Source organism: Herpailurus yagouaroundi, unplaced genomic scaffold (genome assembly GCF_014898765.1).
Source record: "Herpailurus yagouaroundi ecotype Mexico unplaced genomic scaffold, PumYag 140, whole genome shotgun sequence".
NCBI classification, from domain to species: domain Eukaryota; kingdom Metazoa; phylum Chordata; class Mammalia; order Carnivora; family Felidae; genus Herpailurus; species Herpailurus yagouaroundi.
In genome coordinates this window covers 68,552,911-68,689,272 of record NW_024412395.1, presented here as the reverse complement: position 1 = coordinate 68,689,272, position 136,362 = coordinate 68,552,911, and the positions used below count along the sequence as shown (strand labels likewise).

Here is a 136,362-nt window from a genome sequence, read left to right as displayed (position 1 = left end):
TTTCAACGTTTATTTATTTTTGGGACAGAGAGAGACAGAGCATGAACGGGGGAGGGGCAGAGAGAGAGGGAGACACAGAATCGGAAACAGGCTCCAGGCTCTGAGCCATCAGCTCAGAGCCCGACGCGGGGCTCAAACTCACAGACCGCGAGATCGTGACCTGGCTGAAGTCGGACGCTCAACCGACTGCGCCACCCAGGCGCCCCTAAATTAAAACTTTTTTGAGAAAATTTCCAACAATATGAAGTTGGGAAACAGCAGGAATTTGGGAAACATCCTCATATATCTGCCATGCGCATGTATATGTGTGTGCATGTATGTATATGAGTTTTGCATCCCTCTCTGGTGTTTCTTCCTCTCTGGTCTTATTTACCTTTCCTTCCTTATCCTGTCTCTTCCTTTTACTGGTATTATCATTAAATTAAATATTTATTATTTATTATATGAATGGAATAGCCTTATTTTTTCTATGGTCAAGAGGAATATTTCCTATTTATTTCTCTGTGCATGGAGAACAGCTACAGATTTGGAATACCTCTGACTTATGTGGCTCTTGTTTGACTTTATTCTGTGGGTCAGCAGTCCTTAATAAAAAAAACAGCAAACAAACAAACAAACAACAAAAAAAACAAAAAACTCTTCCCCTCATTATCAGAAGGAATGCATAGAATCATGATATGACCTTACTGGGGGAAAAAAAAAAGAAAGAAAAACCGGTTTATCAGTCTGTTGAGGATGAAGCAGGGTTGGCACTGAAGGGTGAAGCAACTTGTCCAGAGCCACTTGACGAGTGGCATGGCAAGTTCAGAGCTCCAGCCCTCTGACTGCCAGGACTGTGCTCCCCACAGGAGACATGGATGCCACATCTCTTCCGGTTGTCAGCTGATTCTCTCAAGTCACTGAGCTCTTCCTTGGGAAATTGCATAAAAGATTGATGGCGAGGATCCACTTCCAAGCCCCTGAAACTTTTTGTGCTTATCTCCCTACTATTCCAATAGTTCTTGTTTGGCAAAAAAAAAAAAATTACAAAAAAAAAAAAAGAGAGAGAGAGAGAAAGAGAGAGCTGTTTACTTTTGTTGGTAAAAAGGCTAAGGAGAACTTCCTCCAGTTTTGTTTAGTACAGAGGATTTTGATCTACACACCAATTAATGCACATAAAAAGACTTTCTATACTTTCCCCTGTAATTGGTAGACGGGGAGAATTCTTCTCTGAGTGTTTCTTGTGGGTATGTCCTTGATAGAGATGTGAGGTCTTAAAGAACTAGCACCCACAACTCTTTTACATCTCCTTTTCCAGTTTGTGTCCATAAATCCTTTTAAAACGTTTTAGTTGTGCTTTGCCCCAAATAGTGTGGAAATGAATATACATATCTATACATTCTTAACACAAAATATATTGTTATCTTTAAGAGCAAATGTTTTGCACTTTGACTTTTATTGATCTCAGATGCTGACTTGCAGATAATGTTGTCTGATAAAAGTTACACATCATTTCTCATCCTTAGGAAGTTAGAGGTTGGCAGGCCAGAGCCATCTAGTTTTATTAAAAGGTCATGAGGTCATAGATCGGTCAGTGCCATCAGACTGCAGTATAGCTGTGTAACTCCCTATGCACCAAGTCCCATCAGTGCCATTGTGTCCAGCTGAAAAACAAAAACCAAAAAAACATATTAACTGTATTTCTGATGTTTTTTAAAAATTAGGGTCCTCCTGGTGAGCCTGGTCCACCTGGTCCCCCGGGTCCCCCCGGCCACCTTACCGCTGCTCTTGGGGATATCATGGGTCACTACGATGAGAGCATGCCAGATCCACTTCCAGAGTTTACTGAAGATCAGGCGGCTCCTGATGACAAAAACAAAACTGACCCAGGGGTCCATGCTACCCTGAAGTCACTCAGTAGTCAGATTGAAACTATGCGCAGCCCTGATGGCTCTAAAAAGCATCCAGCCCGGACTTGTGATGATTTAAAGCTTTGCCATTCTGCAAAGCAGAGTGGTGAGTACACACGTGCCCGTTTGAGCAAAGTCCATTATTTCCCATTGTGTTCTCGACTGCATCCCAAAATATTTGATTGACTCTCTACTTAGAGACAGACACAAAAGGCAAAATGGCAAACATCACAGAATTTATGCGTTAGTGGTGGGGACAGTCAGTGACATGAAAAATTATAAGATAAGATGATAAGTATTACAAAAGAGGACATTTTCTATTGATCCATTTTCATGTAGTTACAGAGATAATTTATAGCATTCTAATTGTATTTCAACTCATTTACTTATTTTATTCATAGTTTTGACAATATGTTATTTTATTACATTCCAATTATAGTTTGCTTTAAAATATTATCCTTATAAATTTCATGAGAACACATCCATTTTGGCAAAGCCACTTAATTATGGCGGATTATCTCTTTTTGGTAGAGGTTTCTCATTTATAAAATGAGGATTATGATATTTCCTTCCCATGTATATGTTGAGCCTTTAGCACATGATTTGGCAAAGTGCCTTAGAACAGTGCTTCCTGTGTAGAAAGGACTCAAATGTGTACCAGTTACTTTTTCCTTAACTGCAGAGTATTTTCTTAACTGAGATACTCTCTCTTAAAAAAGTCCTTAATCAGTGAATTCATATTTTCAAACCCTCTGTTAATTCTTCTAGAGACTCATAATCATGCTTGAAATTCTCTTTATGTGGCAAATATTTTTATTTTGGAAAATAGGCGAGTACTGGATTGATCCTAACCAGGGATCTGCTGAAGATGCAATCAAAGTTTACTGCAACATGGAAACAGGAGAAACATGTATTTCAGCAAACCCATCCAGTGTGCCTCGTAAAACCTGGTGGGCCAGCAAATCTTCTGACCATAAGCCTATTTGGTATGGTCTTGATATGAATAGAGGATCTCAGGTAATTTAATATGCTTACTTAAAATTGTATTCTTTGCTTTTCATTATTTATTGTACTTTCTTTATTTAGGATTATGCTATTATTTTTGACCAAATTTATTATTGCATAAACAAATTTTGCTATAAATTATATTAACATAAATTTTGCATGACAAATTTTGCATGGAATGTGGAAAAGTAACTATTTTTAATATTAGTTCCTTTAATGCATGTGACACTGATTGTGGAGTATATCTAAAGGGATCTTTCAGTTGAAAGACAGGGATTATCCTTAGTGTCAGAAGACCTTGGTGACAAGTACCTGCATCTCTTGCTGACATTGTGACCTCAGGAAGTCACTTAACCTTTTGGGGCCTTGTTCTAGCATTTTTAAAAAAGTTTTATTTATTTATTTTGTGAGAGACACAGAGGATGAACGGGGAAGGGAAGAGAGAGAGAGAGAGAAAGAATCCCTCCATGCTCACAGCGCAGCACAGGGCTTGATCTTATGAACCATAAGATCATAACCTGAGCCGAAATTAAGACTTGGTTGCTCATCCTACTGAGCCACCAGGTGCCCCAGTTTTGCCATTTTATTTTATTTTATTTTATTTTATTTTATTTTATTTTATTTTATTTTTTTATATGTTTATTTATTTTTGAAAGAGAGAGAGAGAGAGAGCACAAGCTGGGGAAGGGAGGAGAGAGAGACAGGGAGACACAGAATCCGGAGCAGGCTCCAGGCTCTGAGCTGTCAGCACAGAGCCCAACTTGGGGCTCAAACTCATAAACTGTGAGATCATGACCTGAGTCGAAGTCAGCCACTTAACTGACTGAGCCACCCAGGTGCCCCCAGTTTTGCAATTTTAAAGTGAAAGTGATAATATATTGCAGTCTCTGTGTATATCTGGTACATGATAAGCTATAAATAAATATTAGATAATCACTGTAATAGTATTTTTAATAATTAAATCACTTTGTAAGCTTTGTAGTATTATTTAAACTTAAGGTGTCTTTGTAATTACACTTGAACCTTGAACAACACAGGGGTTAGGGACAAAAACCAGTCAAAAATCTGTGCAGGCAGAAATCTGCATACAACTTTTGAGTCCCCCAAAACTTAACAACTAATTGCGTACTGTTGACTGGAAGACTTACCAATAACATAAACAGTTGATCAACACATATTTTGTATGTTATATGGATTATATACTCTATTCTCACAATAAAGTAAGCTAGAGAAAAGAAAATGTAACTCAGGAGGAGGAGAAAATACATTCACAGCACTGTACTGTGTATGTTGAAAAAATTCTATGTGTAAGTGGACCCATGCAGTTCAAACCCATATTATTTGTGGTCAACTGCATATGAATTTATTAATATTTTTCCTTTATGTTTCTTTCATGGTCCTGTATTTAGATTCTCAACCAGCCTTGCCATTTCCTATTATAATAAGAATATTTCATTCTGGATCTCTTTATGGCAGCCTAACTCTGAAACTTTCTTCTCAACTCTGCTTCTGACCTTTCCTCAGAATTCATGTTACTAGTAAACATAATGAGATATTGAGTGTGTACACACATAATGAGTGTGTACAGAATATACTAGAATCTACAATTATTTAATGGGTAGGAAATTTTAACATTTAAATACACCCAATTGAAATGTAATTTAGTCAATATACTATGTAAAAGGCTTAAATAGGAGCAGTGAAAATAGAGCTTAAAAGAGGAGCAGAAAAGAAGGTTCTTTATGTTTCAAATTGTTTTGATTATCTGTTTTTGTTAGCTGATAGAAAGCTTGTAATTCATATTTCCTGTAAGTATGTAACAGTGGGTTTAAAGAATTAAGTTCCAATTCTTATTATAATTAGCAATAAGGACAGTGAGTTATTTTTGATACATGATTGAGCTAGTGCTCAGGTATAACTGCTAAAAAGCAATATGCAAGATTTTTTTAAACAGAAGCAGATTTCTAAAATACTTATATTTTCTCTAGTGAGTTGTAATTGTCATTGATTTCATTACCTTTTGTTTGGGGTAATAAAGACAGAGGTTCTCCCTTGTGAGTATTCATAGAAGTTTTAAAATATTTTTATATATAGGTAGAGTATGTTGTTATATGAAAGAATAAAAGTAATACTCTTCGAAATTGATGTCTGAAATCACACATGCACACAGACACGCAGACACACACACACACACACACACACACACACACACACAGCACTTATTAAAACCTTTCAGTGTTTCCTATAACAAAGACTCTTTGTTTCTCTAGTTTGTTTATGGAGACCATCGGTCACCTAATGCAGCCATTACTCAAATGACCTTCTTGCGCCTTTTATCAAAAGAAGCTTCCCAGAACATTACTTACATCTGTAAAAACAGTGTAGGATACATGGATGATCAAGCCAAAAACTTCAAGAAAGCTGTGGTTCTCAAAGGGTCAAATGACTTGGAAATCAAAGCAGAGGGAAATGTTAGATTCAGATACATAGTTCTTCAAGATACTTGCTCTGTAAGTACTTTTAATCTATATATTGATCTGGTTGACTAAAAATGTATTTTGTTAAAAATGCTGCATTGGCAGAAGTGGGGGCAATTTTACCCAGTATATGATTATGCATAATAGCTTCACTTATACTTTTTATAGCTTAGTATACCTATAGTGAATAGTATAGTATAGCTTAGTGAAGCTTAGTATAGCTTCACTTATACTCTTTAGCATAAATGTGAATGTGTATTAGTACATGAAGCATGGTAGAAGTTTTAATATGATAATTAACAAAGGACTGGATCCTTGGGATTCAACCCAGCTCTTCTGCAAACTCACTTTGGTTCTCCTGCAAGTCACTTTATTTCAGCTCAGTTACATGCTTAAAATTCCTGGATTCTAAAACAGAAAATCAATCTGAGATACTCCTTGTATTTTTCACTGATTTGTATGTCTCCCCATTTGTATATATAGATATAAAAAAGGAAAATATTTCATGGTGAATTATTTCATTTGTGAAAAGCAAAAAAGGCTTTCACAGTTTATGTTGTTAGTGACCATTTGGGAAGCTGCAAAAGAACAAAAGGGATTTTCTCAATTTAAAGTATGTAAGAAATGCCTCCAGCTATGCCAGTACAGCTTGATATTAACAGTGCTCTTAATTTCAAGTAGTGCACTAAAAGAAATTGCTTTCACATTATCAAGTTTGGCTTGGAAGTTTATGCCTAACATCTTTGGAATAATTTGTATATACTATTAACCTGTTGCACCATTTAATTCTAGAAACGAAATGGAAATGTGGGCAAGACCATCTTTGAATATAGAACACAGAATGTGGCACGCTTGCCCATCATAGATCTTGCCCCTGTGGATGTTGGCAGCACAGACCAAGAATTTGGCATCGAAATTGGGCCAGTTTGTTTTGTGTAAAGCAAGCCAAGATACATCGACAATGAGCACCACCCCCGCCATCAATGACCACCACCATTCACAAGAATTTTGACTGTTTGAAGCTGATCCTGAGACTCTTGAAGTAATGGCTGATCCTGCATCAGCATTGTATATATGGTCTTAAGTGCCTGGCCTCCTTATCCTTCAGAATATTTATTTTACTTACAATCCTCAAGTTTTAATTGATTTAAAATATTTTTCAATACAGCAGTTTAGGTTTAAGACGACCAATGACATTGACCACCTTTTAAAAAAGTAAACTGATTGAATAAAATGAATCTCCGTTTTCTTCAATTTATTTCAATGTAATGACAAAGTTGCTTAGTATTTATGAGAAAATTCTTCCTGGCAGGTAGCTTAAAGAGTGGGGTATGTAAAACCACAACACATGTTTGTTTCACTTGACTGTAGTTTGAAAAATACAAAGTAGTGCCCTTTTGTGACCTCTCATTCCCAAATTATCAATTAAAAATGAAATCAGAATTTTTACCCTTGTGATTGAAACCCACATGCACGTCTAGAGATTGTGTAACTACCATAGGGACTCTTCAAAGAGAACTTGAAAAAAACCCCATCAATTTCTCACTGTATTAAATGGAATTTTTAAATACTATACATTCATTGGAATTTCTGGAAAACAAAGTGATCTGAAATTTTTGTAAAGGGTGGTAAGTTCAGACTTTTTCCTCATTCAAATTTGAAGGTACCTTTCCCTCTTGACTCAGTCTATCAATATAGATAGAAGTTACCATGAATATACCATTGAATACATTTGCACTTTCTTGTTTAAGAAGACATTGAATGAAAAATAATTTACATGTACAACTTTATAAACATATGTCCAGGACCCAAAGTCGAGAGTCTTCCACATGTACAATCTCATCATCCTGAAGGCTATAATGAAGAAAAAGATTTAGAAACTCAAGTGGTGGAGCTGACTCTAATCAAATGTGATGATTGGAAGTAGAACATTTGGCCTTTGAACTCTCATAGGAAAAGTGACCCAACATTTCTTAGCATGAGCTACCTCATCTCTAGAAGCTGGGATGGACTTACTATTCTTGTTTATATTTTAGATACTAAAAGGTGCTATGCTTCTGTTATTATTCCAAGACTGGAGATAGGCAGGGCTAAAATGTATTATTATTTTTCCTCTAATGATGGTGCTAAAATTCCTTTTATAAAATTTTTTAAAAATAAAGATGGTTTCACCAATACCATTTGTGAAAAAATAACTGTTAGACTTCCCATTTCTGAAAGAAGGAGCATTGTTCCAGTGCCTTTTCATTGTTCATCTGTCATACTGTATCTGGAATGTTTTGTGATACTTGCATGTTTCTTAGACCAGAACATGTAGGTGCCCTTGTGTCTCAAGGTTTTTTTCCCCCTTAAATGCATTTGTTAGCTCCATTTTTATTTTTTCTTTAAAAATAAACAGCTGGGACCATCCCAAAGGACAAGCCATGCACGCAACTTTAGTCATGTATCTCTGCAAAGCATCAAATTAAATGCACGCTTTTGTCATGTCAATGGTTTTCGTTTTGTGAAATTCCTTTGAACATATTAGATCCATTTTATTTCCAATAATGAAAAGTAAAGTGTTATGGTATTCTTTACTTGCCATTTATTTAAAGGATAAAACAACAAATACCTCCCATTGTGTACATACTGGCTTAGAAATGAAAATCAATTTTAAAATCACCCACAAAGGCAACACGACACTAATTATCACTGTCTTTGCCCTTAAAAATCTCGGGTAGTATTATTGATAAAAAGAGAAATGCAACTGGTTTTTCATGGTTGAATAAACTGTGATAATAAAATGTCTGTTTCAAAGTATAACACATATGAATTTAGCCTAAATGTTTTCAGAGTTTTATTTTCAGTATTTATTTCACAACTTTATTTTTCCCCAAGTTGGTTATTATTTGAGCTCTACATCTTACATTTGAATATTTATATACCTAAGGACATTTGTGAGTTTTGTTTGTATTAAAACTTCCTTCAAATCCAACCTATAAAGCTTGTACAAGTTTAGATAGATAAACCAGAAATATGTGGTGATTCTCTTAAGTCAAAAACACTAAATAATCTCTAGCTATAGAAATACCAGCTCTTATTTGGAGCTCAGGAATAAAAGTTTGCCCCAGACAATTCCAAAAGCCCTCAAATTACTTGCCTGAGTTCTAGATCGATAGGTCCCACTAGACTCATGGACCTCTTTACCTTTCTAAATGATATTTCAAACTCTACATGATCAAAAGTGAACTAATCTATAGCTAGGGAGGATGGTGACATTAATTTAATATTAATTTATTAAAAATACAAGTGAAAATTTGTCTAATTAACAGAAATGAAAAAAAAAATAGCAAAGAAAGCATAAAGAATGCTGAAAAAGTCCCAAACTCATAAAATGTGTTAAATTATGGCCAAGTTGAATAATTTATTCCCAATTGAAAAGAGATTCAGAGAAATTATAGTCAAAATTCCTTCTCAATAGAGTGGTGTTATATGGCAGAAAGCAGATGCAAGAAAATCCTGGAGGAGAAAAAGAACACTGATTAGAACTACCTCAGAGTCCCTATCCCACCATGGAAAAGAGCATCTTAAAATAACATTTTTCTTTGAAATTATGAAGATTTCAGGAAAGACTAAGAATAATCTCTTAAAAGGTAATTTTGAGGGCAGAGTTCCAACAATGGAACCAAGGCAATGATACCACATGACAACCAAAAGCCTGTGGAGCACAAGGCATGTCCATAAGCTGATTTTTTTTTTAATCAAATGGCTGGATTACCCAAGAACAGCTTTTCTTCCCATTTTGCATCATTTTATCCAAATTTAATTGTTGGCATTCCCCAAGGATCAGTCTTTTTCTCTTTACCTTCACACACAATATTCGGTCATCACTGGCCATTATCTATGCCCACAGTTTTAATTACCATGTGTCAGTAGCTCCAAAATGCATATACACAGCACAAATCCCTTGGAGTTTGAGAAATGCGTACATAAATGTTTAACTCACCATCTTCATTCAGTGTTCAGAAGTACTTGTAGCTCAGCATCTTAAAAAAAAATTCTTGATATTTCTATCTCAAAGCTGGTTTTATATTCTGTGTTCCCTATGTCAGACAATAGCCTCACCATCCATCCATTTAGTCAGGCTAGAAACCTGGGAGTTGTTCTTGTCACCTCCCTCCCTCACCAAGCCAGAATTCTGGCATTGCTAAGTATTTTCAATTTTGCCTTGTGAAAATAAAGGAAACTTAATTTATAACAGAGTTGGGAAGCCCTGAAGGGAGAGCTCTTACAAACTACCACTTGTTGTAAGAAGTATATCTTGAATTTCCCAGCAGGAAAGAAGCATAATTTATGTACCCCAGCAGGTGGAAGGAAAAATTTCTCTTTGCCTAGCAACAGCACAACCAATGAGAATTCAGTGAAACAGTCCCTCCCAGCTTCCTCCCTTCGGCTATAAAAACAAGACTCCAGACTTGCTATGGCTTATGGGTTCACAGTAGTTTGCTGGTTCCGAATTGCAATTCCTCTGCTATTTCCAAATAAATTCATTTTGAGTAAAATAACTGGTGCTTTTGTATTTTTTTTAAGTCAGCCTAATGTTTCTTAAAACCATATTCTCTCTGCGTCCCCTGCCACTATGCTAGTCCACATTATCATGATCTCTCACCTGGGCTCCTTCAGTAGCCTTCCAATAGGTTTTCAGGTATTCATTGTTGTGTTTTTCTGATCCATTCTTCCCAAAAAGCCAGAATGGTCAATTTGAAATACTGATCTGAATATGTCACTTCATTCTCCCTTGCTCCTTCCAACGTGCATGCGTGCATGCACACACACACACACACACCCCTTAAAAAAACTTTAGTAGAAACTTTTAGGATAAAGATAAAAATCCTTAAACTCTGAGACTCTTCCATGACCTGACACCTGACTTTTGAAGCTTCATGTTGCCACTATCAGCCTTACTCTCTGCTCCACACACAATGGATTTATGTCCATTTCCTGAAAGGCTGATTCCCCAGCCTGTCAAAATCTAATTGGATATGTATTCCTTCTCCTCAGTTTACTTGTACTCATCTTTTAGATTCTGTTTAGATACATCCTCACCCTTCACTATCACCCTGGTTAAATAAAGTCCCTGTTATAAATTCTCTTGGCACTCTGTACTTTTCCTTGTAGCACAACTACAATGCTTTATACAGTTGTATGATTATTCAGTTAGTGTCAGTCTTCTCTATTCATTGTTACAAGGGCAGGGGCTGTTTATAAGGATCTAACATATTGCCTGGTATTTGTGTTTATCCAAAATATATTCATTGAATGATGATAAATTATATACTGTGTAATTGGAAATACATTTAGAGAGTATTAATACTTGATTTACTAGTGTGAAGTATATATAATTATTACTATGTATTATTGTTACTGTTTCTGTTAGTATTACTGGATAGGAAACACACAAAAAAATAAATGATTCTATCTCCAATGGCAATAACAGCATATAACACTAAAAACTAAACCTGATGATAAATTTGTTGAACCTGACTAGAAAAACTATAACATTTGACTAAGATATGTAAAATAAGGTTAAAATGGGAATCAATGTGACTTATTCTGACATAGAGAAGCTCAGTATTTGAGAAATGTAATTGTTTTTCCTAAATTCATGTCTAAATTAATTACAACCCCACTCAAAATCCCTATAGAATCTTAAAAACGTGGAACATGACAAAATCATTCTAAAGTTCATTGGAATAAAAAATATGCAAGAAAATGATGAGGAATCCCTCTCAAAACAGAAATGAGTAAAGATGGGTCACTGGCTCTACTAGATAAAATTAGATGAAAAATATAGAAAAAAAAGCTACTGGCCACAGTAGAAGAGTATTCAGAAATGAATCTATGTATCTATATTAGAATTTAACATATAATTAAATTCTCATTTACTAAAAGATATTACAGGCACTTGATAGACATTTATCATTTTATTTTATTTTTCTTTTATTTTAGGGAAAGAGTTCAGGTGGGGGAAAAGTGACAGAGGTAGAGAGAGAGAGAATCTTAAGCAGGCTACACAGCATTCAGTGCAGGGGACAACGTAGGGCTCAACCCGCTGACCCTGGGGTCATGACCCTGGGATCATGATTGCCACCCAGGCACCCAATATACATTTATAATTTTAAAGCATGTTTCCTTCTCTAATCCTCATACCAAGAAATTTCCCCAATGAACTGCATATTTCCATTTGAAAAGAAAAACCTCTAAATATATTAGAATAAAATATTTTGAGCAGCTTAATAATCTTGGAATGGGAGTGAAAACAAATATATAAATAATAAACTATTGGAAGATCAGATTCTCAAAGACATTTTAAATCTAGATTATAAAACCTTACATGCATGTTCAAACTGGAAAAGTTTTATAATTATATATATATACTTATATATATTTATATTTACTGTTATATATATAAATATGTATATATATATATTTAACATTAGAACATTTATTAGAACAATGTATTCTGAGAGAAAGAAGAGTGCACAAACAAGGGAGGGGCAGAGAGAGAGGGAATGAGGGAGGGAGAGAGAAAATCTCAAGCAGGCTCCGCACTGTCAGGGCAGAGCCCGATGCAGGGCTCAGACTCACAAACCATGAGATCATGACCCCGGCCAAAATCTAGTTGGATGCTTAACCACTTGTGCCACCCAGGTGTCCAGAAAATTTTTGTAATTAACATGACAGAAAGGGCTTAATAGATTTACTTACAGAAAGTTCTTAGGTATTAATAAGAAAAAAGCAAATAAAATATGCAAAATCCTATCTAGATAATTCACAGAGTCCATAATATAAAGGCCAACAAATATGTGGAAGATATTTAATATTATTAGAAATAAAGATGCAATGAAAACAGTAAGAGACTAAATTCTATCAGAATTTGACAAATTTTAAAATGTCTGATTGTAGTAGGTGTAAAAGAAGATGCAGGAAAACATACTTTTTGTCTGCTTTTTTTTTAACTGAATGTGGAAGTCATTTTCTCAAATTGGTTTATCTGGATTCCTATTAATGTGAAGAGTTGCTGTGGCCAGATGTGATCTGCAGGGAAGAGAAAGAGCAGGTGTACAATGGGGTATCTTCCAGGACCATCAATTTTACAGGATGACAAGTAACTTAAAGCATCATTTGTAAAAATTACAAGAACAGATAACGAACAGAGTGGAACTTAAAATCCACATGACAAAAGCAATTTTACAATGGTGGCAGACTGATTTAGGCTATAGCCTAGGAATTGGTTGTGGGTGCATGATTTGCATGTGTATTTCATGTAAGGATATTGGCACTTTTTAAATTTGGAATGTGAAACGATTATCCAGCCGATGCTACAGGAAGCCACTTCAAGCTTTATATTTACCGTTAAGTGGGTGAAACAGAAAAACCCAGCGACTGAATTGGATAAATACGTGGTGACAGCTGATCTTGATGAAGCAAGTATTCACAGTGGAACCACAGAACTGAGCCATCTAAACTAGGCAGGGATTTGCAAAGAAGGGGAAGCAGAGAGGGATACCTGAGTCTTGAAGGATAAGAACTGTCTTGAGCAAGGGACCAGAAATAGAGAACAACATAGATCAAGGCACGGAGTTCTTAAAAGATGTGGCCTGTGTGGGGAGCCCCAAGTGAGCTGGCATGGCCATAGGCTGCATGCGAGCAGTTGTTGGGAAATAAATAAAAGCAGCAGAAAGAGGTATCCTGAAGAAGCTTGCGTGTCAAGCTAAAGAGAATGAAAATTATCCTGGAGGAGTTTCTTTTAGGAAACTATTTTTGGTTTTCAGCGGAGAGTGTAAGCATACCGTCTAGAGGGCCCTTGGAAGTGTGTGAGGAGGGTGTTTGTGCTTAGCATAAAAATTGGGAGATATTCTAGGTGTTTTGTGGATAGGCCAAAGATGCTGAATATCCTGCATGCAGGCCAATCCCTTTGAACAAAATCGAAACCATCCAAAATATAAATAGAATGCTTATTGAAAAATACTGAATGAAAGGAAGACACATATTGTGATTTGCATGTTAGAAACATCACCTTGGAAACAATACTTAAGGGAGAAATTTCAAAATGAGTGAGACTGAAAATAGAGAGATTAGTTAGAACAATGTTGGAGAAAAAGAAACAAGGAATAAGTCAAGGCCACTGAGGATGGAGAAAGAGGGATGGATTTGGGAGATATTTAAGAAATAGAATCAATAGAATATGATGAAAAAGAAGGGGGTGAGGCAGCAAGCAATTTCAGATAATTCTCAAGTTTCTAGGCTCGGTAGCTGGATGGAAGATGGTGGCATTTACTAAGATGGGGAGTAGTTAAGGGGACAGGCCGAGGACACATGCAATGTGCCTGCGGAATATCCAGCTGGACATAGGCTGGTATTATACTTAACGATATTTGAGCCTTCCCATCAACGAGCTGTTAAAACTTTGGATCACTCAAGAAGGAATTAAAAGGAGAGCAGTGAACTAGGACAGATCACTGGGAACATTGATGTTTAAGGGGGAAAAAAGAGAAAGAGAAAAGTTATATTCCTATTACTACCAGTATTATTTTTTAATTACAGCATCCTGAAACTTAGTTGTTAAAAGTAACCACAAACTTTGGAAAAGAGAGCTTGAAGCCACCTCTGATGCTGTAATGCAGTTCTTGTTCTCATTTTTATACTTTCATGACTAAAGCCATGAAGACCCAACAGAAGAAAATATGTGGATGAAAATTCTGGTTGAAAATCAATGTAGGCAAAGACACCAGTGAGGCTGTTACAATATGAAGCCCTAAAGATGAAATTCAGCATAATTCTATATAATTTTTAAAATTTTTTAATGTTTTATTATTTTTTTTTTTTTTGAGAGACAGAGAGGGACAGAGTGTGAGCAGGGGAGGAGCAGAGACAGAGGGAGACACAGAATCTGAGGCAGGCTCCAGGCTCTGAGCTGTCGGCACAGAACCCGATGCAGGGCTTGAACTCACTGACCTTGGGATCATGACTTGAGCTGAAGTCAGATGCTCAACAGACTGAGCCACCCAGGAGCCCCAATAAGTCTATATAAATTATGCTTATAAGTCTTTGATGAATTTTATTTTGATGCCACCAAGAAGCATTTCAAATGATATTTAATTCATATTAATGCCTTACCACGTGACTATCTTACAAGGCAAAAAACCAAAAACCCAAACGGCATTTCTTTGAATCAAAGAATATGATTTACCACCATTCAAGGACGGCACACCAAGAGCCTATGCATATAAGCAATTATGCTTAAATGCCACAGGTATCATAAGAGATCTGTCTGCATGTATGTGAAATAAAAAATACAGATTCAATGGTAATAAACAGAGGAAGGTAGAACAGCAATGTCAATGTGAACAATTTTCCCAACAGTTGAAGCTGTTCTAAGATAGATCATACAAGGGAAGGCAGCTGGAGATACAGAATGATAACAATTATTAGCCACTAATAACAGAAATGGAAGACATCTGTAATGAAAATGTAAGCCCCAAAGATTCAGATAGGAAGGTGCAATGCAGTCCATGCTCCTCCCTGGGACATCTGACGTGTTTCACTACATAATGCTGTGCTCTGTGGGTTCCTCCAGGCAGTGAATGCCTTAATTCCTTCAAATATGTGCTCTTGCTGCCTCCACAGAGAATAGTCTCCAGGTGGCTTAAATTCAAGACAAAATTTGAAAATCAGGCCCAAATCATTTTTATCAACAGCACTAACAATACCTGCCTTCTGTTCAGTTTCCTTTCTGTGCTCATAGCCCTTGAATTCATCACCATCTTAGCCCTTAAAATTAAATCCTCCTTTTCTTCAACCATTAAACGCTACAGGATGCCAAATGAGACTCTTGCTGATGCTCTCTCCACAGCCTTCCTCCCACCACGTATACACCATGCTGACCTTTTCCCCTTTCCTTTGGAAGTTTTGCTCCCTAATGATTTCATCTGGAGCCAGATGATTTCATCGACCATCTGTAGAAGGATAATTTCCAAATCTACTTAGCCGCCCCTGACCTAGTATTCTCCAATCAGTCACACATTTTATCACGTTCAACCACTTTTCCAGATGAATCACTGTTATGTTGAACTGCCACGTAGAAAGTTGTGTAACTTTCCACTTCGTCCTCCCTTTTTAAACAGAAACATCTCATGCAGGACTTTTGATGTCCTCCTTTTGCTGACCCCTTTTTCTCCTCTTAACCCAATTTTCCCATCAAGTATGTCTACTCTCTGTGACTTGTTTGTCTAGTCTTTGAAAAAAAAAAAGTACTCTGATTTTTTTTGTCAATTTTTTTTAGTGTTATCCACTTCTTCCCTAAAATGGTGATTCATTCTTCCTTCTTCAAAATAGATATACCTTAATTGCCTGTAAATCTGATCCTGTCCCCCCACTCCTCCCTCGGTCTTGTACTCTCCTCAGGCAATAGTCTTCCAATAATTAAAACCTTTATAAGGCTCTACATTAAGAATCAAATAAAAAGCAAAAACAAAAACAAACAAACAAAAAAAAACTGTCACCTTACCTTTCTAAGTTCTTTGGTCCAGGCTGTACTTTCAGCCTTATCTTATTACAGCACCACAAGAAACCCATGCTCCATCTGAAACTGGATGAATTTAAACAACAAATATACCCCATAACTCTGCACCTGTTTCTTTACAGTATTTCCTGTGAACTTCTTTTCTCTCTCTCCCTGAAAACATTCTGTTACTTAAAGTCTGCCTCAAAGGCCACCCTCTGTAGACAACCTTTCATGAGCTCTGCTAAGTGGACATGATTGTTCTGTCCTTGTGCCTTTCTAGTACCTCATGTCTCTCTAACACAACTTATTATGTTGAGTCTTGTGTTTTCTAAACTTCATGGTCTCTCATTCTCCTTGAGCCTTCTTGAGCATTTGGTTCTGGGCCTTGCATTAAATAATTGCTCAATAATGTTTCTGAATTCAAATGAATGGATTTAGGTAGAATGGATTCTTCACTATTCCATGGGCATAGAATAATTGTTCCTGCCTCTATTTCTCTTCTTCTTTTGTTTCTTAGTCTGAAATTACTTCCCTTTTCTCCACCATTTGCCCAAATCATACTCCTTTTTTTTTAAATTTTTTTTAATGTTTATTTATTTTTGAGGCAGAGGGAGACAGAGCATGAACGGGGGAGGGTCAGAGAGAGAGGGAGGCACAGAATCGGAAACAGGCTCCAGGCTCTGAGCCATCAGCCCAGAGCCCGACGCGGGGCTCGAACTCACGGACCGCGAGATCGTGACCTGAGCTGAAGTCGGACGCTTAACCGACTGAGCCACACAGGCGCCCCTCATACTCCTTTTTTATTGCACAACTCAAGTTTTATCTTCTTGAACACTGTACTGACAATATAATCATCACTGACCATTTCTTTTTCTCATATAATGTCTGTATCTCCTTAGTTGAAAGATGTGTGGACATCTTGGCACTTAATTGTTCACCACCATGAATGCTTTTGCATTATTTCATATGAGTTCAACTTACCAATTCTAGACAACATATTCCTAAGGAGAAGCAATTATTTGTTATATCCCCCTATAGTGTTTAGCAGAGTGCTGAGCACAGAGTAGGAGCTTGTTGTAGATAATACATTGCTCCACTCATACTTTCTCTTCAAAGCCAAAGCATCAACGGCACCTGGGAATACCTGTACCTGTTACTGAGAATTCACAACCATGCCCCTCATTGAGAATTGCCTTTAGTCACCAGGACTGCCTTACTGAAGGTAAGTTCCATTCCCTCCGGGTCCAGTCAATGACTAACTCAAGGATGCACAGACCCATCCCTCTTACTGTGAATTATAACAACTCTGAAAGGACATCTCAGTTCCAGAATTTATTACAGGGTTGTCTGAAACCTCAGTGTCAATTGCATGTGGGTCACCTTCTTCCGTCCAAACCTGCTTTTCTGTATCTCTTGAAATGATTCCTTAATAAATCTTGTGCTCACATTTTGCCAGTTTAGAGTCTGTTTCCAGAGAACTCAATCTAAGAATGAGCTTAAATCTTTTTTTGGGGGGGGGAGGGGCGGGGTTTTTTTCCTCTTCCTATTTAATTATGAAGTATCTCATTTTCAACATTGCAACAAGCATATCATTGTTTTCAGATCATCATTAAACTGATGTTAAATAAGTTTTATGGACCACAAAAGGTAGTCTGATTTCTGTTAATAAGAATCATATCAGATATGATTAAAAGATGCCAAGTAATTCTGTACATTTTAGTAAAACATTTAGGAGTATTAAAAGGAAGTATGTTTTAGGACAGTATTTAAAGAGATGAGAAGAAAAAAGAGAAGCAAAATTATCATCAGAGAAGAATTTGTTTAAAAAAATGTTGGCCATAGATGATATATATTTTTTTTTTCTTTATGACATGAATTCAACAAGTGATTCTTTATAAGGGCTGTGAAAACCATAGTGTGGCAGACTGGGAAACACAAAGATTTGGTGAGAGCTTTTGTCTATGTTCTATCATGTAGAATGTTTCCTTAATATTATATCAAACTCAGTGAGTTATGACTCAATGGAGAATTGTGTCTGAAAGGAAAACATTTTTCACAGTTTATGACTCACTCTTAAAAATAAGCACATTCCTTGGGGCGCCTGGGTGGCGCAGTCGGTTAAGCGTCCGACTTCAGCCAGGTCACGATCTCGCGGTCCGGGAGTTCGAGCCCCGCGTCAGGCTCTGGGCTGATGGCTCAGAGCCTGGAGCCTGTTTCCAATTCTGTGTCTCCCTCTCTCTCTGCCCCTCGCCCGTTCATGCTCTGTCTCTCTCTGTCCCAAAAATAAATAAACGTTCAAAAAAAAGAAAATTAAAAAAAAAATAATAAGCACATTCCTCTAAGATAGAACCCAGACAAGTAAAATTTTAGCATAAACTAGATAAAGGTAAAGACATTTTGGTGTGATTTCTAACTTTGAAGCCATTATTCATTAAAAATAATTGCCTTTGTGTTTTTCCTAATTATTCCCAAAATAAAAAAAATATTTTTATATAAAAGTGGTATCACATTAAATGAAATAAGTGGAATACAAAATTGCCTCTGTGGTATTGTCACAGTTATGTTAGAATATACATAAAATATTTTAAGGAAATATCCACTGGTATGGGACAAGGATAATCGATTTTCCTTCTTACTTGTCTGCATGTTCCCAATATGTTACAATGACTATATAAATTTCATCCTCAAGACTTATAAAATGAATTTGACTTCAAATAATAAAGTTGTTGTTAAATGCCAGTGTGAAGGTAAAGAGAGTTGTGTTCAGTCCTTCAATGAGTAAGAGATAATAAAGTGATAGTATGGTTTTAAAATGATAATATGAATTGGGGGATTGTATCACATCACTGTAATCTATAAGACACTGGAAAACTGATAGAACCTCACATGATCTCACTTTTTAAAATCTGTGATTAGTGACCTTGGAATACATATTCTAAGCTTACTTATCCTCATAGTATGCTGTGATTTTAAAATTGAAACAACAAACTTTTTTTTTTATTTTGCGGCCTTGTTATTTGGCTTTTTTATTTTTTTTTTTTTTTTTTTACTTTTTTTTTTTTTACTTTTTTTTTTTTTTTATTTTTGGGACAGAGAGAGACAGAGCATGAACGGGGGAGGGGCAGAGAGAGAGGGAGGCACAGAATCGGAAACAGGCTCCAGGCTCTGAGCCATCAGCCCAGAGCCCGACGCGGGGCTCGAACTCACGGACCGCGAGATCGTGACCTGGCTGAAGTCGGATGCTTAACCGACTGCGCCACCCAGGCGCCCCTTGGCTAGTTTACTTTCATTACTTCTCTATCTTCTTTGCTGTTTCCTCTTCATTTTTCTCACTTGTAAATATTGGAATACCCCAGAGTTCAGTTTTTATTCACTTTCTCTTATCTTTCTACACTCAGTTACTTCATGATTGCATCTCCTTCCATGAATGTAAAGGCCATACGTATGCTGAAACTCCTAAGTGTGTTTCTCTAACCTGGACCTCCCCTCTGACCTCCGAATTTGTCTAGCCATCAACTCAGCAAGTCTATTTAGATAATTGTTAGGCATTCAAATGTAGCCTATCCAGCCTAGAATCTTGAACCCCTCAAATCTCTAACCTTGACAGTCTCCTCCATCTCAGCTATTAGCGACTCTCTTCCTCCAGTTACTCAGGCCAAAAGCTTTGGATTCATGCTTGACATCTCCTTTTCTCTTAGGTCACACATCCAAGTTATTAGCAATTCCTTTTGCCTCTATATTCAACATATATCTAGAACTCAACTACTTTTCATCACTTCCACTATTACCATCCTGGTGGAAGCTACCATGATCTTTGGTCCAGATTATTGTGATGGACTCCTAATCATTCTCATGGATTCTGCTCCAACACACTGTTATGTCAAAAGAGCAACTACAGCAACAGGCTAAAACTGTTCGTCAGATCATGCTGTCCATTTGCTCAATGACTTCTTATCTTACTGAGGGCAAAGGCCAAGATCCTTGCAGTGGCCAAATACAAGTAGAGTGGCCATATAATATCATCAAATCAGAATACTTACAAGAGTTCTAAGATGCTGAATGTCATGAGACATCCAGAAAATACTTACAATTAGTGCTTTCCCAGGCAAAGCTGAACTACGGACCCATGGTCACCCTTCCTCTAAGAGTCCATACTATCTGCTTCCCTGTCTATTTCTGTGGTCTTTTCTTGTATTACTCTCCCACATGCTAACTGCTCCTACCATGCTACCTTTGCTGTCCCTTGAACACACCAAGAACATCCCACTCTCAAGACCTTTGCAATTACTGTTCCCTCTGTCTGAAGCAATCTTCTTCAAGGTCTCCATATTGCTTGCTTCCTGAAAGATATTTGGAAACTTTAGTGGGGATCTCAGACCACCGAATACATGGCTCATTTGTTCTACTAAATGCAGATGTAAATTTGTGAGTTATCTTCAGTGAAAGTGCTGACTGAAGTCTTGGACATAAATAAGATTGTGCAGGGGAGATATTAGAAAGACTAATGGCAGTGTAATGACTGATGAGAGGAAGACGATAGAGATGGAGAAGGAATTTCCCCCAAGACATGCATTTACCCTTTCTCCAGTGTACCACTAGCATGGTAACTTTTAGACTGTTGTCATGATTTGTAGTATTAGCTCTAAATTCAGATTGCTTGTGTTAAATTAACCCCAAATCTTAACCTCTTACTAGCTAAGTGACCTTTGGCAATTTACCTAATCTTTCATGATGTTTTTCTTTCTTCTTCTTTTTTTTTTTTTTTTTTTTTGTAAAATGAAGATAATAATACTCATAGAATTGAATTGTACATTAATTGATAAGTTTAAGGTGACTAGAACAATGTTTGGCCATATTCACAATGCTTGGCTCATTAATTATGTTGTTATTGTAGGAAAATTCCTCTGAACTTCTGAAAAGTTCTGAACTTCTATTTCATTCAAGGTTCTGGCTGTATGAAGTGTCTCATGGTCTGGAAACTGGGTGGAAAGTCATGTCTTACATGATTGTTCAACCAAGCTCTCTTTCTACCTGGGCTGCACTGGAACTTTTTGTCATTATTGTTTAGAAAAAACTAAGCCCAGCTCTCACAGTCAGCTCATTTAATAGGGCCCAAATAGTAGGCCCTTTATCAATTACTTATCACCAAAGATATTATATTTCACAGTTAGGCCTTTTTTTTTTTTTTAACCATTCTAACCCTATTGTCTCTTAACAGCTTTCAACAGTTATTCTCACTTTGTTTCTGGTGATCTGGTGAGATCTAGAGATGCTCTTTGGCCTTTGCTCACTCCTGTCATCTCCACTGAAGCAAGGAGTTTATTTCAGCTAGTCTGTTTTCCACTTCCATCTCCAGACTAAAGACACACTTATGGGGAGGTTTTCAAAAGCACTGGCAATACTTCACTATGTATCTCTCGAGATCTTGGTGGTCCATCCTGAGACTACAGTTAGAAGGTATATCTTGTCTCACATAGGATAAGCCATTCCAACATTTCTATCTTAAGTTCTTTAATTCTCCATCTGGTAGGAATTTTGCGATGTCTCGAATCATTTTGTTCATTTAATTTGGGCTGCCTTAGAGGCCTGGTTCAGTCAACCAACCATGTTAATAATTATAACCTAGAATTTTCTGTTAACTTTCACATATTGGTACATTTTGTCGAATCTGAATTGCACAATTCTTCTTTGTCTAGTACCTCAGAACCCACTTCCACACATATTGTCCAGATTTTAGAACAAATTGTTTAATTAAAATTTTTCCTTCTTTTTATGTGTAAGCCTCCTCCTGAGATTGACTTTTTAGTTGTTATAATTGCTCCTCAATGCATTCTGGGATCTGGCTTTATTTATAAATCTGTAGACAATAAGCGGTGGTGGGAGTGAAGTATGAGAAGAATTGTTCTCTTCTAGACATCTTTTCATCTCAAGAAAGGCAAAAATATTACCAGGCAGAAAAGAAAGGGTCCTATTTTACATGGTTAGAGTAATTTAATATGAAACAGGAATATTTGAAGAGAGTTCTTTCAAAAATCCCATGAGGATTTTTGGGTCCTATTATTTCCCACTTATGTATCAGTCAAACAAGGAATTTGAAAATCCATTTAGATTTATGTTGAAGTTTGCTGATCTGCAAAATTAAGGTTTATATTTGCTTTTTGGTAATCTCAAACCTGTGCAAATAGATGAGTTTTAAAATGTGTTTTTTCACATTTATATACTTATTTCAGCACAGTCAGACAAAGGCCAAAACTTTCCTCCTGCACCTTGAGCCAAGAAGTTAGGGGTTTGAACTTGTCATTCTCTTCCTGTGCATCACCAATAAAGCAGACACACCCACTTGCAGGACTGCAATTTCTCATGAAATTTAAATGTCCTGCTGTGTAGCAGATGTCATTCATCCTCTTCAGCCTTAGCTTCAAAGTGCAAATTATTCCTGGTGATGACAGATGTGAGTCTTATCTCCCTAGGCTGCCAAGTTCTCATCTCTGCATTCACATTGGATTTTCCTATATTTACCCCCAACCAGCTCAAACATTTGATCCCAGAGTTTTTCCATTTTCCTGAATTTCTGTTCACCACCATCACTGCTGTTATCAATTGCTGACCTAGTCGGGGTTCTTTGTTACAAACAACCTAAATCAACTTGGTTGTTTTAAGTAGAAATGTAATTTATAGATTTTGTCCAAAGTTCAAGGAAATTCAGAGAAAGCTATAGAAGCCAGGCTCATAAATAAACAGAAATGAAGAGAATGCTGACATTCAGTGCTGTATTCAAAATCATACCCCAAAAGCAGCCTGGTGAAACCATCATAGCACTGCACATTAGATGCTATTTTGGGCATAAGGCTGCAGATGGAATTAAGGTTGCTAATCAACTGACCCTGAGATGGGGAGATTATCAGAAATTGTCAAAGTTGCACCCAGTGTAATTACAAGAATCCTTATAAATAAAAGAGGGAGGAGAGTCAATGCCAGAGTGATGCAATGTGAAGACTTAGCCAAATATTTCTGGCTTCGAAGATGCCTAAATTTAAAACTCCACATCATTTAATTTTAATGCATAATGCAAACTCAGCTTTCTCTCTGTCTCTCTCTCTCGGTCTCTGTCTCTTTGTCACACACACACACACACACACACACACAAATATATATATATATATATATATATATATATGCACTATTCGTGGGTTCGAGCCTCATATTTGGCTCTGCATTGACAGTGAAGAACCTGCTTGGGATTCTGTCTCCCTCTTTCTCTGTCCCTCCCCTACTCTCTCTCAAAATGAATAAACATTAAAAAATTTTTTTTAAATAAATAAATCATATAGACTAAGCAAACTTCAAACTATAAAGTCAAATGTGCAAGACTATACTTATGGTAACTAAAAGAATAAGAATTTGGTGGTAGAAAAGGACCTGACTCAAGAGGGCAATGAGGCAGTGTGCAGTAAAAATGTGGTAGAGAAGCCTCAACCTCCAATTATTCTTAATATTAACGTCTGTTTTGCCAGACCCTGCTTTCTTCCGCTCAATTACCAGCATCTTCCTTCTTGATTACTCCCACTTTGGGGACCGTCGAATTTACAATGTTATTATTTCCAAGGATGACTCAAATAGAACATCCTCAGTTTTCAATATGCCCCAGGAGTTTCACTGATGTAAAAATCTGATGTAAAAATCTGCGAGATTCCCCACTGAGCATTATCTCTCTTCTGAACAGAGATTATTATCTCATATTCCTGAGCTCGTTACATTATTAAGCTAGAGAGTTAGAATTCAATATGCCTTTTTTCAAGTATGCTTAAAGAATTCAATATGCTCCAGAGTTCATGAGTGTACACATGCATTTCTTGTAGCTATGAAAAGTGACAAAAACCAGGAGTGTTTTATTATGATATTTTATTATGGGTGTCTGTAAGAAAAAAAGATCAACAACCACATACAAGTTTACAAAGTTAAGTTTCAACACATTCTCTGTGTTACTGTGACAACAGCAGCCTCATTTGTTTCTTGTTGTTGACTTTTACAGGATCAAGAGAGAGACACGCCAATAAATCTTTTTGACAGGAGACATGTACAGATGGTGTGCATTTATGTTTTGAAGGCAAGGCAACAACTCTGACCTAGAGTTTTTAAAGTGAAAGTACATTAGCACCATAATATGTGTCTTCAAAGCCTTCCCAAATATCAGTAATCTTGATCGTTTCAGCAATGACAAGAAAAGAGAAAAGCACCTTTAAAAGCAGTTGGTATCCAAGATTCAAATGTGGATTTTAAAATATTTCCTTAAATTCTTATGCTATACTTTTTTCTTATGCTATCACTTTTTTGGGAAGTGAATGAATGAAATTCATAAGTTTTATATAATTTTTCTCGTCTTCCGGGACTTCTAGAATTCATCTGTATTTCTGACCAGGTTGAGGTAGTTGAAACAGGGAGGTCTTTCCTAATTTCATGTTTGACTATTTCAGAAAGAAAAGTTATCTTTTAATGGTAAGCCTAGTCATTGCTCTGCAAATGGGCTAGGATTCAAAGAATGTAACACAGTGTTATTTTAAGAGTGTTGAAGTTTATTTATTATAGCACCATTGAGACATTTTGAAATTGGAATTGGTAAAAAAATAGAACAAAAAGCATTTGAACTGTATTTGGTGTAACAGCAAAAAAAAAAAAAAAAGTATCCTTTTTTGCCAAATTATACTTTTTCCAAAACTTTTGGAAATAAATAACTGGAATCGAGTTGGTCACTTGTACTGGTTGACAAGGTTAGAACGAGAGGAACACATATGGGGTGTGAATTTTTTTGCTGGGGTTTCAGATAGAGTTTGGTTTATAAAAAGCAAACGGGGCCAATGTCCACACCAAATTCTTGATCAGGACCACCAACATCATAGGGTGCAATATCTACAATAGGTAATCTCACGGCCTTGCGTGTTCGATATTCGAAGACTGTTTTGCCCCATTCCCCAGTGTGTTTCTGTAAAAAAGAGCAAAACAATGTAAGTGATTATGACATTATAATTACTCAGACACTTCCTCTGACTGACCAAGTTAAAAAAAAATAGTTTGCTCTAAGGGAATTGCTAACTTGCCATGTTATCTTCCATGCATATGAGACCTGTTCCATTTTAAAGCTATAATCATATGAGATAATAAACCATATTGTTCATCAAAAGCCTTATAGAACTTCAAAGAAAACCCAGCAGAGAGATCGCTACAGGCCAGTGCATTCTCAGGAGGCCTGGTTCTGTCTGGTCACAGCTACCAAGTAGATGACAGGTTTACTAGAAGTGGATAGGTCTCTCATAATGGAATTTGTAATTCTAGAAGTGTTTTCTCCCTTTGGTCATAAATGGTAAAAACAAAGAATAGATTTAAAGTTAACCTTGAAAATTGAGAAGAAAGCAGAGATTTTAGATTTGAGTCCATATGAGGGCTATTATGCAGAATGTATAGTAAGCATCCAGATTATCTGATAAAGTTTATATTATGGATTTAAATTTCAATTGCTTTCATTTCAACTGATTTCACCTGGAGGTTGGGAAGATATATTTTTTTGTGTAGTATTGAACATTCCCTGCAACGAATCAGTAGATTCTATGTGACTTGCACCAAATGCTATCTTTTGTTCACCCTCATTATTTTCCTTTCTGCTTTTCAAAATAGCATGATTAAACTAAAAATGCTGAGATCATTGTGACCCTTGCTTATAAAAATGTTATTACTTACAGTGCAACCATCCTCCAGAACTGTGTATGTGAATTTGCTATTCCCTTCAGCCTTGAATTCACCTTCATTTGAACCCATCAGCCTCAGGGCTTTCTTTACATTCCCACTGGCCTGATCCATGTATGCAATGCTATTCTTGCAGTGATACGTGATGTTTTGGGAGGCCCGGCTGGAGAGAAGTCGGAGGAATGCCAGCTGGACATCGAGGACATCTTCAGGAAGGTCAGGATTGCCATAGCTAAACTGTGGAAGGTAACAAACAAAACTGCTTGAATATCTTAGTTGCAACCGTATTTCCTAAGGGATTCATGCAGTATAATATGGTCATTATAATGTAGGTTATTTGTATATTTTATGAATGAATATTTTATATACAAATATGTTTTATTGCATGTATAACATATAACGCTAGAGTAAAAAAAGGTGTTAAGAATTGAAAGAAAGGGGGTTGCATACAAGAATAAGGAATGTACTCCTGAAATCATTGTTGCACTATATGCTAATTTGGATGTAACTTTAAAAAAATAAAATTAAAATTTAAAAAAGCATAATTCAGTCTAACCTAACTTTGGGAGAGAAGTTATAAAAGTTATAAAATTAGTCACCTGAATACATAAAATCATTTGGGCTCTTCTATTTATTAACTAACTTAGCTTTGTGATAAACAAGTAGATGGAACCAGAAAAGTCAGGTAAGTAGGAATGATTTAGTTAAAAAAAAATATCCTTTATTACCTGAAAACCACCATCCATGGTTTCTCCAAACCAAACATGTTTCTTCTCAGCACCAGAATCTATCCACCAGTTCTTACGTGGAACATTCACAGGACTGGCATTTATGCATGTTTCCCCAGTTTCCATATTACAGAATACTTTAATAGCATCCAACTTGCAGCCTTGGTTAGGATCAATCCAATATTCTCCTGAATAGTCACACACACACACACACACACACACACACACAAAAGAATGGGAATTGGTTATAAAATCCAGTAATGAAGTTTGGGCCAGAATGATTTTGTTTGTTTACCTGGTAAGGCATGCAAAATGTTACTTGCTAATGTATTTGTATTTTGAAGGCATTTATGTTACAGCCAAAGTACACCTTCAGTGTCTATTTTCTTAAAATATCAAGCAGTTTCAATTCAACTAACATTCTTTAAGTACTGTTTTGGCTATAAAATTTTTTCTATTTTCAGTGAAAGTTTTCTTTTCCCCCAATTCTAATATAAGCAGCTTTCTCTGGAGCCCTGTTGCCATGAATACAAAAGACTCCCCAACATACCACTCTGGAGTTCAGGATGGCAGAACTTCAGGTCTCGGCAGTTCCGAGCCGGGTGTTTACGGGACCCATCAGGACTAATGAGGCTCTCTATCTGTCCATTGACTGATTTGAGTGAGGTCATAATCTCCTCGGTGTTGATTTTGAAATCCATTGGTTCATCTCCATAATATGGGGCAAATCCGCCAGCTTTTTCACCTCCAATACCAGCGAAGGCAACACCCCCACCAGCACCACAGCATGGACCAGGGGCACCAGGAGGTCCAGGAGGACCCGGTTGTCCTGGGTGACCTGGGGAGCCCTAGGACGGGTAAGAACAGGCATCATCGAGGTGTACTTGGTCTTTGCTGAATGAACATGTTGTTAGGCCAATAAAATGCATTAAAAACAGTCATGTTACGTCATCAAAATTATTTTAAGAAAGATATTTTTGAATTGTTTTATAATCAAATGATAACCGAATTATAATACATTCAATTTGTTACCATGAAATTTGTTGTGCTCCCCTGTATACGAATCAGTGGAGTTAGAGCACAAATTTTACTCTATCATGTTTCCTTCTGAATAAATGATGTAAACAACTCTAATTCTGACATGACAGAGGACTTATGACCAGAAACCTAGATTCTGCCCCCGGATTTGTCATTAACTTTGTGTCTTTGGGCTGATGACTTATTTGTGTTTCAATTACCACATGTGTTAACTCAGGGGGATAAGGGTTTCATTCCACTTATGCCAAAGATGTAGGATAGGAAGGCAGTAGGAATGACGGTACCAGTAGCAAAACAGGAATCATGGCAGCTGTTTGAGAAGTGAGATGTACCACACGCTTGCAAATTATTATGATAATCGTGATTGTGAGATCTCTAGTGTGAAATCAACAGTGGCAGAGTTCATTTGGTTACTTGGGCTTTTGCCTTTATTCTGATACAACTGCTCTCTGATCAAACTGCAAAAAGGTTTTTTCTCTTGTGGCTATCGTGTGCTGGAGAAAGTCTTAATGCAGTAGAGAATGTCTTAAAGCCATTGCTCATTTTCTAAATTAAACTGGATGCTTACATTGTGTTTAACTCACTCTCTCAGTTTTAAAGTCTTGCAAAGTGTTTCTGAAACTATGAAGATTGCAGCACATTAAATGCACATATTTGTAAGAGATGTCTTACCTCAGATCCTCTTTCACCTCTGTTACCTCGAGGCCCCGGGGGTCCAATGGGACCTGGATGTCCACTTGTTCCATCTTTGCCAGGGGGCCCACTGGGTCCAACAGGTCCCTAAAAAATGTCATGATATCACAGTGCTAGAATATCTTTCTCCAGTGCTAACATTTTAAAAACACTGATTTTCCAATATCATTCTGTGGCACTTACTCTGGGGCCTGCGGGTCCTGGACTACCAACTGCACCTTGGTGACCAGCAGGACCCTGCAAGGAAGAGAAGGGTGGATATAAATGAAGACTTCTGAAAGATTTATGAAACTGGACACTCAAGATCAAATCAAGAAACATGGGGATCATGGTGGAATATGATTTTCTCTTTCCTTAATCTTCCCACTGTCTCATGCCAACTACTATTTCAGATAAGCCCTTGAACCCTTTCTCACCTCTCTGTTAGCATCTTCTCTTAAAGATGGGCATTTTTCTACTTTTGGTCTCTACCATTTGCCTATCTCATCAGTTAACACACACCGAAGGGGATTTTCTAACAAAATGGATGCACTTACTGGAGCACCTGGGGCTCCTGGATTACCAGGGAATCCTCGATGTCCTTTGATGCCATTAGAACCACGTTCACCTGTTTCACCTTTGTCACCACGTGGGCCTTGGGGACCCTTTACAAACACATTTCAAATTAAGGTCATAAACACACACACATATTAGTAAAACAAAACAGAATTTATAGCAATTAAGTCTATTTGATGACATTCTATTAGCTACAGATCCCATCGACACTGCATACATGCAACAATAAAGATTGTTCTTGTAACTTTCATTTCTGGATGGATAATGGCATGAAACTCCAGTGTCTGATATATAAGTCCTTGGCCCCAAGAAACTTTTAGATCCTGAACTGCTTTCTGTATCATGAAAGGAAACTTAAAATTCTGTCCCATAGTGGCATGTTTTGTCATCTCCTTTTCTGAACAGGCTGGAAAATAGAACACTTCTTATACCGTGGAATGAGTTAAAAAAAAAAAAAAAAACAAAAAACAACAACTCACAGGAGCACCTCGGGAGCCAGCAGGACCTGGAGCCCCAGAAGGACCAGCAGGGCCCTGAAATAAAACCAAACACACAGGGAATTGTTTATTAATTGATATAGGTTTGTTTCCTTTAAAAGTGAATAGTTTCACAGTGATGGAAGAATAGTATGCACACTAGCATTGAAAGTTAGTGCCATTTTCTCCTTCAAAGAGCTTTCCCTATGTATATCTTTACCAAGGGCTCCAAACAGGAAATCCAAGAAAAGCTTGTTAATTCAGCCTTGCATTCACCCAGTGAATATACAATTGGTCTGATTAAAGCTGCTTTGAATTTACTAATGAATTCCTCATTGACTACTGCCAGAAACTTATCAGACACCTTTATTACCACAGTTACCTAAGGAACAACTAGGATAAAAACTAAAATGAATGATAGTAGGTCGTTTGGTTGGCAGATCTGGAGGAAAGGAGGTAAGCAAAGAAAGAGAGTGCTCATTAGAACTCACGGTTTCTCCTCTGTCACCATTCTTTCCAGCCGGACCGACGGGGCCAGGTGGGCCTGGATGACCAGGAGCACCAGGAGGACCAGGAGAGCCGTTTTCTCCACGGTCACCCTGAGGACAAATTCACAGACCCCAAATAAATATGATCAGTAGTTATTGCTTTAAGTACATGAACTTGGATTACCTGGGTTATGGGTTTATTATACCTTGCCACCAGGAGCTCCATCTCGGCCTGGCAGACCATCTGATCCTGGGTTTCCCTGATTTAAAAAAAAAACAAAAAAAGGAGAAAAGAAATCAAACTCTTTGGAACCATTCAAATACTATCCAAGCCATGTATTCTCAATGGTAGCAACAGCATCCAAAGAGCATAAAAACTAGTTCCCAGCAGGGTGCTTGGATGGCTCAGTCGGTTAAGTGGTCCACTTCGACTCAGGTCATGATCTCAAGGTCCATGAGTTCATCCCCACACTGAGCTCTGTGCTTACAGCTCAGAGCCTGGACCCTGCTTCGGATTCTGTGTCTCCCTCTCTCTCTGCCATTCCCCGCTCACCCTCTTTCTCTCTCTGTCTCTCAAGACTGAATAAACAGTAAAAAAAATTTTGTTTTAAACCTGGTTCTTGCTTAGGACTGAAAAATCTTAGATATTCCAATGGCTATGACGCTTCAAAGGGTCACAATGTGTAAATAGATAAGCAGTATACCTATGTCACTAAAATTTCACAGATGAGAAGGGGAGAAGTGATTAAGGAAAAAAATGTCTAAAAGGGATCCCTAGGAAAGAGATAATAGAGAAAGCTTCAGAAGCTGATGTACCTGTGTGGCTCAGTCGGTTAAATATCTGACTTTTGATTGTAGCTCAGGTCATGATCCCATGGTTTGTGAGTTCAAGCCCTGCATCAGGCTCTGCGCTGACAAGTGCAGAGCTTGTTTGGGATTCTCTCTCTCACTTTCTCTCTCTGTCCCTCCTCACCCACATTCTCTCTCTCTCTCTCTCTTTCTCTCAAAATAAATAAATTGTTTTTAAAAAGCTTGAGAAATAGTAATTTAAGCTGATAATGGAAATCTACAATTTAAGAAGAACCTTAATCACGGATAACACGCAGCACGTTTTCACACAGGAGGGATGCTGTAAATTGGGGTCTCCCCATCCTCAACTTGTTTCTTTATTTGGCTAGCATTCATATGCTTCTACATTAATGATCATTCATCAGGTAAATATTAATGAACATGAGCATTTAAGATTATTCTAAATTGTAATAGAAAGGTTATATTGTTGTTAAGGAAAGGAGAACTCTGGAATTTGGCAATATTTACACTCTTAGACATTAAGGCACAATTCGACCCTTGCTTAAATAGATTGCCAAATACTATCTGGATAATTGGATATTTACTAAGAGTTAGCACTTACATCCCTTCCAGGTTCACCAGCTGCACCAGCCAGACCAGGAAGACCCTGGGGTCCAGGAGCACCACGTTCTCCATTGTGCCCAGGAGATCCTGGTTTCCCACTTTCACCCTGTGCACAAAGAAATCAAAGACATTTTGTTTTCTTATTTTATCTTAAGCAATCAATCAATATAATGTTATGAGATGTCCTTATTTTTCAAGGAAAAACTTTGTTTTATTAAAATTCTATTGATTTTTTTCCTAAAACTATCCCCACCATTGAGGAAAAGCCGTGGGGAAGCAAGTTTCCTGCATTTTCCACATTGTCCAGTGACTCTGGATACCAAACAGCTAAGTAATTACATGGTTATATTATTCAGAATACATCCCAATATGAGATGTATAAATAGACATAACCATTGTAAGAAAAAAATGATTAACCATCATGAAATTATAGGTTTATAACAACCATTAGAATTAGGTTATTTTGGACATTTGCTCTATCTAAAGAATATACATTTATCAGATATGTTCTTATAAATTGAATCCGCTTAAATGTTATATCTGAACTTCATTACAATATTATATGACATTTTACTTAAAGAGGTACTCAAAGTGTCAAAATGTGAGCCCTAATAATACTGAATTATATTACCCCATTTTTAAATGGGTATTTAAGATGCTAAGCACTAGGAGTGCAAAATAAATTGAGTTGATGGAAAAATGGTATTAATTAAAGGCTTTCATAGATCTATAAACTATTTCCTTCTTCAAAACTGACAGTCAGCAAACGAAAGAATGCTCACAAATCTGATAGAAGTATTTAAGGTGGCAAGATATTTTCTGTGATATCAACTTATTTGTGTTTACGTTCAAGGCTGCCCTATGATGTGTGTTGTTTTTGTGTTCTGCAGCCTTTTAATAATATGAAAAGATCAAGAATTTGCTTCTGTGAGAGGAAAATTTGCTCATTACATACTTATTATGGTTAAGCAATCTCCAAAGGCTACCAAAGGAAACCAGAGTCGCGTGAGAGATGGCCACACTCACCTTGACACCCTGCGGGCCTGGGTTTCCCCTGGGACCTGGTATGCCTGGTGGTCCTGCAAGACCCCTCGCTCCCGTAATCCCTGCAATGCCAAGTGGGCCTGGAGCTCCCTGTTGAGCAAATAATAAAGCCTTAGTTCTTTGTGTGACTATGTTTTCCTCTACTGAATTCGTCATTACAAAGAAAACAGTATTTTCAATCAAGAAAGCAACGAAACCACTCACCGGGGGGCCCTGGGCGCCAGGAGATCCCTTCTCACCAGGCTGGCCAGCATCACCTTTGGGTCCAGACACTCCAGGGCTTCCAGGAGCACCACTGCTACCAGGTGGACCCGGGGGCCCATCCTTGCCTGGAGTACCGCTGGGGCCTGGGGGGCCTGGGTTCCCCTACAAAGAAAATTTTGAAACTTGAGTATTTTCTAATGAAAAAGTGGATTTGTCTTCCCTCTCACATTTTATATGGGACTGAATACAGAAAAGTCACAAAGGGTAGGTTTCTCATTCTGGGCATATATGAATGTTCTTCATGGAATAAAGAAAACATATTTTAAAAAATACTTACATTATTACCAGGAGGACCAGGAGGACCACGACCACCGGGGAAACCAGCAGCACCCTGGGAAATGAGAATATGTTTGTGAATTTCAGAAGTTAAGGAGAATGACTAACAAACTGCTAAAAACAAATATCAAGTGTGAGAAACGTGCTAGGTTCTGCATTATAGTTTTTACACCCTCTACAAGGATCTAGTGCTTTCAATGCAGTTTTTATACAGATTGATATTAATTCTTGCTTTTCAATAAGAGTTTAGAGAATGCCAGTTTAAGAGAATCAATACTTACGGGACCACCAGGACTGCCACGTTCACCTTTGACACCCTGGGGACCAGGGGGACCCTATATGGAATAGAGGTAGACACGGTTGATCAGAATAGCACCAAAATCAAAATTTCGCAGAAGCATTAGGTCTTTGAAAAACACTAACTCTACTTATAATGATAATCATTTTGCAGCGTGAACCCGTATCAAATCATTGCGTGGTACACCTTAAACTGGCACATTGCTATTTGTCAATTATATCTAAATAAAACTGTGGAAAAAAGCTACAGCAGACCTACAAATGAACAAACAAACGCAAATCAACAAGACAGTAACCACGAGGTGGTTAAAGCAACTTGATTGAGGCTGTTGGAGCCAAGCTTCAAACTCCGAATTATATTCCAAGGAAGACTATAAGCTTGTCACCATGAGAATCTCCTTCGGTACGAAGTATTAGACTATCCAGGAACCTGAGGGTTTTCTATTCAAAAGCTCACTGAAGGAGAATACTCACAGCGGGCCCAGAACCTCCGGGGGGCCCTGCGACTCCAGGGGGGCCTCCTTCACCTTTCTCACCAGGAGCACCTCTTTCTCCTTTAGCACCGGGCTCACCATTCTGTCCCTGCATTCAGAAATGACAAGCACTTGTGAGCTGACACCCTTCACAATACACTTGGCCTATCATACTCTTTCTTCAGAAAATAGAATTGGAAGAGATGGTGAAATAGAATTGGAAGAGAAGGTTTTTTGAAGACATGGCAAAACAAAGCCGATCAAAATACTTCCATGATAAAAGTATCAAGAAAATGTTAAGATGTATGTTATTTGTCCTAAGGGAGAGAAAGTCTTTCCAAGGATTATGCTTTATAAATAAGCACCCCTAAATTCATTTGAGAAAGATAAGGTTTAGAGCGAATTTTAATTAATATCATTTTATAATAGAATAACTTTAAAAATTTTCAGAGTGTTTTAAAATCTAGGGTATCTTGGGAGCCTCCTTGATGAGGCATAAAGGCAGGGAAGGTATTTTTATCTCCATCTTTTAAAGAGTATGAATGAAGTAAAAAACAAAAAGCGGTGGGCAAAATAACGCTATAGGGAAGGACCAGCTGAGGCTTGACTAGAATCCAGATTCAAACGTGTGTTTTCCAGCAAGAGAGTGATTCTGGGCTGTGTGACTCATATGTGTTCATACTTACAGGAGCACCAGGGAAGCCAGCAGGTCCTGGAGGCCCATGTTCACCTCTCTCACCCTGAAGTGAAAAATATTCTCATTGGTCACAGTGAAGACATCTTTCCAAAGGGACAATGCTATATCACCCTCTGTATCATCTTATCTTTTCTTCAAGCAGGAAGTATGCCAAGCTAGCTGACATGGTTTAACTTGTGAAGACTTTTCCATTTCTCAACAACATTAGGAGTGGACAACACCAAAACCTTGGATTCTTTCTGCCTCTGATTGTTTTACTATTTGCAAGAAAAATAATTTGAGAATTTTGAAGTGTAATCACAGAACTTCTAAACAATGGAAGTATTTAAAAATGTAGTAAAAGAGTTAATTGATAAATCGATTAATTAATTAAAACCATTTAGTATATACCTGTCCTGAGTTGCAAACTCTGAAGGTAGAGAATTTTAGATCTAGAAGGTGCCTCAGGCAACAATCCTGTAGGCTTGAGAAATACTTATTTACAAATGTATATTACTTGTGAGTTTTTTATATTTTTTCCAGGATTATTTCGGAGAGAAAGTGTGATTTAAAACTGTCTCTTGTGAATTTTAGATTTAAGGACTTTGGCCTTCCTTGGCATGTCGTATGATTCCTAAGCAAACGGTATCCCGCCGTTGAGATTCAGGGGCCCGGGCAGAATTGCCAAAGAAGCAAGCCCACATAGCTGCCTGCCCGTGTGGGGTTAACAAGCACACTGAAGATGTCTTTAACACTTACGGGGCCACCACGAGGACCAGCTATACCCGGAAGTCCAGGGGCACCACCTTCACCCTGAAAACAAGAGGGAAAAAATATTGCCTTGCATCCAAAAAGCCAAGGATATTTTCTTTTTGTTTATAGGATATTAAGTGTTACCTTATCTCCAGGCTGGCCAGCTGGGCCAGGAGGACCAATGGGACCAGTAGGACCCTGGAGAAAATAGAAATACATTTTTAATTTTAAAGATAAAAAGCATCCTTTTTCCTGTTAATCAAACAGAGAGAATATAGACATAACATTCATCTACTGAACCAGATAGTAGGACTTTTTTTATGACTCCAATGATATGCTTCACTTGGAGTGTAAATACTGCAGACCTTAATAAATATAAGATTCTCTGGAGATGCCTCTAAAAGACTGTAAGATTCAGTGACCATTTATTGATTCATTTTTCTTTCCACTGCAGAAGATAAATGATGTGCTGTAAGATCTTACAGTAATCTCTTTTTAAAATTAAGGTACATTGCCTTATACAACTGCTTGATAATCCAAAATGTTTAATTTAACTACTCAGAGTATAAATACACATATTAAAGTTTTGAGATTGACATTTTCAAATATTGAAGTTTTACTCATGTTACATAAATGAGACACTAGTTTTTTCTTAATTGGATGATGGTTTACCCAAGTCTATTAAAAGTGAAATTTTTATGAACTTCTTTAAGGCAACTGTAGTAAATGTAACATCTAAGTAATGACTTAATTATCGTGCTTATTTGCTGCAGTCTTCTACAATGTGTTTGCTAATGTGAATATAATTGATGGTAACTTTTTTTCATTTTGTTTGTTTTTAACCCCTATTTTGAAATAGTTATAGGGGCGCCTGGGTGGCGCAGTCGGTTAAGCGTCCGACTTCAGCCAGGTCACGATCTCGCGGTCTGTGAGTTCGAGCTCCGCGTCAGGCTCTGGGCTGATGGCTCAGAGCCTGGAGGCTGTTTCCGATTCTGTGCCTCCCTCTCTCTCTGCCCCTCCCCTGTTCATGCTCTGTCTCTCTCTGTCCCAAAAATAAATAAACGTTGGAAAAAAAAAAAAAGAAATAGTTATAGATTCCTGGGAGGTTGCAAAAGAATTTACAGGAAAATCCTGTGCACCTCTCTCCCAGCATCCCTCAATGTTAACATCTTACACAATCATCATACAGTATCAAAACCAAGAAACTGATGTTGGTATGATCTATAGAGCTTATTCAGGTTTCAGCAGTTTTTTTTTTTTTAATGTTTTATTTATTTGTGTGTGAGAGAGAGACAGATCATGAGCGAGGGAGGGGCAGAGAGAGAGCGGGACACAGAATCTGAAGCAGGCTCCAGGCTCTGAGCTGTCAGCACAGAGCCTGATGCAGGGCTCGAACCCACAAGTGGTGAGATCATGACCTGAGCTGAAGTCGGACGCTCAACCGGCTGAGCCACCCAGGCGCCCCCAGGTTTCAGCAGTTTTATATGCACTCACTTGTGAGGGTGGGTGTGCCTAAGCTCTACACAACTTTATGAAGTGCAGCCTTATACGACTACCACCATAATCAAGATACTCAAACGTACCATCGCTGCAAAACTCCCTCACATCACCTCTTTTAGTCACACCCATCTTCCTCTCCCCTATTCTTAACTGCTGGCAATCACTAATTATGTTATTTCATAAGTGTTACATGGATGGAATCACACAGCGTGTATCCATTTGAGGTTGACTTTTTTCACTCACCATGGTGTCCTTGAGGTCTATATAAGTTGTTGCATGGATGACTAGTTCATTCCTTTTTATTGCTAAGTGGTAGTCCATGGTATGACTATACCACAGAATTATAATTTTCATAAAATCATAAGCAGTATTGATTATCTTGGATTTTAGTGAGTCACTATGACTTTAGTTTGTAAGTAACCTTTATCACAATTTTGAGATTTTTCTATTCTCAGGTCGCTATTGAACTATCAGCTAATGATAGATATAAAACGGGAATTTTAACAGTCAAGTCATTTGGGCCTTCCTAATGGCCAGAAAATGGCAAAACATGGTATAAGTTATCATGATGAGTTCTTAGAGCAAATATAGGTTGAGGAGAGGAACTATTCCTTGTCACATACGGGTAAATCTTATTTTTCCCCAGTGTGAATACTCACCCTTGGACCATCTTTCCCTGGAGCACCATCAGTACCTGAACTGCCTGGTTCACCCTGTCAAATAAAAGTCAATGTCATCCCATTAGAAGCATCCTCAATGAAAATCTGTCAAGAAGAAGAGCAACCCTTAAGGTCTGCTGTGATGTATAGTAGGTGTTCTGATTAATAGTCGCCCTGGCAATACATCTCAATTTTCATTTACTATTAAAACGGTAACATTCGTTTTGAAAAGAGGTTACTTTACAACAATGTTTCTTTCCTTCAAACTATGAAGTCTGTTTCATGACATAATTTACAGCAGATATGTCGGTACCTTGTCACCCTTGGGACCAGGGCCTCCAGGACCTCCTCTTTCTCCAGGCATCCCTTGCAGACCAGGAGTCCCAGCAGCGCCAGGTGGCCCAGGGGGACCAGCAGGCCCCTGAAATTAAGGGACAAATAGTAAACCAGAAGAAGGAGATAGAGTGTATTTTGTGAAATCTAGGTAAAATGAACGATGTAGAGTTACCTTTCCTCCTTCGGGACCAGGGGGGCCAGCTCCACCTCTCGGTCCAGCGGGCCCCAAGGCTCCAGGGGGCCCACGTTCACCGGGGGCACCGGAATCACCCTGTGGGAGGAAAATGGAATAGCTCTGTTAGAAAGCCCAATGCTAAAAACCAAGCCAAACCACCCTGAATTGTATTATTCTGATGCACACCGCTCGCTTCTTACTTATTTTACTTACTTATTTTACTTACATATTTTTGAACAATATGGAAATTTTTATAGTTACAAAAAGACATTTGATCAACTGAATGAGAAATGGAAACCAAAAAAGAGTCTGTGTCAACGAGGTAACTTTGATTCCTGATCTGATGAGCTTGCTCTGAAAATGTTCTTATTATTTTATTCACAAGGGCGAATATTTAATAAAGTTTTTCTACCAAAACAGTTTTCCTCTGCAGAATCAATGCACTGGAAAGATTTTTCTTTTGCAACTTCAGGCCCTTAGTTGCTTCTGTAGCATTTATTCATGTCAGAAAATTTGATTTTCCAGATGAAGCAAATCTAATATACTAGAAATGTCTTGAGTTACCCAGAATGTATTCACCAAATATTTGCAATGTTGTGCTTCTAAAAAAAAAAAGACCATTTCGCTTGATATACTAAAAATGAATCACTAATCAATTGCTCTATAACAGGCTGACGAAATTAGAAAGTAAATAGAGATATTTACCTTGCCTCCTGGAGTTCCAGGTGAACCAGCTTCACCCTTTGGACCCTAGAAGATTGGCATTATATGATTAGGCCTATATCAGAATGCATGTTACACGAATGTAAGTAAAGTACGCATTTGATTTGGTTGCATTTTGTACAATTTGTTAAATCTTGAGCTATGTAGTCTTTCTTTTATTTTATGGTAAAATTGAAACTTTCCATGTGATAGCTATGATTAAGTAATTTTTGTTTGTTTTGTTAATGAATATTTAAAAGCTTAATGTTAAAACTCAGAAACTGTGGCATGAGAAAATGCAAAAATTAATAACTGATAAATGATTATGATTTATTCTTTTGGTTTCTGAGTTTTGAGAAAAAGGCATGCAACTTACTGGTTCTCCAGGTTTTCCATTTTCTCCTGGAGGTCCACTGGTTCCTGGTAAGCCCTACAAGGGATCATATTTGTATTGTGTAATCACTTCAAACACTGCTTACAGAAAAGCTTCTCATATGTATCCTTCTGCAAGGTATTCAAAATGGTTTTAGCCATCTTTTTAAGGCTAGGATATTTGTGGCTCTCAAAATTCAATGGCAGAGATGTGACAATCATATCTTCCAAACTTATGTTTATCTCTCTCTAATTTTTCCCTGCATATAAAAATGAATTAATGAGTATGGTGAAATGGATTTAGCTATGTGAACTTAAATTATATAAAATTAAGTATAAGCATAAAGAATTATGCATACTTAGGGGCACCTGGGTGGCTCAGTCGGTTAAGCATCTGACTTTGGCTCAGGTCATGATCTCGTGGTTTGTGAGTTTGAGCCCTGCGTCAGGCTCTGTGCTGACAGCTCAGAGCCTGGAGCCTGCTTCAGATTCTGTGTCTCCCTCTCTCTCTGCCCCTCTCCCGTCACACTCTGTCTCTCTCTCTCTCTATCAAAAATAAATAAACATTAAAAAATATTTAAAAAAAGAATTATGCATTCTTAATTAAAAAAAATTAATTCTGGAATAGACATGGAAGTTTTGCCTGTCTATTAACATTGGCTGTCATTTTATTTCAAGGTGGAAAACAGACCCACACATCTTCAGATGTATTACAATCTAGTAGTGTCACAAAAAAATAACTCAATTAGCTCAACAAAGATGTAGCTCTCAAGGGAAAGTACTGAATTGTCTGGTTAAAGCAGGAGCCAAGTGATATTTAAATAACAAGTTCTTACTTGTAATCCTTGTGGACCAGGGGGTCCTACATCTCCTTTGTCACCAGCTGGCCCCTAATGTAGAAAGATATAATGAGAAGTTCTATTACAAAATACCCTTTCATATTTAGCGGACACAGTTTTCCTTTCAACAGGCTCATTACTTAATTTAAAACTTAATGGAGGGAAGCAGGCCAGAGTCTGCTCTGTGGAACTGATGCAAAGGAGACATGTAATCTAATCTTTACTTCTAGTCCCTCAGCATTCAGCTAGCTAAGTAACCAAACTTCATAACTGCTCTGGTGAACTAGAGTGATGTAGTTAGTGTCAAAGATTATACAATTCCCGTGGTCTTTTTCCCGCCCCACTCCCACTCACTTCCTTCACCTTCTGCGAGTGAACTTACGGTAGGTCCTGGGGGGCCCTGAGGTCCAGTTTCACCATTTTTCCCAGCAGGACCCTAAAAAATCAAGCAGTTAGGGAAGAGGTCACAGAGATAATAGAACTCATAGGTTGGAGATGAATGCATCGATAGAAAGTTGGAAAAAAGTTAATGAAAGCTACATACCTGAGGGCCAGGACCTCCAGGACCACCTCGTTCTCCATTTTTGCCTGGTGCACCCTAAAGAAGTGGCCAGGTGTTAATAATTCTCAAAAAGAAATCATTCATTTCTTGTTCCCTTTTATTTTTGATCTGCCTCTTCCACACACACATACATACATCCATAACCAAAAATAACTTTCCAGAACTTGATTTCCATAAATTTGCCACTCTTCCCCCAGAACCCCCTCCCCCCAAAAGAAAGAAAGAAAGAAAGAAAGAAAGAAAGAAAGAAAACCCCACAAAGCTCCCTGTCTCACATGGTATTTTGATTTTCATATATTCTTCTGTGCTTTGAAGTGAAGATCACATTTTGGCCATCTCCACACTCCCATATGGAAAGTAAAAGCCTTCTGTCAAATATTTATTGAAGAAATAAAGGAAGGAACTCACATCATTTCCTTTAGGACCAGGGAAACCCATGACGCCAGGCTGACCTCGGGGACCAGATGGGCCTGGAGGACCTGGTCGGCCACTTTCTCCTTGACTTCCCTAATGAGAAAAAAATTACATTAATAGAGGTTTGATAAAGATCTCATCAAAATATACAATACACATATAAAGGCTATACAATATACATCAAGGCTAGGCCAAACTGTGCATTCCATTATTCACTGGGCTTATAAAACGAGATGTCAAAATGTACATACGGGAGGTCCTGGTTTCCCATCACTGCCTGGTCCTCCTGGGCTTCCAGGCATGCCCTAAATTGAAGAAGTCAGTCAGTCAGGTGATTTAAAAAGGATAATTAAAAATATATATATAACCATCTGTAAAATTCTGAGATTTCATGTGCAGCCTTTTATTCGCACACATTTTTCTGCCTATAAAGTGTCTCAGTCAAGTGTTCTATTTTCCGTTTTTCTTCCATCAATTCTAACCTTAAGTTATCTTAAGAGTATTTTGCTTTGTTTTGAGGCTATAAAAGTACAGTTTGCTTTGATTTGCCTTTAATCCTTTCTTTGCCTTTCTTCTTACTAAATGGCTGTGTCAATCAAATGAGTGTTTCTCTGTACCCTTATTCCTGGACCTCCAGGGACACCATCTCGGCCAGGTTCTCCAGGAGCTCCTCTGGGCCCTGCAGGGCCTGGACCACCACGCTCCCCAGCGGGGCCCTAAGAGGTGAGATAAATCAGCAAATATGTAAAAGAACTTTTATTGACCTGGACATTGACCATATTTAGGTGTTATAACTAGAACACTTCCTTTTGTCTCTTAAAGAGAGTTGGTATGCTGCTTACATGCCCTGTATAAAATCACTGTTATCTATTAGCTTGGATGATCATAGTGGGAATATTTGGAGGCAACTTTGATGCACATCACATGCCAGCAATATTCAGTGGGCATAGCGACATATTTCTGTGCATATAAAGTCAAATATCTTTGATGTTGTAAAGTCATATTTGTATAGCACTTTAGGGTTTTCAAAGAACTTTCAGGCATTTTAATTTCTCTTATTCTTGCAATCATACTGAAATAAATGATTCTCAGATAACCTCAAGAATTCTCATAGAAGTTAAGTGATTTGCTTTAGTTACAAAGCTAGGAGAACGGCTGAGCCGGGCTGCAATCATTGTTTATATTGGGAATTTTTATTATTTTTAAAGTCTAATATATTTCTTTCAGATATTTAGGTTTCAGTTAATGAGGAACTGTACGGAAGAATATAACTATTTGTAGTAGCAGCACTTACAAAATAGAAAATAAATTATCTACCTTTTCTCCTGGAAGGCCGTTCGCTCCAGCAGGTCCTCGGAACCCAGGAGCACCCTGGAAATAGTGACAGGCAAATGTTTCAGCCCAAAGCATTAAAAATTTTTCACAGTTTTTGAGTAGCAATATCTTCCCATATTACACAATGCTTCAAAACCAGTATTTGAGATAGAGTACTCGAGAAAAATCACGGTTGTCTCACCATGAAGGTGAAATTCTATGTGGATGATAGTGATGTTGTTCTCCTTTTAGATGTTCCTGGGAAACATACCCTTTCTCCTGCAGCTCCCGGAAGTCCATTTGCACCAGGTTCTCCAGGCGAACCATCTTTGCCGTCTTCACCTTTAGGCCCTGGGATACCTGGAGAACCAGCTTCACCCTATGAGGGGATATCACCAAAGGGATAATTTGGTTGCTCAATTTTCATCCGAAGTAAGAAATAACCAGTTCCGTTGGGGAAATACTTACACGTTCACCACGTGGCCCTGGCTCTCCTTTGGCACCGTTTTTACCAGGTTCACCCTAGTGAAACAAAATCTTGGTGTAAAAACAGGGAGAGTAGACTAACCAAGTCAGCAGCAGCAACGGCTGATCCAATTATAAAACCGGGGTGAAACCAACATAAATTCAGCTGAACAAGTACAAAAAGTCTGCTGTTTGTATTTTTGTTGGGGGAGTTAAACCACACCTGTCAGGCAATGAAGGAAAAATAGGCAACTTACTGCAGCACCTCGCTGTCCAGGAGCACCATTGGTTCCAGATGGTCCAGGAGGACCCCGGGCTCCTATCAGTCCAGGAGCTCCAGGGATGCCAGCAGGACCCTAAAAATAGCCGAGGGACACTAACATTAGTCGAACTTGAACTTCCTTTTCTGAATAGCTAACTTAAACATTGCAAATGTCTTCTCATGCAAAATGCAAGGGAGGCCAATAATGTGTGCGGATGAAATGAGAGTGAGGGGTGAGGGCACCTTACCATTTCGCCTTTACCACCAGGACTACCATTGGTCCCAGGAGGGCCCTAGAGGGGAAAAATAGCATATTAAAAATAATGCAAATAGTGAATATACATTTGTAAAGTAAATATATTGGTGGGTGTTGTGCTTTATAGAGACTTGGTGATTCCTCGTGATTCCTCCAACTACAGCACAACACGTAAAATGTAGGCAAAAGAATTATCATAATCTGAATAAATTAAAGATCATATGTATATGGTCTAAATTATTAAATCATATATAGAATGGTTTTTAATACTGTTTCTTCTCTGAAGTTCTGTAATTGGTGATTAGTTGGGGCACATTCTTTGAAGTATCTGATAACTCGACATCCTCAACTTCACTTAGTCGTATAAACAGATAATTCATAAATTCTAGAAGAGCTTAAGCCTCAAAAGACATGATTTTTTAGCACTAATCCAATCAGTATTTATCACAGTAAAGTCATTTCAGAGGACCAAGCAACATTTTTTTCTCAAAAAAATATTTTAATTGATAGCAACATTAAAACATATGGTTCCATGAAATGAGTGTAGCAACTCTTCACAATGGCTGTATTTGTTACTTACAGGAGGACCTGGAGCACCAGCGTGTCCCTGAGGTCCTGGTTCTCCTCTTTGTCCAGGGGAGCCACTTGAACCAGGAGATCCTGCAGGTCCAACTTCACCCTAGGGGATAAACCCCGAGTAGTCATTTTCTCTTGCCATTTCTAATCACTAAGCTAGTTCAAACCCATCTCCCAAAGGCTGGGGTAGCAGGACAATACACTTTATCACAAGCAAAGAGTCCTGAATCACAAAGGCGGAGAAAAATGGTAACTATGTGTGTGACTATGTTATCTGCTTTCTAGAAAGAGGCTGGGGAAAGAGAAATATCAGAATAGTTGAATGCCAGGGATAACCCTTTTTGGAATAAACACATAAGGCTTTAAAAAGCTGAATCGGTAAAAATATATCTACTTGATGGGTAACAAAGAAAATATTATTTTCAAGAAGCAATCCAATGATTTTCTGTTGTCCTCTCCAAGATCGATTTTATATTCTATTATAGAAATACATGTTTACCTTAGCACCAGGGGAACCAGGGAATCCTGCAGTTCCAGGGGGACCAGGGGGGCCCTGAAAAAAATTAAATACAATTTCAAGAGCTCTTGAGTAAACAAAATCTAACACTATCCCAACTAGTAAGTAATAAGTTAGCACATACACAGTACAGAAGACAATTATGCAGACAAAATAGTATTTGTCACTCTTGGATGAATATGATGTGGAGAAACAAGGTGGTAAACTAGAGAGTAAAATCTTTCTGCCACAAATTCTGTGACTTTGTGCAATTTTCTTAGCCCAGGGCTCTCGTCCTAATGTTTATAAAATAGAGGTAACATTATTATCTGTTTTGCAGGGCCCTTTTAATTGTCATGTCCAGTACTGGCTATTAACTGACTGTGTATGCACTATACAGATGTTAGTAATTGGCCAAGTATAATAGAAAGTATCAGAATTCTATTTATGGGTTCAGTCTCTTTACATTGTGTCTAGATTTTGTTTATGGAGTTAGTGTCAGTTTGAGTGAAATGTTTATAAACAGCGTTGAGCTTTGAGTCTACAGTTCATATTATTCCAACATTCCATACCATGTAATCTGTCATTACCCTGAGGCAACTCAGGGTTAGATCAAAAGTTACTTACTGGTTGTCCATCACTTCCGCGAGCACCATCATTACCTCGAGCCCCCTAAAAAGAGAAGTTTGTCTCAAATATCTTCTTAATTCTGAAAAGCTAGTCACAGATAATGTTCTGACTAAAATGCTGACTCCATTGTGTTGACTTTTCCTCCAGTGTATTCAAATCTGCTTACCAATTGTATATGTTTAGAGTCAAATTTTTAAAATTCTGATGCATACAGAGATGATATGATGTGGAAGAACTGGATTCTGCATTTAACAGAACTGAATGTGAATTAATGGTTCTAACAACATATGCAAAGATAACCCTTAAATTTTTTTTTCAAAAGAGAGAATAACTATAAAACCCTTGTTTTTTTTCCCTACCATTAAGACTAGAATTTTATGGAGGCGTCTTTAAGTGCTATTTTATAGAAAAGATTTTCCTGAAGATTGTCACAGCCTGAAAACTTGGCTGAGACCCTTATCTGTGACTCTGGGCTGGAACTGTGCAATGTGGGTGGCTATACTCACTGCGGCTCCGGGAAGTCCTGGCCGTCCTCTTTCACCAGGAGCTCCTCTTGGACCCTATAGAATAAGACAGAAACAATGGTGATACTTTAAACCTGACCTGTGTAAGAACAGCTGGAGAAGGAGTAAGGCGAGTTTAGTTTTAGATGCAGGTTAAGAAAATAAAACTGAAAATTACATGAGAAATACAATTACCATGGGTCCAGGAGCTCCGTTTTCACCAGGCAGGCCATTTTCCCCCTAGAAATACGTAAAAATATGTTACCATTTTGTAGAACAGGGAGAGCAATTTATAGTTTTATGAAGTATTATGAAGAATATTACAGAACCTAAGAAAAAGATGTTTTCTTAGGTATGTTTTAGCAGTATCAAACTCTTGTTAGCATTTTATTTATCATAAATCCCAGTCAGCATTTTGAAAACTTGAGGATGAAACAGAAGTAATCAATGAGTTACTTAGAGATGCACAATCATTTCTAATCTAGACAGTTCAAGTTATCTGCTTTAATGGAAGCTTGAACAGACCATCTGAACTAGTCACTGTTATTCAGCTCCTAAAATACAAAATTCAGGTAAATTTCAGAAAAAGTTTACCCCAAAATCTAAATCTTAATTATAGCTATAACATTTAAATGAATTTGCTTATGAAAATGTGATTTTGTTTTGATTTACCTTTAATCCAGGAGCACCTGTTTCACCCTTTTCTCCATTTCGTCCATCAAAGCCCTAGGAAATGGATAAAAGTAGTAAAAATATTAAGATCTGTTAACTATCCAGAATGGTTGAAACCATTGAATTTTTCATAACTAGTTTTTACCACTCAGCACTATTTTCAACACTGACATAAATAATTTAAAGCTCTTTTAAATTGACTGAAGACATTTGACATTGATTTTATAGTAAAAAATCTGAACTAATTAGCAAGTACAATTTAGTTCAATTAGGAAGTTGCCTTAACTATAGCAAATATCGGCTTCATAGATTTAATTATATTAAGTTGTTAGATTTGGGAGTCGGTTGGTTGAATGTACCTAATGCTTGCATAGAATAAAGTTGCTTGATTCAAGTGTAAATTACATTTACCAAGTCCATGAATAACATATAGTTCTCAATAATATATTTTCATTTTTTTCTGACAGTGATGATAAGAAAATTAAATATTTATTTCCCAAGCCTTTTCACACATTTAAAATTGGTCCCATTACTATCTGTAAAATAATTAGTTGGTTTGGTCAACAAAGTTGATGGACTTACAAAATCTAATCAACTGGTCGTCAAACATATATATATATATATATATATATATATATATATATTTGACACATACTCAATTGCCCAATAAAATTGGTTAGGCAAGTAAACACAGCGAAATGAAACAGTTTATAGTCAATTTAGAAACTCTACTTACTCTATGTCCTTTCATACCAGGGAATCCAGGCATGCCAGCTGGACCCTTCATACCCTAAAAATAAGGAATAGAAAAGTTAAGGAATTTTCAAATAGAATCACAATGAAGTAGTAAGATGTCTTCTATTTTTAAGTTTAATGCCATTTAATTATATCATAATTTTCAAGCTAAGATCACTGTGATTACTCCAACTATTTCTTTAGATGCTGAAGACTTACTGGAGGTCCGGGCAACCCTCGTTCTCCAGGTCGTCCAGGTCTTCCTGATTCCCCCTAGGTGGAGAAATAAAAAATACATAGGTGCTTGTGTAAGAGTAAACACATTGCAGCCAAGTAGCAAACCAATTACTTAGCTTTTTTCTCCCCAAAGACTCATGAAAGTGAAGCTAAGCATATGTTGTTAGGATAGCTTTCCTGGTAGAAGGAACGGGGAGGGCTTCTCCCGTCTCCATATGAACTTGTGAGTAATGCAGGCATTACTCTTCGTTGAAACATTATGACTCTCTCTCAATCCACTGAGAAAAATTCGCCATTGGAAATTAAATGGGAAAGGAAGAATGGCACAATATTGAGGGTGCTTTTAAGTTTCCAAGTTCATAAAGTATTGATATCAGTTTCTCCATTACAAGAGTCAGAGAGAAGATATTTGTTTCTCCTCCAGTTGAGTGATATATTCACTGGATGGGCCCTCTTGACAGTGAAGAAGCACATGTAGGGGTTCTGTTAGTTTGGAATTCAAAATATGATGTATATATAGCTATACAAATACTATACGTTCAAAGATTAATATGAGCTAAAATGTCACTAGGATAGCAATGATTCTTTGAGTGAGGTTTTTCTGAGCCTAGTACACACCATATGCCACTTACGATATGCCAACTTGAATTTTGCCATATCCCCATTCAATCTTTAAAAACTTACATCTTTTCCAGCAGGACCAGATGGGCCTATAGCACCAGGGGGTCCTGGGGGGCCCTGAAAATAAGGAAATAAAATACAAATATATATGTAGGTTGTTCTGTTACAATTTATGATTATATATTATGCGTTTTCCTCAAAGGAACCTCCTTTTAGGAAATTCTCTCAACAGTTTTCATTATGATAATGACACATTGAGTTAATATTACACCTATATTATATCAAGTTTTTACTCTCTAATGAACTTATTTTTAATAGGAATTAAAAATATCGCATACCTGTATTTTACATCACATGTAAGTATTTATACACCAATGTGCACTTTTACATTTTGTAAGAGATTGAATTTTTGATATCTAGGTATTTCCAAATATTTTAAAATATTAAACTAACCACCTCACTTGCTTGTTTACACAGCATGTTTTTTCGCAGGGCCCTATTAGATTGTGCTTATTTCTTTTAAAAATTTCTTTTAAAAATTGTATGTCTTCTGACATATCTGAGTAGATATTAAGGTGAACTGAGTGGCTACAGAAAAATTAAATCTATATTTAAGAGATAGAGGATTTGCATCCACACTAGGAGGGGAACTATTGTGGTGGCTAATTAGCCAGGGAATTCTTAGATAAATAGCAAGTATCCTTAAGAAATCTAAACCATTAAATGAGTCCAAAAGATCTTTGAAACCAGTTCAACTCTCATAAGAAAATATCAGTTATTATTTTAAAATTTGAGCTTAAATTCAATCTATACATTGTAGGACATTATAGTGATTATGTTTCAGAAAATGAAGCTGGTTTCTATGTAGAATTGTCAATTTCTTAAATGTAGATATAATTGTTACTTACTGCAGGACCAGCTTGCCCAGGTTCACCAGGGGGACCTTGGTATCCTGGAGAACCCTAATGAGTAGAATAATGTGTAAACATTTTAAAAGTAATGTAATATTCATACCAGACATTTATATCTTGAAGACAGTGTGAAACCAGGATTCGTGTAGGCAGTCAGTGAATTTTATTCCATTTTATAAATACTGAAACCAAAATTTTTCAGATTAGAATAAAGCATATTTATTCCATTCTATCCACTCCATTCCATTGAAATTGAATTGTTTTGAACTTGGAGCCATAACACATGCACATTAAGCCTATGACTTTGGATTCTGTGTTTCTCTCTCTCTCTCTCTCTCTCTCTCTCTCTCCCTTTCCCACTTGTGCGCTTTCTCTCTCTCTCAATCTCTCTCTCTCTCTCTCTCTCTCTCTCTCTCTCTCAAAAATAAACAAACAAACAAACAAACTTAAAAAAACATATAATTCTCCTTCTGGCTTTGAAAAGCCTATGGCTTAATTTTACAAAGGTTTTAATTGCTCATAGTTATTGGTAGAACGGAATTACATATGAAATTCCAACATCTTTGAAGAAATGATAGTCTTTTGGATGTGATATCTGTACTTAGTTGTGACTATGCATGTTGGAATGGTGAAATTACAGCAAGATCCGTGTTACCTTGATTTATATAATATGCATGAAAATAGAAAGCACCACTAATGGCTATACTTACTGGAGAGCCAGGATGACCAGATGTCCCAGGGGGACCAGGAGGGCCAGGGGGACCCTGGAATGTAAATTTGAGGGATAAATACAAAATAAATGCATCTGAAATACACTTTATTCAGGCATCAAAGAGATGCCTCTGTTTAGAAATGATACATTTAAAACAATGAGAATAGCATACCTTGTTATATGGTAACTATTCAAGGATATGATTAATTTTATTAGGTTTACAGTAGAGATATCACTAAAAACATCACTCTAAATGGAATTTCCAAAGAATCAATAAAAATCATTGCTAAAATTATTGCTAATCCCTCCAAAAGGGGATTCAAAATCTGGAAAAATCCATGCAAAATGCTAAGAGAGTCCCTGCAATATTAAGATTAAACTGGTACTGGTGAAAGAAGCATTTTTTTTTTGCCTGGCAGCCCAACTCCCTGTGGAAAAATATTTATCTGCATACTGTAAATCCAAGTTTCTAAAACTAATGATGTAAATCAACCCAGAAGTTCTTAACTACGTCACTGAATTATGTTGATATGAAGGTCTAGATGTGTATTTGAGAATCATCATACATGGGACAATGATACATTACAATTATAACCAATCGATGTATCATTTCTCAGAAATACAGCTTACACTAGAAAACCTTCAGTTTTGTAGCATGCTGTATCTAAATACTGACACTAAAGATATAAAACTACAGGCTATAATTAAACTTTCTCTTGTAACCGCTTTTCTGGAATGTTAATAAGTAGTGTTTTCTTTTTAGTTTTTGTTTTTTAGTAAAAACTGTATATAGGATTGAAAAATGAATTCATAATTTCAATGTAGCTGAGTAAGACCAGGTATTTATATTGTTAATATAGTTCTCCATCTTGGGGTGTCTGGGCAGCTCAGTTGGTTAAGAATCCAACTTCAGCTCAGGTCATGATCTCAAGATTTGTGAGTTCAAACCCTGCATTGGGCTCTCTGCTGTCAGCTCAGAGCCTGGAGCCTACTTCGGATTCTGTGTCTCCCCCTTTCTCTTTCTGCCCCTCTCCCACTTGTGTTCTCTCTCTCTCTCTCCCTCTCTCAATAATAAATAAGTAAATAAAATAAAAAAAAAAATAGGTCTCCTTCTGGCTTTGAAAACCAAAAACAAAATTCACATTCCTCAAAACTTCAGAGATTTGTAAAATTCTCTTTTTATAACTTATATCAAATTTAAGGGTCTTTCCAAACTGGTCATTTGGATCTATTAGCTAAAATTTTGTCTTCTGTAGTTTTGGAAGTCACAAACGTGGTGTCTAATGATCCGGGGGGCAATCTTCCATAATCCCTGAAAATCCAGTGTCATGTTTCATTTACACTTACATACCTGTTACTGGCAGTAAAACCATAATCTTCCCCACGTTGCTTTTCCTGACAGCCTGTTCTACGATAAGGGCCATTTACCCGGGACACTATGCAGCATGTCAAGGTGCCCAGGTTTCAGTGATTTTTTTCTATTTTCTTCTGTTAAAACTCTAGGTCATTTACATTCAGGGAAACCATTTGGGTTCAATGTGAATAGCTACCATTTGTAATAGAAGAACTTAAAGGCTCAATACATTCTGGAAATATTTGTATTAGATTTTAGGGTTTGAGGTAAGGCAGATTGTAATCTTGGACAATTCATCACTCGGATTGTCATCTAGAAGAGAGCATTTAACTGATGAAAGCTCATGAAAAGAAGATTCTGAACAATTTAGGGAGCAAAAGGGAAAATGAAAGGGAAAAATAACAAAACTGGGTTAAAATGAGGAAATACATGAGTCTGAGACCTAATCATGAAGGCAGGTGGGCCCCTGGTAGGAGTGCTTGTGTAAAGAAGGAAGGGGTGGCAAAACAGGCATGGGATGAAAGGGAGTGAGGAAAAAATGAGCGAGGATGGAAGGATTGTGATAATCCTACCATGTGCATTCCCAGCCTTAATGGAAAATGAGCTATTTTGTACAAGTATGCAATAATAATGTATTACTAGAAAAACAACCATTCAAGAATTAACAAACTGGAAGCGAAATAATGCTCTAAAATGCTGAGAAACATTTGTACATACAGCTGGCCCGGGGTAGCCTGCAATTCCTGCTCCTACTACTCCAGACTTGACATCGTATGATTCAAACTGGGGAGAATAGTTCTGCAGCAAAGAGAACAGATATGATCATTTTGACATATAGATTATAGTTGTTTCCAAAAGCATTTAGAAGAGGTGCATGTAACATCTATTATTCACTGATAAAAAGTTTCTGCATGCCAGAGGATGTGGTATGCATTATTTAATTATCTTGCTTATCCTGTCTGTAGCTTCAGATAGTAGATACCCTACAGAAATACTTGCTTATGTAATGCACAAATCTTTCAACTAACTCTATGCAATGTTGATTCCAAATAACTTGTTTCTATATGGTCTTACTCAAATTATTATTTCTAAGTGATATCTGCATCATTAGAAACATAGGATCACAGACTATTTGAAAGCTGAAAGAGTCTTGAGATCATATAGTCTGATCTTCTCATTTTGAGCAGAAAAAATGGAGAAGTCAAATTACTTTACCAACATTTAATGATGCAAGTAAAATTTGCGTTGCCTGGCTTCTGGTTAGTATGCCTAACAAATTTACCCCCCAAGTAAACATCCCCATAGAAAATAGGCACAAGAATAATAGAAAAGCTCATGTGCTTATTGGATTTCTTTGCAGATTATTTTGTTTTGAATCCCAGGCCTACAAATGGGTTATGTTTGATACCAGGATAAGAATAAGTTAGGTGGTATGCTTTGCTTTCTGTTGAATTGACTTTTGTACAGCATTTTTTTCTTTTTTTGCACTCAGAGTGATTTGTGCATATGTGGTTTCTTATTTCTCCTAACCCCATGTAGCAGAAATCTTGTCTTATTTATTTGTTTTGGTTAGATGCTTTAAATGCAGAGGTAGTTGGTTGCCATGTTTTTCAGGAGGAGCAGGATGTGCTCTGAAGGCTTGGCAAGAGTAGCTGCATAAGCTTGAATAATTCTGTTGAAGTCAACAAGGAGTGTTTGCAGCTCTTCAACTGCTTTTTGTCCAAACTTTCAGAGGGTTCACCATTGAGGTTATGAATAGAATAAGGCACAGTTGCAGCAATTCCTAAATACTCTAGGTTAATTATTTTGGGAGTTAATGGCTCATTTCACAACCATAGTGATATATTATATGCCTGCTGAGAAGTTGGGAAATTTTGCAAAGATAATAGCAGCAGCATTGACATTATGAGGAAAAGTAAAATCTATGAAGCACTTAAAATACTGCTCCTCACTCATAAACACTAAATAAGGATTTGTTAAATACATAAAGTCAGATAATAGATATAAGGAATCCACAAAAGTGAGATGTAACATAGGCTAAAGAAAAGAAAATGAAGTAGGTAGTTTTAAAGGGGGAAAGAGGGGAGGATCTTTTTGTCCTGGAATTTATTACCTGAGGACCAGTAGGGCATGATTCACAGATTCCAGGGGGGCCAGGAGAACCAGGGGAACCTGGCTGTCCTGGAATACCAGGATCACCATTTCTCCCAGGAATACCAGGAGGGCCCTAAAAGAATCAGAGACAAAAACTCATAAAACAGTGCAAAATTCTAGTGATTCAGAATCATTATCGAATTGTAGCCTCTCTACTTTATAAGATGAGGAATCAATATACGTGATACATATTTTCTTGCGAATTCATACACTTTTATCTAAATCATGTGAATAATTTCAGTATGATTTATTTCTTTGTATATTGACGTATATTTTATTTTTCAAACTGATATTGGGGATGAAGACATTATTAAAGTTTGGGAAACTTAAATATTCACATGTACAATTATGGATTCTCTGTTTGCCTTCTTTTGTGTCATTTAAATATATGGTAGTAAAGGAAATATCTGAATGATGAAAGCTCAAATATGAAAAGGCTGTTAGAAGAAGAAGAAGAAAAAAAAAAAGCAAACTACTTAAGGAACTCATTTCAGTCCCCTGAAGAATGTTTACTTACTGGATCTCCCTTAGGGCCTTGAGGTCCATGACCATTAGGAGGGCGAGGAGGCTAATAAATGGAAAAGATACATATTAAATAAGACATAAGAACATCTTTCCCACGAAGTGTGCCCCAGTTTGCATATTTATTTCTTATCCCAATCACATCCAATCCCTAGTTTTAAGCCAGAATGTTCAGCTTTTACTTGTAATACCAACATGATTGTTTGGCAGACATTACTTTCTTTTCCTTTCAGGCTCCTATGATATAGGAACTGTTCATGTATTGAAACACAAATCTTGGGGCGCCTGGGTGGCGCAGTCGGTTGAGCGTCCGACTTCAGCCAGGTCACGATCTCGCGGTCCGTGAGTTCGAGCCCTGCGTCGGGCTCTGGGCTGATGGCTCAGAGCCTGGAGCCTGTTTCTGATTCTGTGTCTCCCTCTCTCTCTGCCCCTCCCCCGTTCATGCTCTGTCTCTCTCTGTCCCAAAAATAAATAAATGTTGAAAAAAAAAAAAACCACAAATCTTGAAGATGTACAGATTTTTGGTAAACTCACAGCTGTTGGAGGCTGTGGGCAAACTGCACAACATTCTCCAAAAGGGATCTCTGGGTTGGGACAGTCTAATTCTTGTTCGTCACATATTATGTCATCGCAGAGAACAGATCCTGAGTCACAGACGCATATTTGGCAAGGTTCTGGCTTCCAGACATCTCTATCCGCATAGGACTGACCAAGATGGGAGCATCCTCCATCAACAGCTGGAAAATAAGTTAGATGGTGTGTTGTTATCTTATGCTTTGCTGAAATATGATTTTTGTTACACTATCATGATTTTCCAATAACCAAAGTGGAGAGAGTTTGAAACAAAGGATTTCTTCCTTTTAGTAAACTAATTTGTATGTTCTTATAAGCATGCCTTTGCAAAACAAAAACACACACAAAAAAAACCCCAAAAAAACACAAAAATCCACACATTAAATTACCAAGAGCATCACATTCTCTCTACCTAATTTGCTAACTGGTAAGAGATTGCTTAAAATACCAAATCTGCTTATTAATTTCAAAATGGTACATCATAGTAAATTCTCCTTAAGGCCAATAAGTGTTTCAATTTCAATTAGAGTTAAGAATTTAATACCAATGGAAATCACACCAAGCACTTAAACATTTATTTATTCCTTGTGTGATTGAAAACAAGCCTTTCTAGCCATCACTATCCTTTGCTTTAACAGTAGATAAGAGTATTAAACTATAATGATGATTTTGTCACTAACTCTGAAAACTTTCTGGATTTTATTAAGCTAATTAGGAAATCCAGGGGAAAACAGATACTCCTGGCTGCACAACACTCTTCCAGATTCCTGGGAAAGCTCTAGCAAAGCTTATTGTATGTATTGACTATCACTGCCACTCCACTGGGCATTAGTAGGTCAAGATGATATGACATAATGTATCGTATATCCCATATGAATGTAAAGAGATTTCCAAATCACTAAAAATAAACAGCGTTTTTAAAAAATAAATATGGGCAAGGAATGAGTAAGAATAATAGGGAAACATATGAATCATGACCATGTGTATTTGTGGCTTAACATGGTCAAAAATTTGCTTCAACCAAAGTTTTAAACTTGTTTCCTAATTATATGTAAGGTACTCACATTTCAGCAGCCATTAACAATGAATCAGCTCAGGGATTGCCAAAACAAAACCTGCTCTCAATTCTTAAAGCATTAGCTGTGGATTGTGGTTAAATACAACTTCAGTTCTTGAGGATTACTGTGATAGCTTGCCAGTACTTGAGTAAATAAGTAAGAAGTTTCTAAACATCTGCGAAAATTTTTGCAAACAACAAATGATGTACTGTTCAGGATTTATATTTTTGTAAAACAGTGAAATTTTATTTTCTGAGAGCCAAGAGCTTTAAAATGTCTGCTGAAAGAGGCCCGCTTGGGAGGAAGCAAGTGGTTTAACAACCATATTTTTTGCTGCCTTGTGGCCCAGAGGCCTTTGAGGGGCTGCTGAAGTTTTTCCATCTGGATATTGCATACAGCCGTGAAGATCACCTTGATAAGTTCCCATTTCTACATCCTCTCATATCTGAAGTAATATTGATTTAGGTTCATGCTGAATACTTTGGGCTCAGAGGTTTAGCTGATTTAGCAAAAGTTCACGCACAAAAAACGGTCCTCGCAGAACCTATAGATTCTATAGCATACTGAAATTGCCTCCATTCCTCCTTTCCATTTTTGTGTGCAGATACAACTTTCATGTTCTTGCGCAATATCCTTGATCAATTTAGGAAGTGTAGAAGTCTGTTCTCAATGTGTTACAATTACCCAACGTGGTCTACAGCTAATAAAAGAAAGCACGTTTGTTTAATTGCAATTTTAAGAAGGCAAGAATCTGTTTATTTTAAAAAGTTATTCTAGTTCTTCCTCCATGTTTGAAGCAGATATATGAGAATATTGGAAAGAAATATTGTCTAAGCTTTTGGAGGAACATTCTTTTCTACTTAGTGAGCATAAAAGCTGAATGCCAAAATGCTTACCTAATGCAAATGAAGTAGGTCTATTTAAATGGTGTTATGAAAGATATGCTTCAGAAAAGCATAATCCTTTTCATATTATTGTGAACAATAATAATGTTAAAGGATAGAGGTATCAAACTCATTTTTCTCTAAGTGGAACTGACATTTTATATTTAGGGACTAAGTTCACTATTTTTCAGAAAAAGTCTGAATGTTTTAATGAGATGGAAGATTGTTTAGCAAAATTGCATGAAATGCATTCTTCCGTTTTAGCACTGGCTTCTCATTCTTCACATGAATCATTTTAAAACTTTCTCTAAATTAACATTATGTGTCACATTCCAAAAGATTAGTTTTAGCTCAAGATTTCCCTTTTAATAATGTGGACTTCAGGCTCCCCAGCCTTCTTGAAAATGCCACATAGTGTAGAACACTATGTTGACTACAGGTAATAATAGTATATTGTATACTCGAAATTTCCTAAGAGAGTAGATTTTAAGCGTTTACACCCAACACACACAAAAAAGGTAACTATGTGGGTGACTATCAGTTAACTCGATTGTGGTAATTTTTCACAGTGTATATTTTTATCAAATCTTCATGTAGTATAGTTTAAATATATACAATTTTATTTGTCAATAATACTTCAATAAAACTGTGGGGGAGAAAAAAAAGAATACTGCTAATTTATTCAAATGATTCTTTCAAGTCTTTGTCTCTGGATCAGGAATATCTTTCTACATGTAACACAGGACCTATGTTACAAAACATAGATATTGAATACTAATGATTTATTAAACACAAATGATAACAGTTAAAGTGAGAGTCAAGCATCTCATATTTTGAATGTCTTTTCTTATGTTCTTAATCTGCCCTAAAATTAACGTAAATTTTCCCTGTGTATTCATCCTCCCATGTTTATGTCTCATTGAAAGAAAGTATCATCACATCACTAAAAATACAGTGTTTTCCTTTTGCTCTGTAAACTATTAAGTAAGCACAATATTGACTTTTTAAAATTGTATATATGAATTTGCTAGAATTAGGTTAAACCCAATGCTATCTAAATGAAAATTATTACTTTGCCTCTTTTTTCCAAATTTAATTAGAAACTATGCTTATTATGCTTTTTAAAACACAGAGGTCTCAATATAAAGGTTGAGTTACCTTACTGTACATCTCTTTTTTTTTTATAAGTGATATTGTTCTAAGGAAAAAGAAGAAAGTTGGGATGTTTGAAAAATAAGAATTAATGCAATTTGTTTGTTGCCATAACTTATTTCACATCTGTTTAAAAGAAATTTGGCTTTCCTGAAGTCAGTTTTCTATAGAAACGTGGTTGAAAGACCTTTCTCTGTTACTCTAGCTCAATCACCTTTGTTGAAAGAATGGAGACTTTTGTGCAGTTTCCTCTAATTTCTTGTTCCGTGCATGACAAAATATGGTTGGCAATATGTTCTCCCAGAAGCTAAACCTCTTACACAGATGACTCAAGGCCCTCAATGTTAGTACCTTTGTTTAATTGTATGTGGGAAAAGTATGGGAGAGTCAGGAAAGAGAATGTTTTGTTTTCAAGAGGAATAAAATACTCTAGTTTGTCACTTGCAGCATTTAAAAATGGGATTCAGAAATTCAAAGTGGTAAATCAAAGACAAATAATCTCATTTTTCTACTGAGCAAGTAATAGATTTTCCAGTTACTTCCTTTATTGTTATTGCTTGAACTAAGTCTCCCTGTTTCAATATGTGATTAATTTTAAACTCTACCTCTCATGTCCCTTGATGTTTCTGTTCCTTATTACAAAGCACAGTCTCCAAATAAATTTATTTGTGGCCACACACGCAATGCATTAAACTAAGCCATCTCCTTATTGGGATCAAAATTATAAAACAAAATGAAGTTAGTAAATGACATAATCCACTCTTAGCTTCTTTTATTGCTTAGCTCTCTGTTTCAAAACTCCAGAGGAAAAAAAAAATCAAGTAACATAATCTAATATTTTTAGATATGTGTAACACTTTCCTTTTTATTGTATTTGTTTCCATTCTGTAAACATTAATTTATGATGATTTGCTAGAGTTTTATTGTTGTAACTAAAAAAATAAGGTAAACTATGTTTGTCTTAATTCCACTTTTGGAGTAAAAGTAATATGTCCCAAAGCATCCAATCAAATTGTTAATTTAGCCTGAATGATAGATTTCATTTTTTTTCTCTTCTCTTCTTACTGAATTCTTTTCTGTGAAAAGGTGTTCTTTAATCTGAAAATTAAAAATAGCAGATGTGATATGCAAATTATCATAACATTATTTCCCTGTTACTTGAGAAAGTTGAATATGGTGTGAATATATAAAGTTTATATAGTTTCCAACTGAAATATGTTATTAAATGTTCCAACTGTTATTAAATGATACTTTTTGGAAAGCACACATTTTTATTAAATATGTTTCTGCTGCTTACATCTACCAAAATATTTTAAAATATGTTAGATGAGTTAACAAAAAGATCTTCAAGGAAATATCTATACACCTATATAGGTGGGTAACTTCAATTTCAAAATGTTGTTTTACATGGCCAAGGTGGATCCTGATTATTCTTGTCCCCATCAGAAAAACCACAAAACAAAAAGCTTTATGAATCATCATTTCTAGATGTTTCCTTGTTTTATTCTTTATAGATATATGAGTTTTTATGTCTCCCATTAGAAATTTCCTTTAAGGTGATTAACACTTTGTCCTGTGAAAAATAAAAATAATTAGAGAATTAGAATTAAAAGTTTCTAACAATCAGCAATCTCATTATAACATAAACTGATTAGTGACAAATTATAGCAATACTGAAGAAAATATATTCTACTTATTTTATTACAGTTGCCAAACATCTTCAAATTTTGCATCTCATCACTAAGATTTTATATCTTACTTTACTTATCACTAAGTCACTAAGTGCTTTAATTCCTTACAGTAATTTTATTTTGCACTACCAGTAAAACTAATACTAGGCAGTGCGGGTATAGTATTGCCTATGTCACTGACACTGTTCTGAGTGCTTTGCACATCTATTTTACTTAATCTTCCCAAGACTCTATGGCTGAGTGCTGATATAATCTTCATTTTACAGATAAGGGATCTGAGACCCAGAGAAGCTGAGTGATTTTCCCAGGTTACATGGTAGAAGCAAAGCTAAGAGTTGAACCTGGAAAAGCTATCTCTAAATTTGATACTCTTAACTCTTCCTGCAATTTCAAGGGCAACTTCCAAACCCTATCCCATTATGGTTTCTAAGCCCTGCACGCTTAAAAGCAGAGTCTAACAAGACAGTGTTTTTCGTTTTTTTTTTTTTTTTCTTTTTTTTAAGGGATAACATTCTTCTGCAGAATATTTTTCTATCTGGTCTCAAAACAAGAAGATAGTATCTGGAGTTCAATTCTGATGTTTATTTTCTCCTGACCTTAGGAAAAAGAGATATATCTCCAAGGCCACCCTAATGACATGCAGACCACCAACACGATTAATGTGTGATTGGGAAACCCAGCATACGTTTTACTGTATACAGAGAAGCCTTATCCTCACAGCAAAAGCCACAAACAGATAAGGTTTAAGTATCCAATGCAAAAAAAAAAACCAAAAATCATAATTAGGGTGTCTCACTAAGATAATGATTCTGCAAATCTATTTTTTCTAAATGTTTCATATTGATGAACTCCTAACTTCATTAGAGCTTCCCTTCTAAGCTTAAACATTATGAACATATTCTTCAGCTCCAAAGAACGTTCCTCTGGTTTTAATTAATTTTGAGAAACACATTCCCTGTTTGTCATCCTCCACAGCAAATACGATAGAAAGCATAGTTTCAGAAAAATAAATGCCATTTCACTGAAACAGGAATTTCTCAATGCAAGTTTTTAAAGCAAATTTAACTTTTAATAGGTTCTGGATCCTTTGTCTTTGATTTTTAGATCTTTTGGGCATTTTAACTTTTGCCTTCTTCTTTGAACTTTTCATTTTGTTCATTAATTTACATTTTAAATGGCAGTTCTTGACCTCAGCCATGGAAAATACAAGGGTTTTATTAGTTAATCTGAAAGGAATCCACTTCTGCTGTGTTTTCATTAGACACAGACAGACATTCTAGTGGTTCATGTAACTCCTCAAGCTGCAGTTAACAAATGATTTGTATAAGAGTAGCTATCTCATTTTTTCCGTTGTCATTTTGATATGAAACAGGCAGTTTCCCCTTTGAAAACTCTGGATTTTTTTTTACACTACACCTCCCTCTCCTTCTTCTTCTTCTTCTTCTTCTTCTTCTTCTTCTTCTTCTTCTTTTTTTTTTTTTTTTTTGAGTGTGGAAAACAATGGGACTGAGCTTTTTTCCAAGGAAGACTGTTTTACAAGAAACAGTCCACTGAGACGTTTCCAGAAGGTTATTGCAGACCTGGAAACCTTACAAATGTTCTTCATGTCCAGCAAAGGCAATAACATCTTTCATCTTTAAAACTTTAACTCTTAAGCAATCCACTTTAATGACTTCAAGGCGGTGATATCATTTGATGTTACAAAATAAAAGACTGGGCTACAAAACCTTTGGAACTCTGCACCAGTCATCGGCAATGAAAACCATGAGGTTTCAGTAGATGGCACTCTTCTCTGAATGACTACTCAAGGTCTGGCAAGTGACTCTGTAGGTGTAAAACAGGGGCTTTTTCTTTTATTTTGTCTCAACTCTACTCCTGGAAAACTCCTGGAGCCAACAGTTCTTAACCTTTGAATATAAGCCTGTAGGTAAGACATCAAACCAGGAACCTAAATTAGTTAAATTAGGCACATTATCACAGTATTTCCTTCTTTCCCAGAATTGTTCCAGTGGCTTTGCTCTTTCTGCTTATGACACTGAGTTGTTTAATTCCAGAATTTAATCAGAATATCTAATTACCCATAGGTCTTTAGATCATCTGATGTTGAATACTCTGTGGATGGTAAAAAATGCAAGGTATCATGAATGAAAAACACAAAATTTTGTATCAATACTTTATTTACTTAAAATTTATATTATTACAGAACGGAAGATAATTTCTGGTTAAATCATAACTGAGATTTTGCTTCTCTTGTTTAAAAATAGGGCTACCAATTCAACGTTGAGTGCTAAATAGAGAAAAATCTACTGTTTTTCCCCTTTAGAAATGCATTCTCTCCTATATTTTCTAGGATAATATACAATTTTTTAGTATTCCCTTTCAATGACAAAGTTACAAGAATGAGCAAAGTCAGATGCTCTAGAATTAATGTATGTTTTGTGTTCTCTAATTGCCTAAGATTTAACAGAGTTTTGATCCTAGTCTTAACCCTGTCATTTCCTAGTTGTATAATCTCAACTAAAGCACTAAATTCATGTGAGATTACTGACCCTGAAATGCATGAGCAGTTATGCTTTCTCGCCTCTTAAAGGGAGAAGTGTTTCTTGTGATTTTATGCCATATTTTATTTATTAGATAGGTTTAACTTGGGGAGCAGCACCAACCAGAAAACTTGATTGCTACTTTATGGGTTACAAATTCTCTCCTTAAGCATAATGGAAAATAGACTCTCATAACCTGTAATGAGGAACTGGTTCTCTTAAGTCCATTTATTTTGTAATCCTAAAATAATTAAAGTCCCACAGTTCATTATGACAGTGGAATTATCAGGGTAGCAAAATATAAGTTCAATCATTAGAACATTTTTAATTAAAATAAAGTTTATCTCCTTACCCTAAAGAAGCAATATTACTTAATAATATCTATTAATTTATCCATCTAATAAGTGACTAAAATACTTGTATAAAATAAGGACTACATAAAAAACTTGACAAATATTAAAAAAATAGTTATATGTTATATGTGGAATAGTTACATGTGGAATTTTGAAAATGGCCATAACATTCAAGCTCATTTCCAGTCTTTGACTATTGCTACCATGTGTTTGTGTGTATGTGTGTTTGGCAATATTTTATCAGTGATACACTATTTCCTTAGGAAAGTAATGTTTCATATTTAAAATTCGCACATGTAATATTTTTAAATCTCATTCTAAAATATGGAATCCAGCTGTGTAACATTTATGTTGGCATTGGTTGTGTAAATGGTAACACTGTCAGCCACTAGGTGGCGAGTCTTTGTGCTACAAATTTGGCATGTTTATAAACTACAGGAAATATAAAACAGACCACATTTCTCCATTGGTGGAATAAAATACATGAATTAAACAGAACTTTATAAATTTGTAAAGGGACCAAAATTCTTTGGGAGGGACATGTTTTATGCTCCAGAAAACGTGTGTGAGTGGACTAGAAGTTAGTATTCTTTCGGGTTGGGCTATTTGTCTCTGAAATTCTCAGAGCAGATATAAGAAACCTATATCCCAGAACTGTATTTTTCTGTTCTCAGCCTGCTGTATATTCAGCCACCGTCTGTACTGTCCCCAAAGCTAATCTACCAGCAGAATTTTCTTGTTAAATTTATAGGGAATGCAAAAAGTACTTACTATCTTAAAATACTTAAACTTTTTTTCATGACAAACAAAAATCGTAAGCTGACCAAAATCCCTCTCAACTTCTTTTGAGCTTAAAAGCACACAAATATAATGGCAAATTTCATAACAATTTGTTGTGTTCTGTAGCTAAAGAGAAAAGGAAAAATGCAAAGAACTTGTGTGATGTAGAGATAACAAAGGTATTAAACACTTATTTTCCCTCTAAAGTTGGATGGAGAAGAAAAACAGCCATAATGCTGATATAAGATTGTCACTACCGGGCAACTGCAAATATTTTGTCAGTCTTTTGAACTAAACACCAAAGGTTTGTTAGTCTTTCCAATAAACGGCAACTCTGTGATTTTTACCTACCTCCCCCCACCAAATCAGGAGAACTTAAGAGCTTTAAAAGAGATAAATGCCTTTATTGGGCTAGGGATGTGGCAGTAGGCATTTGGTACCCTCACCAAGGACTAGGAGCTGAAGCAGGTTCTGGGAGGGACAAAGTGGGAAGGAGGAGGAGAGAAGAATGAGGAAGGAAGGAGGACTCAGAGTCCCAGGGAAAGACAGTGGGAGGGGGCAAGAGGAAAGAAGAAACAGGAGAGATGGAGGCACAGGGAGGACACATGGGGACCAGGGAGGAAGTGCTAGAGGAAGAGAGGGAGGAGAGATGAGGAAACATGGGCTTGCCTAGGAAAGGGGGGTGACTAGTGAAGGAATGAAAAGGGGGAGGAGGTGCAAAAGAGCCAAAGGGGTGGAGAGACGAAGAAGGAGGGGACAGAAAGGGAAAAGAGGAATAAGGGGGAGAGGAAATGAGAGGAACAAGCAATATGGATGTTTCTTTTCTTTCGTGGCCACAGGCTGATTGTAGCTGAAGAGATGTCATTGGGTGTCTCCCCCCCCGCCCCCTCCCCCACTTATATATGACTTTCAAGGACATCAAAGATTTGAAATTAAACACAAAAACTATTTTCAGACACATGTTTGCAAAAACTAGATTGAAATACTAATCCTTTTGATTACGTGCAAACAGAAATTGATGTGTAATAATTTCTTCTAACATCTTTAAATTTAGCATTTAAATATTTATTTCTGTGGAAGTTTGTATCCCAATGCGTCCAGTATTTTCATGACTATGAGAAACATGAATTGAAAGAAATATTTTCACACAATCAAATAACGAAAACAAATGTGATTTGGGGGGGATTAGAGCAGAAAAACCATTGTTTGCAGTTGTTAGAAAATAAAACAAATCAACTTTTTGAAGTCAAACAGTACCAGTATCTTTTTACCTTGTTTGCAGAAAAGTGAAACATTCCTGTTGAAAACATTTTTTTGAAAACATTTTTTTAAACATTCTCTTCATTAATGCAAATGCAGTTAAAATGTAGGACGTGTGGAAAACACCAGACCCTTAGCAATAAATTATTAGAAAACATGTATTAATCGACCGTGTAAGTGCTTGAAACAGAATAAATATAGGAATGATGAAACATTTTTAGCCGTTTGAGTCCATTTAAAGAACACTGAAGATACTCACTTGTTGCCATTTTACAGAAATATATTCAATACCTTGAATAGTGCCTATTTTCCTTTAAATTATTCTGAATGCATGCTGTCCTTAAAATGCATTATCTTATTGAGAAAACAATGCTCAGTATTCTATCCTTACAAAGAATCCAGCATACAAAAGAGTGTAAAAGTGTTACAAGAGACCAATAACTTCCAGACTGCCTAAGGAAGCATTCCAAGATGTTAACAATCCAGGAGGGGCACTTTTTAAAAAGCCATTTACAAAGTTTCCAGTGCCGCTGGCATGAAAATGAGTTAGTACCAGAACATCTTTATCTTAGACAACCAGAAAACTTTTAAATACAAAAATGACAACATTCTTCCTAAGCAAGTCTAAAAAAGCACCATCACAGTCCGTTCTACATTCCCCAATTAGGAGCTTACAGAGGCAATTAACTTCTCGGAGATTAATTTCCCCTTTATACCTGTTTGTACGGAGAAGTAACGACAAAAACCGCATGAAGTTTCTTGAAAGCAGTACCTACTCACCTTCCTGTTGTGCCAAAATAACAGTGGGATGAAGCAGAGCAAGAAGTAACCAGGTCCCCTTTTGCACAAAGCTCATCATGTCTAAATATCAGACATGAGACTCTTTGTGCAAAAAGGAGAAAAGAAAAGCAGTTCAAAGTAGCACCATCAGATGTTCCCTGCCCTTCAGCACCGGGCCCGTCATAAAACTCAGCCACTGAGATTCCTTTGCTTTGGCCTTAAATAGGAAAAAGTTTGGCTTCCCTCACTTTCCAGCCCCTTTCTGAAATATGAGAGCAGCACCCATCCCCTTAGCAGTAAAAGAAGTGATTAATATGTCTTTTTCCCCTTATAGAAGACACAACCCACAAAGTAAGAAAAAGAATACATCTGGAGTTTGTGTGCATCGGTTTGTGTACAAGTTTGCTACATATTTTATTCACATACATATATGTTCGTATAACTTAAGAATGTATGTCCACATGCTGTGCCCTGTGTTTTGATGAAAGAATTAAGTGCATATATTTTCATTTCCCCTGACAACATTAACAACTGGTTGATTTTGAGAAATTGCTTGATGCCCTTTTCTTGGGCATGGCTAATTTGCAAATCTTATCTTCCTAGAAGTTTTTTATATTGGGATTTTGCCCGAATCCGCCCTCATTCAATTTAAATAGGGAACTGTTAGAGATTAACTGGAAGAAAAGCCTCTGTTTGTCCCTTCTCATCCACCCACTCTGGGTCCTAGAAGTTCAGTTTCAGGCGAATGTCAAAAGACTAAGGATCTGAGCTATGTTTGCGTGGCATCTTAAAAGTTAGATACTTACCAATAGCTGTTTCTATTTCTCACAAATGTCTCTGGCAAGCCAAAGAGTGATTTCTGGTGAGATTTCAAATTTTCATGCTGCTTGTGAAAGCCAGAACAGAGTTTTCTAGAGAAACATTTAGCTTTTTCATGATTTGACTTTGTAAGAAAAAGGAAGGGAAAGGGCTTATCTCATGGAATATCAAAAGAGTACCAGTAGAAGCTCTCATTTTATCTAGATGGGCATAAGTTTCTAAATTTAGATGTTCATACGTACAATTTCCAGGCCACATTAACGTAGCTTTTCAATGCAGGTCTGGATCTAAAGAGTAATTTCTGGGTCATATTTGAAAGGGGTGTAAATACTACCTGCAAGTCTTTGATAAATCTTTGCCAGAAAAACATGCATGTCTGCAGTATCCAGATATTTTTAGTAAGGAGGACATTTATTTACACCTGAATCACCAGTCACCTGTATATTCTATCTTGGTTCTTCAATTCTAGTCACAGTCCTCTGTATTTATTTTATTTTTTCCATGTTAACTCAACTGTGGCCATTTCCATGTGTGCATGTGCCCAGAAAATTCTCTCCATCTCACACCAATTCATGAAGTCACTTCTCTACGACCCAGCTCAAAACTGTCCTTCTTTAAACTTGCCTTCATCTCTTTCTTTCTCTCGATTCATGTTGCCCAATTTTTATTCAATTTACATGCTATATGTATATTCCCAGGTATATATCTATTCTGTAAGGATGGAGAGTGGTAGGCTTGAATCCCAGGCCCAGTTACAAAAAGCACAGAGATGTCCCAGTGTAGATGACATAATCTGATGACAAGAAAAGAGAACCGGTTGGACCAATCTCTTGTGAGTCGTCTGATTTTAGATTGGAGAATCACCACTTGAGGGAAAAAAAAAGTAAACAGGGAAAAAAAATAAGTTGTTTTACTGGATCACTGTGAAGATGTTGGGGAAGAGACTATTACATACATCTTCGTGTCTTCCAATAACCTTCACCCTATACTTAAAAAATAAAAACAAAACAGAACAAAAAAGACCTTGCATTCAAACTAAGCCAGAAATGTGATGCATCTTTCTCTAGGTGCCCCTGACACTTGCAGAAAAAAAAAAAAAAAATTCATGTATCTATATTTATTATCTTATTGCTTTGGTCAATAAAAGTTGAAATTTGTTAAATTTCCTCATTAAAATCGTTTTGCGGTGTGAAAAATTATATTATTTTTTAAATAATGCTTTTTATGCTTTATTTCAGGTATTATATGTACCCTTTCTATTGTATTTTATCATTCTTTTCCATACATCCCTGGATCCACTGATATTAACCAGCTCACACAGACATGTCATTTTGTTCTCCGGATTACATTTGGAGCTTTAACACAAATCTAAACACCTGTACCCTTCAAAGCACTGATTAATGTGGCTCTCCTTTAACAAAGAGACTGGAAAGATGAGGCAAAACGAGGGTGTGGCAAATTATCAACCAAAAATTCAAATCTTTTCCAGTTCAGTGGAAAAGGCAGCCTGGGAGAGATGCATCAACACAGCTGTGATGAACTCAGTAGACCAGTGAATGTCAGCAGTGCTCTCTACAATTGCAATAAGAAAATCAATTATCTCCATCATGAGAAACACATGGAGGAGAACTCTGTCTCCTACTTGTACTGCTTCATTGTGTGATTTTCTTTTCTAAGCCAAGGAGATACATGATTTTTATGGACATTTTCTATGTGCTTTCAAATCACTGTAAGGTCCTTTAAAATGTATCTATGATGGGATGCACTTAAAAACATACCAAATCCATAGCAGAATTGCACCCTACGATAGGGTAATTTGTAATCCAATTGTAAAACACAATGCAGATTTTCTTTGCTATTTATGGTGAGATGGATCAGTTCATTTAGTTTACACGTGTGAAAACACATTTGGAGAGTTATGTTCCCTTTAAAAAACTTTTGGACAAATACACACTATGTGTGTAGTTGAGCTAGAAATATGGTGGAAAAATGTCATGTCCTGGGGCGCCTGGGTGGCTCAGTCGGTTGGCGTCTGACTTCGTCTCAGGTCAAGATCTCACTGTTCATGAGTTTGAGCCCCGTGTTGGGCTCTGTGATGACAGCTCAGAGCCTGGAATCTGCTTTGGATTCTGTGTCTCCCTCTCTCTCTGCCCTCCCCCACTCGCACGCTGTCTCTGTGTCTCTCTCTCTCTCTCAAAAATAAATAAATGTTAAAAAAAAAAATGTCATGTAGATAAAGAACTTGGGCATATCTAACCATAGATAAATCCAAGATTGAAGCAATGACATTGGTAGGGCACATGACAGACAAATATTTGAGTGATTTACTAAGACTAATTCTTTGAGATTCCTTTCTTTAATTTCTTCTTAGTGCACAAGGTAGAATTATTTGTCTTCTTATTCTTGTTCCCATTGAACTATATTGATAACCTGTTCTCTCTAGCCTTGAAGTTTTACTTTTGGACAAGACTCAGATTTCCTTGCCATTTAGTAAAATGAAGTGTGCTACCACACGCTCATTTTGGAAACACTAAATAGCTTTATTCCAATCTATTCTTTTTATATCCTTTGCTGGTCTGACTGAGGTTCTGCATTTCTATCCTTATGTTTTTCTACTGAAAATCATCCCAAGTTCAAAGAGGTTACACGACTCTCAAAATTACTCATTGGGATTGGAATTAAATAGCACACTTTCCAATTTTTTTTTCAAATGTTTTCCACTTGGATTAGTCACTGATTGTGGTAAAGATATTTTTATGCAATTTAAGAATTGGGTGAACACAAATTTGGCACTTAATTTTGTATGTTTTCTAATGGAGGATTGTAAAAGTTTGGAAAGAAGAGAAAGAATGAAGTTGGAGAGTTAATAGCCAATCTAAAAACTGCTATTCTTCTGATTTCTGGCTTGTCATTAACTTTTATGTAATTTTATGTAATTTCCAGCATTGCTATAATTTAAAAATTTTTGAGTAAATATTGTATACTATATTCAGTATAACCCCATTACACTGAATGATGGGGTCCAATTTTAGGACATGCAGGAGAATTCACACGTGTGTCTGAGTGTGTTTACATGTGTGTCTGTGTGTATGTTTATATATATATATGTATATATATATACACACACATACATATATGTATGTATATATACACACACACTTTTAAGGATTGACAAAAATTTGAGCAAGTGCAATTTCCTGGAAATTGCCTTAATATACATATTTTAATTCATGTGAAAGTTTCTGAAGCATTGTCAGTATGTCCTCCTGAATGAAGTCTTTATATACTTGTGTTTCAGTGATGATTCATTTGCCATCATAATTATTATGGTAACTATATTTGAAAATTCATAGAAAACTGAAATTCATCTCATTACCTAACACACTGACTCATCCAGAACAGTGTGATTACTTTATAAATTTTGCCACAAAGGTGACAGAGGCTTGGATGCAACATCTTGTAGTTTAGGAGTTCCCTGTTGGGTCTTCAGTTAACTTAATCATTCTCAGGATTGAAGCTCTTCTCTGCAAATCCCACTAGACTCTATATCAAATATAATTTGTCATTTGAGTCATACTTAGGAATTTTCAGCAATATCCAACACAGCTGCAATAGCTTTTTAAACGTAGCCAATTCTGTCTACAGATAAAAAAAGGAGGCCCAAATCACGATCTACAGATAGAAGCATTAGATGGGCCAAAGCTGAACTTGTTGGATTTGCATGCTTCAAATGCAGACTAACTTTAATTCTTATCAATATTTTTATATTAAGATATTCACTGGGGGAGAGGGGGCCCAGATTTAGGATCTTTTAATCCAAATAATTCTTCTTTAGGACACAGAGATTTTCAGCCATTGGCCTCCCTCTCCCAAAATGGATGAAAATGTGGCCTTTCTCTGTTTAACTTTGTGACTATTACTTTATACAGCTAACCTGTCTTCAGGTTATAGTGTTCATGTAAAAAATATCCTGTTTTAATTGTCTAAAGACTTTATTTTTGACTGTGCCTTAAATCAAGTTTTAAAAAGCTCTGTATTTAGGTATGTTATTGGTCTATAAAATAATACCAACATTAAATTCTTGGTGGGAGGGAGCTATGGCAAATGGGCTCCTTTTGTTTTCAAGGATCCAAGTTCAGCCCTCTGGAATCTTAGCTTTCATGTGGCAACACTATTTTAATAGCTTTGCTTTATATTTACATTTATTTATGTATTTATTTTATTCCTACGTATAGGTCATTCTTATTTATTACCCCATCTTCTTTTTTTTTTTTTTTTAATTTTTTTTTTCAACGTTTATTTATTTTTGGGACAGAGAGAGACAGAGCATGAACGGGGGAGGGGCAGAGAGAGAGGGAGACACAGAATCAGAAACAGGCTCCAGGCTCCGAGCCATCAGCCCAGAGCCTGACGCGGGGCTCGAACTCACGGACCGTGAGATCGTGACCTGGCTGAAGTCGGAAGCTTAACCGACTGCGCCACCCAGGCGCCCCCCCATCTTCTTTTTAAAATCGTACACAACAGCAAGCACAGTCCCTTGAACATAATAGGTATTGGGAAATGTCAAAAAAATTTATGGGATTGGAATGGAGTATTTAAAATATTAGGCATTCTCTTCCTGCCATTTTGGGGCCTATGGAAGCCTGCTGGGAACAGGATTTCTAAAATGAAAGTATGGTTGCAAGAGTATGGTCCAAGACCATTTTTGATGGCTTAAGTGGAGTCTCCAGAACCAGAGGGTGCACATAGCTCTTCTTAAATTGAAGACACTTATCCCTGAGATAAAACTGAATTCTATTTGGACAAAAAATGTTCTTAGGCACACAAAGGACAACACAGTGACTCCTGGTGGCCAACCAAACAAAATCAAAGTAATCTGGGGAGAGGTGCCAGTGAAAACAGAGGCATAGTTCCTGCCAAATTCTGAAGCAATCTTCCTGCTAAGGTCATTGGACACAGAATCTGTATGATGGTGCACCCCTCAAGGATTTAAACTTATTGAAAAGTAAATAAATAAAAGTGTGGAAAAATTTTAGGTGTTTAATAATGTAAGTATTTCTTAAAATTTATAGGAATCATATTAAGAATTTGCTTCCACCCTTCACCATTTTACAGATGTTAGATACATTTCATGATGTGATTAAATCAAAACATCTGACTAATGAAAATAACCACTCCAAGTAAAAAGTTTCCACATAAAAATTATGCCATCATGATTATGCAAAGCGCTAATCTTTGGATGATGATACTGAATAGATTACTGTTACTTTATTTCTATTCTTTCAAGTCCATCTACCCTTTCCATTTCCCATCCCCACCCCAACAAGAGGCAAATTCTCTTAGATAGTTTCCAATATGCAATTTATCTTGATTTAGGCACTACCTTCTTAAATCGAATAGCTCTCTTTCTCTAATATCTACCTATGTTTATTTGTTTCCATGCTTTTTCTTGTGTTGCCTTTCTGTCTGACATGATCTTTCCTATATCTGTATATGCATCTCTGTATGATCTTTCCTCTACCACATTTTTAAGACTCAACCCACAGATCACCTAATATAGGAAATCTCTCTGATATACCCTGTTGAAATATTTTCCTCTTCCCCTAACTTCCCTGATCTTTCCCATGGTTGTTAGTTTCTTTTGATTTACAGCTTTTTACCTTCCTTATTAAATGAAAAGCTACTCTAGGGTAAGATTTAGGTTTGTTCATCTTTTTATACCCCATAGCAGTTGTTATAGAATCTTGCATACAGTAGGTGATTAATAAATATCAAGTGACATGTGATTTAAAATATGAAACACTTAATTCAACAAAATACATATGAAATACTCTATTTCCTTTGTATTCTTTAGAATTCATGTAATTTTCAAAAAGCTAATAACTCCCAGTATTTCTATCACTCTGAAAGAAGAAAGGTCACTCTTTCCAGCAAAGGAAGTCTTTGGATTTATAATGGATTTTTAAAACTTCCAGATGTTATTAATTTATTTCTAGAATAAGAAAAAATAAACAATAGAAGTGGTTAGCAAACAAATGGAAAGCAGTCAAACTCTGTGTTTACCACAAGTATTACAAGTAAGAGACCACTAAAAAAAAGTAATTTGTACAATGGAAAGAAACACAGGTAATTTACCAAGGATTGTAAGAGAAAATGACAGAAAATCCATACGTCATTTCACAATGAATTTAAATAATTGAACTAGAAATTCATCACAATTTTAACGTGTTTTTTTGGGGGGGGGGTGTAAAAACAAAAAAAAATGGCATATAAATGAGTATCATAAGAACAAAATACTTGAAAAGGAAGTTCTCACACTTTTTTGTTTGAGCTGTTTTACTTCCCTTGACTCAATTTCCTTGCAATTGAAATTTTAAAAAGGAAAAAAAAAGTGTAAAATATCAAATCAAAATACTGAAATTTCCCTTTCCCGCCACAAATCCAAACACCCACACAAAATGTAACACAACTGTTTAATTCTTTGTTTTATATTGCTTGCTCTATTTGTTTAAATTCCATGGAGCAGTGTGGAAACTTCAGTATGGTTAGTTGAGCATGCCAAAAAATAGATAGAAGTCAGATAATGGTATTCTCAAGAGGTCCCTTGTGTGTGGGAACTGGAATCCAGTTCTTGGTCGTTAGGGGCAAGGTTAACTCACAAGTGGGCACCTTCTTTGACCTAGATTCCGCGTCAGCATTGTATCACTCTTGGTGGTATGAACTGAGGCAGTCACTCCTGGAACTCCATTTAGGGTGTGACTGGCAATGGGAAGCCAGCAGCTAATGGTTAGTAGCTGGAGTCAGTATGTGATTAAACTGAGTAGGGTTGTGTGACAATTCCCTGACTCTCTCCATCTCCCGGCTTGAAGTGGTGTAAGCAACATACATTTATGCTGGAGAAAGGAAGAAAAAAGAAAAAAATATGTTTGCTAGTTACGATGATTAGTTAATAAGAAGAAATCCATAGCTAAAATAAGGCTCTTGGATTGTTTTAAAATACCAAAGAGTTATTATTTCCTATTCAAAATATAATCAAAAACGGATGGGCTCTTTGAAATCATGTAAATTTAGTAGGGGAAAAGGGGAGAGGATACATCTTGGGAGATTTCACTGAAATTAACATCAGGTTGAAGAAGGCAATTGTATATCTGCACTTTTTGCTATAGCAAACAACGGAGCAAAATATGGCCAGACAGTCAGTTGGGACAGCATTTGGGACACACCACTGGAAAAAATGATGTCAAGTGCAAAATTACAAGAAAAGTAAAATCATTGCTGAAGCCACGTTAGCATACCCTGCTCAAAATTATATCTGATTCTCTAGACACTTCTTTTGGAAGATTCCCCAAAACAAAGGCAGAGAAATTACATAAATGGTTTTCCAGGCCAACCTTTCTGATTTAGTGTGCTGTAAGTTGTTTGCAGTGCTTCTCCAAGTAGGGGATCCAGGAAAATTTCTAGGGGCTGTGGATTTTGGAACCTCACCAAATTGTTAACAATTGAGGCCAATACTAGTTAGCAAAATCCTTCCTTGCTGTTCACAAGAAGAAAGGGTGACAAGTGAACTGAAAGAAACAACAGCAGTCATGTCAGCCATCTCTAGTGTCTCTGTGTACCCATCATGGTGTTCCCTTTCTTTATTGTTCTTCCTAGCACTACATTGGTGCAGTTAAATTTTCTCATCTTCAGCTAAAAAAGATAAGGGCAACACTTCTTGTTTTCTCTTTTCAACAACTTAGAATTGGGGGAAAATCGGCATCAAAAGTTTGGGGTAAAGAAATTGTAAGACACAGGATTTTGAGGTATTGAGAAAGAATCCCAAAGGATGTGCCATATTGAATGATCACATTCCAAAACTGCTTAATTTATTTTCTGGTATTTGTTTATTTATTATGGTAATTTACTTGATCACTCATAGTTACTATTTTATATTTCCTGCAAAACCAAGCTCCATGGGGAAAGGATTGTGCCTGTTCTTGTGGTCACCATTTCTCTAGCACCTGGCACACAGCCTCACAGGGAAGGCTCTCCCTAAGAACCTGTACACTGAGGAGATGCTGAGAATCTAGTCCAATGCCAATGACTCTAAGCTTTTTGGTGATTTCACTGTTTTTCCGGCCTAATTTATATAATTTAAATTTAAATTTAAATTAAAGACCTCCCAATTCTCAACCTTGAATAGTGGTTTTAGAAGAAAGTCATCACTTTAGAATAAAAGTATTCGTCTATAAAATCTAGTGACGTTTTTCTTCATTTCTTCTTCTTCTTTTTTTAATCCCAAGTAAAATCTCTGCCAAATGGAAGAAATGAAGGAAACTCAAATAATTTGCCTGAGGCAAGTTTATTAACATTTTCCCAAAGCATATCTTATTTGAACTGTTTATTTTGGATCTGTATCCAAGAGATAATTTTTCTAAAGCCTTATAAGAAAAAGTTTGGCCCTTTAGTTCTGGTTTGCATAGATAAAGGCAAGGAATGGGGTTGAGTGAAGAAGAGGAAGAGAGTCTCCCACAATGAATATATTCTCAGAAATTGTTGTTGACAGTGTCGTCTAAGCACTTAGCCCCAAAAAGTACTAAGCAGAGAGCTCCAAACATCTCATAATAAAATCTGAAAAATATTAAATTTCTAATACCTAATGCAGTTCCTGGCATGTAGGTGCTCAGTAAATATCTGTTTAATGAATGACTTATAAAGCAGGTTTACACATTTTTATTTTATTAGTACAAAGAAGGGTATTGTCAGGGAAAAATAATTGTGGATGGTTGTCTGTAATTAAAACAATAAACAAAGCCTTTCTTAATAAAAATGATAATATCAATTCTTATACAGTAAAACCTTGGTTTGCAGGCATATTCATTATGGAAACATTTTTGTCATCCAAAGCACTTGTGTATCAAAGTAAATTTCAAGAACCATTCGCTCAGTTGTTGTCATATGCCTTCTGGCGTCATGTACCACTCATTTTGTAGGACATCAACTTGTTCATCAAGTTAAAATTTATTAGCAATGTTTACTCATCTTGCAGAACGCTCGCAGAACAAGGTACTTGCAATCTAAGGTTTTACTGTATTTATATTTAAAGTATTTAAGATATAATATATAAAAATATTATATATATTTCATTTAATCCTCACTACCACCTTATGAGCATATACTTTTATACCTGTTTTACAGATGAGTAGTACAATAGCCTGCCAAAGATCACCTGGTTAGTGAACGCAAAGGCAAGATTCAAACCTGTGAAGTCTGGTTCTAGAATGCATTCTTTTTATCCCCATATGTTATATTGATTTGAGTAGCATTAATTTCTTTGAAAGAGATCAGAAACTTGAAATGAGTGTTTTCATCTTCAATGAAATATTTTGGGTAACTATATTCAGTTCAGCTTTTTTTCTCAATTGCATACTTGTTAGAAATATATTATTTTGAATATTTCCATTGGCGGATCCATTAAGGGCAGGCTTAATTTTTTTTTTCTTTTTTTTAGACTACCAAAAACAATTTGCTGCAATTTCTGATGAGTAAATGGGAGTAAACAAGTTGAGTGAAATTGCATCAAAAAACAAAATGTGAGGGGCTCCTTGGGGGCTCAGTCGGTTAAGCATCTGACTTCGGCTAGGGTCATGATCTCACGATTCATGAATTCGAGCCCTGTGTCAGGCTCTGTACTGACAGTTCAGAGCCTGGAGCCTGATCCAGGTTCTGTGTCTTCCTCTCTCTCTGCTCCTTACCCTGCTCATGCTCTCTCTCTCTCTTTCAAAAATAAATAAACCTTAAAAAATTTGTTTTAATGTGAATATAAGGTAATAGTTCCAACTTTCTTGCATGTCTCCTAAAATTATTCCAAAGATAATCCCATAGAGTAGATCCAAAAGTGTTTTTTCTAAAAAATAATGTGAGGATATAATCAAAGATGTATCCTTTCTGTTGTGTTAGTAAAAAGAAAAGGAGAGAAAGGATAAAAAAAATCTCAGTGCTCTGTGGAATTTAAGTCAGTATAATAGTTCTTTGAACCTACTGTCTTGTATTGAGATGGTGTGAATATATGTCGGAATGAGGAGGTCTGTAAAATGAGCGGTCTGTTTGTGAGAAGAGTCTCACTCCTTACCAAATGATATATTTTTAATCCTATTTCTGTTTTTCTCCGAATCTGCTAGGACAGTCCAAGTTTATTGTAGTCAATATTAAGCTAGGATTAGCCAAGAAAACCAGAAAGTGAAAAATTAGGCCTTCCCTCCCCTCAGGCCCTGTCCACGTTGTAAACTGTACAAGATGATCCCATCCTGACAGTGCAGAAATGAACAGTTTCCAGCAAACTTACATATGTGGCAGGAGCTGTCCCGAAATGACATACTTAGACAAATATTTCCAAAGGATCATAGGTTTTTCTTTACAACAGAATTCCCTAGATTTTTCCAGCATTTCTCAAGACCTTCTCTTTATCACTTTCTTTCTTGATCATTTTTTCAAAAAAGAGCTTGCTTAATTTTCAATTTCTTCAAAGAAAATTTTTTCTTCAGAGAAATTTTCATTTTGATTTACATGTTTATTAGTGACAAGAAGCAAGTGAAGAATGCATAAAACAAACTGGGAGACAACTGTGGATTAACAATTAAATAAATTAAAGCAGCTAACCAAATTCCAATTTTTATTATATTTCATTTTTAAATTTTATTTCATATTTTTAAAATTTTTTTAACGTTTATTTATTTTTGAGACAGAGAGAGACAGAGCATGAACGGGGGAGGGTCAGAGAGAGGGAGACACAGAATCTGAAACAGGCTCCAGGCTCTGAGCTGTCAGCACAGAGCCCGACGCGGGGCTCGAACTCATGGACGGTGAGATCATGACCTGAGCCGAAGTCGGCCGCTTAACCGACTGAGCCACCCAGGTGCCCCATAAATTTTATTTCATTTTTATACTTTTATCATTTGATAGATGTGCCATTTCCTTTCACTCTGTAAATTTGGGTTTTCAAGGACATTGTTCACTTTCTGCATTTTTGCCTCCAAATTACTTCCCAGCAACTCATGCACATGCCTCCAGGTGAATAGTAGTTTCTAACTGATGGTTCCAATAGTTTTCATTTGCTAAATTAATTATGCTGCTCAAATACCTAATGTGTACAAGGCACACACTGAGTTTGTTAGGGTACAAACAGAAAAGTAATGTATAAACCTTAGACTTAAAGAGATTATAATCTAATATTGAACCACTTATTCAGCCACTCATCACAAATTCATTTATGAAATGATAAGGTTAAAACATAATTTGACAGAAGTTTATTTTCATTTAAACATTCAGCAATTTTCTAAAAGAAAAAAATCATATGGGACACTTTTTCCCCCAATTTAAAAGAGGTATAATTATTTATTCAAATTTGTTCCTTTCTCTCAAAATATATTTTGTATTTATAGACAAGTTTCTGTTTTCCAAATAGCTCCCACAGAATTAGATGCAACTGTTCTCTGGATTTAACAGAACATATTCCTTTTTCCTATAGCACAGGAATACAGGTAAAGAAAACCAAACATGTTTTGGGGGCACCTAGCTGGCTCAGTTGAAGAGCATATGACTCTTGATCTTGGGGTCATGAGTTCAAGCCCCACACTGGGTGTAGAGATTACTACAAGAAATAAATAAAAAGTAAAAAAAAGAGATCCAAACATGTTTGTGTGTGTGTGTGTGTGTGTGTGTGTGTGTGTGATGTTAAACTATTTAAGCTCTCTCTGGAGCTGATATATGGATGTTTTTCACTTAAAGGTCATGCTAGAAATTTTTGTACTTTAAAATAGAGAATTACACATAATTCTGGAATCACCTATACTGTTATTATTTATTTTTATCATTCTTGACTTCATTTTTGTTTTGAGCACCTTGATTAATTGATGTTTTAATTTTGAATGGGATGCTTCAAAATGTGGCAATAGGCTTAGAATCTCTCACTAATGGTAGGTGACATCTACTTTTTCCTATCGTGTACAGTTCAGTGAAATAGGCCTAGAGAAGAAAAGAAAGAAGCTTACCTTCTCATTCCACATATAATGTTTCTTATACCAAGAGATCAAAGAAATTCACATCAAAAGAAGTAGGGTTTTTAAAAATAGTATCAACTATTTAATAAATATTGGGGCTGTCGTTATCCATGATTCAGGGGTGGGGTGTTTAGTATATTCGTGATTGCACTGTTGTGTTATGGCAGGCATAGTTTTCATCTGGCTGTCACATTATTTTATTTTTCAGTCCAAGCAATTGAGTCTGATTCATCTTGTCCTATAGAAGACTCAAGCTCTTGCATGCATGCATTCTTTAAGCATTTCTAATCAAATGCTTCACTCTGGCTTGAGAAAGTGCTGACAATAATGTAACCCTTATTTGTGTAGAGAGGAGTGAATATGCTTAAAAATGACAGAACATAAGTCACTTAATACCTTACGATTAAACAATTCTATATGTTTGTGGCTAATTAGAGATGCCAGCTGTCTTCCTGACACTACAGAGTTCCTATTAGTGAATTTGGCAAAGTCTCTCATACTATACTTTGCGAGGTAAGTGAGGACATCTTCGTGGGATAATATTGAAATGGGAGATATGAAATAAGTTTAATTAAATATTCCTATAAAATAATGACTAATAGACACAGAAATTCTTACCAAATTTGTAAGTGATACAAAGCTACATATTACATGATAGCATTAGAATTAAAATAAAAATCTCAGAGTATTGGTGGGCTGAAACCAACTTAAATCAAGTTACGTAAGAGATTAATGTAAAAAACATCCGTTAAAAACTGATTGCACAAGAATATAGTGAGGAGAAATATGGCTTTAGTAGTAGTTGATGTAGAAAAAAAATGTTGGTGTATTTTAGTTGATCCTACCATGGAGATATGACTGCTGAATTAGCCCTTGCCCTCATTCATGAATTAAACATATATTGATTGAGTGCCTATTATGTGTTTAGCATTATGCTAGGTACAGGGCTTAGTGATGAAACAGACCTGATCCATGTCATTAGCCAGTCTATGATCTGGTCTGGAAGGCTGACAAGAAGCCTTCAGTTTCAACTCACAGTGACAAATGTCATGATAAAGTTGGTACTGAAACATTCGAAGGGCACATGATTTCCTCAACAGAGCTCAAGATGGGTTTTCCAGAGAAGGTGATGTAGAAAATAACACCTCCTATTTTCCACCAATCTCACACAAAGAGATTCATCCACTGACATCTATGATCCCAAGCTTGGCCTGTTCTATAATGATCTTGCAACCCTTCTCCATCCCCTATACTATCTGGAAAAGATTGACATGGGACCATTTCTAACTTCCTCAGCCATCCAGAATAGTCTTATGAATGTGAAATTGGGAAATGATAGATTCTGAGAACCAAAGAGCTTTCATAATCCTTCTTGCTTCTCCTTTGTAAGAAAGAGTTGCATTTAAGTTGTACACCCCAAATAGCCTGTTTATGAGATAAAGTAAAAAGAGGATAGATAGAAGAAATCTAAAAGGCAAATCTGTTTTTCTTTCTTATTTTCCAGATGATAATCCCATTAGCCTCAAAACATTCAGAGCAGGAGCAAACAAATCTACAAAAGCTTAGCCATGAACAAATCTTATTCCATTGTACTCTCCATAATGTTTAGCAGTAAGAGAAATATGTTATACATTATCTTCTATTAAAGGAGTTGAGTAATTTTGTAACACATTTGAGAAAGAGTTCTATTTAAGTGTCTGTATTTTAGAGTAACCTAGATATCTTTTTATCTTGGCATCCCCTTTCTCCTCCTCCTCCTTCTCCTTCTTTCTTGTGTATTCTATGGCTATAACCTCCAACATAGACTGATGGACGCAGGACATACTCCTGTTTTACGGTTTTTGTACTTGCTGGTCCCTCCACCTGGATCACTCCTTCCCAGTATCTGCGTATCTTCTCCAGGCCTTTGCTCAAATTTCACCCCAATAAGTACTTCTTTGACTATCTCATTTAAAATCTCACAACTTACCAGCCCTCTTCCTTCTTTTTCCTGCATTATTTTTTTTCTACCCACTTATGATCCTCTGATATATTATATATCTTATTTATTTTTCTGTTATTGTCATTACAGCTAGATTCTAAGTTCCACAAAGACAAGGACTTCTGTCTGTTTTATTCTTTCTTGTAGTACCAACACCTAATATGCACGTGCCAAGTGCTGGATGTGGTAGATCCTTAACAAATATATGTAAAATTAGTGAGTGAATAAATAAACCCTAAACCTTTACTTCACCTCTGACTTCTTTCCTGAGGTCTGCTGGATTTTAGAAAACATTTCAATAATTATCTATTTTATTTTATTTTATTTTATTTTATTTACATTTATTCATTTTTGACAGACAGAGAGAGACAGAGCTCAAGTGGGGGAGGGGCAGAGAGAGAGGGAGACACAGATTCTGAAGCAGGCTCCAGGCTCCCAGCTGTCAGCAGAGCCCGACGTGGGGCTCAAACTCACAAACTGCAAGATCATGACCTGAGCCGAAGTCAGATGCTTAACCGACTGAGCCACCCAGGCGCCCCTCAATATTTATTTTTAAGCTACTATATTGTTTTAATAACACAACAGCCTCCTTAGGCCTTAACAGATGCCAAATTTACATCTGGTAAATAACTCACAAGATTGTTCTTCTTTACAGCTAGATAAGAGGTAATCTTTGTGAATACATATAGATTGTTTGTTCAATAAGTTTACTATACTTCAGTGAGATCACTCAAGATGCCCTCCAGGCTAGGGTATGGTTCACACAACTTAGTGTTCACTGTAAGACTGAGGGTGACTCCATAAATAGAAATAAATAAGAGAACCTCAGATGTCATCTCAATATGACGGATTGTTTTAAAAAATGTTTATTTATTTTTGAGACAAGTGAGAGAGAAAGAAAGTGTGTGCACCCTCATGCATGAGAGTGGGGAAGGGACAGAGAGAGAGGGAGACAGAGGATCTGAAGCAGGCTCTGCATGGACAGCAGAGAGTTAGTGTGGGGTTCAAACCCACAAACCGCAAGATTCTGACCTGAGCCAAAATCAAGAGCCGGATGCTTAATTGACTGAGCCACCCAGACATCCTTAATATAATGCATTTTTAATCAAGTAATTCTAAATCAGATGTATATATTACTTATATTTTCTTCAAAACTGCTATTAAAATGGTTACATCTTCAGGAATCATCAACTCCTGGGCAATCAAGTTTCACAAATTATTAGTCATTGTGTTAAATACATGTTCTCAATTGTTGTCAAACGACCCATTCAAAACTCTCCAGGATCCACAATACTTCTAAAATGTCCAGATGTCTCGAACAACTCCAAGCCACCATATGATCAGCTTCCCTCTTACTTCCCCCAACTTTGATCAAATTTTGTATCTGCTCTTGTCTTTCGAGGATACAGAGGCAAGCACTTCCAAATATCGACCTGCCTAGACCTGGAAACCGTGCCGTAGAAAAGGCTGGGTGAACCCTCACAAATGTATCGCCCAAGTTAGAGGCTTTTTGTCCCTCTCTCAGATCTGCAACAATAACCAGCCTGAAACAAAGTTGGAAACGTAGGTGAGGAAAAAGGGTGGAAGCTGTCTTGAGTTTGGGACTGCTGCCAAGACCATGTGTATTGACTTTCCCTCGCCAAAATATTATTGCCGTTTTTCAGAAGTCTGCTAAGGATCTGGAATCCATGTCTTTGCCGAGTCTGCCACATGTTACAATTCTCCGCAGACCATGAGCTCATGTTGCAGGATAGCACAGCATCTGGTGTCATTGGAGAACTAAACTCGATCTTTATGCTTAAGACAAGAATGCAGATGAGGAGCTCCCATATATTATTAAACAGAACTGTCTCTTTCATACCAAACTGGCAAAATTATATTCATACTAACAAAACAAAATAAAACAATAATAACTAAAAATTATATAGGAATGTTCAATTCCTTGTTATATTGTGTCTTGAATTTTTTTTTTTTTTTTTTGGTTACAGTCAAAATATGCCCAACTTACATTTTTGTGCACTACTTTTTCTCAAGGTCTGCTTACATAAGAGACCTATGACTAGAGTAATCATTTCTTAACTGAATAAAAGAGTAAAATGTGGGAAATGGGGACTTAAATCATGAAATGTTGATACAAGAAAATAAGATTTTATCAAATTTTATTATTTAAAGCCAAATATCTGGCATATACTGTCACTGTTATACTGTAATTCTGTAACTTTTTTTTGTTATTTTTGCAATTATTAAAATGATCTGAAAAAAAATAAAATAAAATTATCTGACAATATTTTGGGTATTAATTCACTACAAAATTATCAATTCACTGCAATGTACTTTCTAGAATTATGTGATCAATAAGTCTTGATATGTTAAAGTGAGATCTGAGCAATGAGAGGAAAGAATGTGAAATTAACATCTGACATAACTTGGAAAGAGAATTGAGGGGAGTGAGATTTTGAGATGGAAAAAGTATTTGAGGAAGTCTGTGAAGTAGAAGCCAGAGTGCTGACTGGCTTATGAGTGGAAGCCAAGACAGGAGGAAGAGATACAAGAAAACTGGTAGTTGGATAAATTCTATTTTATTTTACACCTGTAATTTGATTATTATCACTGAACCTCTTTTTATTTTTTAGTGAATTAAAAAAAAAAAAACCCTGTATAATGAGTACACTTCCCACCAAAACTCACATGAAGAATGTGAAAAAAAGTTGTCAGCTAAGGGGCACCTCAGTGGCTCAGTCAGTTAAATGTCCAGCTTTGGCTCAGGTCATGATTTCGTGGTTTGTGAGTTGCAGCCCTGTGTCTGGCTCTGTGCTGGACAATGCAGAGCATGCTTGGGATTCTCTCTCTCTGTCTCTTTCTCTCTCAAAATAAATAAACCTTAAAAAATGTTGTAAGTTAAATTCAGGTTTTGCCTTATATTTAGTCATATTCACACTATTAGGAAGAACATACACGCATTGTATTTAATATAACCTATACATTTACTTATCTCTTCAAAATATAACTTATTTATATACCTCATATGCGATTGCAGAGCAAAAAACAACTGGCTTATGCATAGACTTATTAAAGGTGGCATCAATTCTTTTCTTTTTTTTTTTTTTTTCTGAATTATGGTGTGATTCCTGACAAAGAAAGAATTAGAAGAGAACACATCCTGCTTGTCCTTGGAACAGATGAATTTTCAGTGTGTTCCCTGTGAGATTTTACATTATTGTGTTCTCATTTTGATGAGAAGCATACACCCCCCCCACACACACATATGTATACTCTGGATAATATGAACAACAATTCTATAACCAAGTAGTGCCAAACATTAGTCTCTGTATTTATATTTGTATTTGCAGCTTTTTGTTGCCAAATAAAACCATTGCAATTGAGTTGAGAACAGTGAAGAAAAGCAGAAGTCAAATTATTAATGAATATATAAATGTTGAATTTTCTCCAAGTTCAAATGCTGTCATGGCCTGATTTATAAATCACAGTTTCACAGTAGTTTGAAAAGACAAACGTGGTAGGAAACCTTGAGGGGAGAATGAAGTAGAAGGCATAAGGAAGAGAGAGAGAGGCACTTTCTATATACTGTTCTTTGTAATTTTGATATCTGGAAGCATGCAGTATTCTACCTATTTTTAGATATAAATTAATAGTAACTCAAAAACTGAAAGAACACTGAAATATATGTCCTAATTGTAATTCCATTGACTGCCATAAACATGCTTCAGGAAAAATAAATAACAAACTAATCAAAGTAATTCATGAGCATAGTATTTATATACCCTCAATCTTGGCAAAATACGGTGTGAAGAATCACAGACAAATCCTGAAGTATTTTTAATAGGCTTATTGATTGTACTACTGTAGGCAAAGCGTTATGTTTTTGATGCATTAAATAATCGAATAAATGGGTAAATGTTTTGATGTTTCACCTTGGAAAAACAATAAATATTGAATGGGGGAAAGGCAAGTACAAACCCAATAGGGATGGATTGGAACTGGATATACTAGTGTGAACTTATGATTTCTTATATATGTTTATTAGTATGTATGTATATGCAGGTTTATGTACACATGTACATATGTAAGTGGGTATCTACAATTAGGTAAGTGTATGTATATGCGTGTATGTATGTATGTACATATACGCATTTTTTCTTAGCTCTGTCCAAGAAAAGGATCAAGAAGAAATGACACCCCAGTAGCAACGAAACCACCTAGTGCCCATAACTTCTTCTCGTTACCACTCTTCCCTAAGATGAACGAAGGCGCTTTGAAGAATCTGATACCATGGCTGGGCACAGTAAGTACAAGCTGCTTTTGGCACTTCTTGGTGTGCCAGAAAGTAAAAAAGCACTAAAAAAAAGAGTGATGGGAGCTTGTTATAAGGATACAACCACCAGTTTGAAGAGATGCTTACTGGCCAAATCTGGGACAATTTTAGCACCAAGATAATTATACACCTTAATGAATTATAATCCATTAAATGAATGGGAATTAATGGGTCTATAATGGTAATAAATGGAGAAATGAATAATTGAAGAAAAGGGATCTCTTCCTTATAGTAAATACAGACGACTAACTGATCAATGCGGAGGGAATGTTAAACTTGGAAAATAATCATTTGATAAATATGTTATGTACATTGAATTAGGCAAAATTATGAATGTACAATAAATTTAAAAATAATTTTTTAATATTTATTTTTCAGAGAAGGAGAGAGAGAGAGAGAGAGAGGGCACGAGTAGGGGAGAGGCAGAGAGGGGGGAGACACAGAACCCGAAGCAGGCTCCAGGCTCCAAGCTGTCAGCACAGAGCCTGATGCAGGGCTCAGACCCATGAACTGTGAGATTGTGACCTGAGCTGAAGTTGGACGTTCAACCTACTGAGCAATCAAGGCATCCCTAAAGTGAATTTTTAATTAGGAGTAGAATATTTGCATTGTCCTAAAGTATCTCCCCACAGATTAACTATTAATTTCAAGGGAGAAAAACGTGTAATTATACAGTGGAGATTTAGGTACCATTTTGGTGAGGTGATCAAAATTGACATCTCCGATAAAGGATAGATGGATATGTTATGTCTCCAGGTGTGATAACTTAGAAACATACAACACAACTATGCAGTGTCCATAACATCAACCTAATCATAAGAAAACATCAGACAAACATAGGAGAAGAACATTTGACTTTAAAAAATGGTCTTAATTTTCCAAAGAAGACATCCAGTTGTCTAACAGATACATGAAAAGATGCTCAACATCACTCATCGTCAGGGAAATACAAACCAAAACTACAATGAGCTACTATCTCACACCTGTCAGAATGGCTAATATCAGCAACACAAGAAACAACAGGTGTTGGTGAGGATTCAGAGAAAGGGAAACCCTCTTGCACTATTGGTGGGAAGCAAACGGGTGCAGCCACTCTAAAGAATGGTATAGAGGTTCCTCAAGAAACTAAAAATAGAACTATCCTACAATCCAGCAATTGCACTATTAGGTATTTACCCAAAGGATACAAAAATACAGATTCTAAGGAGTACATGTACCTCAATGTTTATAGCACTATTATCAACAATAGCCAAACAATGGAGAGAGCCCAAATGTTCATCGACTGATGAATGGATAAAGAAGATGTGGGGTGTGTGTGTGTGTGTGTATGTGTATGTGTATGTGTGTGTGTATAATGGAATATTCCTCAGCCATCAAAAAGAATGAAATCTTGCCATTTGCAATGACATGGAGGGAACTAGAGTGAATTATGCTAAGTGAAATGTCAATCAGAAAAAGTCAAATACTATATGATTTCACTCACTGTGGAATTTGAGAAACAAAACAGTTGAATATTTGGGAAGAGGGGGCAAAGAGAGAACAGAGGCAAACAAATTATAAGAGACTCAATGATAGAGAACAAACTATGGTTTGACAGAGAGGTGGGTGGAGATTGGCTAGATGGGTGATTGGTACTCAGGAGGGCACATGTGATGAGCCCTGGGTGTTGTATGTTTAGTGATTAATCACTGAATTCTACTCCTGAAACCAATATTGCACTGTATGTTAACTAACTAAAATTTAAAATGAAAAAATGGGTCTTTATTCTTCAAACTGTCAATGTCATAAAAAATAAAGGAAAACTGCTGGAGATGTTCAAAATTAAAGGAAACTACAGAGAGATGGCAGATAGCACTATATCTAGCCTTAGACTGCATGCTCTGAAAGAGGGAGGGAATGGTATAAAAGAAATTACTAGAACAACTAACAAAATTGGAGTATTGATGGTAAATTAGATATAAGTATTATATCAATGTCAATTTATGACATTGATAATTATATGTGATTATATCTTTATTTTTCATATTTAGAGGCAAAGGGTTATTTAATTTATTTTCACATGATTATGTGTATATATATAACTTTCCCCATAAGATCTTTGAGAAGGCAAGAATGTTCGCTTTCAACACTTCTATTCAACATTGGATGCACTGGAGAGTGCAGTAGCATAAGAAAAATAAATGAAAGCCATCCAGATTGGAAAATAAAAAAATTGGAATTACTAAGTCAGGTTAGCACATTGGGGAATACCAGATGTATATACTAAAATTAATTTTATCATATATACTAACAACATAAAATTGGAAATTTAGATTTAAATAAATAGTATTTACAATAGTGTTAAAAGATAAAATACTTAACAAATCTGAAAAATATGTACAAGACCTATACACGCTGAATATTTTAAAATTCTGCTGAAAGATTTCAAAGAAAATTTAATTAAATGGAGAAACACACCTCATTTACGAAAAGGAACACAAAATAATGTTAAGATGTCAATTTTCCCAAAATTAGACTATAAATAATGCAGTCTCAGGCAAAATCTTAACAGGATTTTTTTATATTGGTAGAAATTGGCAAGCTCATTCTAAGGTTCATATAGCAATACAAATTACCCAGAATAGACAAAACAACTTGAAAAAGAAGACTAAAGTTGGATGATTAACACTATCTGACTTTAAGACTTACTAAAAATTATAGTGGTCAATACAGTGTGATCATGGTGTAGGGTAAACAAATAGATTGATGGAATATAATAGAAATTACAGAAGTGGACATACACATACATGGTCAATTGATATTCCAAAAAGGTACAAAGTCAATTCCATAGGGAAGAAATAGAATTCTTACAGTGTTCTAGAATAATTGAGTATCCATTTATTTTTTAAAAAAATCTTAATCCATACTTTTCTCTAAATACAAAAATAAACTCAAGGTACTTCATAAAATTAAAGGAAACACCAAAAACCACAAACCACTAGAAGAAAACGTGAGAGAAAATCTTTTTGATATTGGGTAAAGTTTTCTTAGCTGTAACACCAAATTCACAATATATCAAAGAAATAGTTCATATATGGAACATCATCAAAATTAAGAACTTTTGCTCTTTGAACAACACTGTTAAGGAAGTGAAAACAGAAACCAAACATGGGTAGAAAATATTTGCAAACCGCACATCTAGCAAATAACTTATTTTCAGAATACATAGAGAACTCTCAAAACTCAATATTGAAACAGCAAACAATCCAATTAAAAAGAAAGAGTGTTTGCATTGACAGCACATATACTAAAATTCGAACGATACAGAGTAGATTAGCATGGTTCTTGAGCAAGGATAACACACAAATTTGTGAAGGGTTTCATGTTTGAAAAAAAGAAAAGCAAACAGATGATTTGAATAGCTACTTTATCAAAGAATATATATATATATATATGTCTGTGTGCGTATATAAATATATGGTAAAAAGTACGTGAAAAGATGGTCAACATCATTAATCACTGGAGAAATATAAATTAGAACAATTAGATAATACTGCACACCTATTAGAAATATTAGAAAGTCTAAAATTAAAATACTGATGAGGTGTTAAAATGTTGGTTAAGATGTATAACAACTGAAACCCTCACACACTGCTGGCATAAACACTAAATATAACAACTGCTTTGAAAAATAGTTTTCAGTTTCTTAGGAAGTTAAATATACTTTTACCATATGACCCAGTCATTTCATTTCTAGCTGTTGTCGCAATAAAAATAAAAGCACATTTCATTTGCTTGTTCACAAATGTTATTTGTAATAATCCTAACCTGGAATCAATCCTTATCTCCAACAAAAGGTCAATGGATAACATATTGTATAATTTGGTATACAATGGAATACTACTCAGTTATTAAAAGCAATGAACTATGGATTCAGTCACCAATCTTGAAACAAATGAAAATAATTATGCTGAGTGAAAGAAACCAAACCAAAAAAAGTATGTAGTATTTGATTCTACTTTTATGAAATTCTATGAAATGCAAATCCACCTATAAAGACAGAAAGCAAATAAATGGTTGTCTGGGATGGAGGGAGTGGGTAAAGTATATATAACACCTTTAAAGATGTAAAACAATAAACACAATTGCTTTAATATTTCCAATATTAAAAAAAAAACAAACCAAGGTTGCTGGGGCACCGGGGTGGCTCAGTCAGTTAAGTGTCCAACTCTTGATTTAGGCTCAGGTCATGATCTCATGGTTCCTATGATCAAGCCCCGCGTTGGGCTCTGTGCTGATGACATGGAGCCTGCATGGAATTCTCTGTCTTTCCTCTCTGCCCCTCCTCAATTCGCACACACTCTCTCTCAAAATAACTAAACATTAGGAAAAAAACCCAAGGATGCATGCAATTAACTAAGTGAAGTCTCCTCTTAATGCATAAAAGAAAATATTTCAGTAAGACAAACTTCTAAAAAAGAGAACTATAGATTTGAAGGGTTCTTTACAAATCAGTCATTATTAAAGAATTGCTCATTCTCTTGAAACTATTGCTGAGCCACATGCCATTTTTAAAATATGGAAATTTTGGGGCACCTGGGTGACTCAGTTAGGCATCCGACTTCAGCTCAGGTCATGATCTCATGATTCATGAGTTGGAGCCCTGCATCAGGTTCTGTGCTGACAGCTCAGATCCTGGAGCCCGCCTTGGATTCTGTGTCTCCCTCCCTCTCTCTGCCCCTCCCCTGCTCAAGGTCTGTCCCTCTCTCTCAAAAATGAATATACTTAAAAAAAATTAAAATATGGAAATTTCCTTACTTTTTCTACAATTTTTTAATCAATTTGTATGCCTAAATATATTCCCGGCAAGTAACTCATTTAAGGAAAATGATTTTTTTTAAGTTTTTTTTTTCCTTTAAAGAAATAAAATGTTAGATATAACAAGAATATGGCCTTGTGAAAAGAAGCAGGCGGAAATATATTAGTAGCCACATGTTTCATATAGAAAATCACCTCCTTAAGATGCTCAACTTCACAAATGTGTAAAGAATAGCTCTGTGGCAGGTGGCAAAATGACTCACCAAAGATGTTCTAATTCCTAGAACTTGTGAATTTGTTAAATTCCAGTGCAAAAGGATTAAAGAAGTAGATGGAATTCAGGTGATCAGTGGGTTTTAAAATAGAGTGATTATCCCTATTACCTGCATAGGTTCAAAATAATCACAAGGTTTCTTAAATGTGGAACAGTAAGGCAGTAAGGCAGAGTAATATGATGTAAAAAAGATTCAACCAGCATTGCTGACTTTGAAGATGGAAGGAAGCCACAAATCAAGTCATAAGGTGGCCTCTAGAAGCTGGAAAGTGCAAAGAAAACTCCCCTCCAGAGCCTCCAGAAAGGCATAGAGCCCTACCAACCCCTTAAGTTTAGTTTGTGAGACCCATTTTGGACTCCTGATCTCCAGAACTGTAAGATAATAAATGTGCGTTGTTTGAAGCCACTAAGTGTGTGGCATTTCATTACAGCAATAGAAAACGAATACAATCTTTATACTTTCAATCAGTATAAAAGACTATGGCTCTGCCTGCCAGGAAATTACCATCCTGGGCTTTTATGTCACATGAATGAATGTACGGAAAGACAGTTTTCCTCAAGTCACATAGTAAATTAAATATTCTCTGTGTAGTATCTGTTGAGATCAAACTAGCTACCTCAATTAAAATTTATTAGCTAAGAAAACGAGGGGGCAAAAGTGACAACCAATATTACTTCAAAAATCCTTTAATTTGTTTAAAAAACAGTAGCTTTATACCTTGTGCTTTTCCTTAATAGTTTTGATGGATTTTGTCAACAGTTGCTCTGGTGAAGGTGGAAAGGAGTCTTGGATTTTAATGAAAATAAATCTTGCTGTCACCTCCCAACTGGACAGAGATCTGCTACTGTGGCAAGTGCAATTTGTTTAGAACTTCCATACATGCTTCTCTTTGCCAAACATAACACCATCATCATCATCATCATCATCATCATTACTACTACCAGTACTGCCACTAATATTTTAGTCCCTCAATTACCTATAGAAAGCCATATTATTTACATCAAAGTAAAGAGCACCATTAAAATTCATAAAATTTTTCAATTATTTTATTACAAACTATGTGGTTTATTTTGGCACAGTGTATGTATTTTTGAGACATTCTAAAAAGCCACAGCAAAAGAAGAAAACTATACAAGTTTCTCCCCACCCACTCGTCATCATCACCAAAGACTGAGTTTTTAACTGACACTCTGAATGGAAATCTATTAACTTCTCATTCTTTTATCCAGAAGTCATGTCTAACACTGCCAATGTGTAATACGTGTTCTGACCACCCTATTCTTGACCTCAAATGGCACCTGTCCTCAAATGAAATGGAAGCATTTATACAGGAACTAGAAATGGTGTGTGTCATTACAATATGACAGCCAAAGGGTGTTTTTTTTTTTAAGTGTTGTTTATTCCAAAAAGCATGCCCTTCACTATTCTAGAATTGTCTCTTGACATTTTTCCGCTAAAAAAATTTACCAACACTAAAAAAAAAAGATAATTATGTAATATAATAGAGGGGCTAAATATTGCTACAATGGCAATCCTATAATGGCAGCGATCTGTAAATGTATCAAATTAACATGTTGTACACCTTAAATTTACACAATGTTATGTGTAAAGTATATATATTCAATAAATTCTTTATGTAAAAAATTGGACACATTTATGTTGTCTTTAATACTCGTTGAATATTATATATATAGGTCAATGTTTACACACACATCCAAAGAAACCAACAATTTACCAATCCCTCATGAGATCTGAGCCTCAATTACTTTCCTAATGAAATTTAGCTTAAAAATTTGGAATTTACTCTGTATAGGAAAACAATTGGTCTTGGAAAACTAGACCTGGTGATTAATTTTTATTACACCTTTTCAAGGATGATGAGAATTCAAGATCATTTATGTATTTTCTCTTGATCTGATAATTATATCTAGTGTTTGAAGTCTCTCATTACCATCTCTTATCCTTTATTATCAAATTTACTTGGTAGAAATGTCAGTGTAACAAGATTTCAATGAGTTTGGTTAAACTTTCTCTCTTTTTGAAGTTTATTTATTTATTTTGAGAGAGAGAGGCATGGGGGGCAGAGAGAGAGAGAGAGAGAGAGAGAGAGGGAAAGAGAGAATCCCAAGGAGGCTCTGCACTGTCAGCATAGAGCCAAGTGTAGGGCTCAAACTTATGAACTATGAGATCGTGCCCTGAACCAAAGTCAAGAGTCAGATGCTTAACTGACTGAACCACCCAGGCAGCCCAGAACTTTCTCATTCTATTCTGACCAAGATAGCCATATTGAATGATATATAAAGTCACAGTACCTTCTACACCTTGTAGCTTCTTTGAGCCATAATGAAGAATTCTAAGGTAAAATTGGACCAGAGAAAAGCAGACTCTTTGTGGCTATACTAATGAATATGAGAATAAATTAAATGCAATTATCCAAAAAGTTAAAAAAAAAAAAAAAAGTATGGTATCAGCGGAAGTATGCTATCAGCAGCTGAGATCTATGTTGAAAAGAAATAACATATAATAGCAGATATCAACTACTTTCCCTACATCAGTTCCTTCCCCATATCAATATATTCGATTTTTTTATTTTGTAACTGTAATTTCATTTTAATGCTACCTAGCCACATATCTACAAGTTTTCCACAAGTAAAGGGGAAGATTAAAAAAAAGAGTTAATTTTTATTGGGGGATATTTCTGAAAGATTTTTCAACCAATGAAAGATAATTCAGCTCAAAGTTAGAAAGGAAAATATAACAATCAAGTAACTGGCAGTTGTCCACAGGGAAAGATTGTTCATGAGCCGGCAGGACTGGAACGTTTAGAGAGATGGAAGCTGTGGGTGGAAAGTCACAGCCTACATTAAATAAAGTGGGTTTTGGCAATGCTTTAAACTTGGTGTCGAATCCTCTGTCTGTACACTTTTGTCTCCCCAGACAGTCAGTCTCACTGAGGGCAGCAGAGTGAAGGTGGGGGAAGGGAAGCCAGTTGCAGCAATATCCTCTGGACTTGCCAGCTCCCCGGAGGGGATTGTTAGAGGCCCAGCTGAGTCTCATCACAGTCATGGAAAAAAGCCCTCAGTCAATGGTCCGATCCTGGGAACGTATTTCTGAGAGAATCAAAATGGCTTCCACCCTAACGGGCTTACACTGTTGTGTATATTTTGTGTTAAGTGCTTTACAGCCCTATAAATACATAATTTTCTGTCATATTTTATCAAAATCAATATGCATTGCATTTAATTTTGAAATAATATTGGAAAAAACACTATTAACAATTGGGCATTTGTTGATTTCTTGTCACTGGAAATAAGTGTATTATACACTGAATTTCTTACACCTAAAGGACACTGGAAAGTTTAGGCCTTATCTAGATGTTGAACAACTCATAAAAAAAAAAATAGTTTACCGGATCATGCTTAATAACATCTTGGGAAATAGAAGAACTAGGATGTACTTCATAAAACATCGCCTTTATTTTAGAATAAAGTGCTTATATTTATTTCATTTAACATTTAGTGAAAATTGTTGGTATGATAAGCAACACACCTACTGTTTATACTATTTGAGATCCTCCATTATTACCATTTAGTCCTATTTGTTTTCTCCAACTGCAGTACCTGAATTTCCCTGTTATCATAAATCTTCAGACAAATGAACTTCTCTGAACACTAAATTTCAAGTTCTAAAATGGAATTTACTGTGATTCTTGTATAATATGTAAATAAGACATCATAAAACATGGATTTAAAAGCTCAAATAGGGGCGCCTGGGTGGCTCAGTCGGTTAAACGTCTGACTTCAGCTCGGGTCATGATCTCACGGTTTGTGGGTTTGAGCCCCCACATCGGGCTCTGTGCTCTTGGTTCAGAGCCTGGAGCCTGATTCAGATTCTGTGTCTCCTCTGCTCTCCACCCCTCCCCCCTCCCCCCATGCTCTGTCTCTCAAAAAATGAATAAACGTTAAAAAAAAATTTAAAGAAGCTCAAATGAACACATCATCACATACATTTTCCTGATAACACATCAAATTGTTGCATTTTATCTTAAAATTGCCCTTGTAAAGGAGGCATAGTAACAGGAGAAAATAAAAGATGAATAGAAAAAAAGAGAAAAGGGGAAAAAATGGGTAAGAGCGAGAAGAGGAGGGAAAGTATGATTGAACACTGCTTCTAGTGTAGATGTGTATAAACCTGTTCATTACTTTTCACATCCCATATCATTTTCTCCAAGCTTTCCAAACCAAATAATGGAGATAATTTGCACTAACTCCAAATGGCACCACTTTTACATATTCTCCAAAACGATCATGCTCTGAGTTGTGTACAATTATGTATTTAGAGTCTGGGGTTGGTGAGTGGAGATTAAGGCTCTCTGGAGACTGAATAGCCACAGAAAAAGGAAGTAGAGAAGTTCAAAAAACAAACTTCATAAGATTGCCTTTATCTAGATTTGTATATCTTGCTCTTTTTGTATGCTTATTATGGCTACCGCATTTTGGAAGGATATAGAGAGGACTAAAATCATGATTTTTTTCCCCTAAGGATTTCATGCAGAATCTGGACATTTTTATCTATCTGCAAAGTTGTTGAGTTTTAATGCATCAAAGTGTCAAATGTTGTTATGTAATTTACCTTTTAAAATAATCAGGACAGATTACCTTATGCTGTAAAACAAAGAATCACCACCTCTTAGTGGCTTAAAATAACAGAGATAGATTTCTTCATTATGGTATGTGTGTAATCCAGGTTGGCAAAGGGCAACCCACTCACTGGAATTGCTCAGGAGACCACCTTGACTGAAGCTCTGTTGCTATCTAAGCATGAGGTTTCAGGTTAGCTACAATAGGATCAAAGAACACGGAGAATTGAATTTCTGAAGTGCCCAGGAGTGACACTTCACTTTCATTCACATTTCATTGGCCAAAACAAGTCATATGGACAAGGGTAATTTAAAGAATGAATGTTTCTGGAGGGAGAGGAGAATCAGTAATCTCTGGGAACAATATTAGTAACTACCAGTTTGCTTCTCTGATCATCAAATATTGTGTTCACTTTTCTTGTGTAGAACACACCCATCACCACCTCAAAAGAGGCAATGCAAAAGTCCATTCAGGTCATGGTCTGGAATTTTTGAATCCAGGATCTCTGACTAATGTGCATTGGTTTATTCATCAAGTCTTAGTGTGACTTCCCTTGATCTAGAGAATAGGGAGCTAAAAACAGCTAAAATGTGCTACCCTCCCAACCAGATAGACACACAGCAAGCGAGGATGGGAAAGGAAAACAATAAACACTCCCATTCAGAAAGGGAAAGAATGGGGAACTTTCGTTAAACTCTAATTCATGGTAATTCTAAAATTCCAATGGGAAGATATTATGAGGTTCCCTATCCTGGGGGTATGGAATGTTCCTTGGTTATGCCCTGATTGTATTCAGTGGGAGGAACTCCTTTGTTCATTGTTTTTCAAGTCACTAGCTACACCCTCTGGGAGAGTACTCCTTTTCCAATATATTTCTTGGCCACATCTTAAGTGGCCACTGGGGAATATGTACTTGCTTTCTTAACTCATTTTCTTCCTTTATAAGGTGGAGTGCCCAAAGATCATTTAAAGTCTGGAAGACTCCTCAGAAACTCAGTGAGATTATTATCTATGTGCTTTTAGTCAGCTCCTTGGACTAGTAACCAGATCAACACTACTTTTTTGAGATATAGTTCCCAGAACTACATTTCTATGTTTTCTCTTCCACATTCTCTCTCATTCTCTCTCTCTCTCTCTCTCTCTCTTTCCCGCCCCCCCCCCCCAGCCTCCTTCTCTCTCTTTCTCCTCAGTGTCAGGTATTTTGACACGCTAGGATCTATTAATAATGATTTTTTTTCCTAATTGAAAGGACTTAAGAGTTTTCATTCCTAATTTGCTCTCTGCCCAAATTTAATTTAATCAGTTCAAAGGTTTTAGTAGATTTTGGCTCCACAAAGTATATCTCAATGAAAGATAAGACTTTCATTGTTTGGGATGAAAAAGTAATTTCTGGACTCATTCTATTTCCTTTCCCTTCTGCTTTGGAAACTGGCTGGTTCTTTCCTGGGTTCATTTGTTTCTTGCAATTTATTGCCAAGCTATCTGGTGGTTACCAAAACACATAACCAACATTTTGCTTTCCAACGTATTCCTTTAGAACTACAAGTGCGTTGGGAACATGATGTATCTTTCATGTTATTACAGACCTTCACTAATGTTTCACCATGCTGTAAAGCACAAGTCTCCAACTTTTCAGTTTCCAGTATGATGCCCTACCACCAGCTATTAGATTCCAATGATAATGACAAATGTTTTAAATTTTTGTTAGGAAATCCACAATTTTCATATTCATCAAGACAATCAATTGGTAACAAATAACTCCCAAGCTTTAATGGTTTAAAATAACAATGGCACAAGGCTGTTGCTTTCCTATATACCATCAATTAGCAATTAGAATGTGAAATTAAAAGGGAAACCTGGGTGGCTCAGTCTGTTGAGCATCTGACTTCGGCTCAGGTCATGATCTCATAGCTTGTGAGTTCAAGTCCCACGTCAAGCTCTAGGCTGACAGCTCGGAGCCTGGAGCCTGCTTTGGATTCTGCGTCTCTCTCTCTCTCTCTCTGCCCTTCACCCACTCTCATTCTGTCTCTGTCTCTCTCAAAAATAAATAAACATTAAAAAAATTAGAATGTGAAATTTAAAAAAAAGATAGCATTTACAATAGTACCAAAAAGAAAGCTGAAATAATTAGCTTTAAATCTACAAAATATGTTCTGAATCTGTGGAATACCATGAATTATTGATGAAATAAATCAAACAATATCCAAATAAATAGAAAATATATTTTCATGGATTGAAAAATTCAATATTGTTATCAGTTTTTCCTAGGCTCATCCATAGATTAAACATAATCTCAATCAAAATCCCCACTAGCATTTTTGGAACTATGAAAAAACTATTATTGGAAAGGTAAAGAGCCTAGAATAGTGAACACAATTTTGAGAAACAAGAATAAATTCAGGGTGTTCTCATTATTACATTTCAAGATTTCTTATGAAGCTACTGGAATCAAAACAGTCTGGTATTGAGGAAAATGGAAGCCAGATTAATAGTACAGAATAGAGAGCCAAAAAGTAGATCCACGCAGATATAGTTAGCTGATATTTGACAAAAATGCGAAGGTAATTCAATGAAGATAAGACAGTCTTTTCAACAGATGGTTTTGAAATAATTAGATGCCCTTATGCAAAAACAAACTCACACACAGATTTCACATCGTACACAAAATCAACTCAAAATAGACCAAAGATATAAATGTAAAATGCAGAGCTATAAAACTTCTGTAAGAAAAATAGGAGGAAATCTAAATGACCTTGTGTTTGGTTATGAATTTTTAGATACAACACCCAAAGTATCATCCATGGAAGGAAAACAAATGTACTTTATTAAAATTGAAAACTTTTTCTCTGTGAGAGACACTAAGAGAGTGGATAGACAAGCCACAGACTGTAGAAAATATTTGAAATTCACATATTTGATAAAAGACTTGTATGCAGAATATACAAAGAATACTTTTTTTAAAGTATATTTATTTATTTTGAGAGAGAGTGTGAGAAAGAGCAGGGGGAGGGGCAAAGAGAGGGAAAGACAGAATCCAAAGCAGGCTCCGTGGTGCAGTCAACACAGAACCTGATGCAGAGCTCAAACCCACAAACCATGAGATCATGACCTTAGCTGAAATCAAGAGACAGACACTTAACCGACTGAGCCACCCAGGTACCCCACAAAGAACTCTTAAAACAATACAGATTTATTTTGTGCTTATGCTACATGTCGCTCAAGATCAGTAGGGATTTCGCCCATCGTGGTGACTCAGGGAATCAGGCTGATAGAAAATCTGCTGTCACATTAACAGGAGGCTCTAGGGTTACCTTTGTCGACTGGAGAGAATATAGAGAATCGGACAACTATTAATTATTCTTGTTAGTAACTGGCATGCCACCTCTGATCTGATCACCTTTTATGGGCTAAAGAAAATAATAAGACCTAAGATGTGCTCTCAGAAGAAAATTTCCAGTGAAAAATCTGGAAATTTTATTGAGCATCAGGTTACTCATATGTGCACAAACATACGAGAGACCATTTAGATGGTATTTATTAAACATTGCTATCAGGAGCACGCTATGAAGGCACACACACAAGTTGAGCTTTTCCATGGTGTCAACTTTATCCAATCATAAGGAAAATAATCACAATTATAAAGCAGGTTAAGGATTCCAAACTGAATGACATTTCACCATGTGATTAAACTCAGCTTCTTACACAACACACAGAGCAGTACATAAGACAGACCCTATAACAAACAAGATAACAGAAGGCTATAAGAAGTTAAGGAACGAAACTCAAAGCCAGTCTGTGGGTGCGCAGATGAGATAAGGCCTGGGTCCCATTCAGGTCAGCTCCCAGCACTTACTGAATGTTAGGTTCAAGGAGTGAAGGGTCGCAGTTCTGTTCAGAGATCAGTTGGGCAGAACCTTTGGCAGCAGTTGCCTTTTTTTTAAGTTTATTTATTTATTTTGAGAGAGAGAGAGTGTGTGTGTGTGCAAGAACAAAGTAAGGGCAGAGAGGGAGAGAGAGACACAGAGAGAGAATCCCAAGCAGGCTCTGCACTAACAGTGCAGAGCCTAATGTGGGTCTCCATCTCACAAACTGTGAGATCATGACCAGATCTGAAATCAAGAGTCAGTCGTTTAACCGGCTAAGCCACCCTGGTGCCCCAGTAGTTGCCTATTTTAAGTGGTCAGACACACAGAGGTCATACCTGAAGAGTCTGACAGTTTGTTGCAAAAGTCTTCCCCTTTTTAAAGGGATTTGATTGGTCTTGGGCCCCTGCAGACCTCCTCTGGTTCTGCTTGTTCTCAGTTCTGGAGTGTCAGCTAATGCTGGCCTCAGCAATATCTTGTAGCTGCGGTACATTTAACTGCTTGCATCACGGCTTGACACAGGCTCCCACTGGACATGAGAGACTCCATTTTGCTCTCCACAATTGCATATATAGATCAAACTCCCTACCCTCACAAAAATGACTATATTGCAATAAAAATTGTGGCATATTAAAAAAAAAGACATGCATACATAACATTAGACATTTCATGGTATAGGAACCTAGTTACTTCCCATCTTTACAAGAGATTGAAAGTCTGAAGCATTAAAATATTCAACTTTTATTTTAGATATTGGATTGTAATTTAATCATTAGATATCCATCTTAGAAAATCGTGAGGGATGCCTGGGTGGCTCAGTCGATTAAGTGTCTGACTCTTGATTTTGGCTCAGGTAGGATTGATTCCTACCTCAGACGCATGTTGAGTGTGGAGCCCGCTTGAGATTCTCTCTCTCCCTCACTGCCTCTCCCCGCCTTTGAATTTTCTCTCTCTCTCAAAATAAAAATAAATAAATGAACAGTAAAAAAACGTAAGATCTTTGAGAAGACAAAGATAAAAGAAAACAAATATGCCTTTTGAAAGTGACTGTATACAGCCAAGATTGTTAGAAACAAAATAACTTTAGAGGAATGTTTAATAAAACCATGTAAACCTCGGTGGTTTCTTCTAAAGTTGCTGAATTCTTTGGTTCAGTTAGATCTCTAAAGTGAACTTAAAAACAATAAAAACATGAGAAGGCCACATGAGGGGTTTCCTGACTCAAAGGAAAACCACTACATTCAACCAAGTTGTAGAAGTTTTTAGGTTGAAAGAACTTCCATGTGAGACCTGCAAATGAATTATTCAAATTTTACTCACTTACATAAATATTTTAAAATTAAAAACATAGTAAGTTACTATCACAACCCACTGTCATTTAAATAGGTCCTTTTAAATTTTTATGCAAGCTTTGGTGGTCTTCTTTGGAATTTTTTCACCCTTCAGTTAAATTCAGAACAGAAGTATTTAATTAATAAAAACTTCTTTCAACAAAGAGTGTAATTGCAATTGTCATTGGAATTTAAAAAAAAATCAATAAATGGAGTGATCAGGAAGCTTGTTTCCTCAGCTCCATGAACTTGACTGATGAAAGAAGTTTAAGTTCAATGAATATTAGTAGTTAAGCATAAATTTAGGGGAAAAAATCTCTAATTACTAATCAATTTGATGTTTCTTTTTCCACTTCAATACAACCAAGAATTGTAGGCAAACACCACATAAAATGCTGTTTTGTTTTTGTTTTTTGGTTTTTTTTGGTGGTGGTGGGTTCTTTTTTTTGTTTTTGTTTTTTGTTTGTTTGTTTTTTACAATAATCAACTTTTAAATTTTTTTTCATGGTTAGTACTATCACAAATTGTTGGCCTGAAAAGAATAAACTGACAAGAAATTTTTATAGATCTCAGTTTTAAAAAATAGATGAAAGCAACCCCAGCTAACTTCTGCAAAGAGTATTCAAGTCTGTGGTCTCAGTGATAAATTGTGGGAACTGGGATAAATGACAGCTCAGAGTTATAAACTATATGCTCTTTGAAATAAATGGCATATTGAATGTTGCCTTAAACATTTCAGGGTTTAAAAAGGCTCACAAGCAAATTTGCCCACAAAGAAATTGTTGTTTATTAGTCTTTCAAATGAATTTTCAAAAAAAATGAATATTCTTTCTATTTTACCAAGTTTGTGCTTGCCCAATCCATATTTGATTGTTGCCATTTCCTCTCCCATTAACTCAAGAGTAATAACACAAAATGACCTCATCCACATCTCACAAATACATATGTATACAATGGGTTTCTCTATACACTATAGACAATTTTCTTAATACACACACACATACACACACGAATAAAGAAAGCACAGGCTAGAAAAAGTAGACACTACCATTTTTGGTTTCAAATTCTTTTTTTATTAAAAAAATTTTTTTTTCATGTTTATTTACTTTTGGGGGGGAGGGGCAGAGAGAGAGGGAGACACAGAATCCGAAGCAGGCTCCAGGCTCTGAGCTTCCAGCACAGAGCTAGACACAGGACTCGAACCACAAACTGCGAGATCATGACCTGAGCCGAAGTCGGACGCTTAACCGACTGAGCCTCCCAGGTGCCCCTCAAATTCTTTTTTTAATCTGCATGACCTTGGGCAAGTCATTAGGCCAATTTTGCCTTAGATCCTTTAACTGTAAAATGGAAAAAAAAAATAACAACTATCTCAAAGGGTTTTTGTAAGTATTATATGAGTTGATACATACAAAGCACAAATCCTGGCATATAGTTAAATAAAGAAAGGCTGGCTCAGTTTTAGTCATTATATAAAATGCACTATCTGATAGTCATGAAATTGTTATGACCAGTTTCTTTTACATCATTCTATCCAGATTGCCTTCATACTGACAGCTTAATCTGGTACAAATCAACTTCTAAGATACTTTATGAATGCTTTTCTCCAGGCCTTGACATTATCTCAGGGGACATTGTTCATTTTCATCATTGTCATCCTTAAACTATTAACCCCTTTATCAGTGCATTTCTCAATCCCTCTGCATGTATCCAAGAACTACTGTCATCCAAAGGCAAGATCAATTTTACAGGTTGTTGTAAGCTATTTTAGAAAGAGATGATATCCCCTTTGAGTTTTTATGATATTTAACATATTTTCAAAATTTAGAATGGCCTAAAGCCTCTGTCCCTGTTGGCTAATCAGGACCAGAATGGCCCTATTAATATAAGCTATGTCAAAATCAAAATTCACTTCTGTTGTCAGATATTTTTTGAAAGATTGAGGGACATAATTTAATAACTATTCCCAACTCAGCTCTGATTATATGATGGCTTCCAGTTAACTTTGCCTTTGTTTCCTTTTCATTTACTTTTACAATGTTTGGTTATAGTATAGCTATAGAAATGTTCAATTACATTTTTGAGTAAAATATTTTATGGGAAGATCAGTTGCAATTTTATTTCTCAATTATGGAGACTGTTCTTTTGTACCTATGCTTCTTGCCAATTAAATAAGTGTGGTTTCCTCTTGTCTCAATAGTAAGGGATAAGGCAAATTTTTACCCTTTGTTTTAGTTTGTAAATCAGAGACAGAGAGAGGTTATGAGGTTTCTACTAGAGCTGATGATTAGCGGGTAAAGCTGTTCTGGGGGATGGCTATCTCTACTGCCTGCATGGGCAGCCATGTTATAGAATTTGTGACCTCATCGCTCTCTTGCTTCAGCAATCCAGTGGCAACATCCTTAGGCTGGTTCCTGGCCTTTACCATGAAATGGTGGGGTAAAGTGAGCCAATCCAATCAGATTCCTTTCGTAAAATCTGAATCAGATGCAGAAAATGATTTACCAATTAGGAAAAAGGGCGTAACCTGAAAGATTACAATACAGAGTGACTATAGCAAATATATAGCATTTATATACACGAAGCTAAAGTTATGAGACATCGAGGGAAATTCGTTGTGAGAAATACATTAAGAGGAAAACCCTGCGGCGAATTAGAGAAATAAGATGGATGCTAAGACTCCCTGAGCACACACCACCATTCTGGTTCTCATTGTTGTCCTTTCCCTTACACTTGTAACAACTTCAAGAAGTTCGTTATGTATTTTTATTTTTTTAACAGCAGCATGTACAAATTTTTATATAAGAGATAATATCCCTAGGTAGGAGCAGTAAATAGTATGCATGATTTATGCTAAGTTTTATTATTTGGAAGAAATGAGGACTAAGACCAAATTTCCTAATGATGAATTATTTAGCACATGAATGCATTGGACAGGGACTCTCTGGAATGGCTTAGAAATAGAATAGTTTATCATTTGGTGGAATAAGTTAGATTTCTGTTTGCCTGGAGAAAATTTGAATAAATGCTATACCAGAGCCCTCCCTTGAAAAATATATTGGATTTATTTTTAAATAATTGTTTTCTGTGAAGTATGCCTTTATAACTATTAACTTTATATACAGAAAATTAAAGCCAAGGTGGTATGCATTAGTTTTCTATTTCTGTGTAACAATTACCACAATTGTAATGACTTAAAATAATGTCCATTTATCAGTTCACTTTTACTGGAAGTTTGGTATGGTGTACTTGTATTCTCTGCTCAGGGTATCACAAGGCGGAAATCAATACATTGCCTGGTTGAGTTCTCATCCGCAAGCTCAGAGAAGATACTACTTCCAAGTTCATTCTTATTCCTTGCAGTTGCAGGGCTGAGGTCTTCATTTCCTTGCTGCAGAGAACTACTCCCAGCTCCTAGAGATCACCCACATTCTATGCCATACCCTTATGTCTTCAAATCAGCAAAGGTGTATGACATTTGTATTTTGAATTTCTGACTTCTTCTTCTGTAACAAGACTCAGAAAACTCTTGGCTTTTAAAGGATTCTAGTGACTAGAATAATCACTGAATAATCTGTCTTCTTTAGAATCACCCATTCCATAGAACAGAATGTAATCATGGGAGTAATATCTATTTTATTCACAGTTTCAAAGATTATGACAGAATATTTTGGGAGTCATCTTAGAGTTCTGTCTACCACCATGATTTTTTTATACATATTTAGATACAGTTAGACTTGTTAACACCTACGTAATTGGAAATTTGAAATGTGATTTCTACAAATTTTTAAAGTTGTTCAATATTTAATATTATTAGGTCAAGGGAAATTATAATTTAGCCAACATACAATGAAATAAATAAATGAAATACAAATGTAAGTAGAAAAATCAGGTACATGGTAGTCATTTCTAGTAATTTAATGAAGACCACAAAAAAAGATTTCAATTGCCTACTAATGATAAGTAGAGATAAGGCACAATAAGACATTTAATTATTTCATTAAACATTTAGTCAAAGAAAAATTATTTGGTGACCTATACAGAATTCACTATAGACAAATAATATTAGCTGATATCTGTAGTAAATAGAAGGAAAAAATTAAAAGTGACAACCTAGTCAATTTGAATATCATCTGTTGTATGGTACTAAGATAATCACATTGAGATTGAAGAAGAAAGTATAAGGGATTTTCAATTCACACCCCTTTACTTTACTGCAGAGGAAACTATGATTCAGAGAGATTGTGCCTTGCGCAAGAAGATATGGCTATTTGATGGCAAAACTGAGACAGGAGTGCCCATCTCTAATTCCAGAACTTTGTTTCTTCTGCTACAACTGACATCACTGACACCCATTATAGTTGGTTAGGACATTGTCTCAAGTGGTTTCTAAGTATGAGTCTGCAACTCTATTCAGTCCCTTCCTCTACCCTGAAAAGAACAGAAGAAGTAGTCACTGTAAACCAAATAAAAAAGTAAGCGTCCAGCTTTTAAGAGTAAATAAAAAGAGCAACTTGACTAACGATGTGCCTGCTTATGAAACAACAAGGCATAACAAAAACACCCTAGACTTGGAATCAAGAATACAGGATACAAGCCTTTGGCTCTGCCACTGGCTGGCTTTAGACAAGTTACTGAATTTCTTACAACCTCAGTTTTCTCATTTTAAAATGTCAAAATAATGTTTTCTAATTCACAGAATTGCTTTGAGATACATGTGAAAGTACTGAGAAACAAAGTAGAATGGTGGATTGGTATTGTGAAATTTTCGACAGTAGATTTAATTGTGTATTATCGTGCTGATTCTTAACCATGAAATATTCTATATCATATCATTCTGCTACAGATTTGTGGCAGCTAGAATTAATTCTTATGATTCTTTTTAGTTGGCAAAGCCCTTTCTTGATCAGAATCAACCCTATTCCATGAACTCTGATTTACAGAATATAATAGCCAACACTGTTGGAATCATTCATGTGGACTGCGGGCAGGAATTTTGGTATCTGGACTGAGCCTTAAAGAATTTGAGCCAAGGAAAACCTTTCATCAAAATACAAGGACTCTAGACTTATTTTTCTTGAATAATAGAGCTCTTAAATATAAAACAAAAAGTTTTGATGGCCATCAAAAGCACATCTCATCATAATTATCAAGGATACTCCCTCAAATGAAAAGTACAGTTTAGAAACTGGTTAACATAATCATTCAGGATGCTTCTCAAATCAGTTATAGTATTGTGGGGCTGGAGAAAATGAGAGATGATCCAGCTCAGCCTGGTCACTTGACGGGGGAGGAAACTGAGATGCACAGCTTACTGTATGAATGAAGGTCTCTAAAATCCAGGAAGCTTCTCCGGGTTTAATGTATTTTGTATTACTTGTACAACTTTTCAAGCAAGTACATTTTCGTGTTTTCAGCCAACAATATCTTCCAGTTTATCAAGATTGAGGAACTGAAATATTAATTATTCTTCTCTAAGAAATTTGAGGTTGTTTAAATTAGTTATCTTTACTATAATCAGTTTTTGAAGTCAGCTTAGCTTTTTCTTTTTAAGATATATCAGTGAAATAACAGTATTCTTCAGGTTCCTACACAAAAGTGCTTTTTAAACTTAATTGCATATTGAAATCAACAGGGAGGCTTTAGAAATACAGATGTTTGCATCTCACTTCCAGAGATTTTGGTTTGTTTAATCTGAGATGTGATCTGGGTTGGGTCTTCTAAAAAAAATCCCTAGATGATTCCATCACGCAGTCAGAGTTGAGAACCACTGCAAGATCAACAAAGTAAGCAGGATTGGCAGCAATAATCTAAGCTATTGGTGATATAATGCCGGTGTCTTTCTTCTGTACCTTGTGAGTCCTTTTATGAATTGACTAGAACATTAAATGGAGAGTTGGTACATATTGTTCCTACTGTTACAAACATTTTTAAAGTGCCTTCTAAGTGTCCAAATATTTGCTCAACACTGGTAATATAAATCCAAATAACATATACTCCCTGTCCCTGAGGTTCTCTGTCACGGTAGGGTCAGATTATGAAGAATTTGTGTCATTGACAAATATAAGACATGAGAAGAATGTTAAGATGAGGCATGCATGGCTGATTTTGCCTAATGACATCATCCATCAATAATAATAGTTGTGCATGAGACATTTCTATCTACATCCAGATATAGTTCCTCAGAATGCAAGATGTCATTCTGATGAAAAAAATAAAGGAAAACAGTTCTTGGAGAGGACACCTGGTTTTCCAAATTCAGTCAAATAACATGGATGGAGAATAGCCATCCTACTTCTTTGTTGTGCTGGAAGTATGTGTGATTTTGCATGAGTCAATTGGAATTAAAGAACAGTCATTACAGTTCAAGAAAAACACTTCTGCAGATCCCTGAACACACCCTGTTCATTCATGCTCCCCTTCAGGAGTATGAATACTTCTCTCCAACAACATACCATGCAGATTCTTGCCAACCTGAGGGGTAGGATCCAGAAGGTATATAAATAGTTATGAGGAACAGATGACAATATTTGCCTTTAGAAATGACCTAGAATAATTTAAAATAGGAAGTCTCTGCTACTGAAAGGAATTGAAAAACCAATTTTCTTTCTAAGTACAATATCTATTTTATGTTTTATTTTATGCACATATGAAATAAATTTTTAAAATACTTGGAAAATGACACAAGAAACAATCAATAAATTAAAACATGTATTTTGTCTACTTGGTGTATATGCTATGAACTAACTATTGAATGTCAACCTCAAATACTACTGGGTACTATTTGAGTATAACGATGATCATAATACAAGCTCAATGATCAAGAATAAAAAATAGATCTCTATATGATGGGATTTACCAAAATTGAGATTAAAATTCTTAGAGAACTAGATTAAGCTCTCTGAGGTTGTAATTTTTTTTCACTGTTAAAAATTCTTTTTTATAAATTTTTTTAATGGAGATATAATTGAATGATAGAAAACATTATATAAGTTTAAGGGGTACAACATATTGCTTTGATACATTTATATTACATTATGATCGCCATTGTAGCATTAGCTAACACAGCCTTGATGCCACATAATTATTAATTCTTCTAGTGGTGGGAACAATTAAGAGCCAGTCTCCAAGAAAGTTTAATGCAGCATTATTCACAAAAGCCAAGATCTGGAAATAACATAGTGTCTGTCACTGGATGAATGTTTAAAGAAGATGTTGTGTATATGCTACTCAGCCATGAGAAAAAAGGAAATCCTACCATTTTCAATAACATGGCTGGACCTTGAGGACATTATGCTAAGTGAGATGAGTCAGACAAAGAAAAACAAATCCTCTATGATAGCTCTGATATGTGGAATCTAAAAAGAAATGAATTCCAAAAAACAGATAGTGAAGTGGTGGTCACCAAGAGCTAAAAAGTTGGGGAATAAGAGATATTGTTTAGGGTACATACTTGGAACTAGTACATAGATAAGTCCTGGAGATCTAATACACAGGACCATTTTAGCTATTAGGAACATTCTGAGTGTCTGGGAGATTTATTTGTTGAATGAATGAAGAGGGGTCTTTAGAAGCTAAATGTGCATTTGTCACGTTCTCATTCGAAAGTATTCAGAGTCTGGTCTTAGTGTTTCTTCCCATGTAGTTGTTTTTATAGCATTTTTAAAAAGAAGGAATGTCTTATACAAATTTTGATTTGATGATACTAACAGTAAAGTGACACATAATAATTACTTTATTATGTTATAGGACACTTTAGCTGAGAATTTTATAACTGATAAACAATCTTAGAATCAATGAACACCTAAAAACATTTTAAAATAAAAATATAGAATGGATTTTGATATCTTGTGTGATAATTAAAAAACATTTATACCTTCATAGACGTTACATATGCATTGAATTTATACATTGATTTCCAAAGAGTTGGCTATGATAAAATATTGACTATATAGCCTTGTGAATATAGATTTTCCATCAGTGACCTGTAATTTTTTTTTTGGGGATTTACAAATAGCTCAAAGATGGAAATAACTATCATAAATTATATAAACCACTTAAATGATGTGTCTCCTTTTTTTGCATGTGTCTCCAACGTGTGACTGGTAAATCATCAGCAATGTTCAATGGAGATTAAAATCAGATGCTTTCTCAAAGGCAGAGTCAAGCATTGCTCAGAGAATTCCCATTGCTTCTCTAAGGTCATATTTAAGTTAAAGTATAATGTACTATCACTTTTGAATTTACTGGGTGGCTCAGTCGGTCAAGCGTCTGACACTTGATTTTGGCTCAAGTCATGATCTCAAGGTTTGTGAGATCAAGCCCTGGGTCAGGCTCCATGTTGACAGCTCAGAGCCTGCTTGGGATTCTCTCTCTCTCCTTCTCTCTCTGACCCCGTCCCACTTGTGCTCTTTCTCCCTCTCTCTCTCTCTCCCCCAAACCAAATAAAAATTTTTTAAAAAAGGATGTTAAAAAAATCTCTTCCTAAATTAAAAAAGACTACTCTCAATCTAAATTTCACAGTGGGAGATGGGGAAGGCCCAGCTCCCTTTAATATTTTATCATTATATAGTAAGATAAAAAATACATATACATATATACACATTATATATGCATATATGTTTGTGTATATGTATATATATGCCAACTACATGTTTCAAGTCATAGATACATAAGAGCTAGAATTTTGCATCATGAAAATAGAGAGGTGCAAAATGTACAAAGTTGTAGATCACTCTTGCTCTGCTGCTAACCAATCATCCATAAATATTACTAGTTGCACATGGTTAAGAACATCAGCATTTTTTAGAGAATTTTTTTAATGTTTATTCATTTAGTTTTGAGAGAGACAAAGAGAGGGAGGGGGAGGGACAGAGAAAGAAAGACAGAGAATCTGAAGCATGCTTTCGGTGCAAAGCCCTACAGGGGCCCAAACCCACCAATCATGAGATTATGACCTGAGCTCAAGTTAGTCGCTTAATTGACTGAGCCACCCAGGACCCCAGAAATCAGCATTTTTTCGAGTCAGATTTACTTGATCAAATGTATCCATGTAGATCAAAAAAGCATTTCATTTTTATGTTATAACATAATAACATATTATGTTCTATTATAAAGTTATCAAAAAATGTTCATTATTTCCCTAAATTGAATTAACTAATTTCCATCTCTACAGAATTGGTTAATTTAGTTTCTCATACCACAAAAATTTATTAAACATCAATATAATGCTATAGGTCCTGTGTTAGACTCGAGGTATGTAATTGTGACAAAAGTAGTCATGGTGCCTAGTATTACAGAGAGGGACTGGGAAAGAGAAACATTAATCCTATTGCTATACAAATTGTTCTCTGATACATAACAATGGCAAGTGCTATGAAATACTGACAAATTGTGCTACCAGAGTCCAGAACAAAAGTTTTTGACCTGGTCCCTGGTGTTTGGGAATTATTCCATCAGGAAATGAAATTTGACCTGAATAAGTATTCTTCAAAGTTGGGGGAAAAGCAGAGTATTAGAGACTAAGGGAAGAGTTTTAGCAAAAGCCCTGTAATAGGAGAGAGCAAGACACTTTGAGGGACTGAAAAAATGCTGGTGGAGCTGGAGCAAAGAGCAAGAATAGATGGCAGGCAAAGCCGGAGATGCAGGCAGGAGTGAAACCATGGAAGGCACTTTATACTACATAAAGGTACACGTGTTTATTCTCAGTAGGCTGCAGAGCCATTAAGAGTGTCTAAGGAAGGAAGAAAGCAGTGATGAAATGTTAGCTTTCAAAATATTACTTTGAAGGCAGTATGAAGAAAGGATTGGATTGGAGTAAGAGTGGACATAAAGAAACCAATTATTACACAATTCAGAAATCAAGCTTTGAGAAAACGGAGGCCAATACTAAAGTTGTGAAAGACAGGATAAAGAAGAGTAAATGCATTTAAGAGGTATGTAGGAACTGAAGTCTAAAGAACTGATTGAATATGGGAATAAGGAAGAATGGTATTTTAAGTTTCTAGTAGAATTTATACTAATTTAAACCAGAATATTGTGTTGAGCTGGGCAACACTGGAAGAGAACCGCATGATGTTTTTGTGAAGAAGGATTTGTTTTGTTCATTTGTTTGTGTAATTTTGTTTTGATGGGGAGAAAGCAGGAATTTTATTTCGGCCATGTTAAGTTTGAGATGTAGCTGAAATGCCCTAGTGGAACTGTGTAGTCCTATGTAGTATTTCTATATAGAGGCTTAGAACTCAGTGAAATGATCTGGGGGCTAAAAATGGAAATTTGGAAGACAGTAGTGTCAGGTCACCAGTTGGCTAGATTGATAATTGAAACTGTCGAGTGAAATGAATAGAATGAGAAGAAAGCTTACAGTATAACCTTGAAGAACTGCAGCACTGGGTTGAGAAGGCTGAGCACTGAGCAGACTTAGGAGTATAACAAGAGGTTGTTACGCAGGGAAGAAAAAGGAATGTTTGAAGAAGGAAGAGCTGACCAAACTGTTGCAAACAGCTGAGCAATTAGATTGGCAATTAATTTTTGTCGAAGTTTAATTCCTATGTAAAATGAGGTCGATAAGAAGTTTGGGAATAAAAAAGTCTGAGCTGAATTTGACAATGTAGCTGTTTCTGGTGGTGAGATTTTTGTTTTTATTCTTCGTTTTTTTGTTGTTGTTGATGTTACTTTGGGATTTTAGAATTTTGATGCAAGGGATCCATGTGAGAGAGTGTGCTGAGTATATTGGAATATTCATATGTGTATACTGGAATATTCGTATGTATTTTGTGTCACTGTACTTTTCCATTTCCTTTTCTAAGGAGAGTCAAACCTTGGCAATCCCTTGCTTCAGGGGATGGTTAATTCTGCCTTCCAGAATCTTGTTTTTCCTGTAGTCTGTGCTCTGTGAGAGGATTACATTATAGGGGTAGGAAGTGATGGGAGGGGCTCTATCTACTATAATCAAAGTGGTAGAAGGGTGGAAGAGGTTCGTGTGGCTGATACATGTTGCTTTTAGGGATCTTATCAAGGTCCCATTCAGTTATAGTGGGATTTGTGTGGATAGAAGCTAATAGATCTTCAGGGTCCAATGACTGTTGCCAGAAAATTATAGGAATAAGGCAGCAAAAGAGTTTGATAATTACTTCCATGGATGAGCATACTCATGCTAATAGGTTTGCTTTATCTCACCAGAAATGAAAGTTACCCATGCTTAGCCTGTAGATTCAGACTAGTCTAAAAGTATTCTTTTCTTATTATCTATCTAGAGCCTTCAATCTTCTATGAAATTCAACTGTAATTTTTCTTTAACTTTTTTCCTACACTGAATCATAGTATATTTTGTTGTTTTGATTATATTTCAATTTTTTGAGCATACTCTGCTATCTGTTTTGTGACTTTTGTCTGATCAGTATCAGGATTTTATGAGTTATACCAGATTAACATTTGAAGATTTATCTCTCTGTTTTCAAGTAGTAGTATTTTTTTTGATGCTATGTTGCTATGATAAGAGATAAGAGATATTGATTTCATAAATTTGGACTGAATCTCAACGTTGTCCTGATAGTACATATTATCCCTTGATTTTATAGTTGATGAATTTATAATAAACTTATTTAGCATTAGACCTTGAACTACAATTTAGATCAATCCAACATTCGGAACCTGATAATGATACATTTGATTGTTGTCCTTGAACATTAACTGTACAAATGTAGATTAAGGAGGGTTCGATGAACTGAATCCTATAATGGTATAGATAAAGTATGAAATTTCTATATTTATATTCCCTGTTACACTTGTGCAAGTGGACTTCCTGATAACTGTCAGTAATTTTGAAATTATGTTTAATATTTATCTCCTCAGAAGATTGCAATCTCGATGTGGACCAGCATGTCATAGTGAAGCACAATATTCATGGTAACTTGCACGGTGTCTGGAAAATAGCAAACCTCAGTCAATATTTGGTGAATGGATGAGTGGATGGATGGATGAGTTATATTTTCTATTATTATCAAATAAATACTATTAAAATATTTCTGTTTTCCCAGCTCTCTAAAGTGTTAAGATATTTTCCAAAAAAGTAACTTCTTTTATTTTTAATTGAATTCTTATTCTTTCATTTATTCATTCATTTATTTCAAACCCAGTTTGTGCCAGGCATAGTGCTGGTAGCCGCTTTCACAGTTCACAGTGTAATATGTATCCTCATCATACTTAGAAACCTACCGCATTGACTGCCAAAGGAAATTTCTGGACACGGAGGATGTTTGGCTATGCAAACAGTGGGCCTTCCTCCTTTCCATGTGTCCTAGAAAGAAATTCAGAGAAGGAAATGGCATAACTATTAAATTGCAAATATGTTTTAGAGATTATATGTAAGGAGAACTACACTGGCCATGGTGTAGTTATAAATAAGGAGTCCTGGGAAAGGTTTGACAAGAACACATGCTTGGATCAAACAGTCCTGTTCTGCAAAAGACAGATTGCTGGAAAGGTACCCCAGCCAGGAGATTCACTCACCAGCGGCTGCTGTTATTAAAGTAGTAACAGTCAAAAATATTTTATTTGGTGTGATATTTATATCGCCCTTGCTATTTATGGATAGATACACAGTTGGACTTTTCCAATGTAACTCAGGAAAAAAGCCACTCTCATCCATTTGAAAGCATATATGTGTTATGCTACTATTCTTAGTTGTTAGCTCACAGAACAGGTAAATTAACCTTTACTGAGAGCAGAGGTCTTTGCTAGGGTTTCATATATCTCCACACATTTTATCCTTTAAAATTTCTATGCAACTCATAACAGTTCTGCATAAAGATGAGAAAATTGAGGGTGTTTGGGTGGCCCAGTCTGCTGAGTATCTGACTCGTGTTTTTGGCTTATGTCATGATCCCAGGGTTGTGGGATCGAGCCCCATGTCAGGAGAAAATTGAAACTCAAAGATTCTAATTTGCATAAATCACATAGCTGCTAAATCACGAGGGCAGGCTTTTATTCCCGGTCACGGGCAGTCAAAATTTCATGTTTATCCCATTATGCACATTGGTCAAATAAGCATATGCCATACCTGTTCTAGTCCTTAAATAAAACTAGTGTATAACAAAGTGAATAAATCATTGTATAACAAAGTGAAATGAATATTGCCTAAACAGACCTATTTCAGGAATGAGAGGTGTTCAATATTAGGAAATTCACCATAGTAATTTGTTTTATTAAAAATTAAAGGAGACAAATCCAACCATTACATCAGGAAATGCTACTTTGCAAAAAAGCATTTGATTAAGCATCCTCCATTCTTGATAAAAACAATAATAAAAGGAAACCTCCTAAACCTAATTAAAATTATTGGCATCAGTTTTTCACATATTTCTAAAAAATTTTTTTTAATGTTTATCTATTTTCAAGAGAGAGAGAGGGAGACAGCAGGAACTGGGGAGGGGCAGAGAGAGAGGGAAGCACAGAATCCGAAGCGGGCTCCAGGCTCTGAGCCATCAGCACAGAGCCCAATGCGGAGTTCCAACCAACGAACCATGAGATCATGACCTGAGCAAAAGTCCGACACTTAATGGACTGAGCCCCCAGGTGCCCCTCATATATCTTTAAGTGCTTATATTCTACACCATCAGTTCGGGGAGAAATTGGGATTATTTCTATTATCACTATTAATCAAGTAATTTTTGGAATTTCTACAAAATGCAATATATCAAGCATAATTAATCACATAAGATATCACATAGGAAAAGATACTGTCATAAAAATGCGAAGTATTCAACTAAAAATCTACTAAATTTAGTAAGATAAATACTATGAGCTGATTAAATATAAGGCAAACTATATTTTTTCTTCATGCTGCAAATGAGTTATGGTATGAAAAAGAAAAGATCTAATTCACAAAAAGAATAATAAAAAATACCAAGACATAAAATGGAGAAAAAAGATATTGCTTATAGCATGGAGTTTACAGGCTAACACAGGACACAATTGAAATGTCAGCAATAAGAAAATGGTTACCTCATTATAGTAAATTTTCTTAATATATTAACATGTAATTATCAAAACATGATAGATGTATATGTAGTTGGAAAATATGTTCATGATAAAATAAGACTAATACATACATTTTTACTTGTGTCAAAAATACAGCTTTTATATCATATATTTGTATGTATATTTTACACGAAAACCTTGATAATGGGGCACCTGGGTGGCTCAGTGGGTTAAGCATCTGACTTCAACACAGGTCATGATCTCATCATTGGTGAGCTGGAGCCCTGCATAGGGCTCTGTGCTGACAGCTCAGAGCCTAGAGCCTGCTTCAGATTCTGTGCCTCTCTCTCTCTCTCTCTGCCCCTCCCCTGCTATGCAAGCTCCCTCTCTCCCTCTCAAAAAAAAAAATTAAAAAAAGAAAAGAAAAAAAGGAAAATATTATATCTCTATGTGTGTATACATGTGTATATATGGTGTGTAAATCTTGACAAATCAAATAGTGTGTAAGAACTTAGAATAATACATAGCACTAATAAATGTTAATTATTATTTTCATGTCTCAATAAAATTTTTCCTTCAAAAGTTTTCTCATGACCACGCCTGGAAAACTGTACTCCAAATTGCAGGTAGTTGCCTTCAGGAGATAGGATTTGATGGACCGGGTATGGGTAGAGGCAGTGTGAAGGAGGCTTTTACATCTAATTTCAGATCTTCATATATTTTTTTAAGTGGTAGACTTAGAGGATATTTTTACCTTATAGTGTTTTCCAGTACTTTTAGAAGAAAGATAAAGAGGAAGAGTTTCCAATTTCCAAATATAAATGTTGGCATTGTAAGTCGTGCTCAGTGGATACATTTAGTCATTCACAAAAATAGGTGTATGCCACTGTCTGAAGGACAACATGTCACCCCCTCATTTACTGATAAGAAAATTGAAACCTAGAAAGAAATATAAACTTTGCTTACGATTTTGAGGTTAGCAAACTAGAAAAGAAAGAAAAAATACTTGAGACGATGATGGGACAGATACATTTCAGATAAACTTCTCTAAGACACACAAAGTAAGTGGGGAATAGTATGAAGGAATTAGAGCAGCAGTGATCAGCTGTGACCATCTAGCAGTAGTAAGAATACTAAAACAATGATCATAATATTTGTCATAGTAATCGTCATCTTCTATTAAGAACTAGACTGGGCAGTTTTTAGGTTATATCAATAGCCTCACATTGAGCCGATGAGGTAATTCTTAATCATATTAATTTTCATCTGTAAAACTGTTTCTAGGAAATTTTCAGAGTTTAGGGATGTGCTTAGAGTTCAGTGATGTGATGCTAAATGTTTAACCACCAGGTCTTTTGAAAAATAAACGTATGCATATATATTCACACATATGTAATTATATTTGTAGATAAACCCATGTATATACATAACCTTATTGTAACTTTTACTTATGTAAAAGAGGTGTAGCACACAATTTACAAATATCAATAAACTCTAAAATACTCCATGTCAATTCCACATAACCAATTAAGTCTCACAGAAAACTCTCTTGGATTTTCGTTGGACTCTGTCCATAGCCAATGTATGATTGGAAATGATGGATAAATTCTGACATGAACACTGTTTTACATTTTCATTTATATTAATGACTAAGATGAAAGTGAAATAATAAAGACACCTATCAGAAATTCACTCACTGGTCAATGTGTTCAGCAACCTTTTTTTATTGAATCTCATACTAGCTTTTGAATACTGGAAGAATATTTCTTTATTGTTTTTGTGCTATTCAAAATATAAAGGATAAGTACCTGACATACTTTTAAGTATACTTTAATCTGCATTATTAACATTTCCTCAATCATTTTCTTAAGTCTAGCCAATCAACAAAAAAATAAATCAAACCTTGATTTATGTATGAAGTTTGCTGATTTCCAGAGGGTAAATGCTCCCAACAACAGCCAGTGAAATCTGGTATGAGCCAACTTGAGTTTTATCTTAGAGTCTTCAGATATTACTCTAATTTCAAGTAATATATAGGATTTTTTTTATTTCACAATTTTTGATATTCTTTCAAATAAAGAAAATTTGCAAGAATACTACAAAGTTTCCCCATACCCCTCAGCAATTACTTTATGTTTTACCCTAATTTGCTATATTAATTCTCTTTGAATGTGTCTCCCTTCTCTCTCTCTCTCTCTCTCTCCTTGATCAATCTTGCATGTGTTTATCATTTTTATTTACCTTCTCAAGGACCCAAACTTTGACTTCATTAATTTTATCTTTTTTCTCACACTGTATTACTGACGTTTGCTCTAATCACCATTATTTCCTTTATTCTATATGATTCAAGCCTATGCTGTTCTTTCTTTCTAGTCTCTTCAGGGAAAAACTGAATATAACATCCTAAAGGTACAAATTTTTCCTAAACATAGCTTTGAACTTATGCTGCAAATTTTGTTGTGATGTATTTTCATTATCATTCTCTTTGAAATATTTTCTAATTTCCCTTGCAATTTGTTTTTGAGCTGTGAGTTACCTAGCAGTGTGTCAAATTTTGAAATATTTGGGGAGTTCCTAGATATCTCATAGTTATTGATTTTTAATTTAGTCATTTAATACTTTTCAGCTATAACTATTTACATTATTTTTAGTGGTTGTCCTATAGATTGCAGTATGCATTCTTTATCTTTTTTTTTTTTTAACATTTATTTATTTTTGAGACAGAGAGAGACAGAGTATGAACGGGAGAGGGTCAGAGAGAGGGAGACACAGAATCTGAAACAGGCTCCAGGCTCTGAGCTGTCAGCACAGAGCCCGACGCGGGGCTCGAACTCACGGACCACGAGATCATGACCTGAGCCGAAGTCGGCCGCTTAACCAACTGAGCCACCCAGGCGCCCCAAGCATTCTTTATCTTAAAATTAACATTGTACTTTATATAAAAGGTAATAACTTTGTGACAGTAAAGTTATCTTTATCTGGTCACTGATATTGTCATATGTATTCCAGCTACTTATACATACTATAAATGCCACAACAGTGCTATTATTTTCATGCAATCATATGGCTTTTAAAGAAGTTACACTAAAATATTCATTTTTAATTCTCTTATATTTACCATTTCTAGTTTTCTATATTCTTTCCTATAGATCAAAGTATTCATCTGGTTTCTGTTCTCCTCAGCCGGAAGAATTTTCTTTAGCTTTTCTTTTATTGCAGAACTACTGAAAATACCCTTTCTCCATTTTAATCTGAAAACTTCTTTATTTTTCTTTTCCTATTTAAAGAGTATTTTACTGGATAGGGTATTGGTGGTTATTGATGGTTTTGTTGTAATTGCTGTATGTTTTGTTTGTTTGTTTCAGAATTTAAGGATACAATTCCATTGGGATAAAACTCAAGTTTTGTTTTTGTTTCCGTTTTTTTAATAGGAAGTCAACTTTTATTCATGTTATTTTTTCCCTGAATGTAATGTGTAATTTTCTTCTAGCTACTTTCAAAATTTTCTTTTTCTTTTTGCTTTACCATCAGTTTGGTTAGACACGCCTGAGTGTGGTTTCCTTTGTATTTATATGGCATGTGATTCATAGAGTTTCTTGGATTTGTGCATTTGTGTGTGTCTTTTACAACATTTTGGTAATGTTTTAGCCATATTTCTTCAATATCAATACTTACATCATCTATATCTATATTTATATGATAAGTTAGAGGAGTAAGCTATATTGATATCTGGAGATAAAGCATTCCAGACAGAAGAGAGGGTCTGTGCAAAACGCCCTAAGGGAGAAGCATGCCTGGCATGTTTGTAGAACATGGAGGAAGCCTGGACAACCAGAGCTATGAGAAAAAGAGGAATACAGTAGAAGAAGTTAGAGAAGCCACACACATAGGGTTTTTAGTATTTTTGATAGAAGTTTGGCTCGTAAAGTTTAGGTGGAGAACCATTGAGAGGATTTGAAGAAAGGGATGATATTGCTTTTATAAAGGTATTACTCTGGCTTCTGAGAATGTATTATGGTTGTGGGAAGAGAAGAAAAAGGAAAAACAGAAGTAACTTCAGTAACTCAGGCAAGATATACAGCAGGATGTAGTACTGGAGCTGATAAGAAGCAGTAAGATTCCAGATATATTCTGAGGATAGATCCAACTGGGTTTCATGACAGTTTGAAACTAGAAAGTGAGGAAAAGAGAGAAATGATAAACAACTTTAAGGTTTTTGTTCTGAGAACTAAAAGAAGAGCTTCATCTTCAACTTAGCAGGGGTGGAATTCAGGTGGATTGGGTCTGGGTGGGAGGGAGTCAAGAATAGAGTTTTGGACTTATATTTGAGATATTTATTAGATTGCTAAGACAATGTATCAAGTAGATAGTTGCATACACATGTTTCAGATTTAAGACATATCTGGGTTGGAAACATAAATTTGACAGACCTCAGCATATCGATTTATAACCACAATTGAATAAAATCCCCAAAGGAGTTACATTTACATAGAGAAAAGAATAGAACCAAGAACTGAAAACAGAGCTCAGAATTGAAGTGAATGAGATGAAGAGAACTCAGTATAATAACCTGAGGTTTGCAATGAGGTAAGAAGTCAAGTGAAGAAAATATATAGAGGAAGACAGGGTGATTAGTTTTATTAAAGGCTCCTGATCAGTGATTTAAAATGAGGGCTGTGAATTAACAGTTGGATATAGCAATGTAAATGTCATTACTAATCTTGATAAAGGCAGCTCTGATGGAGAAATGGGACTGAAAATTTGATTATAGTGACATTAAGAGAGAATAGTTGGGGAGAAAGTTAGAGATATTGAGTACAAGCAGTTCTAATGAGTGTAACTCTTTTGAGGGGTTGCTGTAAAGGAAAGTAGATGAATGGGTCTGTTGCTGGCATGGAAAGTGAGGTCATAAAAATGCTATTTTTAAAATTTAAAGTGTGTGATGGTTAATTTTGTGTGTCAGTTTGACTGGGCCATGGAGTGCCCAGATATTTGGCTAAATTTTATTGTGGATGTATCAATAGGCATGTTTCTGGATGAGATTAACATTGGAATCAGTAGACTGAGTAAAGCAGATTGCCTTCCCCAATGTGGGCAGACCTCATCCACTATACTGAAGGCTTGAATAGACCAAAAAAGCTAAGCAAGGGAGAATGTGACTTCTCTTCTCAACTGTCTTTGAACTGGAACATTGATCTTGTCCTAGCTTTAGACTCAGACTGGAACTTACACCATTGGTTCTCCTAGATCTTTAGCTTGCCAAATGCCAATCTTGGGACTTCTTGGCCTGCTTAACTGTGTAAGTCAATTTCTTATAATATATTGATAGAGATAGATGATTGATAGATAAATAGATAGATAGATAGAGATAGAGATATATAGATGGTATAGATATAGATATCCTATTGGCTCTGCTTCTCTGGAGAACTCAGACTAATACAAAGTGGGAGAAATTGTAGCATTGCCTAATGATTGGAATGATACAGACAGAAAAGAGAAAGGGAGAAAATTTGTGGGGTAGTGAGTTGTACTAGAAGAAAAATAATGAGATTTATTGTATAAATGAAGAGATTGGAAAGATTCATCTATAGTAATAGTGACAAGGTACAGTGTATGGAAAGAGATGCTGGTTGGTAAATAGATTTAGATGTGGGATATAAATAGATTTCATCGGCTTTATCTTCTCAGTGTAGTAGGGAGCAATGTCACTGGATAACAGTGAATATGGTAAGAAGATAGTTTGAGGAGATTAGACATATAAAGTAGTCATTTAGGGAAGTGGGAGAGCAAATGTACTACACAAATGTATTATGTTTGCTGCTGAAAAAAATTCATGGAAGAACAATAGAATGGGAGATATAATTAGTCTAAAATTCTTTCCAATAGAGTAAATATGTCTTGTGCCTTGGCTCATTCCTTGTCTTCTTTTCAACTACCTACTTGTGTACTTCTTCCCCAAGTTAAAAACTATCATGTGCCCAATACCCCATATTTCTCACTTTCTTTCACAAGCTTTTGCTTTAAGATTGTATCATTTATCTCTGCCTACCACTCTCCAATTCACTCCATATTTTGCCCAGTATCCACTGCAGGTGACGGATCAACTCACACTGGTTAAGAAGTAAAGAAATCCATTAGTTCATATAATAGGCCAGATGTGAAGAAGTTCTCATAATTAGTTGACCTAGAGTTTTAATGACATAATCACGAATCAAATTTATTTTGGTTTCTTCCTACTATTGTCCATTTTTCTAGCTTCATGTGAGTCAGTATTTCTCAACTGGGAGAGATTTTACCCCAAAGGGGACATTTGACAGTGTCCAGAACATTTTTGATTGTCACGACTGGAAGGTTTCTACTAGCACCTAGCTTATAGAGGCCAGGGATGCTGCTAAACATCCTGTATGTAATACCTCAAAATAAAGAATTATCTGGTCAGAGTAACCCTGACATTTCATTGAATAATTGTTTCAGTAGCATAAGGAGTACATGTTTCTTTATCTGTATCCAGTATGGGAAAAAAAGGGGGACTGAATTTTTTCTGTCACTTGTTTTTGAGACTGAAGAAACTTTCCAGAAGCCTTTGAATACTTTCTCACATGTCTCATCAGACCAAGTTGATTACGGGACTCTTTAAGCCAATCACTGGCAAAGGGGATGAGATTATCACGAATATCTCAGAATAATCAGGGTCCAACCTTGGTCACAAAATTGTACTGATAGTGCTTGTTGCAGCTAGGTGAACTAGATGTTGGGGAGTCAATTTCAGTCATTAGAACAATTATATTTGTAATTAATCTATACCAAAAAATACATGGATAAATATGGTCTTAAGGAGTTAAAAGGTGATTCTCTTTACATAGTGTACTAGCTGTTCAATTCTCTAATTTTCTTTTTATATCTCAGAGCTGCTAAGTGGGTAAGACAGCCAAGAGATGACAGAGTATGCTTTCCTCTATATACTTAGCACTCTCTTAGGCTTGGGTAGGTGGATACATCACTTTAGGATAAAGAAGGCTAAGATGAAAAATAAAAATACTACAAAAGAACAAGTTTCATATGTGTGCAGAGCTCATTCTCCAGATACATGATGTGTTGCTTACCAATGCAACCGCAGAAAGCATTCAATTAGCAGTTGCCTGGTGACTAAAACACAAATAAACTCATGAAAAGTGTAAGGAGTCAGGTTATTGTTTTTTTCTCTTTCTTTTAAAATCTTGGGTAACAACTGACTTATTTATATAGCTAAAAATAAATCTGCATTAGTCAAAATTTTCCAGAGAAACAGAACCAATGGGCTATAAAATGAGATTTATTATAAGGCATTGACTCATACAGTTATGAAGACTGAGAAGTCTCACCATCTGCCATTTGCAAACTGGGGACCCAGGAAAGTTGGTTGTGTAATTGAGCCTGAGTACAAAGTTCTGAGAACTAGGAGAGCCAATAATGTAAATCACAGTCTGAGGGCAAGAGAGGATGACATGAGACGCCCCACCGCCAGCAGTGAAGTGGAAAAATAGGCTAAATTGTTCCTACATCTGTCTTTTGTTCTAGTCACACCTTCAATGGATAAAGTGATGCCCAACCACATTGGAGAGGGTAAACTACTTTATTTGGTCTACTGACTCAAATACTAATCTTATCCAGGAACACAGTCATAAGCATGCCCAGAAATAATGTTTTATCTGGACACGTTGTAGCCCACTCAAGTTGGCACATAAAATTAACCATCACAAGTTCACCCCTTGTTAAATGGGCACCCACACACATATCCTTAAACCATGCTTAATCTCCAAATAAAGACAATAACAAGGTCATAATTCCACCTAATATGATACAACTATTCTGCATACAACCAAAAACACACTATCTCCCCTAGAAGAGGAGATAAAGTCCTTGAGTAATGTTTACTCTTCTTGATGTACTGTAACTTAAACACTATGAAGTAAAATTAATAATATTTAAAGGATATGATATAAAATCAATCAATACACCTTATATTACATGATAAGGGAATAAGAGAGGGATGAAAACATACATATGCACACACACAAATGTGTTCATAACAAAATACGAAGAACATACTCATGACAATTACTGTCCTAATTTCTATAACTGGTCACATAATCATAGCTGTCATTTATAATCAATTTATTCCATTACCCATTCTGTATTCCCTTTGCTTTCAGCAAGCATGTCAGCTGGTCCTGGTCCTTCACCTGACTGGGTGACCCAAACCTTCATTCTTGGAAAGTCTAAGTTATTAGTATTTCTGCTTAGATTGGGTTCTTATAATTTTCTATTCAGCTTAATTGTAGGACATGTTAATACTAAGAGACACTTGGAAGGGGCTCCTATATTCCAGACATGTGCTTCTTTAATTCCATTGTGGAGTAGTAGTCCCATTTCCCCTTGACAGTCAGAAACAATCACACCCTGATAACACCGTAACTCCCTTCTTTGCTCCCAGAATGTCTGGGTGGCAGTTTTAACTTCCACTGCAATGGATCATTATTGTGTCTCCTGGTGGAAGCATCCCTCGGTCTGAAACTAACACTATTAAGCAGAAGAGCATAAAGTCATGAGAAAAGGAAACAAAATTTTGCTAATGGATCACTAAGAGTAATAGTGAATGATGCCACTCTCATTTCTACCCCCTTTATTCCTGGACCCATGAATTCTGGTATTGGAGAAAAGCACCATACGTTGGATGCTGATTTAGAGCATGCACAGCCTGCTGAGGAACATTTCACCTGCTCTGCAAGGTATTGTTAAACTGGTGCTGTGACCAAGTCTTCAAAAACCCATTCCACCATTATATCATGCCAGCTGCTTCAAGATGATTAAGAATATGGTAAAAACAGTGAATTCCATGAACATGGGCCCATAGCAATAGTTCTTTTGCTGTGAAGTGAGTTCCTTGATTAGAAGAAATGCTGTGTGGAGTACCATGATGGTGGATAAGGCATTTTACAAATTCATGGATGGTAGTTTTGGCAGAAGTATTGGATGCAGAGAAGACCAATATATATATATATAATTTTATCCTTTTAAGGTAAGATTTCAGAACTGTGGCATCTGTAGCATACTAGTGAGCAAGAGAGTTTAGGGCAGACGGAATTTGTGCATGTTTGTGTACACATGTGCATCTCTCAAGTCAACCCAGGCATCAAGGAACTTGGGTTTTAGTCACTTTACCATTAAACAGCTGATTGGGCAAGTCAGTGAACCAACCACTCTTGGCCCATTTACCTCTAAATGAGAGGATTAGATCAGAAAGTCTCTAATGGCTCTGCTTTAACATTCTCACAGCCTATGGACAAAATATTTACTTCCTTGTATGTTGTTGAAGGCTTTTGAAGAAAGATTACTCCAAAGTTTACAAATCCTAAAGAATTAAATTCAACTTAATTCAAAGAAGGCACTTGAATACTTTATGCCTTATAATTCCCTTAAGGGGCTACGGACAAAATTTCATACAATTCAACAAACATTTATTGTGCAAAGGATACTTGCTATATAGGCACTAGGAAAATCATAATTATGTGACGTAGACAGGCATACATTCAATTTTAGTCATGTTGCATTTTGTATATTTACCTGTCTTTTCACACTAGTTCTGGCAGAGTATGTAAATGCAGCATATGCATAGCCTAATTTTACTAGAGAAAGGCTTTTGGGTTGTTTTTCTTCTTCCTTGTTAGCAACTATTTACTTTAACCTGCTTTGATAAAATTGCCCAGCACATAATTATTATTACTAAATGTTCAATGCTATCATTGGTACTCTATAATTTTATTTTCCTTTAAATGTTTTTTAAAGGACTATTAGCACTACCCCATTATATCTTGAGCATGGTGATTAAGACCAGGAATCCTGCAAGTATTTTATGGTTTGAATCCCGAATTTGCCACTTAGTAGCAGTGATCTTGGGTGGGATATGTAAAATTTCTATATCTCATTTCCTTACACACAAAATCTGGATAGAAATACACCCACTCTTTGGAGTTGTTGTGAGGATTAAATGGATTTTTCCATTTGGAGTGTGGAGAACAACGGTTAGATCTCAAGAAACATTAGATATTACTATTATTTCCATCTTTTCCTGCTCTTATTTTATAATGAAAGTCAATGGAAAGATAGAATTCATAAACCTACTTAACTCTAAAGTAATTTTGTCAGATATATTAATTTTATTTAGAAATTTTATAATAATATATATTATAATATATATCAGATATGGATTAATGTTATACATCAAAGAGGGATTATATTGAGTTTGATAAATAATTTTGCTCAATGGTGGATCATTGTATGCTGGTGTGACCACCTGTTTACCTACCAAGGCCAAAACTTCTAATTATCTTATTTGTGTGAAAACTTGGCTCTTTGAAAACAGAAAGGAATTTTCAAGAGAAACAATGATTTACTTCACATCAAAGCAGGAAGGAGAACATATAAACTGTGATTTAATGATGTTCTTTGCAGCTGGGCAGCCTTACTTGGAGGGGAAATGAAGGATTAGTTGATGAGCTAGAAAGGGTAAGCATGTGTATGTACTCGAGTATGGTGTGTGGGTGGACTAGGGAAAGAAAGGGGAATGAGGTGTGAGAAGGTGAGACTGGAGCATCCTGGGAAGACCACAACCAGAAGTCTGTTTTGGGGTGAGTGGTATTGAGATAAAAGGTGGGGAGTGGTTATTCCCAAATTTACACTTGTAGTTGAGACATGGCAGTACCAGAAAGTGCTGATGTGTGCATTTGGGAACATTGTTTGGAAGTGATTCATTTTGTTTAGACCCAGACACAGGATCAGAGTTGGAAGAGGCCTAAAAATTCTGTCTCCAAAATCATCCAAAACAGATGATGATTGTCTATGCTAATTATAAAGCCTCCCAAGGAGATTTTCCACCGTCTAATGAAACTTCAGATTATAAGCAAAGGACATCATCAACATATGTATATTTCAGTAGTTATAGAGGCAAATGTGGAAACAATGGTATTTAAATTAGCATTTGTATCACGCTAGACAATCCTATTATATCTTACTTTCTCTTGCCCTAATTTATTTGAGTCATCAATTTAGAATGAAAAGGATTTTCATTGCTTTGTTTAAAATTAGAGAATGTAGGAGGTTTGTACTTCCTTCATTTGTGCTGATGGCTTTGATATCTTGACTTTTGTTCTCAAAAGCTCAATTTTAGTATTGGGCTCCTGGGCCAATTGCATCTGTCATTCTCTAGTCATGATAATTGTTAAGGGATGGAAAACCATAATGAAGTTAAGATGTTGCCTTGTCTATCATCTTGAATTACTTTCTTGCAAGATTTTGCAGAGGAAGTAGAGATGGAAAGAATAAATCACAAATCAAAGGACCAAATTTAAAAAAACCAACAAAGGGGCACCTGGGTGGCTTCAGCCGGTTGAGTGACTGACTTCGGCTCAGGTCTTGATCTCATGGTCTGTGAGTTCAAGCACCATGTTGGGCTCTGTGCTGACAGCTCAGAGCCTGGAGCCTGCTTCTGATTCTGTCTCCCTCTCTTTCTCCCCTCCCCGACTCATGCTCTGTCTCTCTCTGTCTCAGAAATAAATAAACATTAAAAAAATTTTTTTTAAATCAACAAAGACAGAAGAGTCAGAATAAGGATATGATAAAATATGTCTGAAAGAAGCTTTCTCGATGAAATTTATAGACTATTTCTATAAAATGATTGTCACATTCAAATAATTTGCATGGAGCGTGGGTCATTCTTTTCTTCAGTGAAGTTTATTGTCACCTTTGCATAAGACTTAAGACCAGAGCCTGGACTTCTGGCTGGTTTTTACATTTACCTTTTCTGACAGGTACAGACTACAAAAATAGGTGTTGGCTCCAGTGGGATATTATATTACAGTTCATGAGAAGCCTTGAGAATCAAGGAGAGCCAAGTCATAAAGATATAAAAACACAGTGAAGGACACCTGGGTGGCTCAGTCAGTTAAGTGGCCAACTTCGGCTTAGGTCATCTCGCAGTTTGTGAGCTCAAGCCGCATGTCGGGCTCTGTATTGACAGCTCATATCCTGGAACCTGCTTCAGATTCTGTGTCTCTGTCTCTCTCTGACCCTTTCCTACTCACGCTCTGTCTCTCTCTCTCTCAAAAATACATAAACATTAAAAAAAAACACAGTGGAGTTCCTTTTCCTGGTGGTTAAAAAGTGAGTAATAGGCGATAGCATGGTGGTTTGTCTTAGGAAAACCCCTGATATGCATTCCTACTCCTATCATTTTAATTTCTTCATCTGAAATATGCCTCTTGTCACTGTACAGTTAACATTTCACCTTGTTTTTCACTCCATAGTTGCAAACGGGACACGTACTTACATCTCTCCTCCATCCATAGGTCTCACTGAATGGCACTAAAAGTATAAAACATGGTAAGTCTCTGGGAACACTGTAAACAAGAGAGGATTCCTCTAGCAAACCAGAGATTTTACAAACTTTTGGAAATCTTAAAGTAGAAGGGGTTATACTAATAGATAAAGCAGATGGGTGAAAAAAAGTCATACTTGGGATGCATAGTAAGATGCTACAGATGAGGGAGACGCTCTTCCTAGCTGAGCCCCAGAGAAATTCCATGTTTGGAGCTGCAGTGTTGCAGAAATGCATATGGTCTAAGTTGGTTCCTCATCTTCCAGGGCAGTTTTGGAGGAGCGTTCTAGAACATTTGTGCACAGATGGAAATCCAAGACTCTCCTTCTATACAGAGAAATAGATTTGAGGAGGAGTCAGTCATAGCCTGTGTAGTCAGGTGAAGGAAGTAAAGAAGGAGCCAAAAGGACAGCATATTTGCACAATAGTATGGGAAGAGACAGTGCCTATAAAAAGTACATTGTAGGAAAGTCAACTTTCAAAGTAACATATACATTACTTTGGGATTTGTGGAGTTCTTGAGCTGCCCTTTCTACTCCCAGGTGTGTACCATAAAGAAAAGCTTGGTTTTCAACAGATTCCATCAACTTACATGGGGATCTCAGTCAGCTGTTCCTATTTAGACTGACAGACATACGCTACTGAAAAGGAAAAGCCTGATCATGATTTATGCAGAGTCAGATCAAACTCTGTTTACAAATTTGAATCATTAGCCAAGGACTCTTAGACCTCTGAGGAATATTTAACAGCCTGGAAAAGAAAGACCAAGATGGGCAATCAGAACAACAGATCCCAGATATGTAAATAATGCAAGAAATAGTAGAGAATTAAAAAATTTGGATATGTATCCTTAGAAATATTTTAGGGAATGAATATATCAGCCATAGAGGACAAACAAGATACTAGGGAAAGGAGTAATCATAGACCAAGGACAACTCTTAAAAAATTAAAAATCTGTAGAAAAATTAAATTAAGAGTATGGATCTAATTTTTAAAAAGTAACTAGAAAGTTGGAAATAAAGTTGAGCAAAATGCTCAGACCTCAGCAGAAAGAGAAAAAAAGAAGGAAAAGAGTTCATAGATATGGAAGAGGCAGAGAACATACTACAGATGCAGCACATACTACAGAGGGCACAGAGAAAATGGAATGAAGATAAGGATAATCAAATAAACAACTGGTCAGGAGTCACAGGGAGAAGGGATATTTGAGCAAGATGATGAAAGAGTCTTGCAGATAACTGTGGGATAAGCATTTCAGGCAGAGAGGACTGTCTCTGAGAAGACCCAGATGCAAAAAAAAAAAAAAAAAAAAAAAAAAAAAGCCTGACTTATTTGAGGAACAGCAAGGAAGTCACTGCAATTAGAGCTGAGTAACCAACACAGAGGGTAGTTGGATATGAGGTAAGAGAAGTAACTGGCGCCAGAGTTACTCAGTCCTTTTTGACCACTGCCAACTCACCCTAAGGTGAATAGGGAGTGATTGGATGGTTTTGAACAAAATAATGACCTCATCTGACCTACTTTTTTTTTTTTTTAATTTTTTTTTCAACGTTTATTTATTTTTGGGACAGAGAGAGACAGAACATGAACGGGGGAGGGGCAGAGAGAGAGGGAGACACAGAATCGGAAACAGGCTCCAGGCTCTGAGCCATCAGCCCAGAGCCTGATGCGGGGCTCGAACTCAGGGACTGCGAGATCGTGACCTGGCTGAAGTCGGACGCTTAATCAACTGCGCCACCCAGGCGCCCCTGACCTACTTTTTAAAAGGATGACACTGGCTGCTATTCTCAGCCAAAGTATGTTTTGAATAACTTTTTTTTTTCATGAAGACTACATGGATTACACTCTGAGTCCTTGAGTATTTGAAACTATCTTTCTATTGTTTGTATTGTATGAGTAAAAATGTCTCGGGTCCTAAACTTTCCACTTGAAAATTCAGTAGATATGCTAGTGTCTTCTAGCATTCAATGTGGTAGAGGAGAAAAATGAAATGATTTTCATTTTGTGTGAGTGTAGATAACATGTATTGTATCTTTTTATAGAAATCTCTGATATTACTGACCTTTGAACCTCAAATATCTTACCAGCGATATCTAAGCAGTCATCATTATCATTAACTACATACATAAATCCACATCTTTTATGGTAGTCCTGCTACATTGATTGGGCTTTTATCATGTGTAACTATCTTATTTAATCCTCACAACAACCCAGTGAAGCAGCTGGTTTTATTATGTCCATTTCACAGGGGAGGTAAGTGAGACATAGAGAGATCCATGTCATGGTACAGCTCTCAACACAATGCACTGTGTGCTTGATACCTTCACCGGCTGGTTGAGTCTTCTTGAGGCTGAATTGGATTGAATCTTGCTCTTATGGGAAATTTGTCAGATTGAGAAGAGGGGAGTTCCAGAGGGAGGGAAGCCGGCCTGACTGTGGGAAGAGCATGATCACTGTGGAGAAAGGAATGTTAAGAATGTCAGGGGCATTCTCAGAAACAGCCCGGCCTCCCAGAGAACCCAGTAGCCCTCTGCTCAGGTGAAACATTGATGTGGGGCCTGAAGACACAGTGAGCCCTTTGATCTCTACATTCCAGCCTTTCTTTGGCTCAGAACAGTTTTGTTTCTGATAAATACCTGCATATCTTTACATAAAACTATCTGATGTTATTTCCTGAAACATACCCAAGACATGTTTGGTTGTAAATGGTACCTGTTTAACTACTTACTGACTCAGGAGAGATGGTTAAGGTGGTAGACAATTTTGGCTCCTACTAACAACCACTCCCAAACCTTACTTTTCTGCTAACTGAAATCAAGTTTGCTTAAGTGGTGAACTGAGAGATCTTAATCTCCAGGAAATAAGGCGATCTGCCAAACCAGGAAATGAATTGTGGTTAGTTCACTCCAATCATGTAACTTTATTCTCATTTGATAGAAATTCATTTTTCTAAACTTCTTGCAGATGGAAGTGACCAGGTGATTAGAGAGAAATTCTCCTGAAGGAGGTTTTCTCTGGAACACAAATTAATTTCCAAATAAAAGAGACAAATATAAGACTAATGTTAAATGAACCCCCTCTTTCCTCTTCTTCCTACTCTGAAGATGGACATTAGAATGTATGGAGCTATGGTAGACATATATCAGTCAGAAGACAAATAGAAAAAATATAAATATATGGCAGAGCAGAAAGAGAGAAATAACCTGGACCCATGATAACATTCTGAGCTGCTGGACCAACACAGAGTATTTTTATTAAGTAAATAACAAACATTTTTATGGTCAAACTGTCGGGTGTTCTATTATCTATCTTCAAATATTTCCTAACAAGCATACCCTGTTAGAGAATAGTATTTGATGAGAATATTGGCACAGTAGATATTTTAAATGAAGAAAAAAAAAATCCTCATTAATGTGTTCCGGTGCCCTATTTTTAGTTTTCAGACTATATCCAACAACAGCAATAAACATGGAAATCTAGCTATTATGTTTTGGACTCCTGTGCTTTTGAATTTATCATTGATGACAAAACGTCAGCTTTGGACACCTCTGGTTCTGGTTGCTTGTGTATAGATAATTCCATAGCAGAGTCCATTAGAAAGTCTCATTTCAGTTTGATTTAGAGCAATGGTCACTGGGTAACTCACCTTTGTGTATTTGATTCTGAAATGTGCTCTTCTATTAATTTTTTCTTCTATTTAATTATTAAAGTGAATTTACACGCTTTTACAATCTTTGCCATGGGTGGTGGCAATGTTTTCACACTCCTCAGATATAGACAGGCACACAGACATCAGGAGGTTGTAGACATCAGATTGGTTATTAGTCAAAATCAAATGTAAATATTTAGCTTCTTGAATGGAGCTGGGGCTGTATGCAGCACACACAGGAAGAAAATATACACCATCAGCACACTTGCAGAGCAAATGAAATGAGTGAAATAAACAGTTTGTGCCATGCTTGTTATAGAAAGTAAGGTAATGTGTAAAAACTCTAAGAACTGTAAAGAAATGTTTTAAAAATATGTTCTTCAGGATTGGGTAATCCTTTTGAGACTACTATTCTCTCTTCTAATTCTACAATTTTAGAGAGGGAAAAATGAGAAAAACTTTAGAGGTCATCCACATGATTATTGATGGACTGAAAATAAAAGTGATGAGTAAAGTCCAAAGGACCTTTATTGTTTAGTCTTGATGAAACACTGAGAGATGAGCCTGATCTCTAAGTATGTAAAAGATGAATATACAAAGGAGAAAATCCAGCTGTTTTCCTTCACTGGTGACTGAAAAGGCAAAAATGGGCTTCACTTGTGATTATATTGTCGACCTAGGCCTAGGCAAAATGCAATGTTTGCATAACTTGGGGATAATGTGCCACTCCTTTTTTCAAAAGGATATTCTAGGATGTTTTGACCTTTGAAGAAGGCTTTCAACTCTGTTCCATGATTCTAAAAGAGAACCAATTTATGTTTAAATAAGATACAAGAATAAATAAAAAAAAAAAAACATCAGAATGTTAATAACACACAGCCTCAGATTAGTCATTACTCTTTGTTCCTCTTTGAAAAATTTTATAAATATGAAAGTAAAACATAATGTTTAGTGGGAGAGACCAGTTTGAAGATTAATAAAGCTTGCAAGTACTTATAAAATTATGCCATCTCAAATATCCTATTTGTAATATTTGAGTTAATATGCTAAGACTAAATTGGAGGTTTAACTATTGCCTTCCTCTTCCCACTGAATGTGGATGATAGACTTCCACTAGCATATCTCATAAACCTCTACCAGGGGGGCGCCTGGGTGGCGCAGTCGGTTAAGCGTCCGACTTCAGCCAGGTCACGATCTCACGGTCCGTGAGTTCGAGCCCCGCGTCGGGCTCTGGGCTGATGGCTCAGAGCCTGGAGCCTGTTTCCGATTCTGTGTCTCCCTCTCTCTCTGCCCCTCCCCCGTTCATGCTCTGTCTCTCTCTGTCCCAAAAAAATAAATAAACGTTAAAAAAAAAATTAAAAAAAAAAAACAAAAACAAAAAAACAAAAACCTCTACCAGGGAATTCTGTCTGGAGTGGTGTTGGTCACATTCTAGGTGAGAAACTACTTTCAGGCCACCTCACCTGGATGAGACAAAACATCTAGCAAAACATGTTTTGACAATTCATTTCTTTTACTTGTGACATGTTTCTGATTTGACAATGCCAGCCCTCCTAAAAGCTCCACCGTCACAAATTTGGGTTAGACATTTCTATCATTCTCAAAAAAGTTTCCTGGTCTAGCTATAGTTCAGATTAAGGGCTGGGCCTAACATAACTTGATTTCTCAAACAGTCAAAGCTGGACAGAAAAAAAGACATGCTCACGGGGATGCTGGCAGATTTACTTCCAGTTTTAGCCAAAAAAACAATCTTTCTCACATAATTTTAGTGTGTCCAGTTCAACCCAGGTCAGAAACCAGAAATGCAAGACATTCACCAATGTTTCTGGACCTCCAAAAATCAGCCGACGCTTGGGTGGCTGAGAATGTATTTATTTAAGCATGATCCTACTTTAAAACCATTTACCCTGCCTGATTGTTAGAGGCTGTGTGAAGCAGAGAGCCCACAGAGAATGACTCTGTAATGCAATAATATAAGTTCTTTTGTTTTCTGTATATTTACATATCTTGCTTTATAATCTGGAGAATTCCATTATATCATTCAACTTGAAAATTTATATCTATATCAATTATTAGTAAACACAAAATTTAATATTTCACTTCTTGATTCAAGAAGCATATTGGTGAGAAAGGAGTATACATGTACTTTGAACAACAATGAGGAACTTTCTTTGGTGGTGCTATATGTTTGACTCTCAAAAACAATGAATACAGAGTAAAAGATGTCGCAAATGTTGTGCTTAATTAGTAACTAGTACTTGTCTCACTTGTGAGATTTGGGCAATATTTATATAGACTAAACATTCAAAAATTCTTACATAAAGATGTAGTGGTTTTTACTCTCCCCACCAAATATATGCAATGAATGACACTTAGCATTGTTCTAAATAGCCAAACCCAGTTTATAATATGAAGCTGAGAAAATGTGAAGATCTGTATGTCAGAGTTTCTGAGAATCTCTTTTATGTTTCAGAAATGTATTTTCCAGTTTCCTTCATGTTTGTGTAAGTTCCTTCTTTCAAATCAAGAAAAGTGGTTTTTAGTAATTATGTACTGTATGTGGATTAGTACACAAGCTACATACTGTAATTTTCTTCAAATGTGCAAGTAACAGAAACCTACCTAATCTAGTTTAAGTATACAATGGAATTTATTGGAAGTGTACTCAGACATTTTATAGAATCTAAACAAAAGTTCTATTGGAAATGTATTGAGGCATTTTATATAGTTTGAGCAAAAGTTGAATAACCAAGAAGGGAAGAAAGCCAGGGAAGTCTGGTGACATGAGCACCATGTGGAGTCAAAGACATGAGTGGTAGTGATTGCAGTCAGGAAACATGAGCAGTGGTATTTGAAAGACATTCTTTCTAATGTTCCACCATCAATGTAACTCAGAGACTATTTTCTCTGACTCTTGGTTCAAAATCTTGAACAAAAGTATCTGATCACTGGCTCCATAAAGATAGAAAGAATATGAACTTGGTACTTTATGATTTACTACTTGGTTCTTTATAATGAACTTGACCATTGTGTTATGAAGTAGATGCTCAATATCAGAATAAAAGAACAAGAGCATATAAAGATATGATACCAGCAAGAATGGCAATGTTCGGTGGAGACCCACATATTAAGAACTACAAAAAAGCTTATTATTTGAACTAATGGCTTATTAATTTTGATTCTGCATCCATAAGATGGAAACGAAATCACTTTATGGGTTCCCTTATTGTTAGTTGGGAGATTGCAAGTAGTAATGAGAGATGAGAATTATTTAACTAATTCATTAGTTCAATAATATTGTGAGATCACTGGACTAAGAACATTAGTTTTATTTTCTATTAAATTTCCGTATCATGTATATATTGTTTAGAGATAACATTATTTAAAGGTGGAAACCCATTGAGTAGGTAGGTGGAAGATAACATCTCTGTTGAAAAACAGGAAGGATTTGAAATTCCTTTTTTCCTTCTCTGCCTCTTCTTTATTTTAATTATTTTTAAATAACTCCTTATGGCCCATAAAGGAAGTAAAAACATTCTAGCTAGACTTTTTTTAGTTCAAGAAACTCAAACCACTATATACAATATAATATATACAACAATCATTTAGTAAATATCCACTCGTTATCAAATATTTTTCTTTGCAACAAACACTACATCCCATGTATTATTTGGTAGAGAAACTATGGACGATATCTACTACTATAGCAGGGTTTTTTTTGTTGTTGTTGTTCTGTGTTTGTTTCAAGTTAAAATAACTTTTGCTTTGTAAAGAACTCATATTTTCTTTTTTAAATATGCAAACATTGAAAATAATTGTCTTTCTACTTAAAAATGACTTGTCAGTTTCCTGTATGGATGAATTAAATAAGGACTTCAAGTTTGTTTTAACTATTGGTATCACTAATCTTCTCTTTTAAAAATACATGAGGTTTTTCTTTACTGGACAACTTAATAATTCTGAAATAAACCAGTGTAGAAGAAGATCAGTCATTAGTAACCACATACAACAACTAATTTCAAGAATTCTCAATTATCTTAGAAATTTTATTTTGTACCTCATTTTGTTTTATACAGTAACATTAATGACTTACAATTAATCAAGAATGTTTTGTGATAAAAATGGCTAACAAAATGATATATGTGAGCAAAGGAGTCTGAATTTAGCATTCTGAATTTACAATGTTGCAAAGGAATTATATTGTTGATGTCTTACATCATAAAACTCTACTCATCTCTCTAGGTAGAGAAAAGGAAGAAGAATGTATGTATGTATTGTATGTATTTCTAACTTCTTAGCCAATTTGCTATACTTGTACAGTACAATAAAGAGTTGTTTTTCAACTCTAGAATATTATTTCATTTTTCCTTAGAGGAGTGGGGGGTGGGGAAAGACAATGGGCAAGTTTACTGGCAACACTATCTGATTTCATCATTGTTCTAATTTAATTCACATATGTCTGAATTCAAAAAGCAGCTATTTTAAGTAAGACTAAAGAATTTTGTTGGTAATCCCTGAGGATTTAAATATTTCCAGCTGAATCATCAGAGACTGTATTTCCTTTCCCTTCTCTGTTCCCCTCACCCTCACCCCCCTTTCTTTGCTCTGGTCTCTTACATAGCACCAAATGTATTGACTTAAAAACTTCTTCAAGTCACTTCTAAAGGACATAACTGATTCCAATGATCACTAAGCTTCATTAACAAGTGACAGTATGATAATGGATCTAGTTAACAGCAATTGTCAAAATTCACCACTAAGGCTTTTCATATGACAGACCAACCATGACCTTAGACTTTTTTCAAGTTATCTAAAAACCACAGTCATTCTTAATAATGATTGCAATTTGTTCCTAAAATTTACTGGTTAAATTTAAGTATCTCTGTATTGTATTTACTTTGTAATGATGGTACTTATTTGCCCACAGAAATGGCTTTTTAAAAAAAAAGTCATGTCCATCAACTTGCTAGTAGGTTTTTGACTGATATTGGCTCTCTGTTTTCATATTACTTCATTTATTGCATTATTAAATCAATTCTTACTTTGGAAGCCAAGAAAATGTTTTATACTGCAATATGGTTATCTCCCTAGAGTTCATTAGCTCATTTTCCTTCAGTTAACTCTATGTGCGCTGCACCCCTGTCCTAACTTTCTTGATTCTGAAGTCTTACTGCATGTGCAGTCAGAACACCCAGGTTGGTCTTGAACTGTCAAAGAAAAACTACAAATGACCTTTTACATTATCTACCTTATGCTTCTCCCTGTTGATCAGTATTGTCTCCAGAAGATGAAGAACTACCTGAGGCAAGGTCATGGCCTGTAAGTCTGTAGCTCAATATATACTTATTACTTAACTCTGAAAAATACTTGGATTTATGGAAAAGTTTAGACAGCTCTTCAATGACCTATTCATTGTGCTATTACACTTTTAGTACTTTCGGAACTTTCATATGAAAAGGGGGGGGATTGCTCTTTATTTGGAGTTACCCAGCTAGTTTATGATGATGCTAGAAATGCATTAGTCTGTTATTCCAGTCGTCCTTCAATCCCATCAAAGTATGTAAACAGCCAAGTTACATATTCATATATGTTCACTTATTAGGATAAATTTGGCTTAAAAAATGAGAGCAAATGAATACTCCTCAGACTTAATGAACGAAACTTTTTATTCAACTTAAAATCCATCAATTTGTTCTGGTGGTTTAATTTAGGTATATTTAATTTAGATCAAGTGTTTAAAATTTGAGTAAAAAAGACACACAACCTAGTATTTTAAAACTCATTCCTCTTGGGGCACCTGGATGGCTCAGTCAGTTAAGTAGCCAACTGTTGATTTCAACTCAGGTCATGATCTCATGGGGCCATGAGTTTGAGCCCTGCATTGGGCTCTGGGTTGACAGCATGGAGCCTGTTTCAGATCCTCTGTCTCCCTCTGTTTGCCCCTTCCCTGCTTGTGCTTTCTCCCTCTCTCTCTTTCAAAAATAAATAAACATTAATAAAAATAAATAAATAAATAATAAAATTCATTTTTCCTGAAAAGTCATTACTACTTTCTCCAACTTTAAGTGGTTTTTTAAAAACATTAATTTATTTACTTTGAAAGAGAGAGGGGTGGTGGGGAAGGGCAGAGAGAGAGAGAATCCCAAGCAGGCTTTGAACTGTCAGCACAGAACCTGGTGCAGGACATTCGGTTCCATGAACCATGAGATCATGACCTGAGCAGAAATCAAGAATGAGATGCTTAACCTACTGAGCCATCCAGGTGCCCCCCTCTAACTTTTAGCATTAACTGTCTGGTGAAACTTTCTGGTGGAAAGTTTATCTAAATGAAAAACCCATATTTTTAGTAAAGAAATTTTTAAGTGTTATCTGATCAATGAATTAAAGTTAGAAAATGTAGCCTCAACTAATATGCATTTTGTCTAGGTCAACACAATAATCATTGCTTGCTTATACTTGTGGAAGCAATAGCTAGTGAACTCAAATTTGGGCCTATTATCTCTTTTAGATAACATTCTGTGTTGAGCAACAAGAATGCTTTCACTGCCTTTTTCCAGGAAATCTTTTCTCATGGAATTTAAGACCAGAGGTTTATTTTAATGTTTTAACCTTTCATAACTTTATTTTCTAAAACAAGGAAGCAGATGAGGATTATTTGTAATCAGAGATTCTCTGGGATACTACTGACATGGTTACAAAAGTTGCATTTGCTTTTCTAGCCAAATTAGCAATTTGCTCTCATTCCCATGTTTCTCTATCAAAAGAGAGGCTGCATATGTTAGGCTGTCAGCTTTTCCAGCAGCACTCACAAATATTTTCCTTTGCTGCAAACTAAACCCTTGACTCAGTGTCTCACCCAGTAGACATTATTCATTTCGAAACAACACAGCTGTAATTCAGATTTTGTGTCTGATACCTTTCTTCATGAGTTAACTTGCAAAAGTAAGCCAAAATATTGGGAGAAGTACATTTAATAAATATTGCTGAGAGAGAATCTGTCAATGCAATTAACTGTCAAAGGCTGAAGTAGGGGTCTTTCTATTATTAGTAGAAAGTTTTATTTTTAAGGATAGTGCTGACTCAGTGGTCGATTTATTTTTAAATATCAGAGCTTTGATAAAATGTATAAGCAAATTATTAAATCAACAGGTTAATTTTTCATCTATTTTCTTTACTACTCAAAAGCAAATGGTGAAGGGTCATGTCCAGAGATATGGAAGTATCTCTTTATGAAATAGTTCATGGAGCTGATAGCATCATCAAGGAGGGGTCAAAAGGCAGGATGACATTTCATCCATGTGAGGGGTACAATGTGTGGGTATATCATATATCTGAGTCTAGGAGATGGGGAAAAGTGAGTCAAGGGGAAGAATATGGCATTCAGAGAGTAGGTTGAAAAGAAGTAACTCTATTAACAGTACCAAAGAGGTTCAGAAAATGGCATTGAGATTTCCATAAAGCCAATAAAACACTATGGCAAGGATTTATGTAGAAAATAACATGGAGAGATCAAGGTCTGCATCAGCATGGTCTTTCCTAAACAAACACGACATTAGCCATGAGGTTTGAAGGGTAGAGACAGGCTTTCAGGACCAAAAAGGAGATTTAGAAAATAAGGCATTGATACTATGCTGGAAAATTTTCCAGACTTTCTAGACATGATCTCTTACACAGAAAGGGGAAAAAAATGACTTTACCAAATTGAGGCCCAAGCTGAGGGTTTGTTCCCAACTCCATAAAGTCAAAAGATGAGAGTCAAACTAATGGCAATGCTGACTTTATGCTGTTCTAGATTTTACAAATGTACTTTAATTTGGGACAGGATTGAGTCCAGCACAGACATGTAAAATAGTGGAAAGAACAGATGGAAGAAAAGAGAATTAAACAGAAAAACATAGCAGTATAATTAAAAGGCCTAGAAAAACTGAGACACTTCCTTGTTCTCATAATGATGGAATACGTTATTCAGATCACTCATACTGTTGAAAGCAATTTAAAACTTCAATAAAAGGTTAAAAAAATAAATCTCCTATTTAAAACATGAAGAAAAGAACAAGATTGTCAACAAGTACCAATGGCAAAATAAAGGGAATGTTAGAAATCAAGTACACAAACAAGCACAGATGCTACTTCTGCCCTATTGACATTTGTTAACCTAGAAAATTAAAAACTTCCTATGATGGGGTGCTTGGGTGGCTCAGTCTGTTGTCTGACTTCAGCTCAGGCCATGACCTCAGGGTTTGTGAGTTCGAGCCCCACATCACAGCATAGAGCCTGCTTCAGGTCCTCCATCTCCTTCTCTCTCTACCAGCCCCCCTGCTTGTGCTCTCTCTCAAAAACAAATTCAAAAAATACTAACAAAAAT

At 36.1% G+C, this 136,362-nt stretch overlaps 2 protein-coding genes and 1 non-coding gene across 5 annotated transcripts in view; 2 read left to right on the top strand and 1 right to left on the bottom strand.

The window, feature by feature from the left end:
- Nucleotides 1-7,861, top strand: part of COL5A2 (collagen type V alpha 2 chain) — a 150,752-nt gene extending 142,891 nt beyond the window's left edge. The window contains exons 48-51 of the mRNA XM_040474672.1: nucleotides 1,704-1,995; nucleotides 2,719-2,906; nucleotides 5,165-5,404; nucleotides 6,164-7,861. Of these exons, the coding sequence (XP_040330606.1) occupies nucleotides 1,704-1,995; nucleotides 2,719-2,906; nucleotides 5,165-5,404; nucleotides 6,164-6,310 (867 nt within the window). The 3' untranslated portion in view covers nucleotides 6,311-7,861. The remainder of the gene's footprint in view (nucleotides 1-1,703; nucleotides 1,996-2,718; nucleotides 2,907-5,164; nucleotides 5,405-6,163) is intronic.
- Nucleotides 7,862-14,942: 7,081 nt separating this feature from the next.
- COL3A1 (collagen type III alpha 1 chain) lies at nucleotides 14,943-64,081 on the bottom strand. 3 transcript variants are annotated; one of them, XM_040475621.1, is made up of 51 exons: nucleotides 63,880-64,081; nucleotides 53,343-53,545; nucleotides 52,804-52,854; nucleotides 52,246-52,359; nucleotides 50,850-50,930; nucleotides 48,777-48,830; nucleotides 48,064-48,117; nucleotides 47,219-47,272; nucleotides 46,517-46,570; nucleotides 46,299-46,352; nucleotides 45,563-45,616; nucleotides 45,086-45,130; nucleotides 44,894-44,947; nucleotides 44,385-44,429; nucleotides 43,761-43,814; nucleotides 43,266-43,364; nucleotides 42,678-42,722; nucleotides 42,425-42,523; nucleotides 42,171-42,224; nucleotides 41,974-42,081; nucleotides 41,706-41,759; nucleotides 41,006-41,104; nucleotides 40,640-40,693; nucleotides 40,383-40,481; nucleotides 39,957-40,010; nucleotides 39,795-39,848; nucleotides 39,410-39,463; nucleotides 38,578-38,631; nucleotides 38,205-38,249; nucleotides 37,497-37,595; nucleotides 37,302-37,409; nucleotides 36,989-37,042; nucleotides 34,974-35,027; nucleotides 34,836-34,889; nucleotides 34,087-34,140; nucleotides 33,402-33,509; nucleotides 32,912-32,965; nucleotides 32,632-32,685; nucleotides 32,295-32,456; nucleotides 32,073-32,180; nucleotides 31,045-31,152; nucleotides 29,840-29,893; nucleotides 29,637-29,744; nucleotides 29,149-29,202; nucleotides 28,651-28,758; nucleotides 28,298-28,351; nucleotides 28,094-28,201; nucleotides 26,934-27,231; nucleotides 26,384-26,571; nucleotides 25,650-25,892; nucleotides 14,943-14,984 (listed from the first exon to the last, which is right to left on the bottom strand). In XM_040475621.1, exons 1-51 carry the CDS (start codon nucleotides 63,956-63,958, stop codon nucleotides 14,958-14,960), a joined length of 4,281 nt encoding a protein of 1,426 aa, XP_040331555.1. In that variant the 5' UTR covers nucleotides 63,959-64,081; the 3' UTR covers nucleotides 14,943-14,957. The 3 variants fall into 3 exon arrangements, with proteins under 3 accessions (XP_040331555.1, XP_040331554.1, XP_040331556.1); XM_040475620.1 differs by lacking the exon at nucleotides 14,943-14,984 and adding an exon at nucleotides 23,803-24,897 and having other exon boundaries at nucleotides 63,880-64,080; XM_040475622.1 differs by lacking the exons at nucleotides 14,943-14,984; nucleotides 32,073-32,180; nucleotides 32,295-32,456; ... (2 more) ...; nucleotides 33,402-33,509; nucleotides 34,087-34,140 and adding an exon at nucleotides 23,803-24,897 and having other exon boundaries at nucleotides 63,880-64,080.
- A 22,231-nt stretch (nucleotides 64,082-86,312) lies between these two features.
- On the top strand, nucleotides 86,313-86,419 carry LOC121031130 (U6 spliceosomal RNA). Its single transcript, XR_005790564.1, has one exon. It is a non-coding gene; the product is annotated as a U6 spliceosomal RNA (small nuclear RNA).
- Nucleotides 86,420-136,362: the final 49,943 nt, after the last annotated feature.

Bases quoted from the DNA above. Each gene is read 5' to 3' on its own strand.
- COL3A1 (XM_040475620.1), bottom strand. From the start codon at position 63,958: ATGATGAGCTTTGTGCAAAAGGGGACCTGGTTACTTCTTGCTCTGCTT. The intron at 53,546-63,879 runs GTGAGTAGGTAC...CTTATTTTCCAG, and splicing joins TATTTTGGCACAACAGGAAG to CTGTTGATGGAGGATGCTCC. The intron at 39,464-39,794 runs GTAAGTTCACTC...TTTCTACATTAG, and splicing joins AGGGCCCCCCAGGACCTACC to GGGCCAGCTGGTGACAAAGG.